This window comes from Rosa chinensis, chromosome 7, assembly GCF_002994745.2.
Source record: "Rosa chinensis cultivar Old Blush chromosome 7, RchiOBHm-V2, whole genome shotgun sequence".
NCBI classification, from domain to species: domain Eukaryota; kingdom Viridiplantae; phylum Streptophyta; class Magnoliopsida; order Rosales; family Rosaceae; genus Rosa; species Rosa chinensis.
Genome location: NC_037094.1, coordinates 35,256,511 through 35,400,689, shown reverse-complemented (window position 1 = coordinate 35,400,689; position 144,179 = coordinate 35,256,511). Strand labels below are relative to the sequence as shown.

The 144,179-nt window shown below is 37.2% G+C and overlaps 9 protein-coding genes and 2 long non-coding RNA genes across 12 annotated transcripts; 4 read left to right on the top strand and 7 right to left on the bottom strand.

The window, feature by feature from the left end:
- Positions 1-11,023: 11,023 nt before the first annotated feature.
- Positions 11,024-13,042, bottom strand: LOC112179143 (protein RGF1 INDUCIBLE TRANSCRIPTION FACTOR 1). Its single transcript, XM_024317478.2, has 5 exons — positions 12,880-13,042; positions 12,704-12,781; positions 12,365-12,577; positions 11,976-12,191; positions 11,024-11,681 (listed from the first exon to the last, which is right to left on the bottom strand). The coding sequence occupies exons 2-5, from the start codon at positions 12,704-12,706 to the stop codon at positions 11,376-11,378; spliced, it is 738 nt and encodes a 245-aa protein (XP_024173246.1). The 5' UTR covers positions 12,707-12,781; positions 12,880-13,042; the 3' UTR covers positions 11,024-11,375.
- Positions 13,043-25,555: 12,513 nt separating this feature from the next.
- LOC121050495 lies at positions 25,556-27,215 on the bottom strand. The gene is made up of 2 exons (XR_005803150.1): positions 26,976-27,215; positions 25,556-25,908 (listed from the first exon to the last, which is right to left on the bottom strand). It is a non-coding gene; the product is annotated as an uncharacterized LOC121050495 (long non-coding RNA).
- A 13,598-nt stretch (positions 27,216-40,813) lies between these two features.
- Positions 40,814-41,233, top strand: LOC112175937. The gene is made up of 3 exons (XR_002926718.2): positions 40,814-40,956; positions 41,051-41,116; positions 41,199-41,233. It is a non-coding gene; the product is annotated as an uncharacterized LOC112175937 (long non-coding RNA).
- A 4,001-nt stretch (positions 41,234-45,234) lies between these two features.
- LOC112175312 (disease resistance protein RPV1-like) lies at positions 45,235-47,292 on the top strand. Its single transcript, XM_024312987.2, has 2 exons — positions 45,235-46,162; positions 46,405-47,292. The coding sequence occupies exons 1-2, from the start codon at positions 45,579-45,581 to the stop codon at positions 47,264-47,266; spliced, it is 1,446 nt and encodes a 481-aa protein (XP_024168755.1). The 5' UTR covers positions 45,235-45,578; the 3' UTR covers positions 47,267-47,292.
- Positions 47,255-50,578, top strand: LOC112175311 (TMV resistance protein N). The gene is made up of 5 exons (XM_024312985.2): positions 47,255-47,512; positions 47,648-47,923; positions 48,036-49,533; positions 49,708-49,801; positions 50,211-50,578. Exons 1-4 carry the CDS (start codon positions 47,291-47,293, stop codon positions 49,788-49,790), a joined length of 2,079 nt encoding a protein of 692 aa, XP_024168753.1. The 5' UTR covers positions 47,255-47,290; the 3' UTR covers positions 49,791-49,801; positions 50,211-50,578.
- Positions 50,579-65,299: 14,721 nt separating this feature from the next.
- Positions 65,300-67,994, bottom strand: LOC112175099 (galactan beta-1,4-galactosyltransferase GALS1). The gene is made up of 2 exons (XM_024312766.2): positions 66,510-67,994; positions 65,300-66,077 (listed from the first exon to the last, which is right to left on the bottom strand). The coding sequence occupies exons 1-2, from the start codon at positions 67,664-67,666 to the stop codon at positions 65,696-65,698; spliced, it is 1,539 nt and encodes a 512-aa protein (XP_024168534.1). The 5' UTR covers positions 67,667-67,994; the 3' UTR covers positions 65,300-65,695.
- A 17,621-nt stretch (positions 67,995-85,615) lies between these two features.
- Positions 85,616-89,224, bottom strand: LOC112177831. Its single transcript, XM_024316079.1, has 3 exons — positions 88,930-89,224; positions 86,816-86,853; positions 85,616-86,545 (listed from the first exon to the last, which is right to left on the bottom strand). Exons 1-3 carry the CDS (start codon positions 89,222-89,224, stop codon positions 85,616-85,618), a joined length of 1,263 nt encoding a protein of 420 aa, XP_024171847.1.
- Positions 89,225-94,936: 5,712 nt separating this feature from the next.
- On the top strand, positions 94,937-96,972 carry LOC112178881. The gene is made up of 2 exons (XM_024317141.2): positions 94,937-95,409; positions 96,228-96,972. The coding sequence occupies exons 1-2, from the start codon at positions 95,022-95,024 to the stop codon at positions 96,722-96,724; spliced, it is 885 nt and encodes a 294-aa protein (XP_024172909.1). The 5' UTR covers positions 94,937-95,021; the 3' UTR covers positions 96,725-96,972.
- A 1,331-nt stretch (positions 96,973-98,303) lies between these two features.
- LOC112178880 (squamosa promoter-binding-like protein 14) lies at positions 98,304-104,711 on the bottom strand. Its single transcript, XM_024317140.2, has 11 exons — positions 104,111-104,711; positions 103,258-103,886; positions 102,806-102,999; positions 101,887-102,725; positions 101,646-101,720; positions 101,422-101,529; positions 101,223-101,340; positions 100,517-100,652; positions 100,291-100,432; positions 99,618-100,205; positions 98,304-99,425 (listed from the first exon to the last, which is right to left on the bottom strand). Exons 2-11 carry the CDS (start codon positions 103,854-103,856, stop codon positions 98,997-98,999), a joined length of 3,228 nt encoding a protein of 1,075 aa, XP_024172908.1. The 5' UTR covers positions 103,857-103,886; positions 104,111-104,711; the 3' UTR covers positions 98,304-98,996.
- Positions 104,712-125,411: 20,700 nt separating this feature from the next.
- On the bottom strand, positions 125,412-131,637 carry LOC112180532 (calponin homology domain-containing protein DDB_G0272472). 2 transcript variants are annotated; one of them, XM_024319091.2, is made up of 9 exons: positions 131,395-131,637; positions 130,161-131,225; positions 128,357-130,061; positions 128,105-128,263; positions 127,832-128,011; positions 127,264-127,458; positions 126,816-126,914; positions 126,114-126,701; positions 125,412-125,977 (listed from the first exon to the last, which is right to left on the bottom strand). In XM_024319091.2, exons 2-9 carry the CDS (start codon positions 131,180-131,182, stop codon positions 125,618-125,620), a joined length of 4,308 nt encoding a protein of 1,435 aa, XP_024174859.1. In that variant the 5' UTR covers positions 131,183-131,225; positions 131,395-131,637; the 3' UTR covers positions 125,412-125,617. The 2 variants fall into 2 exon arrangements, with proteins under 2 accessions (XP_024174859.1, XP_024174858.1); XM_024319090.2 differs by having other exon boundaries at positions 128,357-131,225.
- Positions 131,638-138,479: 6,842 nt separating this feature from the next.
- Positions 138,480-143,957, bottom strand: LOC112175373 (chlorophyll a-b binding protein 7, chloroplastic). Its single transcript, XM_024313045.2, has 6 exons — positions 143,781-143,957; positions 143,489-143,655; positions 142,820-142,966; positions 140,749-140,881; positions 139,431-139,523; positions 138,480-138,885 (listed from the first exon to the last, which is right to left on the bottom strand). Exons 1-6 carry the CDS (start codon positions 143,919-143,921, stop codon positions 138,583-138,585), a joined length of 984 nt encoding a protein of 327 aa, XP_024168813.1. The 5' UTR covers positions 143,922-143,957; the 3' UTR covers positions 138,480-138,582.
- Positions 143,958-144,179: the final 222 nt, after the last annotated feature.

The following is a 144,179-nucleotide window of genomic DNA, read 5'->3' as shown; positions in this document are numbered from 1 at the left end:
CAGTGACTATGCTACATGGCCAAACAATTCTTCTTTCTGTTTCCCGTGAACAATCTATGGTTTGAGTTTCTTTTGGTGTATTTTTTTGTAAATTCCGGATAATTTTCTTTTGGTTTGGTTTTCTTTCATGAAATTTGGGCTGTTTAATTATTACGGACCACAGTTTGTTTGGGTTTTTTTCTGGCTTATTTTTTGGATTGATTATTTTTATTCAACTGGATCTGGTTTGTTTTTTTTTTTGGGGACAATTATTGGTTTTGGTAATGTATTTCATAATTGTTGGTGTTTATTTTGTGATGTGGTTTAATATTGGTTAGTTATGTATTTCATATATTGTTGTTGTTTTTGTCCGAGTATTGCTCAAAGATGAGAGTCATCTTAATGAATTCATCGAGAATATATAGACCAAAAACCTGAACTTGATTGCACTTGAAAAGATAGATTACGAATGCAGTCCTAAGAAATCTGATAGCTTATATTAAAGCTGAAAGGACTGAATCACCTTCAAGTTTTCAAGTATTGAAAGCTTCTCAGCTATGTCCTCAGCCTAATTATGCAACAACACAAAATCAAATTAGATGTCTCATAAGATTCAAAATTATTTTACTTATGAAAATTACTGAATAATTAATAAAATAATATGATTCTTGTTGTAAATATTAGTGTGGCTATTCATGTAATAGCAATTAGTGTTGTGTAATATACGCCAATTAAGATTGATTGGTGATTAATAGAATATAATTAGCGATTGATTGATTTGTAATTAGACAAGTGATTGGTGTAATCGTTAAATAGTTACCTTTCGTATACCTAAGGTAGTTCTATATAAACCTCATGGTGAGATGAATAGAAACACTCCATCTCTATGCGTCCAAACTCTCTCTCTTTCTGAAATACTTTTATTTTCATTTTACAACATGTTATCAGCACAAATAGCTCTAAGATTTGGGTCGAATAGCTTTGAGATTCGGATTTCCTACCAGAAGAGGCGAATACCTTTTGGATTTCTAATTGCCAACGAGAAGAGGTGAATCATCGTTCAATCAACATCACCATTTTTAGCTCTACAACCATGCAACTAGGTTTTTATAAATCTTGAATCTTATATCTACATACTTATTAAACCATGATTGTATGTAAAAATCCTCCATGATGCATGAACCCTAAATTCTAATTGTTTTATTTGGAATATATTTATTTGTTCATGTTTTTGGATTTGATTGACATATATCAATGCTATTTAATATTAGTACAATGCTAGAAGCATTTATTCAAATCATTACCATAATAACGTGCATTACTACATCTTAATGTCGTGCACTATTACCTCTTATTGCCATAATAACATGCATCATTACCTGTTAATGATGTATATTACACTCATCACTATAATGATTTCATGATATTTACTTCCTTCATTATTACCCCTTAATATCGTACATTAAGTTCATTATTATAATGATTTTACGATATTTATTTACTTCATTACAATTCCTTAATGTTGTACATTAAGTTTATTGCCGTAGTGATTATGTAGTATTTATGGGGTATGTAATGAGGTATAATTTGCGTATTAATGTGGTCACAACTTATCTCTATAGGGATCATAATAAAGAGATATACATGAAAGTTCCTGAATGACTTATGATACCCGATGCAAATAGTTCTAGACCACAGAACACGTTCTCCATTAGTTTTGAGGCATTCACTTTATGGATTGAAACAATCTAGACGGAGGTGGTATAACCGTCTAAGTGAATATTTGATCGGGATGAGATATGTGAATAATAAACTATGCCCATGCATGTTTATTAAGGAAAGAAGTTCCTAGTTTGGAATTGTGGCGGTCTATGTCAATGACATGAATTTGATTGATACTCCTGAAGAGGTTAAGGAAACGGCAAAGCACCTGAAGTCGGAATTTGAGATGAAAAGCCTTAGGAGAACAAATTATTGTCTCGACCTGGAGCCCGAGCACAATGCAGATGAAATTTTGATCCATCAACCAAATTACATCCAGAAGATGTCAAGACGCTTTAATAAGGATAAAAGCAAGCACACCCATGGTCGTCCGAAGTCTAAAGAGAACCGTATCATCCTGCAGATGATAACGAAGAGATATTGGTGCCAGAAGTCCCATATCTAAGTGTAATAGGCGCATAATTGTACTTGGCTCAATGCCCTAGACAGGACATCTCATTCGATGTGAACTTGTTAGCTAAATATATCTCTGTGATAACACGTCGCCACTGAATGGCATAAAAGACAGTTTTCGCTACCTTATGAGTGCAACAGATATGGGCTTATTATATCCCTATGCATCAAAGAATGGATCAAACCCCATTGATCCTTGGAATGATGCTTGCCTTGTTGGATATGCTAACACGAGCTATCTATCAGACCCGCAAAAGACGTATTCCCAAACTGGTTATCTTTACCATTGGGATTATTACAATTTCTTGGAGGTCTACGAAACAGACCCTTGTTACTACTTCTTCGAATCTTGCTGGAATTTTATTTCTTCATGTGAAAGCATATGTCTAAGAGTTATTACAAAGCATGTTCGAAGCACATGTGGACTGCATTCGCCCACTGATGAACCGACCATTATCTACGAGGATAATGCTGCTTACATCGAGCAGATAAAGACAAGTTTCATCAAATGAGATAACACAAACATATTGCATTGAAGTTCTTCAATCAGCAACAATAAGAGCATCAAAAGATTGAAGTTATGGAGACTCGATCTGAAGACAATCGTGTAGACCTCTTCACCAAGTCAATACCAAAGTCTACATTCTAGAAGCATGTCCAAGGTATTGGTCTACATAAATTATCTGATTACCTAACATATAATTTTCAAGGGGAGTCGAAATCAGGGAGAGTATCCCGAAGCATACTCATTTGACCGTCATGTACTCTTTTTGTCCTTTATCCAGGGTTATTTTGTCCCACTGGGTTTTGTTACCTGGCAAGGTTTTAACAAGGCATATCTTTAGCATGGTCACCCCACTTATACTACATCCTAAAGATCCTTTTATTCAACATATATGCATTTGGTCATCTTTTCCCTTCGACCACGGGTTTCTCCCACTTGGTTTACCGGGCAAGGTTTTGGTGCAGCAACTCTAATGCATCCCCCTCATAGACATACCACCTACTTATGATCCCCATGAGAAGACTTCACCAATCTATGAAGTTCTGATATGTCTACTCCATACTCAAGCGCGTTGTGCTCTTTTCTCCTTTGACTACTGTTGTTTTTTTCCCACAGGGTTTTTATTACTTGGCAAAATTTTTTGAAGAGGCAACTTAAAAGCGCATGGAATGGGTAACACTATTGACATGGAATATCTAAAGGGGAGTGTTGTAAATATTAATGTGTCTATTCATGTAATAGCAATTCGTGTTACGTAATATACGCCAATTAAGATTGATTGGTGATTAATAGAATGATTAATTTCAGTTTACCCCCCTGAGGTTTGGGGGTGTCATCATTTTACCCCTGTACTTTCAATTTTGAATTTTTACCCCCTAAACTTTCCAATTTCAATCAGTCGTGTCCAATTTCTACTATTCCGTCCAAATTGGACGTTAAGTTTGACTTTTGAGGGCTAAAATGGTCATTTCAACATTAAAAAAATTTAAAAATTAAATTTTTTTTCTTCTGTTTTTTAGTTTTAGTTTTTATTTTTTTTTTTCTGTTTCTTAGTTTTTATTTTTTTATTATTTATTTTTTATTTTGTCTTCAACCTATACACCACAAGTTATAATAGGTTTATATAAAAACAAAAAAAATTACTTTAGGTGGTTGAAAGCCGCTCGCTGGTCTACGATATTTGTGATATATCTCTGATAAAGTGAAGAATTTTAGGATATATCCCCAATAAAGTGAAGAAATATTTGTAAAAAATAATTTTACACTTTATCTGTAAATAAATATTTGTATATCCCCAATAAAGTGAAGAAATATCTGTGTAAAATTATTTTTGGTCTACGATATTTGTGATATATCTCCAATAAATTGAAGAATTTTATGATATATCCCCAATAAAGTGAAAAAATATCTGTAAAAAATGATTTTACACTTTATCTATAAATATCTGTATATCCCCAATAAAGTGAAGAAATATTTGTGTAAAATCATTTTTTACAGATATTTATTTACAGATAAAGTGTAAAATTATTTTTTACAGATATTTCTTCACTTTATTAGGGATATATCCTAAATTCTTCACTTTATCGGAGATATGTCATAAATATCGTAGACCAGCGAGCGGCTTTCAACTACCTAGAGTATTTTTTTGTTTTTATAAACCTATTATAACTTGTGGTGTATAGGTTGAAGACAAAATAATAATAAATAAATAAATAAATAAAAAGAAGAAACAGAAGGAAAAAAAAAACTAGAAAACAGAAATTTTTTTAATTTTTTTATGTTGAAATGACCATTTTAGCCCTCAAAAGTCAAACTTAATGTCCAATTTAGACGGAATAGTAGAAATTGGACACGACTGATTAAAATTGGAAAGTTTAGGGGGTAAAAATTCAAAATTGAAAGTACAGGGGGTGAAATGATGATACCGCCAAACCTTAGGGCGGTAAACTGAAATTAATCCTTAATAGAATATAATTAGCGATTGATTGATTTGTAATTATTAGACGAGTGATTGGTGTAATCGTTAAATAGTTACCTTTCGTATGCCTGAGGTAGTCCTATATAAACCTCATGGTGAGATGAATAGAAACACTCCATCTCTATGCGTCTAAACTCTCTCTCTTTCTAAAATACTTTTACTTTCATTTTACAAAAATTCTAAAGACTAAATAAAGGAGACATGGAAGAGCATACGACATTCTAGTTCATGAGCCTATCTTTTAAGAGCTTTCAAAGATGTTTCTAGATCCAAACTCAAATCTCCATGATTGCCTTGCCTGCAATACTGCACTATAGTCATAGTTAGTAACCAACTGAAAGACGATAAGGTAACCTTGTTCATAAATGAACATCATGAGATTTATTCATCTATGAATCATGCTGCGTCTTCACACACAAACCAAGATAAGCACAAATCCTCACAATCCGCTAACAATAGCTCTGTTAAGTACCTGGCACTAAGGCCGAGTCGGCCCAGATCGAGCTAGATCAAGCTCGAAAATTTTCAACCGTTGAACTACAAATCGTGATTTCGGCCACCATACTCTGATTCGAGCTTCAAGGCTTGTATGGTTGGAACCGGAGGAGGAGAGCTTTAAAACGCAATCTGTTTTAAGTCGTGAAGTCGCCGGAAAACGAGAATGAACTAGGGTCTGCTGACGCTGGTGTTTCCGACTTCGATCCGCCGCGTACGGTGGCTTCCAGGGAGAGTGAGGTGCTGGAGGAGGATGATGAGGTGGTGGCAAGCCATTCTGGGCCAGTCTTGCTGTCGGAGGTCGCCGGAAAATGGAATTTGAACCGGGACGAGTCTGACAGGATCCGGCCAAGTTAGGATTTACGAAGAGGAGAGAGAACAAAGAGAAAGTTTCTACTTTTGGAAGGTTTTGGAAATTATGAGAAAAATTTGGAAACTTTCTATTTATAGAAAAATTATAAATAGAAATTTTCAAAAATAGGTATTCTTCTACTGACAATAACTTCTTCATATGATCTGTGATTTTTGAGTGCCCGGTGTCCACGAACTCGTATCGATGCGCTCTACAACTTTCGTGAAGGAAGTTTTCAGAGAAACTGAACGAATAAAATGTTAACCCTTGACCCCTCGAAAATAAAACGTTTCAAGTAATTACTCGTCCCGAAACACTTTCACTTCACCCCAAAACCAACGAAAGGCATCCAACACGAATAAATCGCATAAATAAACAACTTATTAATTTATGGAAATCATCATAAATTAATAACAGAAATTCGGAGTATTACAACATAGTAAAAAATTGATCGCAACAAAGTAGAGATCGATAGTCGAGAGAGCTCTGAACTTTTCTTCTTCTCCTTGAGTTGCTTGAATGGTTTCTTGCTTCTCTTATGCATCATAGTTTTTTATTTTGACATCCAACGACCTTTTATCTGTTTCAAGGACTTTCTTCTTTGTTTCTATGTGGCTCTCTAACTCTTTTGCTTCAAAGAAAAGTCTTCATCCGATTTTCTAATTGGTCCAACAATATTAACATCACTCATCCAATACAAGCTCACCAACTCATTAATTTTTCTAAATAAAATTCCATCTTTTGTGTAGTTTCATGGATTAAATAATCTGCAGTCCATCAAGAATACTTGTTGCATCATAATTCCATGTAATTTCCTTCTGTAAGCTTTTTTTTTCTAGTTTGCTTTAGAAAACCTATTAAATGCAAAAATAAATAAATTATTTAAAAATAAAATAGACTAACAAAGAAAACATAGGAACTTATATTAAAAATATCACATAAATATGCTTCTATCAATAACACTATGGACCAAATTGGAAAAAAAAATCTATTAATAAAGAAAACCTTGTGTGCATTTAAATAATCAGAGCAACTCTAACAGCTTTCCCTATATTTTGTTTTTTCTCTATTTTAGGGAAAAAATAAGTCTCTTTAATTTGCTCTAACAGATTCCTTATAACTATCTCCATTTTAGGGATAGTGAGGAAAGAGAAAACAAAATTTCCTAAATTTACAGTAATCTCTAAAATTTTAAAGAAGAATTATGGAAATTTTAGAGATTGTTGTAAAATAGGGAGTCTGTTGGAGTTGGAGAAGAAAACGAAGTTAAAGTTTTGATTTTTTGCTTCCCTATAATACAAAAATTATAGAGAAACTGTTGGAGTGGCTCTCATATATATATATATATATATATATATATATATATATATAAATGATTATGTAAATGCACACAAGGTTTTCTATATATATATATATATGGGCCTGTTCTAGAAATGACCTTCTTACTTTACAAATTTGAGGATTTTTTACTATTTCACAATAGTATATGACTTAATTCAATGATTTCAACCATTGATCATTTAGATTCCTATGCAAGAATTGTGTCTACAAAAAATCGACTAAATCCATATTCATTTGATCATTCAAAATTATATAAACAAATGTAGTCCATTAGATAAAATTAAAATGATCATTGTGCTAAGCAAATGGTTAAATATTTTTTGATTTGGCTAATTTTGCATAAGTCATATATATAGCCCTTCTAGTGAGGGATCCTTTTTTTGGTCATTTTAAGAGATTGCTTATTATACCAGCTTTTCGGTCACATATCAGCATCTTGACCGCTCAGTTTTTAGGTCTCTATACATAGATCACTTATGCAAATTTTCAGCCAAATTGATAATGGTTAAGATACCGAACTAGATCAAATTAGTAGACAAACCGAATTTTTCCAACGTGAACAATTCATGTTCATAATAGTAAATCACGATTATAAATACTCAAATGATTATCAATTTAGCTGAAAATATATCACTATGATAGTGATTTATACAACCAAGCCACTATACATTACTAGACTGGAAAAAATATGCCTGAAATGAGAGAAGACCTTCCCCACAAACAAAATATACATAACCGGCTTCTTGTCGACTCCTCCTCCGACAAACCTAGAACTGGACCCCCATTTGCAAGGTGCTCTAATACGTGCACCGCGAAAACCATCCCAAGAATGTTGATAGTCAAATTGATATATCTTCCATATTGTGTTTTATACGAATCGATAACACCTCCAAGAATGAATTAACACTGAGCCAATCAACAGATGATAGTTTCCTCATGGTAGCCAGTTGTCTTTGCGACCTTTTCCAACCAAGAAGCTAGAGGAAGTTATGGAATTGTACCCACACTTTCAAGAAATGAAGAGGGTCCTTCTGCAAATCAAAAACATCATCATAAATTAAGACCAATACACTGGCTTGATCGAAAAGCCATGGACCTCGAATAAGATAACATACCTAACATCCAATGGAGGGAACCAAATAAGAAAGCGTTCGCAGCTCTATATGTTAATCGTAGCCTCGTCACACTTCACCATAATTTCACCATTTGTACCATGAAAGTAAAAGGAATAAAGTAACTACGAGCCGAGACATAACACGCCTTGAAATTGAGGAAGATTTCTTCAAGAAGCATCAGATTCAAAGATAATAAATTTACGAACACTTTGGAAGTTAAATTTGCCGATATCTTTGTCAATATTAAAAAGCGACACGCGGTGAGTGTGGAAAAATAATTAAATAGGTTTGAGAAAATTTATTTAAAGAAGTGAGAAGTTATTGTACACAGTTTCTAATTTCATGGGTAAAATGCATGGTGGGAAGTTAACTACAGAGGAGTAAAAAAATTTCTTATCTTTTTCAATTTTGATTTTGTTATATACCGTCTTACCCCTCAATTATTAAATAATCTTGAATTTAATAAGAATTTATATGTAATTTTGTACCCATTTTGGCTAACAAAATGAATAGGAAGTGGGTTCCCTTAATAATTGACTGTCATAGTCAATGTGAGAGGAAAAACAAGCCGCAAAACCTAAGAAATCCAAGAGAGAGTAGTAGAAGTTTCTCCTTGATTTACTGTTTCAGGACTTGTAGTCTTGTGCATCAGCATAAAGAATTTGAACATTCATAATGAATGACATCCAATGAAATGGAGAAGGAGGTATCTTTCCTTTTTCCTACAAATTTCTTGAAGCAACTCAACAGAAGTAAGAAGCTAATCAGTACATCTATGTTCGTGACAACAACAAACAGGCCTCAAGACCCGTAATAAACTCCAATTGAGTAACAAAACTCTTAGAGACAAGAAATTATGAACAATGAAGAAATATTATGATCAAGGTAATGCGAGTCATGTGTTATATACATTTATCTGAACGAATTTATAGTGTGTGATAATTGCAAATTATATTCACCTTATCTTACATCTTACAAACATTTATTGAAACTCAATTTTTTTTCTAAATCTTCCTCAAACCTCAATCCAATCAAAATTGTGGTCATGCACTAGAACGTGAAACTATACTGAAATAACAAAAAGTTGGGACATTTCTATTATGGAAAAAAATCCCACTTTAGATTCGTTGTGTCATGTCCCATTAGTATTAATATTGGAGCTTTTGCATGTTGAACTAGAAAACTAATTGAAAAGAAAAAGGTTCGAGTCCATCATCCACAGTGGCCGCCATCCGATAAATCCCACTACGGCACTACTTCGTCGATGATGACACAAGACTATGTTAGTACCATCAATTATTTTCCTCCTAGCCTAACATATTTTTGTCCCTTCCTCACTATCAACCTTGTTCTGTTCATCTCAACAACTCAATCCTATCCTTCCATAAAAAAAAAAACCTACTCAATCCTATCCTATCTCCTACACCAGGACGAGGTTCAAAGCCCGATGAAAACGAACCTATTCGACACTACCCTGCAATGTGTCAAGCAAGCAACAGTCATCGCCAAAACGTGGCAACCCGCCAAACCCTGGTAACAAAGAACCAGTGACTCATTTTACACCTCAGGAAACAAACCGATGACCGAAACCCGCTTATCGGTCAATAATAAGTTCATGTCACTTCGAGAGACTTTATGAGCCGAACTATTACATGATCTAGATAGTCTAATTTTAAATTTATACCAATAGTTGCTCGCCATCAGCTCATAGAATTCATCATCCAGGACAATTCATGTATTTTCTTTACAACAATCGCATTAGTACACCGGCGCTATCTTGATGCTAATCAGTTTAAATTACCACATTTTTCTTAATTTTCAGCCGAATCAAGGAATATGATACTTACCTAAACACTCTTGCTACGTTTGCTACCACGCAGTGCTAAATTGACCCGCCAGAAAAATCCAAAAGTTCATGATCTTTAACCTTCTCCCTCAATTTTGGCACCTCTCACGTTTTATTTATCTAGAATAAGAATCATACAGTATATTGAGAAATGAATGGATGAGAAAGGATGGAGAGGAATGGAAGACACAAGTGAGGTAACCCAAGCCTTCGGATTCTTCACGGCTCTGCTTAATCCACTTGTGCACTTGTTTATATACATAAATTCATTCATGGGAGGATCATTTATATGAATCATATTCATAGTCATCAATCAGTGAAAGTGACAATGGGAAAGAGATCGAGGAGAGCATCTGGGTGTGGCACTAGTACTACTAGTCTCTGTACCAGTCCTTATCCTTCTCACTTCTTGCGGTGTGGTGGGGTTTACGTGTCTACCAATTAAGCTTGTTACTTGATAGCTACATCCCTAATCACCACACCTCATCTCATCTCATCTCCAAAGTCCAAATTCTATCATTATCATTGCAATTAACTACTGATATCTAACAATAAGAAAAGTCTATCAGATCATCAAGGACCAGTTTGGTATCTTCTCCATGAGTCGACTGTTCATAAGATTTAGTCTGGACTCTGTTGAACACAGTCATGATCACCTGGTCACCTACTGACCAAATATTATTTGGTCAGTCACCGTTCGATTGACATCGGACAGTTGACATGACTAAGTGATGAAATCTGAGATAAGAGCTGTTAACCGTCTGATCTCAATCGAACGGTGACTCATTTGGTCAGTAGGTGACCATGTGAACGGGGCCGCTGTTGAACAAAGTCTATAAGACAACCAAACGAGCCTTTCAAGATCTGGATTCAGGCTAGAACAACTTAACATCACACCAATAAACCACAGTGCATAAGACATTCCGAGCTATCAACACAATTACGGAATACATTCCTCACTAATTAAATCAATCACACCACAGCATCCTAATTAAGCCAAACAACATTAGTTGATGACTTCCCAAAGTAGAATTGCATGCTTATCATCGCATCATACACCTGTACAAAAAACCCAGGAATATAATTCGGATGATCAAGAATCTAAATCAGTTCTATGGTCCTGAACAAACTTATGGTCCTGCCTCATCATATAATATGCACACAAGAACACCGACAGTAGAAGAATAAGTAAACACTCAAATGATCGGTACTTCTATGGACATAAGAACATTATACATGCACAAACTAAAATTATAAAATCATTCTCATCTTCTCCAACATCTACAAAGAAAAAAACCCATGTATATGTCATATTTTGTACAAGATCACACTAGCTTAGCCAGCATATTTATCATGTATCCCCTAGTTTATAACTAATGTACAAACGGAAATTGATTAAAGAACCATAAAGACATGCTGCCTTTGATCTTTCCCCTAGTATTCACACAACTGTGAGTCCATGACTTCTATACATCACTCCCAAACTCTGAAATATTATAAGATATATACTTCATCTTCCACTACTTGATCTATAATTATATTAAAAAGTTTATGATTCTTCTGTGGTTTGATTTACTGGAATGAGAACCTCAAAAGAAGGGTGCACGATGAGGTATACCCTTACGTCTGCGTCTTCCAGCATTGCGATCATTGTAGAGGGGAGGAGTGGAGGGAGAGAGATTATTGGCAGTGGCCTCATCATCAGAGGAAGTAGCATTGCCTTCCCCCATCATCAAACGGTTGAACATTTGAGTTGTCTTTGCAATCTTCTTTGGGGTTGTTGATTCATCTGATTCTGACCCCCTTATATGGTTATACATTTGATTCATCTGAGTCGCTTTTGGAAACCTCACTGTAAATGAAAGGTCGTGGTCACCACGCTCCATACCTCCGAGCTATAAAATATCAAGTTGTCAGATACCAAACAAAATTAAAGAGCATTTCACGTTTCTCACAAACTTCAAACCCAATACATTAACACAAAGCAAGTAATGGCGTATGGAAGTATACTTGCTCAAGTCAAGAAAGAAACAGAATTTCAATTAGTCAATCCCCACTGAATTAAAGCTTGAAACTTCTAACCATCAAACCATGAATCAGTTTGGAACTTGAAAAATGAATAACTAAAGGAAACATAAGAAGAGAAAAATGTGACATTGAACAAAGCTAGAGTTAGGATTGTTCATCACCTTGCAACCCAATGAGCAGAACCTAAAGGCATCGACCAGGCTTCTGCAGCAAATCTCACAAGTGTAGGTAACCCCTTTTCCAGGCCTCGGCTGGGGCCTCTCATTCAGAAACACAATCTTTGCACTGTTAATGATGTACGTCTGCACGCACGAAATGTCTATGTACCTCTGAATCTCACTCACTCTCACCACATTATGGTAGGACGACCTTCTTATCTACACAAGACCAACCATACCACACATTAATCTCAACATTTTAGCAAGCATAGCTAAAGAATGACATTCTTTATTCAACAACATCAGCTCTCGACGGATTCCGAAGGATTAAAAATCAATCTATAACAAAACTCAGCACTGAAATAGTAGAGGAGAAGAAAATGTGACAAAACCTGAACATAATGATGACCTTGGTGATGAATCAAACAGGAAGGGCACAAAGCAGGGCCTCTACAATCCAAACAGAAATGGTTGCATTCACTCTTGTTGGAATCGCAATGAATCGAACACGAGTTGAAATACTTTGCCCGAAGCATTGGTTTCAACCAGGGAGGAGTCCTCTCATCCTCTTCCTTCCCCATTCGACCAATCGCAATCGAACTCACCTGAAAAAAAGAAAACCAATTCAAAAAATCAACAACCCAACTCAAAAAGAACCCTTCTTTGAATCAAAGATTCGAACTTTAACCACCAACAAAACAAAACAAAGCAGAGCAATGCAACAAAAGTACCATATCTCTGTTGAAGTCGGCCCCAATCTTTGCACTCTGCTGCTGTTGTAGTTCTCGTTCAAGATAGCTGTCCAGTTTCTGATGAAACAAATCAAAACCCAGTTGGTAAATTCAATCCGGAATGAAAAGCACAACCAAAATAACTATGAGAGCAAGAAGAAAGAACAACATCAGACCTTGATGGGCGGTGGAAGACGAAGTGGTAGACTAGAGAGTTGGAAAAAAAAACGGCACAGGGGGAAAGAAACTAGGGTAAAGCAAGAGAAGTGGGGCTATATAATAAACCCTGGATGGATTCTAATTAGATGATATGGAAAACACTGGAACAAGAGAGGAAACACAACACACCGAGAGATGCTAAGGCGGTCGTCGACAAAAAAGGAAAATAAAAGCTGCATATATTTTTTTATAATATTTAATTTTTAATTTAATTTTAGAGAAGAGAGAAGCTAAAAAAGGAGAGAGTAGGGGAAAGTAAAAAAAAAGGAGGAGGGCAACGTGCCCTTATTTTATCAACGTTCAACGGCCTTAAATGGGTACAGCAATCACGAGAGATTCCTGTAATAACGGCCGTACGATTGGGATGGGGGAGTGGTGGACCGTCGGATTTGGGGTGGTGGGGAGGCGTGCCTCTGTAATTTGGGAAAAAGAGGGGGACCCAAGGGTGCATCATTCACGGATGTGTGCTAAACGCCGCCACAAAGGGGATGCTGAGTCCACACCACTCAAACCTAGCTGGTCAAACCATGCGTCCTCCTTGTTGCTCATACTTTTGAAACTCAACTATAGGGTTTTCGTTTTGCTTTTGGATTGTTTTTTCTTTCTTTTTTCAATGTCTGTGTGGTGTGTGGGATAAAATGGTTTAAGTGCCTGCGACCAAAGTCACCTATCCATATGAAGAGTTGAAGACACTAACTGCCAAAAGCCCATTTAAAATGGACGTCATGTGTGACTCATATATTACAAGTGTTTAAATTTCTTTAAAATTTTCATCTAATTTTCAGTCATTTGATTTTATCAATATTTAAGTAATATCCAACATATATTCAAAATTATTTTTTAGATATCAATATTGACCGAAATTTTCATAAATTTTAAGTACGGAAATCTCAGCTTTATACAGCTGCTCTAGGGTTTGAGCAGAGAAGAGTGCGGCGTCAGACCTTGCCAAACTGACAGATCTGGTGCGGTGAGCTCACGCCATCACAGGTATCAGACGAGCGAAGTGGGTTGTCGCCGGTTCGTGTTTTGGTAGAGAGCGTCGAAGGGGTTTGACATCGATCTGTTGCAGAGGTCATCTCCAAGCAGCCGACGACGTAGCATTCGCTGTCAGCAGTGCAACGAGGACGCGGTCTTCATTCAGATCAGTGTGCTGGTGATTGATTTTGTTCTTAACTCCTATCGATTTTGGACTTGGATTGAGGTGTTGACCTACGCTCTCAAAGGCAACAGATTTACTTGCAGGCTTTCGGCGCTTAATAAACTGCTGGCAAGGCCAGCCGTGGGAAAATTTGGTGACGACAATGGCGGCCTAGGGCTTCTACCCAATTTACTTGGGTTTGGGCTAGGATCTTTGGGCCTTGGCTCAAATTCGGGTTGTTAGGCCTTATTTTATGGGCTTGTAAGGAGGGTGTCTTGCCACCCTCACTTTGTCACTTAATGATGAGGGTGGGCCTGGTCTAAGAGGTGGACCTTCTTGGGCATTTGGGTCACTATATGGTCCAGGAACAATCGTTTTAGATCATAACTTCTGCAGGAGTCGATAATTATCTGGAATAAGATTGGCATTCAAGCGGCTTATGGATAAGGAGTTGCTCCTATTTGTTGGCTATGAAGTGGATTTCTATTGGTACCACAATTGCCTGATTGGTTAATGGGAGGTTAGAGTATGATTTTGCCCTAGAAGACTTAGAGTTTCTTTCTCTCTAAGTTCGCTAATTATAGCGAGTTTATCATCAACTTGTAATGAGTTTGCTTAGCTTAGATTAGGGTTTCCAAATTTTCTTGCCGGCTATCTTTTTGTAATTGCAGCTAGACTCTAACCATTGGCTGAATACCGGCTATTGATTCTAATGATATTAATTTCTATTTAAAAAAAAAACGAAAATCTTGAACCTTGTATTAGTGTTGTTGACATAGTTGTTAAAGAAGAAGAAACCCTAGTGCTCTCCATCCTTCTCCATATTGCAATAAGTGATTCAATCCTTTCCATCATCACTCTAATTGGGGCGATATCTAGTATGCCTTGTGATTTATCTATCGACGATCTTCTTGGGGTTTGTTTGGACTACTCCTCATCAGACTAGTAGATCGTAATCATTTTGTCTTGTTTGGTTAATCTAACATTGGTTCTAAGATTCTACCTCTGTTTTCTATTGCATGAATCGCGTCAAGCCATTCTTACGACTGCGATCGGACTTGGACTATGCTCTATGGACGACAGCCTTATGGTGGTGTTGACTGGCAGCTTCAATGAGGAAGGAGTTGCCCCTACTCAAGAATGGTGTCAACCTTGTTACAATCATTGCCTTTTCTTTTTTCTCTTAAACCAATCTCTCATCGGTTGAGTTTAGTGGCAATTTTCCCTCTGATCATCTGATCTTAAACATTGTAGTGTTCAATTAGGGACTATTAGGGTAGGTCGGTAGGAGCATTGCATGGTGGTTCAGTGTCGATGTTGGGACAACACTAACTTGGTGGCAACACCAAAGCATAACCAAGAGTTGCTAGTGGTGGTTTCTCACCATGTTGGAGATGGCTTAGCTAGTGGTGTGATGACAGCATTCTCTAGGTGTGTCGCCAAAAACTTGTTGGGTGCATTCTTGAGTATGAAAGTGTATGCAGATTTATGGATGATGTGCCTTATTCCCAAGTATTGGATGTCAAGTTTTAGTAAAGGGAAAAAGTAAAGGTATCGTACTTAAGGGATTGAGTAACTCTACCCTAACTAGATCACCGTGATAGAAAACACATGTAAGTCTACCTTTTTACAAGTTCACAACCTTAGCCCTTTATAAGATAAAGATCATGAGGATGGTATTAACAATTGTGGTAGTGAGCGGTTTGGTTGATTTTAATTTGGATAAAGAAATTAAGTTGCACAAAATAAAATAAACAAAAAAAAATGTAGAGACTAAATCAATGAGAAGAATAGAGACTTAGGCGTCGCACTTAACCTTACTCATGCACAAAATGTAATCCATATTTGATGTAATAACATGCATTGACAAACTTCCCTTTAGTGCTTTGGTGAAGCTACCAGGAAACCAACTGATCATGCAATTCAACAAACTTTGGTGAAGCTAGCTAAGTTAAATTACACAATATTAGTCTCATTTATATTTCATTAAAACACAAGTGGGCTATGAACCGCAACCCTGACACCCCATTCGAGTAATTAAACTCACGACACATGCATTAAGTTTAGAGTAAGAAATTCAAACAACTTACCAATTCCCGTAAGAATCATTAAGCCACCACCTAAAGGCTACTCATGCTCATAGATTCAAGAAGTTGTTAAGTTCAAGTTTCTGATTTATTAGTTTCCTAAACATGTTTTCTATGTGACTAAGCTAGCAAACACATTTAGTAAGCATTAAAGTTTAGAAACCCATAGATTCAAAACATGCATAAAAATCAAAACACATGGAAATTTACATTATTTGCACATAAGTTTGGTTAGGGCTAACCCTAGCCTCAAATCCAACTATTCACAAAACATGTTATTACAAATACAAGCCATGAACATCAAATTAAAGAGAGAAAGAAGGAAAAAAGAAAGAACTACCCATGGGTTTGACTCATGGTGGAGTCAAAGCGAGATCTCAAAGCTCCCACCTAGCACTCAAAGATGTCAAATGATGAGAGAATTGCTTCAAGGTATGAGATTTTCGGTTTTTACAACCCAAAACACCATACACATCCACAACACTCAAGAACAAAGGCTTGGATTTGTGAAAGCAAGTGTTGTGATTGATTTAGAGTGTGTACTAAGTTCGGATTTGGTGAAACCCAAGTGCCTACACACCTATTTCTCACACAAACTCAAAGAACTATGTACAAATTATGAAAAACTAACCTAAAACTAGAGAAAAGAGAGATTTTAATGTTCCAAAATGAGGGAATAAAGGGGATGCTTGGTTTTGGGAGTGAGAATGGACTATTTAAAGGCCAAGGCAATTCAAATCAAGGGTACGTGGAGATCAAAAGGAATCAATGATGAGATGTAGTCTATGTTTGGGGGGGCTTTTTAGCTCCCCTGCTTATAAGTAGAAGACCCATAAGTGTTTGGTAAGCCAACTTCTCATCAGCTTTCTCCATAAGCTACTGTGGCTTCTGCACTTCTGTCGAAAAGCAGAAGCACCCGGACCCCTGCTTTTAAAACCCAAAAGCCAGGAAATCACTATGGCGGGTGTTACTGTAGATTAATAAAATTTTGATAATACCGGTCTCTATCCTCCCTTGGTTGAGGCAATTACTTGGTTGCCATGAAACCTTTCTTGATAGATGATGCCGCAACAATCTCTCTCCCTCTCATCACAGAGGCCGCATCAATCTCTGATCATAGACGCCCCATCAATCTCTATCCCTCTGACGCCGCCTCATCTAGCCTTTCATCATGATTTTGGGTTAGAAATCGAAGGCTCACTCAAGCAAGGCTGCTTGGCAATTTGATTCAGATTAGTTTTTTATCTATTTCAGTTTCAAATTTCTATGATTTTGATGAAGGCCTATGATTTGAGTACTGCCAGCGTCCTTGTATCATTTGATATCAGTGGGTTGAGTTCGATTTTGTTTAATTTGGTGAATTTTTTGGACCCTTTTCACTTGTGTTGATTGGTGTTGATCCCCTTTTCAGCCTTTGCACTTCCAAAAGGCTGCAAGCTGATGCAAATCTCTTAGAACCCATTAGTTTTCTCAAGGTGACTATTTTCGCACTTGGAGTTCGATTTGCAGCAAAAGATTTGAAGGTATGTTTCCAATTGATCTTCACACTTTGGATGTTAATTAGGCTCTGCTTTTCAATGGCTTTGTGAATATAAGATTTTTGATTGTTACAACCAATTCAGAATTGCTTTGGATCATCGACTGAATGCATAGATGTTGATTGGTATTGTTCAAATTCGCTGTCCAGATTTCAATTGACTCATTGCCCAGATGTGTTGACTGAATGCCTATGTTGTTTAGGCTCTGCTTTTCAATGGCTTTTGGTTACCAGTGTTGTTCTGTTGTGGTCTTGTGGTTTGATATTTTGATAGGATGAAAATTCCCAAGTTTGTGCAGGTGGATTGTGCCCTTTTTTTTGCTTGATGTGTAAATATAATATATATATATATATATATATATATATCAGTTGCACCCAGTACATATATCACTACTTCCTTCATCTATTCACATTTAGAATACTGAAACTACCACTTGAAAACATGAATTCCCTGTCCAGCTTTGACGTGCCTTTTGACAAACAGAAATAAACCATCCCAGAATACAAAGATTTAATCCATAAATTGTGTACTGGGAGATTTTTGAATAGGATCATGAAACTTTGAATATGCTGCCCAGATTTTGTTTGATAGGAATCATAGAATTATAAAACTTTGATTAAATGATTCAACTAGTTAGGCACTGATTTGATGGAGGCTTGGAGCTGAAACTTTGATTGATATACTTAGTAGGCTTAAACTTTAATTATTGACTTGGTTAGGAGTGATTCCTTTGTCTGGTTATTCTTGTTAGTTTCTTGTGGCTTCAATCTTTAGCTAAAGTACTTTTCAGCCGTAAGGAAACTTCATTAGCTCAGAAATTGACTAAGAAAAGTAAGGCAGGACTTTGGAAGACTTGTATATATCATGTGGAAACAGAGAAATGTCTTGTTTCAATCTTTGAATAATGTCTGTGTATATTCAAATAACACAATTAGATAGTGTGAAATGAATTTAACTATGTTCAAATATCTTTTGTTTTGGGCTTGTAAGTAAGTACAATGTTTTGATAAATCTGAAGCAATACGATTATACGAGGATGTAATTGTTCCATAAACTTATTATCATTGTCTTTGCACTTAGTAGATAGTATGATTTGTTGGCAAGTCGATTGTTTTGTTATGTAGTGTTCTTGGCTAGGTTGTTTGTAAATGATGGTGCAGGTTAGCAATGATGATACTAGGGGTTCATTGCTTCACTTTCTTAATTCACGTTTTCTGACTCTAGTTTTGTGTATCTTTGTTTCCAATAAATTGAGCATTTTTCTAGTTTAGTATGTCAACTTGTGCACAAATTAGGTTGGATCACTATCTTGGATTGAGAAAGAGTTGGCTTAGGCTATTTGTAATTTACCTATTTGCTGTTTCATACAGGTTTTGAGGAAAAGATTTATATACGGAGACATACACATGGTGATAGACATTTTGTCCACAGTGAAGAAAAAGAAGGTTATGGGTCAAGTGGTGGGATAGAAATGGATGATGATGTAGAAGAAGAATATCATGGTCATGGTGCACAAGAAATGAAAACAATAAGAAATAGCATTACTCAAAGTTTGATGAATGTGTGTAATAACGTGAACATTTGAATATGTTATGATATTTTTTGTGGTTACTTGATGCGAACCAGAAACCAATTATTATTAATGTTACTAATATATTTGTATAAGTTATTTTTTAAATTGTCCAATATTAATCATATGAACACCATGATTTATAAAAATTGAAAGTTAACAAAAATTAATAAGGACATAATAAAGATTAAAAATAATAACAAGAGCATTTGAAGAAAATTGTATTACCAAACAATTAAGGTAAAATAATCTCTCATGTCCAATTTGGTCATTCCACAAACAAAAAGCACAAGCCAGTTTGATTTTACCAAACACTTTGCCACTGCTTCTGCCACTGATAACTCCTATAAAAAGCCAGTTTACTAAACACTCAGCAGCATTGCTTTTCAGCCACTTATTCTCAGAAATAAGCAGAAGCCAGCTTTTCTGAAAAGACCAGCCATACCAAACATAGCCATAATTGACAAATGTGTAAGCACAAAATGTGGATCTAATCTTTAATTCCACATGAAAATGACTTAGAAAGCCCATAGATATTTTGGTGGAGAAGATAAAGTAAAGGTAGAAGGGTCATTGTGCAAAGGAACAAGACAATAAATATGAGACAAATGTGTAAGATGTAAGAGGGGGACCACTTGTCATATTTCAAATTTTGAATTTCAAAACAACATACTCCACATCTTCCCACCTAAAGTCTCTAACTCTAGTCAACAGCTCTTCCTTGCCCTCCACACATGTTCTTGGCCGGAAATGGCCAGAATCCTTCGTTGACCAGTGTTGACCCATTTTTCATCCGTTTGGGCACTTTCTTCTCCTATCTTCCTTCAATTCAATGTCCACAAGACTTCGGAATGGGCATTTCCTTTCTTCATATCAAATGTTCCTCTATGATTGTAGATCATTCTAATAAAATTTCAGAGCTTAGTTCACTATGGTTTGACGGGAAATTCTGCCGGAATCCGTACAGGTCTAGTTTTGCAGTTTTCGTCTTTTAGTGCAGAAACTTGCACCGATCTTTTGAAGTCCTTCCACTCTGAACGAGTTCTTGCACTCTTCATACGAAATTATCCTTAGGATGTTTAGAATATTTCTGTAAATTTCAGCTCATTTAGAGTTCATTTAATCAGGCTGCCGCTCCTCCCTCCTTGCTTAGCTCGGTTTCTCCTAGCAGGCATAGGAAAATGTGCTAAGGTTGACTTTTTAGTACATTTCTATGCTTCTCCATCATTTTCTAGCATGATAAGGAAAGCATAATAAATATATATTAGAAAAAACAAAGGTTAAGTAAAAGTGGACCTAACAAGAGGTTATACTATATTCGACTCTGATAGGGCCCACCCCGGATTTCATCATGAAATCTGAGGTGGTCATGTAGGGTCCACTTCAGGAATAACTCTACCGAAAATTTGGCATAATTGCTCCTAAAAATGGACTACCCAAAAACCTATGAAGACTATATTGATTCTAGAAATTTCACAACCAACCTCAACTCCTAGAGCCTACCTACTCCCTATTTCCATATCAAACTCCATATCATATACAAAAGTTTGCATCTGCCCAAATTACACAATTCTCTATTCTAAAGCACGGGAGACAGATGAACAATACTCTTCAAGTGATTTGACCAGTTTGCCCCTGCTGCCTCTTTATCGTTTTGCACCACTTCCTTCTGTTTGTTTTGCTCTGACTTCCATAGAGAGAGAGAGAGAGAGAGAGAGAGAGAGAGAGAGAGAGAGAGACCTTTTGCTGGACTTGGATAGAGTGAGAGACAGAGAGGGAGAAGGAGGGAGAGGACGTTTCACTGCCAATTAAAAGAAGAAGAAGATTTGCTTAAGGAAAGTCTAGAGAGGAGAAAGGGATGTCTTGGTCGATTGGGTTTTCAGGATAGTTAAATTAGAAATCAAGAGAAGGAGAAGGAGGGTTTTCAGTCCGTTCCCAATTTGGGAATATCTGATTCACCTTCAAAGTTTCAATCTTCAAAGGTAAAAGGTAACTTTTTAATGTAAATTTTGCGATCAATTTTGTTGGGTTTGCCCCTTTTTTGAGTAAAATTTCATCACCATGAGTTTGGCTTCTATAGAAATCATATTGGAAATAGAGACACAGAGAGATAGAGAAAGAGAGCCAGAGAGAGCTCAGGCTTGAAGGTTCGTGTATATTCTCAGGCTTGCAGGACTATGAGTCTTTGGCATGTAAGTTATAATTCAATGCACTAACTAATAGTCTGAAACTATTTGAAGGCTTACAATAGTTATGTGATTTTTTATTTATATATTTGAAGCTAGTTTAGGGCTTGCAATAGACCAGTAAATGGACCGGATTTTGATCCGGACCCGCTCCAAATCTGTAGCTATTAAACGGGTTTGGATCGAACATTTTGATCCTTTGATCCGTTAATTATCCGAATCCGTTTAATAAACGGATCGGATTTGGATTTAGGTCAATCCGATCCGTTAATGATCCGACCCGTTTTAGTAATTAAAAAAATATTATTTTTTATTAATATATTATTATTTTTTTAAAATATAAAATATTAAAGATTTCTAATATTACTTTTTTGCAGAAATCTAAGAGGCAGTCTTCGTAATTTTATTTTTGGTGATACTCTTCATGTAGATCATGTTATTTTAATATTTTATTAATATCTTATGAGATATTATGATATAAATTTAATATTACTATTTAAAATTTAAAAATATTTGAAATTATAAACGGATCGGATTAGCGGATCGGGTATCTGTTAATCCGACGGATACGGATTTGGATCGAGGTATCAATGATCCGCCGGGTTAATGGAGCGAGTTTGGATCGAATTTTTTTTTAGTAAATGGATTTGGATTTAGGTCGATCCGATCTGAACCCGGTCCATTTACAGGCCTAGCTTGCAATAGTTCTTTGAGTAGTTTCAGCTGAGACTCCATCAATGTACGTCTCGGTTTGCCAGTTTTTTTAATTTCTTTTTGTTTCAATAACTTTTTTTTGTTGATATTTATTATTGCATGGTGTAACTTGAAAATATTTCAAATTTGGTTAAAATATTTGGGGTTTTAAAAAAACCCTCTTTTCGGTTTATAGCAATCTCAGGCTTTAAAGTTAGTCAAAGCCAATGTGAGTTCCTATCAATATTTTGTTTCAAAGGACCCTTTACAATGTTCACCTAATGGGAAAAAGACCCTTGTAACTATACCAAAATAATAGAGAAAAACATTCCTATACCGAAATAGCATCATCACTCAAACATGTTAGAGTCAAAATAGAAACAGAAATACACCAAAATAACAAAGGATAACTTTGGGGAATGGAGTTCTTTTCTTTTATACATACAAAATACTAATAGCATCATATCATACAGATAGGCATGAGGAGCAAATCAGCTGTTGTGAAGATATTACTTATGTAAATTAATAATATCTTTGAGTGATCACAGAACACTGACATTTATATTGTATAGTTGAAATTGGTTCTTCTGCTTTACTAATTTTCTTTTTCTTTTTTGTATTAATTTTGAATTTTTCTCATCAAATATTTGATGTCATTTATTTCTTTTCCATGATAACTCTTTCCTTGGGATATTAAAGGAATGGCCATAATCACCACTTCATTTGCTTGTTTTGCATCCAACTGATATAACACCATTATAGATAGCTTTTATGTAGAAAGTTGTTACAGAAATTTCTCTAATACTTAAAAGACTAATAATAGTCTTTGTTGTACTTGAATCATACTTTTCTTTTAACATAAAAACACTAATCTTTTGTCTAGATGCATAAAGGTCAAGATGCTTTTTACAAGTAGTCTATATCGATGATATTCTTATCTGTTAGTATTCCCAACATAAACATATTACAATTGAAGTTGGTCATAGCCACATAAAATTGTTCTTTTGCAAAATAGTCTTTGTTTAGTTCCAATATAAGTATCTGAGATCAGATTTATTTGTTGGGATTGACTTTGACAAAGTTCTTTTGCAAATACAGAGATACACCAACCTGATAAACCATAATCTCCAGCAATAAAGCCTTATTATTGTTACAAGTATATGCTATTCATTTCGTTATTTATAATTACTGATCACTACACAAATTTTTTTGAAACAAATGATCGATAGACCTATAGAGAAATGACTATTTTGGTGATTGAATTTTCATCAATTTCTCTTATTCTTGACATCAGACAATCAGTGTGTACTAATTTAAACATGTTAGCTGACATTTAAAGTCCTATAATTACAAAATGGCATGGAAGAACATACATAACCTGCCTGTACTCATTTCTTACCATCCTACGACTATAGGATAAGAAATTATAATAGACAACGTGTGGAAATGCATAAAGAACATGTCTGTCCTACTTTAAGAACATATCATGGAACTGTAATGTGGAAGTTTAGAAAGGGGGCCGGTAAGGAGTAACTTGCCTTGATATAAAGCTCATGAACCTCTTGGAAAAAGCTCTTAATCCGGTCATCGTGACCGGAGTCATAAAGCAGCATAAGTCGTGTTTGGAACTGGTCGTCTTCATTTAACTGACAATGTATCCATTGTACAAGATATTGCTTTGGCTCCTACATCAGGCTAAAAACATTTGCAACGACATTGGAATTTCAAGCTGATGGGTCAATATACTGGTAAGCTACACATATCTAATAATAACTTTGAAGTTCTTTGGTTAAAGTTTAAACACATGGATTCAGTGGAAGTATATTTTTGTGGGTTAAATTTGACAACAAGAGTTGATAGTGACAAGCTAAAATTATTATCTTGTTGTGATTCATCTATTGTGAGTACATCACCTTTTCTTATTTAGTTATCTTTTGTTTACCTTGATCTCCTAGTTTCTCAAAAATTTGATGTGTTGGTTTCATTTCTTTTGTTTAGATGGGATGTAGAACAAGAACCAACTAATGTTTAAGGGCAAGTTTCAAAGATTCATATGTATGCTATTCAGTATGCCAATACCTAACCTTATCTAACTCTTACTGATGTTGTCACAATCTTAATTATATCTTATGAATCTTACAAAATACAAAACACTAGATAGAACCATTTCAAATTTGAGGATGAAATTAGCAGCTTTAAAGGCTGCTCAAGAATCTATATTCAACGGGTCACCGATTGCAAAAGCAAATATGTAGAGGTTCAAAACTGTGCATATTCCAAGATTCTATGATATAGTTTTGGTATAGTAGTTGTGAAAGTATGTTATGTAAGTACATATATTGAAGTGATACAATGAAATTCAAGGGACTCAACTATGACATACAAATTTGAGACAAAGAAAATCTGTAGCACCGCGTGGGAAAATTATCTAGTTTATACAATAGATTGGTTATCGAGCAATTCTAATCCACAAGGTATAAAAGAAAATAAAAATCAGGTAAATAAGCATAAGCTGTGATGTTGATTATGCCTCGACTCCAGGTATGCCCGACGTCAACTAATTTAATCTGCAAATTGAGCATTTGAAATCGAATGGCCCAGGGGAAAGTATTCGAAAACACATTAGTGTGAGTGGATAAAATCTAATTAATCAAGAAAAAAATAACTTTAATACTTTCCTGCTTTATTATTTAAAATCTTCGATGCATGCAATGTTTAAAAAAAAACATAATTTTTCTTAAAAACAAACCAACCCCACTGGTTAAGCATAAACATAAAACATGGGGAAAGAAAAGTCACCATATGATAAAGAGAGCCTCCCAGACTAATGGCTCAACTGCAACCCATAAGGTATTGTGAGAGGAGCAATAAGCTAGCTAGCAGTATAAATACAACCCAAGTATGGTGAAGAAAATAATTTAAAAACTAACATAAAACTTTTCCCAAAAAATCTTGCTTAAATCATTAAATCCATAATCGTAAAGGAAAATAAATGCAAGTACGATTCCCTGTTGTACTTGAAAAATCACAGGATTTAAACAAGAAGCATATCAAGCCAATGCGATTAAATAAGAGGTTTTTACCAATAAGGTAAAGAGTCCAGGTCAAAGTACCATGCGTAGAGACAATTGTCGTTTGCACCATGTGGACCACTAACATAGATGAGGCGCCAAAATAAACATGAAAATTGTACATAATTACAAGATTGCCACTACTTCTTGAAATGGTCTTAAACTACTGAGAATTGTACATAATCTGGAATGAACGCCGCATGGGCTTGGCCCTTGCACATGCGGTAATTCGATGTACTGCGTGGATTTCATTAAAATTGGACCTACGCATGGAAAAAGTTGGGCTGATTTTGTAGTTGGTACTTTGACCTAGATTCTTTACCTTATTGGTAAAAACCTCTCAAATAAACTAAGAACATGGAATTGAACCATTTCAATCAAAACCAAGACCAAGTGTTATACAATACAATACTATTGACTAACAGAATACTATTGACTAACCGTAACGTACATTCACAATCTTGTTGTTTCGCATTAGCTTTTGACATCCCAAAAGCACCTTTAACTATAATAACAAGTAAAATTTGAGATTGATCTTGCACTGTAACAAAATATTTTCTTCTGTGTTATATTCTCGATCTTTGCTGCTCTTCCTGACATTGAGTTTTTTGCTTGTTTGTACTTCCTCCTTTTTGTTTGCACTCTCGATCTACATGTTATCCATAATTTATGAACCTTTCTAAGTAGGTATTGTGTGAAACTGCAAATAATGAACACATCATTAACATGTCAATTGTTATAATGTATAATAAATTTACTAATATGCAATATTTATTGGTGCGACTTATTTATATATCTAAATAATAATGAAATACATGCTAAAAGTGAGGTTATCGATAGGTATGGATAGAGAAATAAACTATTAAATCTGCTCAATACATAAAGTTCATATGCAAGCCATTTAAACTCATTAGTATCCATTGGATGATGACTACTTAGTGTCTGGTAGGGAATTTTGCTATTGCTACTGAGAGTCAGTATAAATGTGTAATCGTTATTGACAATCAGTAGAATTGTGTAATTGATAATAAAATCTGTGAGAGATTAGATAGTACTTGCTCATTATAAGTGAAAGTTGGGTAACTACTACTAAATGTAAGTGATACATTGAGTAGTATATTATTGCCTGACTGTCAGTAGCAAGGACGTGTTTTCTATTGAGGGTTAGTACAAGATTGAGTAATTGCAACTAAGGGTAGTAGAAGATTGTGTAACTGCCACTGAGGGTAAGTAGGGAATTGACTGCAAGTCTATATGAATACGCATGGACATTATGAAAATGGATTATTGTTATTGAGGATCAATAGGAATAAAGTAATTGTATTGAAGGTCAGTAGCATCAGGCTAAAATCTACTGAGGGTTAATAAAGATTGAGTAGATAATCTAGAAATTCTAAGAAATTTACCGTCAATATATGTAATTGTAGCAAATTGTGTTATATAAAAATAACTCAAGTACCTAGTACAAATTAAAAAGCCCAGCAAGAAGGATTCTTGAATTAACCAACTACTTCATCAAAACAGAATTGTGAAAACCCAAACACCACACACTAGAGCAATAGTTTTCCAATAATTAAGCAAAATCAAATGTATTAGCTAGAAAAAAAAAGATTATACATATCAACTAGCACTTGATGACAACACTACGAATAGAATCAAAAATTGAATGAACAAATGTGTAAAGGAAAAAAAAACTCCACATACAGAACAGCCAATGATGAATTTCAACAGAAATGGAAGTGAGAAACAAAGTACATAAATACATACCTCAAATAGTTAAATTTACAAATCAAACTTCATTTTTGAGAATGAATTTCATATTCGTTGTCTCGATACATCTTGGTCTCAATACGAATCTAGATATCGATCCAGATCTCTTCTCCCCCCCCCCCCCTCTCTCTCTCTCTCTCTCTCACACATTTACTATTCAAACTTCCAGTTTGAATGAGAATTTCAAATTCATCGTCTTGATTGATTTCAATCTCGATCTCGGGCGATCTCAATTTAGATTTGTTCTCTCTCTCTTTGACTTTCTCTCCCCATCTCCATCTTTATCTCTATCTTTGTCACTTATCTACCTCTATTAGTATATTTAGAGGCATTTTCGTAAGGAAATAGGCCACACAAGGTTTGGGTCTCGCGCATGCATGGGTTAGGAACAGTACCGCAAGGGAAAAAAAAAAGGCCTACTATTGGTAAATATTAGGCTAAAAGTGTAGATAGTGGTAATTTGCTAATTAAATAAATCGCTTAAAGGAAAATCATAATCAATAATAACTTGCTAGCTTAAATTATAAACAATATATCATAAACAATACCAAATCCTAGTTTTAACGGAACTCCAGGATATCATCGTTAAAGCATTCCTAATGTCAAAACCAAATGCTGATAAAATATTAGATAAGTATAGTTTCCATTGAAAATTCCATTTTCAAAAAGTTCACTATCACAGAATAAAAATATATTTCAATTCTGGAAATAGCATCGGAAAACAATTCGTCGAAAACTATAATAAATAAAAAATCGTACTTAATTTCGGAAATACCCTTCGGAAAAAATTTTCATAAAATGCAAGTCACCACTGAGCCCATCAGATCCGGGATGTGATATGGTTCCAAAGGATGAACTCAGTTCCAATAAGAGTTCATTCTTGAACAAAAATCTATTTTGTGATTTATTTCATCTATTCCATGACCGGAACAGGGGGGATACAGGTTACACCACGATTTTGAATTAGAAGACAGATTTCAAAAAATGGCAGATCTATTCACTCTATAAACAACCAAGCCGGATCCGTTATATCATAAGGGATTTGCCTTTTCTATTGATTCCTGCAGATTGGATGTGCTGGGCCGTCTAGGTTGACTGAGTGGAGGAAGTGGGAGCTATTATTTGGGTCAAATGATGAATGTGAAGGGAATTGGGCTTGAGATCAACAAACTTATATGGAAAAATATTTTCATGAAAAACTACATCATGACTAGTAAAAATTTTGTGACTAAAGAGATCATAGAGTTTATAGGCCTTCTGACCAATGGGATAGGCAATGAAGATGCACTTGACTGCTCTAGGAGCAAACTTATGTGTGATATTGACATTGGTAGCAGAAGCTAGACAACCAAAACATGAAGATTATGAAAGGAAAGAGGTGTGGAATAAAGACGTTCAAAAGGTGTTTTAAAAGAGAGAAGCGGAGTGGGTAAATGATTAATAACACGGACAACAGTGAGTACGCACACATTCTCCCCAAAATTTTGAAGGGACTTCGCTTGGAATTTAAAAGTGCATGCAACTTGGAGGATGTGAGGATGCTTGCGTTCCACTACCCCATTTTGTTGGGGCATAAACATAAGAATGTTGGAAAATGACACCATTATCTTTGAAAAAATTTTGAAGAGAAAGGAACTCAGCCCCATTATCACTGTGAAAACTTTTGATTTGAGAACAGAATTGATTTGAGGCATAAACAAAAAAATGCTTTGCCAAATATTGAGTTGTTGCATTAAAAAAACCCAAGTAAAATGAGAATAATCATTCACAACAATAAGAAAATGATAAGCCCCAGAAAGAGAATAATGCTTATAAGGACCCCAAATATAACGATGAATAAGATCAAAAGGTTTAACAGACGAGATAGAACTATTACCAAAAGAAAGACGACTATGTTTTGCTAATGGACAAACATCGCAAGCATGGTTAGAATTAAGAGAAATATTTTTAAAAAGTTTAACAATATAATCTAGACGAGTAGACGAAACATGGCCCAAACGACGATGCCAAAGATTGGTAGAGGATGTTGTGAGGTGACAGGCAGGTTGAATGGGTGATGAGTGGTGTAGTTTGGACGTGTTTTTCTCTGTCGCTAATGCCACCAAATAGTAGAGATCGTCAAGTTGCTTACCCAAACCAATCGTCCTCGAAACCAAATCCTACAAAATACACAAATAGGGAAAAAAAAGCCACTGAACAATTCAATCCTCTTGTAAGATGACTAATAGACATTAAGTCAACTTTAAAATTTAGTACATATAACACATTATGGAGATAAATATTAGATTAAATACTTGTTACTCCCTGTACTTTACTCCATTAAACAGTTTAGTCTAGAAATTTTAAATTAAAGAGGTTTGTCCTTAATCTCTCTAATTCTCACACAATATGTCCAAAATGACTATTTTACCCCTCATTTTTTATTTTAAAATTTTTCTCTATATTTTTTTAATGTTTCTCTCTTTTTTTTATTTATTTTTTCTACTTGCTCTTATCCGGATGAACCTTCAAAGACCTTCCTATAAGCTTTTCGAACATCTTCAACACTACAACTCCTCTCCACCCCCAAAATCTCATAACAATCCTTCTTCTTCTTCAATTGCCTCACAATTGTAACATGCTCCTCCTTATAGCCACTCGCCAAGGACGACCTAGATCCTGTAGCTGCCCAAGTCCTTTGACAGAGCTGAGGCATACCCAAACCAGACCCGAACGACCCGTCTGCAGTTTTGGCGCCATCTGAAGCCGGCGAAGGATCAGAGTCTTTCTTAATCAACGATAACAGATCGTTGATCGGTAACGACAGAATGGTACGGCCAGCTGAAGCCAAGAACTTTAGGGTGCGGGTGCTATTTCAAGGCATCATTTTGTTTTTGTCCATCTCAAATTTTTGAGAACACAAAACCTATTACAATCCAAATACACAAAACTAGGGCAAAGATAAAAAAAATAAAAAAATAAAACAAAAACTTAACACAAAATGGGGGGAATTGAATTTACTGATGAGATGGATATGAAGGAGGCCTCCTCTGAGTATTGATCTTTTTATTCTGATCGAATTATTGTGCTAATGTCAGTGACTGAGGGGTCTATTTAACGTTAAAGAAAGAGAGAGTAAGAGATAGAGAAGACAAATGTATAGTGGTTCGTCTCCCGCCTTAACGGGAAACTACGTCCACTTGAAGTGTTGCACTATATGGGTTTAGGCCTTGCGACCCAAAGAGATTACAAAGTGTGTAATGGGATGTTGAGAAAGTGGGAAGGAGTCTTCTTATATAGGGAAGGGAGGCTCCTTCCTTTACATTTTCTTCAATGTGGGACAAGAAGTCCCATTCTAGTCTAGAAATACATATTGTGGAGGCATATTGGCAAGGCCGGAAAGGTTGCTTCCCGGCGAGGTCTTGGCCTCTTCTGACTACCACGGGGTAGATTGTATGTCGGGATACGGTATGCATGTCGCGGTTGGCCCCACCATGGCTTGTGGGCCCCCCTAAGAGGGTGTTACTTATGCTTGGTGAGATAGCTAGCAAACTAGCTTGCTAGTAGAGGTATCTACACACTGTGATTTGATGGAGTTTAGGGATTGTTTTTAGGAGGGGGGGGGGAGAGAGAGAGAGAGAGAGAGAGAGAGAGAGAGAGAGAGAGAGAGAGAGAGAGAGAGAGAGAATAATTTAAAAAAAATAAAAAGTGAGAGGTAAAATAATCATTTTAGACCTATTGTGTAAAGACTAATCTGTTTTATTTAAAAAATTTGGATTTGTTTAAGTAAATCCAAATTGTGTCTGGCCCAAACTCTAAGTTACTTGACCTAGTGGTAATAGAGTTATTAACTAGAGATAATCTCGGAGAATCTTAGAGATATCCATTCAATGTATGATTATCTTTTCATGTACGATTCAAATTCTATGCATTGTAATCCTCTATATAAAGAGACCCCTATTATCAATGAGAATACACATCAATTTTCTCTTAATTCCCGTTTCTCTAAAACACATTATCAGCACGACACTCTAACCCTAAAACCTAATAGCCAAAACCCTAAATCCGAATACAAAACCTTGAAACCTTTTGCCCTCCGCAGCACACCTTGAACCTCTCGATCCCACGAGCCCAGAACCGCCGGCAGCATCACCTGAACCTGCCAGAAAAGCATTGAACCGGTCTCTAGAAAATAAAAACAACCTCTGCCTAGTTCGCATCCTTCCAGGTCACCTTCCACCGTCATATTTGGCCAACACCGGCATCCTGAGTCCAGAATCCTTCACAGGAAACACCACCGCCAGAACCGGCCAGAAAGTGGCCGGACCGGCTTGTAGAAGCGCCGCACATACCTGAACCGCTGTGACTCCCAGATCATTGCCTTCTTTCCAGCCCAGAAAGAAGAAGAAAAAGGTGCGGCCTAGAAAGAAGAAGAGAGAGGCGGGCCCAGAAAGAGGAAAAGAAAAAAAAAAAAAAGGCGCAGCCCCCAGACTCAGACGCAACCCAGCCCAGAGAAGGAGAAGAGCAGGCCCAAGGTTGTGTGGCCCATTGCAGAAAGAAAGAAAATTTTTTTTTAAAAAAGGAGACCAGCCCAGAAAGTCAATGGCCTAGAAGAAGTCCAGTGACCCAGAATAAGTCCAGCGGCCCAAAAGAAGTCAACTTTCCAGCCCACAGGTCAACCACCTCCGGTCAACCTCCACTTGTCAACCACTGTCGGCAACTTTTTCAGCGGCCGCCGGTCACTTTTCCTGCGACTTTTCCAACCATTTTCCGGCGACTTTTTCCGACCACTTTTCCTGTCAAATTTCTCTGGCGACCGATTTCGAGGTTTTCTTCTTCTTCTAAAAGTTCCCGTTTTTGAAGTTTTTATTTCTTTTCTCTTCTTTTTCTCGGGGACTTGCAAACTCCCTTCTTCTACCCCCCCCCCCCTTTCTTCATCATAGGGGAGATATAATTAAGCCAAATTGTGGGGCTTCGTGCTCACTCCAAGCTTGGAACTTGTTGAAATCTCCAAACTTAGAGTTTGTAGAGAATTTTTGATCGACTACTTACATCATTGTTTCGATCTAATCCAATACCTCTTGAAATTGAATTTCTTGGAAGCGATTACGCTCACGAATTTTATATGTTTTCGTGGTAGCTTTTTCGCTCCGAAGCTAACCCTTTTTCTTGTTCTCTTTTAGGATGAGTAACCTGAACAAATTGGACTTTGCTCCAATGGGAACAACTAGCTCTGGATATCACAGGTGGGTTCGTGATGTCTGCCAGCATCTGAAGGCTGATGGAATCTTGGATATGATTCTCGAGCCTAACCAGGACGTGCTAACTGTTGAGCAAGCTCAAGCTTTGGCAGAAAATAGAGCAGCCTTAGAGGCAAATAAGGTGAAAGCCATCTTCCTAATAACTCGTCATATTGATGATTCGCTCCAGTACGAGTGTATGAATGAAGAAGAGCCCAGAAGGCTGTGGGTCTCACTCAAAGAAAGATTTGGCAACGTCCGTGACTCCCTGCTTCCTAACCTAGAAGTGAGATGGCATAACCTCCGCTTCTGTGATTTCAAGTCTGTTCAAGTCTGTTCTTGACTACAACTCGGAAGCATTTCGCATTAAATCCTTAATGGAATTCTATGGTAAAGAGATCACAAATGCGATGTTGATTGAGAAGACTCTCTCTACCTTCCTAGTCTCTGCATTGATGGTTGCTGAGAACTATCGAATCGATGTTACTGCAGGACGGATCACAAGGTTTCATGAGCTCATTGGAGCTATGAATGTCACTGAAAAATATGACAACATCCTTGTGAAAAACTATAATTCGAGATCCGTGGAAACAGAGCATATTCCGAAATCCAATTATAGTCACGCCCCTAAGAGAAGGCGCCAAGACTGAAACCCTAATCTTAGGGATACTTCTGGACCTTCTGGTCCATATAATAGCTCTGCTTGGGAAGGTAACCGCCAAAATAGGCAAACACGGAACCGAAGAGGTCAACGTGGAAAGAGAGAGGGAGGCAACACCTCTGGCCATGTTGGTGGCCCCACCAACACTAAGAGCCATCTAAATGACGCTTTCAAAGTGCCTCAATCAATGAAGTCTGAGCAAAGAGTTGTATGTTCTTGATATGGAGCATCCGGTCATTGGGCACACATTTGTAGAACTTGTGAAGAAATTGTCACCGCCTACAAAGCATATTGTGAAGCAAGAGAAGCTCACTATGTGGAACAGGAAGATCAAGAAGATGATCTAGAGTGAAGGGTTGAAGACTACACTGGCTGAGATCAATAGATTGTCAATTCTGTTTAAGTCTTTATTTTTCCAAGAGATGTAATAGGCAATTGCCATATACTTTGTAGTAAATGCCATTGGTTTAGTTTTTCTTCACATAGGCTCATCCAAAATGAGTATGATGTCTAGGAAGGTTTTGAGATAAGTGGTACTTAAGCGAACTTTGCTCTACCGACATCTCTCTACTCACCTGGTCATATTTCTTTTAGAGTTACTGAAAGAAGTCAAACGACTACCTTTGTTTTGCATTAGCTAGCATTTAGATTAGATTCTCCCAATGGTTAAGAGACAATGATGTACTCCGTTGGCTTATGAATAAAATTTTGAGTTCTTTTCAATATAACTCCATTTTGATTATGAGCATATTACTTTTGTGACTACGATGGCTGGGTCATCAATATTAATTCAAGGACATGGAATAGCCCAAGTTCCCCTTGCCAAATGGCAACTTGATTACTATCACAGAAACTCTCTACGCACCTAGGACAAATGCACCTATGAATAGCCAACGGATTCCTTGCAAAAACGCATGTAGAGAACGGAACTGAGTTCCTTTGCAATGCCTCTAACGATTGCGAATAAAGGCGCATCTTAAAGAAGTTTATGTGTCTCTCTAGTAGACTCTATGTCACTATTCAAGCTATTAAATCTAATAAAGTTATGAGAGAAAATCTCTTGGATTTAGACACATATTGGCTTTGTTACGACAGGATAGGTCATCTTAGTCATAAAATATGATGATCCGTCTACTAAAGACTTTACATTGACCTCCTTTCTTTCGAGCGAAACGAAGCATGAATCAAAAGTTGACTCCTAGACTAAGAGTGTGACCATCGCCGCTGCCTCTGGAGTTGCCGCCGCAGTCCACCACGAGCCTAGGGCTGGCATAGTCCTTATCCATGATGCCATGGATAGCGTACATCATGGTGATGACGCCCCAAGTGATGTTGCAATCACCAACTTTGCTTCAAATAGCGTTTCAGACGCTTAGTCGACCCAACCAAAATCCTCATTGGTTGATTTTAAGGCCTCTCGCTCGTTTTACAAAGCCCGTTCCTTAGGGAAATTAGGACTGAGACCATCCTATGCAAAGGATATGAAAATACTCATTCTGTTCTTACACAAAATCCATGAGGATTCTATGGACTGATTCAACCAACTTGCGGACTTTTAAATATCTCATGATGTTGGTTGACATGCAAACACGCAGTCACGTATTGTGCCATTGTCCACTTGTAATTCTGCTTATGCTACACTCCTAGCACATATCATATGACAACAGGCTCACTCCCCGAATCATCATATTCAGTCAATTAGATTTGACTATGCTAGAGAGTTTACATTGAAGACTTTTGATGGTTATTGCAATAGGACCGATGTTGGACATCATATTCCCATGTACACATCCAAATGGTCTCTCGGATATGACTACGATGGTAGTCAAGACATTGGTAATGCACACCAATCTCCTTATATCCACTTGGGGTGATGCAATATCGCATGCAGTGATGTTAATTTGTCTACGATCCACTGCCACTCAATCTACCTCTGCATTATAGCTAGTGAATGGGTACAAGTATCATACTTACACATATTTGAGTGTGCCATTTATGTGCCAATTGCGCTGCCACATCGCTCTATGATGGTCCTTACAGACGAATGGGCAACTACGTTGGATTTGAGATTCCAACAATCGTTCGCCACTTAATGCCCTTGCTAGGCAATCTCCTTACCGCTATTTGCGGATGTCACTTTAATGAGACAGTCTTCCCGTCGTTAGGGGGAGATAAGAACACGAATGTTCAATAGGAACGACAGGAATTGTCATGGTCTCTCCCCACTATGTCTCATCTCGATCTTCGTTAAAGTGACGAGATCACACAAATATGCTGCAAACATGCCTGCAAGGATGAACGTCCCTACGAGAGGACATAGTGCCACCCTACACGGAGGTAGGCATGGTGCTAACGCCAAAGAGAGTGACACTCTAGCGTTACAAGCCATGGCCCCAGCTAGGATGCGTGAGAGGTCCGTGGGTTCGAAGGATACTTTGCTCAATCCTTGGATCATCGACACTCAAAATCCGTCTCATAAGTATCTTCCGGATTATGGTTATCGTTGGGGGACGCCTCAACGTCAGAACCTATTCCTAAGAATATAGAGCTCTTTGAAAATTACACTAGTGTACATGAGACGTGAGATAGAAACTCCATCATGATTGATGATGTAATTGCGCATTTCGTTACGCATGAGTTTGTTGAGTCTAATGATATCGAACCACGCTCCGTTGATGAATGAATACCAACGTAGAGAAATTTGGCCTAAATGGAAAGATGCGATCCAAGTTAAGTTGGATTCTCTAACGAAAAGGAAGGTTTTTGAGCCAGTGATGCCAACACTTCCTGACATAAAACCAGTTGACTAATGGGTCTTCGTTAGAAAGCGTGATGAGAAAAAGAGATAGTAATCTGGCCTTATAACGCAAGTCTTCTCACATAACTCCCTGGAATCGACTACGATGAGATATATTCTCTCGTAATGGATGTCATTGCACTCCACTATCCTGTCAGTTTGGTAGTTTCCAAATAACTGAACATGCAACTTACAAATGTGGTCACTACGTATCTCTATGGGGATCTAGATACGGAATATACATGAAGGTTCATGGTGAACTTCATTTACCCAAGTCAAGAGGCTCTAGACCACGGAGCGCGTTTACAATAAGATTGAAACGCTCACTAAAGTGACTACTTGATTGGGAAGGGATATGCTCGCGCATTTCCATAACAAGTTCTAGATTCTATCGCAGGTCATATTGGACATGATTTTCATTGGAAGCCCTTAAAGAGTTAAGGGAAACCGCTGAACACTTGAAATCCGAGTTTGAGATGAAGGATTTTGGGAGAACACGATTATGTCTCCGTTTGGAACTTGAGCATTGTGTTGATAGATGCTTAGGAATTTTGACAAGGTCAAGCCTCCAAGCACCCCTATGATTGTCCGTAGTCTTGATCCTGAAAATGATCCTCTTCGTTCGAAGGATGATGGCAAAGATGTGCTAGAGGCGGAAGTGCCCTACATAAGTACAATAGGCGCATTTTTGTACTTAGCTTAATGAACAAGACCGGACATCTCATTTGCCATGAACTTGTTAGTTTGATATAGCTTTGCACCAACGCGACATCATTGGATTTGTGTAAAATACATCTTTCAGTACTTGAGATGTACAATTGATGTGGACTTGTTCTATCCCTACAGAGAGGTGATGGATTCAGACCCATCACACACCAGGAATGCCGCCAACACTAGCCTACGTCCACTATTACCATCCCAAAACGACATGTGTTTTGGAAGGTTTTACAGATATTGGGTATCTCTCTGACCCATACAAAGGTCATTCCCAAACTGGTTAAGTGTACGTTCACCATGGATAAAGACCGTGACATCTGGAGGTCTACAGAACAGACCCTAGTCGCTATATCTTCAAACAATGCAGAGATCATTTCTCTTCACAAAGTGGTTTGTGAATGTATATGGATTGGATCCATAATTACGCATGTTCAAAAAATTGTGGTTTGAAGTCTACCACAGATGAGCCTACGAGCATTTAGGATAATGCTACTTGTTTTAAACAAATGAAGCAAGGGTACATCAAAAGCGACAACACCAAGGATAATCAACAACAACAAACTCTCCTCAAGATCAAAGTGAACTAGGTTCAATCTGAGGATAGTATGGCAGGCTTGCTCACTAAGTCATTGCCTAAATTCCGCTTTCGAGGAACATGTTAGTAGCATCGTTTGCGGAAGTTATCCGAACTCTCATGACCATAGTCATCAGAGGGAGATGTCTATATGTATGGTCTCGAAACTTGAAAGGTGTGTTGTGCTCTTTTTCCCCTTCGACCGAGGTTATTTTTGTCCCACAGGGTTTTTGTTACTCGGCAAGGTTTTTAACGAGGCAACGAGAGAAGCACCACGTTTGGGCGACACAAGGGAGAATGTTTAAGTAAATCCAAATTGTGTCTGGCCTAAACTCTAGGTTACTTAACCCAGTGGTAATAGAGTTATTAACTAGAGATAATCTCGGAGAATCTTAGAGATATCCATTCAATGTATGATTATCTTTTCTTGTACGATTTAGATAATCCTCTATATAAAGAGGCCCCTATTATCAATAAGAATACACAACAATTTTCTCTCAATTCCTGTTTCTCCAAAACAGGATTTTTTTTTTAGCAAACGTCAACAGTGCGAGGGAAAATTATTAAAAGAAAAAGAAAAACGAGTACATCAAGACGGTGGAAGGGGAAGACAACAACCTTACCCCTCGAAAGATTGAAGAGACATGCCTCTTCAAGAACAACTAAAGCACTACAAATTAACTAAAACGAAAATTAGGAAGACCTACACGGTCTCGGGCACAAAAAGTAATTGCAAATTGAGGAATTGAATGCCACCAAATCATATTAGACAAAGAATCACAAAAATTAGCAAAACCATCAGCAACTTGATTACCCTCTCTATAAATGTGTGAAGAATGAAAGTGCATCTGAGAAATCCAATGAAAACAATTACCCCACTCCACTCGAAGTTGCAAAGGTACCATATGAGGAGAGCGAAGGAATGTGGGAACAAGAGATGAATCAACTTCTAGCCAAAAGTGCTTCCAGTCCCGAACCCAAGCCAACTCAATAGCTTTGATTACTGCCATTACTTTAGCTGCAACTGAGGTTGGGATATCTAAACTGGAGGAGAAAGCACCAAGAACCTCACCCTTATAATCTCGAAAAACTCCACCATAACCCGCACTCGGTGAGTTCATTTTCCATGCTCCATCCGTATTAATTTTAACCCAACCAATTAAAAGGGATGCCAATTTACCTCTATGATACGGGGTGCATGACGAGGTTTACAAGGAACCCCAAATTGTTTAACCACACAAAGATCCTGGATAGAGTTGAACATGCAGCCAGTGGCTATACGGCTGGAAGTATTTACATAACCTGAGATCATCCTACAAGCATGCATAGCTTTGGGCACAATACCTTCAAACTTGCACCCATTTCTTGTTCGCCAAATGAACCACAAGGTTGAGCATAAACAAGCTACCCATAACTCCTTTAGTTGAGGGCTGCGACCAACTCTATGGCCGTTAAACAACGGCTCCAATAATGTGCTAGGAAGACCACCCATCGTGCAAGTCCATAGTGACGCAACAAAAGGACAACTGACAAGGGTCTGGTCTGATCAGTGCCCTTTACTCTTGGATTGAACTGTTTTATGGAGCAAAATAGAGGGAGTAACAAGTATTTAATCTGCGATCTTGGCTGAGATTTTTTGATTTTTTTTTTGTCCGAAAATTGATATGGGTTTATTATTGATTATGATTCATAGTTTTGATGAGTTTTGTTCCATTTGTTCATAATCTTAGGATTGTCAGTTTTAGTTGTTCATTAAAGGTTTATAGAGTTTGGGTTTGTTTTTGGGTTTTGTTATTTGTCAAGCACAGAGGAGCGGAGCTCTTGCTTGCTTGAAAGAAGGAGAATGAGGGGAGTGGGGTTGTTGCCTGATTGAAAGAAGAGAAGTGGTGGGTATTTGCTCTGATTTGTTGGGTTTTTTATTTATTTTTAAATCTGAGATTCTGTGATTTATCTTTCAGTTTTTTGTTTTCATTGTAGTAACATAAAATTGTCTGCATTTGGTAGGGATTTGAATAAACAAAAACGGGAGGTGATAGTATTACTCTGTCCTCTAATTTTTGGATTGTTGTTCTTTGCTTGCTTGATGAAGTTGTCTTTCTCTTGAGGTATGGTTTGTCATGATTGTTATCTCTTGCTTTTTTTTACTTTCTATGGAGACAGATTATTTTCCAATGTTTCATGACCATTAATCAATGATCAAATTATAAAATTGATTATGATTTTGTAGTAGAAGCAATCAAGTATGCCCGGGTTGCTTATTATATACACACTTATCTAATCTAATCTACCTAAGCAACACTAACAGAGATATTAACATTAGTATTATTGAACAATGATCACATATTGGGTAAAATTGAAGATTATTTTCAGTCATATTTCAATACAAGGACATGTGTGACAGATGCATGCTTTAAAATTTTAAAATTTGTTTCTAGAGCAACTCAAAGCATGCATCTCTTGCAGTAATTGAGGAGTTTTGAATAACCAAAATGATAATTTCAGAAGTTTTAGAGAAGAAAAAATTTGTACCTCTTGCACACAATTCAACTCCTGGATTATTGTCTATTGGATTATTGTATGGAGTTGATCATTGTTTCTGCTTTATTTCAATGACATGAGGTTAGATATTCTCTACTAAAAAGATAATTCTCTCTGTTTTTCTCGGCTTTGTGCTATGCTTAGAGGTTTTAAAAATCCTTTTTTGCAAATATGGTTGGTTACCTATCACTTCTTTGACTTCTTCTATAACTTCTTACTTTCATAATAACTGGGAGTGAAGCATTGATTTAGCAGCATCATCCACAGACACTATAAACAAGGAAAAAGTGGATTGAAATATCATGTCACTTTTTGTGTAAATAGAAATGGAGGAAGCAGCTTTTTGGACAACCTCCATAGCTAATCATCACTAGGCTAACTTCTCAATAACTGATATCACTTTTTGTATTTTTCACATCTCTTTTTGGCAAATAAATGAAGCAACAATTCTAACTAGGTTAGCCTATAAGTAGATCAATGTATTTTTGGGAAGCTGTTTTAACCGCAGTTGTAATATATATTTGAACATTACCAGAACATCTATATTAATGGTAATGTTAGTAAACCAACATCTATTTTAATTGTGAACTAAACTTTCCATCTTTCAAGACTTGCACATTTTGTTCCAAAACTCGTAGCAACACGCAGGCATGAATGCTAGTTATTATTATTACTAATATTAAAGATGAGTTCACTGTTCCCACTGTTCATAAGGGACAGAAAATATGCTTTTGCCCTTGGATGGCAGGAAATCATGGTATGGAATGTGAATTAATTTCATTTTTCATTTAAATGTGTCATTTAGTTGTAATAAGAGATTGGAAAGGAAATAAAAAAAATGAGATTTGACTGGAAATTGACTCCCTCATAAAGCCTTAATAGAATTACATAGTCAGGGGTGGTATTCTATTTCCATTTCCCACTTTCAAAGACAAAATTATACCTCTAAAAAAATTATATTCCTCCACTAATATTAATTACAAGTTGATGTCATATTTGTACTTTAATTAGTAAAAATGTGTTATTGAAAATTATAGTTTTATATTTCATTCTTATGACTTACCAATAGGAATGAAAAATTAATATATATTTCATTCTTATAACTTACCAAACTCTACAATAGGAATGAAAAATTAATTCCAGAATTTAATTTTCAGTAATGTTCCAAACACTCTTATGAAAATATCAGAACTTATTCCATTCCATATCGGAAAGGAAAATAAATTATTTTCTTATTTTGATATTCATGTCAACCAAACGGGGACCTTCCATCGGTTTCTTCTGTCTTCTATGGCCGTATGACCAAGATTGACTTCAGAATTGGTGGCATTTCCACTGCTGACGACGCCGATTGAATCGAACTACAGAGCCTGCACCATCCCTTACCGCTTCCCCTCCGACAATCCCCGCAAGCCCACCCCCACTGAGATTGCTTGGATCGACCTCTTCCTCAACTCCATCCCTTCCTTCAAGTAATCCCCATTTTTCTTTTCAGCTCCCTAAACCCTAATTACTTCGTTTTTCTTATTTTGTTTGTGAATTTTGATCCATTTTTTTTTGGAGCAGGAAGCGAGCTGAGAGTGATGCTTCAGTCAATGATGCTCCTGCTAAAGCTGAAACGTTTGCTCAGAGGTATAAACTACACTGAAACTGAATCAAGTGATTAGTTTAGTTTTCGAAATGCCTATAACATGTTTGTGATTATGCCTTAAAGGTACTCTGAAATACTTGAGGACTTGAAGAAGGAAGCTGAGAGTCACAGTCCGCCTGATTGCATTGTAAGCATTATGTTAATTTTGATTGCCACTTCAGTGCTGATGTTACTGTTATTGTGTTGATATGAACTGTTTTGTGGGGGTTTGGGTTGGGTTGGGGGATTTTTTTAGCTACTTTACAGACTTCGTGAGTAGGGAGTTGGGGTTCAGAGATATATTCAAGAAAGTCAAGGTCAGTGACTTTGTTAACTGTTGTACGGTAGTTTATCGTAATGAATTGTGTACTTGACTGAATTGGAGTTTGGAATTGTGATTGGACACTTCAGGATGAAGAGAATGCAAAGGCCATAACCCTGTTTGAGAATGTGGTGGATCGTAATGATGCTATTCAAGATGAAGGCAAGCGGGTAGAGAATCTGATTAGAGGGATATTTGCTGGAAACATATTTGATCTTGGTTCTGCTCAGGTATGCGGATTTTATAGTTTACATAGAAGTGTTTGTAAAATTGATTGATAATCAATTTAATATCCAACTAAGGCTTAATTCTCCAATTAAGAGTTCTTTTTTCAATTTCATGCTCCGTCAAACTAGAAGAGTTCTTTTTTCATGCTCAGTCAAACCACCTCATAATGCTAGCCAGACACTTCAATTTCAGAGTTTTGGTGCAATCACATTCAACTTTAATTTAAGTTTTCGATTTCATCTATATATGCTGCTCTACCATGTCCTCATTCCATATAAAAGTTCTAATAAAAGGTAGTCAATCTTCCACATTTTATATTGTTCCTTGAGAACCAAGCCCCCCTTAAAATTGTGAACTTTTCATATTCTTAATTACCAATTTTAAGAGAAGGACATCAAGAGATCCACCAATTTCTTCATGATGCAAATGAGATTCAACTTAATTTAAATTATTCTGTTTCTCTATTTTTGAATATTTCATCACTGCTACGCTGCCATGTCCAGCATTCCCTTTCAATAATATTGCCAACAGCTTCTATGGTGCACACCTTTGAAGGAAAAGTATAGTTAATCAATATGAAGACACATCAACATTACATGTGCAGGTAAGGATACTTCTATTATTGGCAAGCCTTTTCCTTTAGCTTCGTCAATTCATGATTGAAGAGCCTCTTGATTTCCTTATTCATGTTCTCTTGATTAGAAGATTGTAATGTATATTGCTTGAACTTTATCAATAAAACCTTACATACATTCCACACACCGTGTGCATTTGGCACTGTACCCCTGTCATAGAAAAATATGTAGAAGCTTAATAACATCTAGAAGATAAAATTTCAGTGGAAGGTCATTTATCTCACTGGACCTCAAAGATGGCAACATATCCTTCTCTGAGAAGATTTTTAATTCCCTTAAAGATGCAGACCTGCTACTATAGATAACTGAGTTGATCATTGCTAAATAATGGGAGGGAGCTTTCAGGAAAAGAAGCAGAGATTGGGTGGGAGTTTTCCAGAAGATTTTGATCATCTCTAGGAGCTACGCTTGGGTTTGTTTTGGAGGAAGTGCGTGCCCAGATTTTGATTGAGTTTAGGAGACAGGTTTTAGGAGCAAAAGAGGTATGTGTTTGATTGATTTTTTCAGTTCTATTAAGTTAAGGTTGGGTTTTTCTTTCTTTGTTGTGATTTGGGTTTTTATTAGGTGCGTCAATTTGTGGTCTTGATTGGGTGTTTTGTTTCTGAATTTTATGTTTTTTTTGTATGAAGATTTGAATATAAAACACTTTGGATTTAAGTTTCAGTTTGAATGGATAGCATAGTGATCATGGTTTTGGTATGCAAATTTATTAATCTTCAACTAACATCATTCAAGATATAGAGAAGTTTTTTTTATGGGACATGGATTTGCTAATTTTTTCTTTGGTATTCATAGTTGTATTATTGTTTTTCTTTTCGTTGACTTTATAGCTCATTCACTAGATTATGGATCATCTAGAATAACAGCTTAACACGAACAAGCAATCTCTAATTGCACAACCACTTCCCAGACAAGGTAAACTATTGATGCCTTTTGAAATCAGATATTTACATTCTGAAGCTACTGCCAACTCAGAGGAAGTTTATATCTACCTCTCCTATGTTGGCAGGATCACCGGTTGATGCCAATCTTCATTACTTTACTACACTTGAACTCGCAAAATGGATTGGAGATTTTTTCTGCTACGCTGGTGCGTTAGAGAGGACTGTGCATTACTGGTAATGGTTTCGCAGACTTTCATGGCTCTATGTTTCACTATTGATTTGATTTCCTAGTGACTAATTATTGATCAATGCCTGCTTACAATTTCTCACGAGAAATTAATTCAATTAGTAGTAATTAAAAGTAAGTAAACCATTTTAGTTCTTAGCCAGACCTGAGAAAGTTTCCAATGACTGTAATTGCTTGACCTGTAGTTTGAAGTCAAGGCAATAATAATACTCATAACTTAGATATTGACAAGGATTGTTATAGCTTTAGTTTAATCCTAGATTGATTGTACATCTTATATCATACAAATAAAATGTGTTTTCTGCTTAAAGTTTCAAATTTGATATTCCTTAGTTTATTCATTTGAGGTATAGTTGGTTCCTTTTTTTGTTGCCAAGACAAACCCTCTCTTTCTTTGTTCAATCTGTTATGGTAAAAAAAAAAAAATAGAAATGCGTTTTCTGCTTGAAGTGTCAAATTTGTTACCGCTTTGCACTATCTCAATTAACACAGGGAGAACTTTCTATGATTAACTCTTTGAAACTTTAAACTGAATGATTAGCAGTACCGGGTAGAATGAACAGATACCACTCCAATATTAGTTTTAGTCAAAGATTCATTACTTTTTTCTTTGCTATTCATAGTCATATTATGTTCAACTTTATTCTCATTTCACCATCTTCAGTAGGGTTAGATCCTTAATACTAATGTTTTTTTTCCAATTTCATTGATTCGATTAATTCTCTCAAATTGCACTGAACTTGCTTTTCTGGACAAACAGTTCAACTGATCTCAACACCGATGGTGGCTGATTTTAAATTACCAAGCAACTTGCAGCGCATGGACCAACTGTAATGCTTATATTTACCAATCAAGATGTGCAACATGAAGCCGCTAAGATCATACAAGAAAGAAGTCTCAATCTGCCTTCATCAGCTGGATATGTTGAAGCTAACATCCATCAAAGATCTTACTAGATTTGAACTTATAGGTTGCTGTGGAGAAATTTGGGTAACGTGCGAATAAGTTCAAATAAGACCAAATCTGCAAATTTCAACAAAAACAATTAGTGTTCAATTTTTTGCTACTTGATTTGCATAAAAATTCTACCATATAATGTTATGAAGCACTAAGCAATTTACTTATGTATTATCAAGTGATTATATTGTTAGTTTTAACCAAATTGCAATCAACAATATTTCCACACAATCCATCAAATATTCATCTATCACGTGTAAAACTTCAAAAAAAAGAAAAAATTAACCCGCAGCATAGCACGGGCAAATTTGCTAGTATTAGCTAAAAGAGGGCAAAGCCTCAAGTACGAAATTTTCGTACAAAAATAGGTCAAGAAACCAAACCAAGAACTAGAGAACTATAGGACAGCGGAATAAAAAGTTAAAAATCAAAACCAGGTAACAAGCCAATTAAAAAGAAACCATGCCAAGAGGAGCTGAGCATTCCAGTCTGCACTCTGCAGCAACAATTGAAGTTGCAGAGAATTTATTATGCTTAACAGGACCCATGCAATTCATCCAGTTGCAATTGAATAAGTTTGCTCGAGTCCTACAACTTTATTCCAATAAAAGATCATTACTTAAGTCGTCCTTTGATCGATTGGTTAGCCACTTAGCCGTCCTTTTCTCTGATACACCGTTGTGGCTAATCTATAAGCAGTTGATAAAAATAGTTGATGAATATTGCATTGAAGCTTTCAGGAAACTGCAAGAGGCCATCTGATACTTATATAATAAGAGATCATATCATTGACAAGCTCGCACCATTCCATGCCTGAAGTTGCACTGAAGCTTCCATCAAGGCCCACATAATTGTAAGAGATATGTTATACATATTTGTCTTTTACATGATCATCAGTTTACCATCGATCTCCAACTCTTCATATCATCGGTCGTGTGAACTCATTACCAAAAATGTAGCTATTTGAATATTCGAATCCGTGTCAAAGAAAGTTCTCTCTCTCTCTCTCTCTGTCTCTCTCAAAATGGCTCTGCACTCTGGGAAACACTGAAGGAGGCGATCGTGGCCTACACAGGCCTATCTCCGGCGACCTTCTTCACACTCTTGGCTCTGCTCGTGACAGCTTACCATGTGCTTTCTGGGCTTTTTGGGTTGTCCCATACCCACCAGCGGCCCAGGAGCTTGAAGGAGATGCAGCGTCTGCCGCCGCCGGTCCAGCTCGGCGAGATCACCGAGGAGGAGCTGAGGCAGTACTATGGCTCCGTTCCCAAGAAGCCTCTGCTTACGGATTCAATGACTCCTTCCTCTTCTCCTCTCACCCGTTCATGTCCATACGATGTGTTTTTGAGTTTTAGAGGTGTGGATACACGAAACAACTTCACAGGCCATTTGCACACTTATTTGGTTCAGAAGGGAATTAATACCTTCATCGATGACGATGAGCTTAGAAAAGGAGAAGAAATATCATCTGCACTTCTCAAAGCAATTGAAGGGTCAAAGATTTCTATAGTCATATTCTCTGAAAACTACGCATCCTCAGGGTGGTGTTTGGATGAACTTGTTAAAATCCTTCAATGTATGGAGTTGAAGAAACAATTGGTTTGGCCGGTGTTTTACAAGCTGGATCCTTCCGACGTACGGTACCAGAAGGGTAAATTTGGTCAGGCACTTGATAAACATGAGTGCAGATTCAAGGACAACATGGACAAGGTACAAAGATGGAGGTCGGCTCTTAGAGATGCAGCAAATTTATCAGGGTGGACTTTCTTGGACGGGTATATTTACATAATTCTCAGTTTTTTTTTTTGAAATTTTTGATACAGGCCAAACCCTCACACATATAGTAATCTCCAAAATGCCTCAGTAGTACTTACTCATTTGTTTAGTTGACCATGGAGGCTCCAATCCGATTTAAAGTTTAGTTCTTTAAGAAAACATTGTTGTTTCATAAAATTTTGTATAAGTTTCCATCGTAAAGTTGTGTCTAATAAAATATTTTTTGCATTTGAATTGGCAGGCATCATGAAGCTAAGTTTATTAGTAAGATTGCTGAAGATATTTCAGCACAAGTATCAAAACGTAGCTATTTAAATGTGGCAAAGTATCCCGTTGGAATAGACTCTCGTGTACAAGATATGCTTAAGCTTTTAGATGTCGGAGGTGGTGAGGTTCGCATGGTTGGTATATGGGGTATTGGTGGGTTAGGCAAAACAACAATTGCTAAAGCTGTTTACAACTCAATTGCCCATAAGTTTGAAGGTTGCTGTTTCTTGGGAAATGTTAGAGCAGATTCAGTACCCCATCCAGGCCTAGTTCGACTACAAAATAATCTTCTTTATGAGATTTTAGGGGGCCAGGAAATGAAGATGACCGATGTTGATAGAGGAATTCAGGTGATAAAGGACAGGTTGGGTAGCAAAAGGGTTCTCTTAGTTCTTGATGATGTGAATGAATTGAACCAGTTGGACAAATTAGCTGGAGGATTGGATTGGTTTGGTTGTGGAAGCAGAATTATCATAACAACAAGAGATAAACATTTGCTAATTGCACATCAAGTCTATCCTATATATACTGCCAAGGCATTAGATAATGATGAAGCTCGTAACCTCTTGACTTTGAATGCCTTCAAGGAAAACAGAAATCCAGATGAGTGTGTGAAATTCCCAATTGATACTGCTCTACTGTATGCTCACGGCCTTCCATTAGCTATAAACATTTTAGGTTCACTTCTCTGTGGTAAGGGTATAAATCAATGGCATGCTGCATTAGATGGTTACAGAAGATTTCCTAACAGCGATATCCAAAAAGTCCTTCAAAGAAGTTACAATGCATTGGAAGATCCGTTGAAAGAAGCATTTCTCGACATTGCATGTTTCTGAAAAGGTGAAGATAAGGGGTATGTGATGCACGCACTAGAGGGTTCTTACCTCAACCCTTTACATGCTATTGAAGTACTTGAAGAAAAGGCCCTCGTAAATACTAGTGAATCTGGAAAGATTTGGATGCATGACTTGCTGGAGGAAATGGGAAAAGAAATTGTTCGTAAAGAGTCACCCGCAGATGCTGGCAGACGTAGCAGACTATGGTTTCATGAGGATGTTTATCGTGTTTTAACCGAAAATACAGTAAGTATAGAACATGAATCATTTTATGTGTTTGTGTGTGTGTATCTAGAGCTTCCTAATTGTGAAAAAAATAAAGTCTTCTATACTATATAGTACTTGCAGTTCTAATTAATCCTATATTTTTGTTCATATCAGGGCTCAAAAAAAGTTAAAGGCATCAGAGTAGAGCTACCAAGAGAAGATGAGATATGCTTGAGTGCTAAATGCTTTAAAAAGATGAAAAATCTTCAACTTTTTATAAACATTAATGCACGCTTCTCTGGAGAGGTTAATTATCTCCCAAATCAGTTGAGGTTCCTTGATTGGCCTGGATTCCCAGCACAATATTTGCCATCCGACTTCAATCCACAAAAACTAGTCAAGCTCAATATGCCAAACAGTCGTATCTCACGACTTGGGCAAGGACTCAAGGTATTTTAAGCTGTTAATTATCCATTTGCTGTTTTGACCAGCTTCTATATTACAATTCAAAAATTAAGTTGTTGTGAAGCTCATCATATTATCCTTCCTTTTTGTGTTGCAGAATTTGCAAAATTTGAAATCTCTAAGCTTCAGAAGTTGCAAATTCCTAAGAGAATTCCCCGACTTGTCTGGAATGTTCCCAAATTTGGAGAGGTTGGATTTAAATTCCTGTACAAGTTTAGCTGAATTGCATCCTTCTGTTGGATTCCTTGATAAGCTTGTTGACTTCATTCTTAAAGATTGCTCTAACCTTAAGATGTTTCCAAAAATAGTCAACATGAAATCTCTGCAAAATATTGATTTGAGAGGCTGCAAGAGGCTCAAGCACTTCCCAGAAATTGAGGGAAGGATGGAATCCTTTACACACATGAATGTATCTGAAACTGCCATCAAAGAAGTGCCATCATCAATTGGACATGATCTATTTAATCTTCAATTTTTTATGTTACAAAAAGGTGAAAACCTTTCGAATCTGCCACTCAGCATTTATGAGTTACAAAAGCTAGTTTATTTTGAACTCACTGGTTGCCCAAAACTGGTGCTTCCATTTCCGAATAAGGTGAAATACTGTGAAGTGCCAACTCCAACGTCTAACTCAAAGATTTCACGTTGCAGCAAGGTAACTTCATCAGAAAGAGAAAGTCATAGTGACAGTTTTGGTGCTGATGATGATCAAGGCAATTTAGCGTTTCCTTCACTAGAGTACTTTGAAGCGGGAGGATGCAATATTTCAAACTGTGATTTCCTCGTGACGCTTGGTTGTGCCTCCACCTTAGACACGCTTAATTTTTCAGAAAGCAATTTTGTTAGTCTTCCCGCTTGCCTTGCTACCAAGTTTATCCACTTGAAGAAGCTTAACTTGAATGGGTGCAAAAGGCTTCAAGAGGTTCCGGGGCTTCCACCAAATTTGGTAGCATTAGATGTGAGAGATTGCGTATCATTGGAAAGAATTTCAAAGTTATCAAACATTTTGAAACATCAAGAATCGCAAATGTTTGAGTGGTTGGACTTGACCAATTGTTGGAGACTGTGTGACAATCTGGTTCAGGAGGCACAGAAGAAGTTTGATCATCATGTGGAGGCCCATCTCTTCTCTCTTTTTCTCTCTTCTCAGAAGTCTGCATTCGGGGTTGTATGTCCAGCAATTCATGAAATTCCAATGTGGTTCAGTTGTCAAATGGATTTCATAGGGAATGGACTGTTTGAATTTTATATTCAAGTCCTCCCTAATTTCAAATGGCACAACACAGGATTGGCTCTATGTGTTGCTGGCGAAGAGGTGCTAGATTGGCAATTCGAAATTCGTATCAATGAAGCAAGAGTGACAGATCGTTGTTTCTATGAAGGTGATTCGGCTCTTCTGGGGATGCAGTATATTCCGTTCGATACAATTCCATTTGATTCGCTGCCACCGTTTATCTGTCGAGTTAGTATTCAACAAAATCTCCGTTCCAACAAGGTTCCCTTGAAACGCTGCGGAGTTCACCTGGTTATGCCACCAAATGAAGTGTGTATGAAACTATCCCGGGCACTGAACTTCAGGAATAGACTCAAAGCAGGTCTTTTTTTTTTTTTCGTTGCAGAGACTTCATTTTTTAGTTTTGTTAATATCGATTATGGTGTTTTCTCAGTTAGGACTTGAGTTGACTGCTGGATGTTGTAGAATTGATTATGCAGTTTTTCGTTATTATTAATTGCTGCTGGTTGATAACTTTCCCCTGTTTTCATAACAGTGGACCATTTTTATGAACCCAAATCAAATGACTCTCACAGCTCAAGAGAAGAAGGACCCGTCAGGACTCAAGAGCCGAATTGATTTTTAATTGGGTTAGTCCTCCAAATATTCTTCACCATTCCGAATTTTGTATACGATTAAGAACATTTTTTATTTTTTTTTGGGTGATAAAAGGTTAGGAACTTACCTAGCCTCCTACAGCTGCTATATGCACGTTTGTGTTTTTGTGAATGTTGAACGTTGGAGTTTGTATACTATATTGTATGTATAACCTATGCTTTGGCATGGATGAATGCTCTTTTATAGTCCACTGACACGAGATGTCTTCAATTTTTCGGCAACAGATCCAATCCAGTTATGTTCCTTGAAAATGAAAAAGAGCTTTTTTCATCACCTTGTTTCAATATTCCATGAGATTGTCTGCGTTATGTTTAGGATTTAATTGATAGGCCTGATACTTGTTGCTTATCATATAATTAATGAAACTTTTCCCAAATGCAGATCAATGAAATGGATGGTCACAGGATTGCTGATGCTGAAGGACCAAGTGTTGTCAATAAGATCTGTAGCATCACCGCGCTTGCCTTGGTGCATCACTGGAATGACCACAGGAGTGAAGGCACTAATTCCGTGACTTGCTGGATAAAGGTGAAGAAATCAGTCTTGTTGATCAAGTCAGATGCTAAACTGCGATATTATCCCATCATGAACTTGTGGACACTTTCAAGTCTCAACAGTGCTGTTTTGAACATAAATTGTTGTTGTTTGCTTCGTTGTGATTCCCTTTTGTGGTTTTACTCAATTTGAGATGCTATCTGGTTATTTTCTCATACTCTCACTGTCTTCCATGTAAATGAATCAAAGCATGATAATTTTCAAGCAAATTACATAACTCTTTCGAGTAATTATGTGTGCTGCATGAAGGCAAGATGCTAGTCAGGCTTCTGTATGATTTTTATTTTTTTTGACAAATAAAAGGTTCATAAAATGTAAAATCAAAGTTCACCATTTATGTGTTGATCCAAAACACCCACGAAAATTCATCGAATTACTATTGCTTTTGTGTCAATATTAGTGCATAAGCCTGCACTAATCTCTTTCTCTTTTGGCCAAAATAATACACACTATTTTACTCCAACAGCTACATGACACACAGGCAACAGATAGGATGTTTTGGACGTCCTAATCCAACCTCCTCCCCCAAGCTGATTGACCATTCACCGTTTTGAATATTATGGTGCGGAAAGCTTATTGGAGGGAAATAATTTTGGGTTACACTTTTGAATAGTACACCACTAATACAAATGCAAATTGCACCTGAGGAAGCATCTTGCTATTGCGCTTTGACGGGCGAGCATCACGCTGTTCTGACATTGTACACCACGATGATGTGTGAACTACAGTCCTAGCAGCCAAGATCAGCAATCTATTCTGAAGTATAACCAAATTTATGACTCAGAGAAACATGCATCTATAATTTTTGACGGAAAAAAATAAAATAAAATATAAAAAAATTAAAAAAAAATCATGCATCTAAAATTAATATTTGACTCAACTATTAATTGTTGATGCTTTAAGACAAGCTACTGAGGTCTGAGGTTTGAATATGTTGTTTAAATTGACTATCTGATCAGGCTTGCAATTTGATCACCTGGTTTACAAGGAAAATGTAGAATCGCTGTAAATCTGTATGTAATTAGGATCTTATTTAATTAGGATATCCTACAATTATGGAAAGATTGTTTCCTATTAGAGTTAGACTACTCCTTTGTACTTGTATATATACACCCATTGTGGGATGAATAGAATTATTGAATTAACCTTGAATTGAAGTATTCTTTTCTACTTGGTATCAGAGCAGGTTCAATCCTTTGAACTTGCGCTGCATCCTTTGAATCCTGAATCCTGAAGAACACCACAAACCGCTGCATACCACCACCGTTGAAATCAAACCATCCTGAATTTCAAACCACCATCACCCTACCTGTTTTCGAAAAAAAAAAAAAAAAAAAAAAACTTTCTTATCCAAAACATTCATATCCATCTTGAAACCCTTGAAAATCCAAACCTGCGAAAATCATGAATTCCTCAATGATGCAATCAGAGAAACAGACTATTGGGCATTCGGTGACTACCGAATTTTCTGTTATGGCTCAACGCAAACAGGGTCATCCTCCAGGCTTCTCAGGACCTTCTCCACGCCGCCTTCTGGGTAAACCAAATCCATATGCAAACAAAAGGTGCATTATCTGTGGGGAATTAGGTCATAGCAAGGAGCGGTGCTATGAAGTAATTGGTTACCCTGATTGGTGGGACTTCACTAAGAAACCGCGAAAGAATCTGGGCAAGGCCGCTGTTGCTACTACAGAGGAAGTTTACCTAGACAATGCCTCTGCTAATGTAGTGCAGTCAGGTATGAAGGGTAAGGTTACTTTTAATAGTACATGGATAATTGATACAGGTGCATCTGACCATATGACCAATGACCCAAGTCTTGTGAAAAACCTTAGACGTTCCCCTCAAGACGTTGTCTCTACTGCTGATGGTACTCCAACTCCGGTCACCGGAGAAGGTTCTATTGCTTTATCTGATACCTTAACCCTTGAATATGTCCTAGTTGTTCCATCACTAGCCTATAATCTCCTGTCTGTTGGTCAAATTATTTTAGCTCTTGCATGTATTGTGACCTTCTATCCGTCTTTCTGTGTGTTTCAGAACATTCTGACTCGACGGATTCTTGGTTATGGTGTTAGAAGGGGGAAATTATACTATCTGGATCTGACAGAGACTGGACAGAAATAGAAGCATCTTTTGGGACAAGCCAATCAGATCAACGGGGTAGAGAATGCGAAGGAAGCTGTATGGTTATGGCATCGTAGTTTAGGTCATCTATCCTTTCGTTATCTTAAGAAGCTGCAACCTCATTTGTTTTCAGTTGTTAGTGATTTGGATTTCCGCTGTGACATTTGTGAACTGGCCAAGAGTCACCGTATTTCATATTCACCAAGTCTTAATAAAAGTCCTGTTCCTTTTATGAAGATTCACTCTGATGTCTGGGGTCCTGCGAAAATTCCTTCTCTTTCTAGAGCTCGGTATTTTGTAACGTTTATTGATGATTGCACTCGCATGACATGGGTGTCATTACTGAAGAATAAGAGTGATGTATTTGGAATGTTTACCGAATTTCACAAAATGGTGGCAACTCAGTATCAACAATCCATCAGAGTGTTTCAGTCTGACAATGGTGGAGAGTTTGTGAATGGCCCTATGATTGGTTTTTGCCGGTCACATGGAATTCGTCATCAAACCTCCAATTCTTATACTCCTCAACAGAATGGTTTAGCAGAACGGAAGAACAGGTAGTTGACGGAAGTTGTTCGTGCTTCCTTGTTTGGAGTGAATGTACCTCGGTCCTATTGGGGAGAAGCAGTGAAATCAGGAGCATATCTTATCAACCGTACTCCTTCACGGGTGATTGAGTTTCAAAATCCTCATCAGAAGCTTCATACACTTTTGACCATCCCTTCTATGCCTAATTTGGAGCCCCGGGTGTTTGGGTGCACAGCTTATGTTCATATTCCCAAGCCTCAACGCAGCAAGCTTGATCCCCGTGCCCGTAAGTGTATATTTGTTGGTTATGCTGACTTCCAGAAGGGTTATCGATGTTATGATCCTCTTACTGGCACTTTACATGTCTCTCTTGATGTTGCTTTTCGTGAATCTGAGCCTTATTACTCAGGGGGAGCTTCTCAGTCTTCCCTTCAGGGGGAGAGAGGTTTTGAAGGGAATCCTCGTTCTATTATTGATTTTGATGTCTTTGAAGACTTGGAAAATTTGGAGGAACGATTTGAAGGTAGAAATTCGGAAACAGAAAATGCAGTTTCCGAACAGAGCATTGTGAATTCCGAAATAGAAAATGCGACTGCTGAACAGAGTGCAGTTGCCGAATAGAGCATTATGAATTCCGAAACAGAAAATACGACTGCTGAACAAAGTGTGGTGAATTCTGAAACAAAAAATGCAACTGCTGAACAGAGCTTTGTGAATTCCGAGACAGAAGAGACGACTTTTCTGGATAGTTTGAATCAAAATCAAGACGTATCTGAAGCTTACACACAAGATATTCCCCCTTCTGCATCACCAACTGAAGATCCATGTCAGAATTGTCCACCTCAGGTACCCCTAAACTTTAATGAGTCTTCTGGGTTAGAAAGTGTCGAACCTAGGAAATCACAAAGGCTTACCAAGGGAATTCCTAAGAAACAATATGAACCAGATATCAAAGCCAAAGCTAAATACTCTATAGCTAATTTTATGTCTAACCATAGGATTTCTGGGTCACATGCACTTGTTGTTGATCAATTATCTACTGTATCTATTCCTAGTAACGTGCAGGATGCATTGACGGATCCAAAATGGACAAAGGCGATGAATGAAGAAATGGAAGCTCTTCAAAAGAATGCAACATGGGAGCTAGTACCTATGCCGGTTGGAAAGAAGACTGTAGGATGTCGTTGGGTATTTACTGTGAAGCTTAATGCAGATGGAACTATTAATAGATACAAGGCAAGGTTGGTTGCCAAAGGATATACACAACGCTATGGGATTGATTATGAGGAGACTTTTGCACCTGTGGCAAAGATTAATACTGTTCGGATTCTAATCTCACTTGCAGCAAACAAAGATTGGCCCTTGCACCAGTTTGATGTGAAGAATGCGTTCCTTAATGGGAATTTGGAGGAAGAAGTGTACATGGATGTGCCCCCAGGTGTTAAGAATTACCCAAGTGACGTTGGCAAGGTGTGTAAATTGAAGAAGTCTTTGTATGGCCTGAAACAGTCTCCAAGAGCTTGGTTTGGAAGATTTTCAAAGTCCATGAAAGCCTTTGGATACAGACAGAGCAATTCTGACCATACCTTGTTTATCAAACGCAAGAATGGTAAGATTACAGCTCTTATTGTGTATGTTGATGACATGATTGTTACAGGGGATGATCTGAAAGAGATGAATGAATTGCAAAAGTATCTGTCAAAGGAGTTTGAAATGAAGGATCTGGGACAACTGAAGTATTTTCTGGGTATTGAAGTTGCAAGGTCTAAGAAGGGGATTTTGCTTTCACAAAGGAAGTATGTACTTGATTTACTTGCTGAAACGGGGATGCTGGACTGCAGACCAATGGAGACACCCATTGAGATGAGTCACAGACTTGCTATTTATCTTGATCAAGTTCCAACTGATAAAGGGAGGTATCAACGTCTTGTAGGAAGGTTGATTTATCTTTCACATACTAGACCTGATATTGCTTATGCTGTGAGTGTTGTTAGTCAATTTATGCATTGTCCTAGTGAAGAGCATATGGATGCAGTCTTTCGTATTTTGAGGTACTTGAAGATGGCGCCAGGTAAAGGGTTACTGTTTCAGAAAAAAGATGAATTGGAAGTTATTGGGTACACAGATGCAGATTGGGCTGGTGATAAAACTGACAGACATTCTACATCTGGGTACTTCACTTTTGTTGGAGGGAACCTTGTCACTTGGCGTAGCAAAAAGCAGAAAGTTGTTGCCAGATCAAGTGCAGAAGCTGAGTTCCGAGGTATGACACACGGAGACTGTGAAATGTTGTGGTTTCGTAATGTCTTGAAAGACCTGGGTTACAAGCTTAAAAAGCATATGGATTTGCATTGTGAAAATACAGCTGCCATTGAGATTGCACATAACCTAATTCAGCATGATAGAACAAAGCATGTGGAGGTTGACCGTCATTTTATTAAAGAAAATCTTGACAGAAAGGTTATTCGCTTTCCATTTGTAAACTCAGAGGAGCAATTAGCTGATGTTCTTACTAAAGGAGTGTCCAGGAAGGTATTTGACAACTCAGTTGACAAGTTGGGCATGATAGACATCTATGCACCAACTTGAGGGGGAGTGTAGAATCGCTGTAAATCTGTATGTAATTAGGATCTTATTTAATTAGGATATCCTATAATTATGGAAAGATTGTTTCCTATTAGAGTTAGACTACTCCTTTGTACTTGTATATATACACCCATTGTGGGATGAATAGAATTATTGAATTAACCCTGAATTGAAGTATTCTTTTCTACTGTTTACAAGGAAAAGACATCTGGCTTCAGAACAATTCAAGCCAAAGAGAAAAAGGAAAAAATAAATAAAATCATACATGGGTGGCCTGAGTAAAAAAGCCAAACCCATTAAATGTCACACAACTGAAGTACTAAGATGCAGCATGTGAATGCTGCAAGAATAACAATTATGCAGCATTCATCATAAGCATTTGTATTCAACAATATCTTCCCAAACCTTTATGCTACAGTAACCAATGCAAAGTATGAGGACCGCAGCTTTGCTGCAAACAAACCCTTTTTGGACCAAATGGCAACAATACTGGACCAGGCCTGCTGAAATCATCTGGATGATAGAAACTTGCAGCAGCAACCCACTTTTAATTTTGTTAAAACCTCCACCCTTTAATTCGTTTCCTTTGCCTCTCATCCAAACCATACAGCGAGAATAGAGTAGAAGCAGCATACAATAAAGCCACCTTCATTCAGCAGTAAACCAAACTCCAAACTTCTGGATTTTCACAAATACTGACAATGACATGAAAATGGTTGACGGCAAGGTAGTTACAATTTGATCAGTTATTTACCAGCGTACGACACATTGGTCACTGATCCTGTCTTATTTTTGTATCATTTGTATCACAACTCTTGTTTAAGAACATCTCAAGTTTGAAACTACTAATGTCATCTTTCATGTATCGGTTAGGTTTTGGCATTTTAATTACAAGCTAGTTATTTGCCAAAAAAAACTACAACCTAGCTAGTTGGACAGGAAACTAGACAGACGTGAAGCGAGCAAGCCTGATGTGGCTAAACATGTTGGGTAAAACACTCCGATCAAATCTCAAATATGGAAACATTTAAAGTTGAGATTAAAATTGGAAGAACGTACGACCTTTAAGATCGAGGAAGAGAGAAAACATATTTACTTAATTTGTTATCCTATCGGAGAAGTGAAATATCAAGAGAATCCATAATTGTCAGGCTATAGCAACTCATCCATGGTTAATTAGTATTAGCAACTCATCATGCTATAAGTTGAAGATTGAAGCAGCAGAAGATAGAAGATAATAATGAAAACTGATACAGAAGAATTTAGGGAATTGAAGAATGTAGACTCAGTTTCATTTAATAGTGGTCATGCTTGAGAGCTAACAGAAATATAGCTCTAACAGACTTGGTAACTTACATTAACAGCTGCTTGCATAAAAAAATAATAATAATAAGTAATAAAAAATAATAAAATAATAAAAAAATCTTCTTGCATAGTGCCTACTGTTGAACTATTCTAACGACTTTGTCTTTAGCTGCACTGTTGAATTTCCATAGCTGAAATTCTTGACTGCTGTTGTTGATTGACTGCTTCTAGAATACCCTGAGAATTAAGTACTTGGCTTACTATTCCTTGCGTCCTGCAGAACTATTGCAGGCACAAACGCTTCTTCATTTCGATCACTATTAAGCATGTCATAGAGGCTAGTCCTATCGTATGATTCGACGATCCATACTTTCTGTTTGGAAATTGCACGTTGTTTTCTTTGCTGAAATAGTTTCTAATTTCTCCATTCTGGTTGCAGCTTGCAAGTTTGGTGATTGATCCAGAATCATGAATTCTACAGACCTCGCACGCTGAGATAGTTACTGTGGTGATGAGTACATATGTAATCCGGGGAAACACTGCTAAGAATAGTATTCTTAATGAGACTACTGACTAGTGTGCAGAAGAAACATAATTTGACAATAAATAGTGATGCGGGAAGCGTGAACACGATAGCAAGAAGCTCCGTCAAGCGTCGAAAGCCATATGAGATGAGTTAGAATCCACTAGCAATTACGGGCACAGCCGTAAGAAACATAGAGAAACTTCTCTAATATTTGGTTTTTTTATTGATAACTTGAATGAAAATTACAATCTAAGAGGTGTCTTATATAGGGCACATAGCATAAACCTAATACAACTAGAAAATATAAAGAACAATTTATTGTAGACTAAAACTAGGAAACCTAATTAAACCTGATTAAATAAAAATCAGAAATAAAATCCTAGATACTAAAGAATATTACGTTTGGAATCTCAGTCAAGATTTTGCTCGAGAATCCCGATATATCCAAAAGAGTAATTTATGATTAATTCCATCATTAAGAAGCCTATTTGAATACCAATTTCCAATATTCAAATTATTCTTCTTAATGTGAAGACGCTTTTTTCTTTTCGAAACTTTTGGTTGAAATTGGCTAAAATCTCGTCCTACATCAAATAGGGAAAACATCACAAATGGTGTATGAATTTTAGGCATTTCTACACTTTGGTGCATGTACTAACTTTCATAATTATCAGAATGGTGTATCAAGTTTGCTCTAATCTTTCATTTTGGTGTACGCCGTTAAATTTTCCGTTATCTTTACAAAAAAAAAAAAAAACTGATAAAGCTAAAGGAAAGATAAAGGAATTTTTTTTTTTTTTTGTAAAGATAATAGAAAATTTAACGGCGTACACCAAAATGAAAGATTGGAGCAAACTTGATACACCATTTTGATAGTTAGGAAAGTTGGTACACCAAAGTGTAGAAATGCCTAAAGTTCATACATCATTTGTGAAGATATCCCCAATAAATATATATTGAGGCGAGTGAATCCAAATTACGAACATATTGCTGTTAAGATAGACTTTACATGGTTGTCAAAAAAGAGAGAAAAAGATAGACTTTACATGCAACCTAACATGTAGTATAGCCTACCTTTAACAGCAAAAGTTCACAATTCGGATCCAAAAGTGCAGAGTTTGCCTCTTTGATGATCTATCAATGAACCGGGTTTTAATTTGGATCCATTCGGAATCCATTGGTAATTGTCGGGTTTGGATTTGATAATTATTCAATTCGTTAATCTCTTACTGTAACGGATCAAATAGAGCTCTAGATTTGATCTGATTCGTTAAATAACACTATCCGTCTTTATAATTATAAAATTTTATATTTTTCTAGACATAACTTCTTTTTTTGGAAATAAAAATATCAATTATATATAGATTTGGCTATTAGTGATCCACTAGATTAGCGGGTCAGGTTGGGTGAAATTTTATTTGTTATTAGACGGATCCAAATTTTGGTCGATACACTCAAAATCCAGATCATTAACAAGATGTCTATTGTCAAAGGTTTCTTCCACCTACTAGTCACATCTTTTTTTTTGTTTTTTTTTTCTTCTGGTTTATTACGTAACAATTGGCTATTCGAAACGACTAGTCTGTGAGTCAGACTCAATACCTGCAACTTATAAATGGATGATTAACATCACTAGACCAAATGGTACTGAGCACCATTAAATAGTCACATCAATAATGTTAACATTATTCATAGCAGTGCTTCCTGAATATGTGTGTACTTACTAGGGGTGGGTTCACGAAACCGAAAAAAAATAAAAATAAAAAAAAGAGCCAAAATGCAAACCGAATCTGAAAAAGACCTAACCGAAAGAAAACTGCACCGAAATAAAAAAAAAATGAACTGGTTCGGTTCGGTTTTAGGTTTTAGTATGAAAGAAACCAAACCAAACAAAAAAAATCTAACTTGTCAAACGACGTCGATTTGACTTAGTTTTGACTTTAAGTCAGAAACCCTAAAGGGGTTCCACGTACTACTTCTCTCATTCTCTGGGCTTTCACCTCTCTTTCTTCTCCTGCCTTCATTTCAGTTTCTCTCTTGCCTCTCATCTCTTCGTTAATCTTCTCTTCTTTAGCTACCTATCTTTATTCTCTTCTCTTCTCTGTCAATTTCTCTTCATCAGGACCAGATTGATGGTCTTTCTTCAATACTCTTCTCTGGGTCATTGGGTTTCATTTGAAATCCGAGTATGGTGCCATGGTGGTTGCAGTCTGAGAACAACCTCCGCCGCAGCCGAAAGAAGGACCAGATCAATTTATTTTTATGAGATTTTGGGTATGATGATGCATGAAGACTCGTACTTGATCTTCTAGCTATAGGTATTTTTGATGCCTTTTGCTATTCTAAAGGTATTTATGTTAATTGTTATTTAATTGTGGTTTTGATTTTCTGGGCGTCAATATTTTGTGAGTTTTCCTTGAACACCCTATCTTTATGTTGTTAAACTTTTCCTAGATACCATGTGAAATGTAAAGAAAAGAGATCCTGCATTTTAGTTCATCATTATAGTGGCTAGAGTGATCTAACATGTTTGTTATGATTGGCTTTGGTGATATTGAAGTATTGGTTCCTTGTTGTAGGATACAATCGGTTTAAGATCTTTTGTTGCTAAATCATGTTTGGATTAACATATTATTTTCACTTTGCAAATAAATAGAAGAATGGAAGTAAGAACTTTTTTTGTGGTTACTGTTTTAGAAGTAGGAACTATGCTATGTGATCTATTTGTTTGAACAATTATGAGGACAATTTTGACAATAGGTAGCAAGCATTTGACTAAAGAATATTGATGATGCTATGTCCCTGTTGTTTTTCTTATTTGTAGATTACACAAATAAGTAGCAAGCTTTTGGCTATAGAATTTGGGCTATGATGTAGGACAATGGAGCAGGCTGCAGGAAGCAAAAAGATATTGATTAATCTAGTCTTGTTTCAAGATGGCGAGGAATTACACTAAGTTTTATGTTCTTAACTTTTTTATTGACTAGTCCCTGTTTTTTTTTTAGGACTGACTGATTTTTGGATGATTATTGTCCTCTGGCTATTTAGGTCTGGCGAGTCCAGGGGTTTGCTTTTATGCGATACAAATATGCAGATGAGGCACAAAAAGCAGTTGAGTGGCCTAATGGTATGCTAATCGATAATCTTTTCTCTTTTAAAAATTGGGTCACTAATTTTAGTTTTGCTAACTAGAGCTTGACAATTGTACTTTTCAGGAACAGTTGTTGATGGTCGCGAAATAACTGCTCAGTTTGCAAAATTTTAGTGAATTTGAACAAAAGTAAAGAGTAAAGAGAGTTGATATCCAATGGCCTTTCTTAACTTGAATTTATTTTATTTTTTGGGAAAAACTTATAAATAGTACCTGAACTACGGGCCACTAATAACTTTCGTACCTCAATTTCAAAAACTATCACAATGGTACCCAAATTATCTAACACGACCTAACATTCATACATGCCGTCCACTTCGCCGTTAACGGTGTTAACTTTGCAAGGGTAAATCTGTCCTTCCACTTGCAGGAGGAGAGGAAAAAAAAAGGATGAACAGTTCCCATGGTGTGAAGGAGAAGAGAGATGAACAGTGGAAGGACAGAATTACCCTTACAAAGTTAACACCGTTAACGGCGAAGTGGACGGCATGTATGAATGTTAGGTAGTGTTAGATAATCTGGGTACCATTGTGATAGTTTTGAAAACTTGGGTACAGAAATTCGGAGTCGGCCATAGGTTGGGTACTGTTTGTATTTTTTTCCCTTATTTTTTTGCTCCAATGGCCTTGATTATTCCTAGTTTCTAGTGTAATTTACTGTGAGTAGAAAGATTATTGATTGTTGAATCATAAGATAAATCTAGCATAACTATAACCTACTTAATGGTGATCGAAGAAGCGTTTGTGAACACCATGGTTGTATAGGATGAAACTAGAAACTCCGAGTCCACCAAAGAAAGCCAAGTAAGAGCATCTTTAGCAGACTTTCTATCTTGGCTACATAGTTATTTTGGAGAGTATATCTAGCTTTTTATCAATTTTAACAACTGTATCAGACTCCTGAGTGGTTCTCCATTCTCGCTCCTAAATATAGAGAGCGAGATGAGGCTCTCTATTATTTTTGTTAATATAAGACACTCATTTTGAATTATTTTATGTAATTGATAAATAGAAAATTACATAGTAGCACAAGACCAAAGATGTAAACACAAAAAACTCATTTTCAAACACGAGTCTAAACCCAAAAACCAAATGATGCAAGTCTAACTTTGAATTTTAAGGAAAAATGACCAAAATGCTCAATTTTCATCAAAATTTACGTGCATTGCCACTGACCCAATACCCAACACCCTAAAATGAAGCCCCAAAACAGAAACCCCAAAACCCCAAACCTGGAGCAGTAGCAGCTAGGATTAGCTCAATGAAGCAGTAGCAGCTGGGCCTTGCCGCCCAAACCCTCTCATAGTCTCTCTCTCTCTCTCTCTCTCTCTCTCTCTCTCTCTCTCTCTCTCTCTCTCTCTCTCTCTCTCTCTCTCTCTCTCTCTCTCTCTCTCTGTGGCTCTTGCGTGCTTAGCTCGAATCTGGTTTCAATGGAGGTTGATAAGGTAAGCCCTTAGTCTTCTTTAATTGCCTTCGTTTATGTTCGTTGAGGCTTGAAAGGTATAACAAGAAGCCAACGATTACTTCTTGGGAGATTCACACCGCTGTGAGGCTTGTGCTTCTTGGTGAATTGGCCAACCACGTCGTTTCTGAGGGGACTAAGGCTGTGACTAAGTTCACAAGCTCTTGAAAGGTTATGTGATTTGGGTTTAGGGTCTGTGTGGATTTAGGGGTGGAGAAATTAGGGTTAGTGGTTTATGGTTTTAGTATTTGTTCAATTTCTTATTCAGATGCTTTGACTGGGGTAAAGTAAGAATTGATTTTGTTCAGGTCGTGTTGAAATGAAATTGCCTTTGCCCAATTGATTTGTGCCTTTTTAATTTATGTTTTTGTTATCAGTGAGATGGTTTATATTGTGAAGATGGTTTGGTAGTCCCTGAATACCACCATCGTTTCTCCATGGTTAATGCTCATAACCTTGTGTTGGTTCTGATAGAATGTCGATGTAAATGGAGATTTGCTTATCAATTGTGAGATGCAGCACTATATTTAAATTTTCATCATATGAATGATGCATAAACGCATGTTGTTGTTGTGGTCCTTATGCTGGGATCATTTTCCAATATAGGTGCTACTACTGTTTGGTTTCTGGATGGTGTATTTCAATTTGAGTTCTTATGCTCTCTGTTGAAGCCTCAAAATAGATGGCTATGTTTTGAAGGCAAGGGATATATGTACCTAACTTGCCTGGTAGTCATAAGTAACAGCGCATATATGCAACTGTAGATGAGCTTGTTTTTGTTCTATTTTAGATTCTATTGTGTGCCTTTCTCTTTTTTATTCAATTATGCAACTTAGGTGACTTGTTATTCTTTGGTGAGCTCAGTTTGATATGTTCATTTACGTATTCTTTTTGTAGATGCTTTTGCTGTTATTGTAATTAGTTATCATACCTTTGTTTTTCTGGCTGGTTTGCTTGTACTTTTTATTGATTATGTGATAGTTTTCATTAACTCTTTTTTAGTATGTGTGATGCTAAATTAATATGCTCTTGTCAGTATTTTGATTATGTCAAGTCTTCATGAAATTTGCTTATCAAATATAAAGATTGATAGGGTAAATTGGGATAAATATACCTACTTACCTGCCTGGTATTCATAAGTAACAGAGCATATATGTAACTATAGATCGATGAGTTTCTTTTTGTTCCATTTTAGAGGTAGAAGTGATTCTATTGTGCGTACCTTTCTCTTGTTGATTCAATTCTGCAACTTAGGTGACTAGTTATTGTTTGGTGAACCGAGTTTTATTTGTTTTTGTGCATCATTGTGCATGTCTGCACCTAATAGCCCATTGCTACTTCATTTGACAAACTAGAGTAGTGCAGTAACAGAACACGAGTACAAGTGTAATAGCATAATTGGACAAGTATGAGTGCAGTAGCAGGATTGGACGAGTGCAGTAGCAGGAATAGACGATGACGAGTGCAGTAGCAGAACACGAGTACAAGTGTAGTAGCAAAACTGGACAAGTATGAGTGCAGCGAGTGCAGTAACAGCATTGGACGAGTACAGTAGCAGGATCAGACAATGATGAGTGCAATAGCAGAACACGAGTACAAGTGTAGTAGTAGAACTGGATGAATATGAGTGCAGCGAGTGCTGTAGCAGGATTGGAGGAGTGCAGTAGCAGAACACGGGTGCAAGTGTAGTACCAGACTTGGACGAGTATGAGTGCAGCCAGTGGCAGATCCTAAAAAAATTTCCAGGTAAGGCAAGACAATGGCAGGTTGAAGGAAAAGGGGAAGGGAGGAAAATTAGAGGGAAGCTATAGATTTTGGAGGCAATTGTGAAGATTTTGGAGGAAATTGTGAAGAGTTTACCCTGATTTTGCCATAGTTTTGCCCTATTTCTGCCATTTTCTTCCCCAATTCACCTGATTTTGCCCTATTTCTGCCATTTTTACATACCTTGCCTATACCAAACCTGTGTAAATTCAAAAATCCAGTCTAGGCAACTGCCTAAACTGGCCTCTATGTGGATCCGCCGGTGAGTGCAGCGAGTACAATAGTAGGATTGGACGAGTGCAGTAGCAGAACACGAGTACAAGTGTAGTAGCAGAACTGGATGAGTATGAGTGCAGCGAGTGCCGTAGCAGGATTTGAACTAAAAAGGGTTTGAATTAAAAAAATTAATTAATATTTAGTTATCCATGCATGAAGGTTAAAATTGTAAATGTCTTATTGACACATGCAACAAAATAACAACTTGTCCTTGTGTGTAAAATTTTGTCCTTATAAATTATAAATCAACTAGTAGGGATGTATTTGTGAATTTATCTTTTGTCAAGGGCTTATGTGTGGTTTGCTAATTAATAAATGCATTTAAATTATTTTTTCTTTTATTAATATATAATATAAATTCAAAACAAGCTAAAATAGAGAGAACTAATGCAAATGTATTTGAAAAATAGTTATTTTTAGCTACTTAAGCTAAAATTTGACTGAAATTGCTAACATTACTAAAGATGCTCTAATTCTCAATTTTTGGTTTTTGGATTTGTCATTTAAAGAGGCGTTTAAAACACAATTGAAGTAGAAAAACATTCATGTGTGTTCTAGATTTTATTTCCTTACACAAATGAATTCTTTTTTTTGTTTATTCTGTAAAATGGGGGCCAACGGCCAAAAAGAAATGAGCAACTGCTGCAAATTAACACGGGATCAAGAAATCCCAAACAAATCCTCAAAAACAAATAGCTCATTAGAGAGTGGAGGAGCATCCAATTTAGCAAGAACCAAGTCTAGAGAAGAAGCAAAACTGGCAATAGAGTGAGCAACAAATTCAGACCAAAAAAAAAAAAAAAGAGTGAGCAACAAAATTTCCCAAAATTGTCTTTATAGCAATCATCGGTGTTTGTAGCGCGGAATTTTCATGTAACTTCTCAACGGAAGTAAATCAAGATCAAGAGCAATGATTAAAATCTTGGTGAAAAAGCTGGCTGATTTTTCGGTTAAGAGTAACGAATTGATTTTCCATCCGTGAATTATTGTACCATTCAAAGATGTCCTCATCACTCATTGGACACGATCCTGTTTTAATCATTGTATCGACGAATCACATGGCATATATAGTTGTTTCTCCTTGATTACTTGGGAACTTTATGAAAAGCAAAATTAGCCATCAAAAGTAGAGAGCATAAATCCTTACCAAACTCCTTTATACAGAATCCATTTTGACAATAATTATGAATAGACAATTAATATATATTCTGGTTTTATAAAAGAAAGAAACAAGAGATCGAATAGTAACGGATTAATGGAATAATGGATGGACCGACGCCTCACTCTCACTACCTAGGCTTCTAATTCTATTGACAGACAAATCAAATGAAATCAAATCTGGACCATGGGACCTTCTTCTTTCTCTTGCTCTTGTTTAGCACCAATTCGTGACCACGAACTCAATTGATGGCGTCGGCAACCCAAGTAGATTCATGGACCATGTACAATCATCAACAAACGCACGCTTGCGAACACCACGCCATTCACCATTTGTTGTCTTTCGTGTACACGCAAGATAGTAAGAATGACAAATCGAGAGTGAGAATAACATTGTCTAGAAGTTGTATATATCTACGATCATGTGATTTATGTGTGCCTTGGAATGTTGATGTGGGCAGGCCGAGGCATCTGTACATCGCCAATGGTTTTGCGCTCGAATTCTTTGACGGTGCTGGCCAGCTTCTTCATGTTGTCGTCCACAACATAAGGGAGGTTGTTGTACATTGTGACGTTGTTCTTGGCCGACATTGGCACCAACTCCCTGCAGACCTCTCCCGGTACTGTTATGGAATTGTGGTAGTGATAATAACGAATCTTGTCCTCCGTCTTGTGCAACGTCTTCCCAGCCACATTTTCGGACATGTGCACCCCAGTTGCGTACGCCTGCTTTGCCTGAATTGCATACTTCCTATCCCGACGGAGTCCTGTTCTCGAGTCCCTGAACAACAGCTTCTCGAACCCCCATTGCCTGAATTTCAGTCAAGTCACATATGTAAATTCAGAATGTTAGCTCTGTGCGTCACCACTCACTCACCACGCATATGTCAATGAAAATGACAATGAACATAGAACTAAAGCAAAGGTGCTAATAACCAATAGATTTCAAGGCCTCGAAGAAAAAGGGTCCAATTTGGAGGAACAAATCCCAACTTCCCCATTGAAACTGTTCCTTGACTAGGTTGTTACCTGAATTGGGTACTAAAAAGGAAAAGGCAAGCAATTGAGGAAGGCTCAGGTGCCTAAAACCCAACTTTTACACCTCCGACTTGGTACTTGCTACTATTAGCTCACGGACTTTGTTGGGCAGCACAGTAGCACTAGAACATTAATGGCTCAACAATTCTGTAAAACTAAATTTGGAAATGTAAAACACTTTGTGCGACGTAGTACTAGTACTGACCTGGAATAGTTCTGAGTGGAATCGTTGAGACAGAGCGCACTGGACATTGGATTCTGCTCAATAGTGAACTGGGTATAATCCGAAAACTCATTCAGAACCGATTCCAAAGTATTCCCGTCTGGCAAGTAGATGTACTCATCCACGTCGAAGTAAAATGTCCAGTTGGCAGCGTATCTATACTTATGCAAACAATCATTCACCACCAAGAACTGGTTATAGTAGTACCCATCAAACTCCGCCTGGTCTTTAATGTCCTGAATCGTCGCCCTCCCGGCTTTCACCCACGGCTCCAGCACCGCCCTCGCCTCCGGCGACACCCCGCCCGCGTCGTGGAACACAAAATGTGACTTGGGTCCGAAGAACCATGCGTGGTAGGCCATCCATTCCTTGATCCTAGATGCACTGAGGTTTCCGTAAAGGCTAGAGCCGCAGTACAAGTACTCGTACTCATAGGGAGGGTGGAATTTCGACTCGTTGTAAGAGCCGGGTGCTTCTTCCAAGGCGGTGAACTTCTCGAACTTCCTTGGGTTGTCGCCGTAGTATGCGTTCACGGTGAGCTTTCCGCCGGAGTTGTCGTGGTTGGGGTTAACCGGGAATGTGCAGTTGACGACGACGACGGTGTAGACGCGGCCGTAGCCCCAATCGGGAAGCATTTTGTAAGCCAAGGCTCGGATGGAAGAGCCGTTGGTGGAGATCCACTCGCATTTGAACCAGGGGCGGCCGTAGACGTGAATGGGCTTGGAGGCGAGGCCCACGACGGCGAACGTGTTTGGGCCGCCGCGGTATGCACCCATTTGGACGAAGAGCGCGGCGGCGTTACCGTAAGACTGGAAGACCCGCTTGTTGGGGTCGGGCTTAGGGGAGCCACCGCTGGAGGAGAGCTTCTGCTGCTTAAGCGGCAATGGGGATGCGGTGAGGGGGAGGCTGGTAATGTTGGATGCGGCGGAGACGGCAGCGATGGCGGCGGAGCAGGAGGAGGAGGAGAGGAGGCTCTGGTAGTAAGGAGGGAGGTTCCAGACGAGCATGACGAATGTGAGGGCGAGCAATGTGAGGAAGAGTGGCTTCTTCTCGAAGCAGCTGCTGACGAGCTTTGCGAGTGGAGGTGGTCCGCCGGCGACGGAGGTGGAGGAGGAGGGTGGTGGGACTTCTTTCCTCATTGGGTTTTTGTCGGTGGGAGTGATGGAGCTGGATATACAGCCTAGCTAGTAGTGGTTGCTTCGTAATGGTGGAGTGATTGATTACAAATGGCAATGGCAATGGCAAGTAGTAATAATAGGAGGAGTTAGAGTAAAAGATAAGGGACAGGGACAGAGAGAATGGAAGAGGGGTCAAATTGGGGTCACCAAGAACGCCCACACTCTCCTGCTCTGTGTGTCTGATCTAGCCTAAAGAGACATAGCGGCCTTGCCTTTCCCTTCCTTCCTTCCTTTGCTTTCCGTCTGCCAAGGCTTTTTGAGGTGAGGATGGAAGGTTGGCTTCGCCCGACAGTTACATAAATGGGGTTTGATCTTCGTTAATTTAGTTCGGTAAGCCACTGCCCATGAACAGCTGTCGCTGTTTATTAAGGGGGCCTTTGGTAACTGCATATGTTTCACTGTTGATTTCCTATCTGGGAGAAAATAACAGCTAGTTTGATGGTGAATGAGAGGAAAAAGAAACAGAGGCAAAAAAGTCTATTTGACTGATTTATAAATTAGAAAAAGCTTCTTTGGTTTTACTTTTATATATTTTTCCTTCATTTCTTTTCTTTAATAGAGATCATTATTCGGGTAAAAGTTTATCACTCAGTGGATTTCACAATTTCCTCATTAATCATATTTTCCCACTATTTTTTACCGTAGTTACATGTCTCGTAAACACTAAAAGATAAAAACGAATATTCGGATAATATATATATATATATATATATATATATATTAAGAGATATTCAAATCTCATTTTACTTACTTATGAACCGTAGTCGATAAAGTTTATATAATTTAAAACAAATATTTATTTTCATAAAATAATTTCACAATTTAGCGATTAAACCGAACAATAAAGTAACTATGTTCATAAATGAACCACGTGAGATTTACTCACCTCTAAATCTCACTGCGTCTTCTCTTACAGTCGAGATAAAGTACAGAATACACTCTGTCAATCACCTAAGTAAATAAGGTACTCAACTTAGCACACGATTTAAAACGAAAACGGTTATAGTTCGAACTGAGCATTTGAACAAAAAATCAAAGATTTCGTCAATCGAGACAAAATTTTCTCCGAGACCTTCCAAGGTCTTCGGAACACTTCTAGGATCAATTTCGCAAAATTATAAGACGATCCAAAGGTAGGATCCTCACGGATCGCAAACCAATAAAACCGAAACTACATTAAATCTAGCATGCTTCAAAAGGTCACAACATGACCCCATGATATATCAACATGCTCGTATCGACGAGTACATGACAACAATGAAAACAAAACCAAAAAAACTGGCTGGACGTGCCGCCAACAATAGCTGAGCGTGGGCTCCACACGCCTCCGGCAACCACCAAATTGGTTCATGAAACCTATGCCAAAATGTTCATCTCAACATGTACAACAACTTTCACAACTAGCACAAAGTCAAAATCAAAGCCATTTGGCCGGAATTTACCTCAAAAATTCAAGAACACGATGAAACCCTAAAATTTCAAATCCTCAATTCGACCTCACACTTCAAGCCACTTGGAGGGGAGGATGTACATCTCCTGGGCTTGAAAAGCCCTCAAGAATTGGCGCCGAAGGTGGCCAGAATCGTGAGTTCCGATGGTGATCCCGAAGCAACGCCGCCACCAAAATTCTCCTCCTTGTTGCGCCTTCTACAGCCAAGATCGAGCCACAAAGCTACCACAGACTTGAAGAAGGAAGAGAGACGAGTCAAATGGGACCAATGGAGCGGCCAACGGTGGCCGGACGGCCCAGTTATGGTCGAAAAACTGAAAACGGCGATTTCCGACATTGGGAGAGAAAAGTGAGCTCGGGGTTTCCAAATTTGGAAACCTACGGTTTTTGTGATTTTTCTGAAATTTTTCTATTTATCCAAAAATGGAAACTTTTTCCGTTAGCCATAACTTCTTCATACGAACTCCGATTTTTGCGTTCTGCATGTCCACGAATTCGTATCAACTCGCTCTACGATTTCTGTTAAGGAAGTTTTTACAGAATCGTAACGTATAAAAAGCCAACCCTTGAATCGAAGCATTCCGAGAGAACCAAAATAATTTCTATCTCTCAATTAAATAAAAGAACAAGGCATCGAAACCATAATTTGTACTAACTTGGACAATTATTAATTTCACAAAAAAAAAAAAAAATTAATACGAAAATCCAAGTCATTACACAACACGGTGCCAAAAGATTCACAACAACAATCCCAACATCTTTCATAACTACAACAAAGTCAGATTTCAAATGAGGGGGGCCGAAATTTACCTGCAAAGCTTTGGGAATCCATATTTTTTCACTCTATTGAATCTCCTCACTTCGATCTAATCGAGTTGCATAATTTAGAGGGTTTGATGAGCATCTGATGCTCTACAAAACCCAATAAGTTTCGCCGGCTGAGGTGGCCGAAATCCGGTGATTGAACCGGGTCAGTAATATAGGTCTGTAGTACCTTTTTTTCTTCGATTTTCTTTAGTCGACGGTGATCAGAGGAAACCAAGACCAGATACATGGCCCACGTGAGGAGGCACAACAAATAGGATAGGTCTGGCGGTTTGGGGTGATCGGACAGCGGCAAAAACCACCTGGTTTGTATTTGGGTCGGGTCGATTTTTTAGGTCGTGTCGAGAGGATTTGGGAATTAGGGTTTTCTGACTAAAAAGAAAAATTTTCCAAAATGAAATGTTTCCAAATGCAACTTGCTAATGGAAACTTCCTAGAATAGTAACTTTTGCTTTTTAGACCATAACTTCATCATACGAACTCTGATTTTAGCGTACCACATGTCCACAAACTCGGTTTAATGTGTTCTACATCTTTCATGAAGAAAGTTTTCTCAAATACTAAGTCAAACAAAAAGTCAAATTTTAGTCCCTTAATTGATCTAAACGAAGGTAAAAACTAAGATTCTTTATGTTACGTCCCGAACCTAGAATTAACGATTTACTCATTATTTGGACGGTAATTGTCGAGTACTTTCAATTTTTACTTTTTATCGATATTTAGTGGCCCTAAAAGTTGACTTTTTGTTCGGGTCAAAATTTGAGGAAATGTTCTTCATGAAAGTCGTAGAGGACTTTAAACCGAGCGCATGCATATATGGTGCGTAAAAATTGGACTTAGTATGTGAGAGTTATGGCCAAAAATGTAGAAGTTACTGTTTATGGTAATTTATATATATATGGAAGTTACTGTTGGTAGATTTCCATTTTCGGAAAATCTACCTAGCCCCGGTAACTCTCTCTTCTCTTTCCCCGACCCTTCCTCCCTTTCAGCCCGATCCTTTCCTCTTCGATTTCTTCCTCCTCCGGCCGACCCAAGACGTAATCCGGCCACCCCCAAGCTCGGTTCCTTCCCCTTGTCACGTCTGTGGAGGTATTTTACGGAGATTTGGCCGGAGAAGCTCGATTTGGAGCGGGGAAAGCTACGGTAGCAGTTAGTCATTATTGCCGATTTCCGGCGATTCCGGCCACCTCCGGTCACCATATCGGCGTCGAAGGCTTGGTTTTCGACGGAGATCATTTCGCCCCTAGCCTCGAATCAAGATTTGACGTGTATAGGCAGAATTGAAAACCTAGGGTTCTTGAATTTCTGGGTTATTTTCGCCGGCCGAATTCGACCATTTCCAGGTAAAATTGGGATGTGTTGTAGTTGAGAAAATCAATCAGTGGGTCGAGTTGTAGCTATACATGGAATTTGGTAGTCGGTGGTGGAGGTTGGTACCGGCGCGTGGCTGCCACGCGCCGCCACTGTTGGTGGCGCGTGAGACTGTGTTTGGCCGGAATTTGACTTCTGTTGTTGATATAATTAGCCAATTATACATCTAGTTTCATAATTGCAGCTTTGTGATAGAATTGGAGATGGAATGAATGTGGATTTTGATGTTGTTCAATGGTGGAATTGTTAATTGAATTGCGAGGAATCCATCCACCGGATTTCCTTGATTCAGCCTTAAAGCCTATACCTTAAGGGATTGATATTAGTGAAGAAGATTGGATGTTTTGGGCATATAAAGAGAATGTTAGGGTTTGGTTTTGCTTTTCGTAATTTAGCTTTCTATCCAGTAATTATGGGTTTACGAACGTTATATTGTACAGGACGTGAGGAGGATTCCCTCGAGGAGGGTTCAGATCGACGGCAGGCTTAGCCGTACACTGTGAGTGGACTTTTGTTTTCGAATAAGTGATGCATGCATTTATTTATTAAAGCATGTTCTATTTAATTAATATATTATTTTCCGAGCATAGGAATTTGATTATGATTTATCTCGTGGATTTGTTTCCAATAATGATTTTGTGAAGTATTTATGATTTATACCGGTGGTGAGCTTTGGTTATTAAGTTGTTATGCTCGGATTCGAATTTATATTTGATGTGATTTTTCGACGAATGGTTTCCGATGTGATTTCCGGATTTATACCATTTATATTATATTTATAATCATCAATTTGAGACTTTTTTTGTAAATTGAATTTTGTTGGAGTAAATCCCCATGTTTATTTATCGATTTTCGATTTTAGCATTGGGAATGCCTCGTTGACAATCTACTTATTTTTGTAGCGTGTGGGACACGCTGTTAGTTTATACGACTTTACGAGAATTTCCGGGTACGGTTGGGAATCGTACCCGTGTTTCTTTTATTCGTGGGACATGGGGAAGCCTTAAGGATTTATTGGATTTTATTAGTTTTTACCCACCATACCTGGGTCGCTATATTTTATTGCTAGCTAGCCTATTAGTACTCCTCCCCGCTTACTATGTGTTTGTGGGTGAGTAAGAGCAGAGCATGGGATGCTCCAGAGTGTGGGACACTCCGACCCGAGCCTGGGAGGCTCCCTTCTTTCGTATGGTGAAATCTCTTCCCCATATTTTATCGTTACTTGACTAGCGGGGCTAGTCCGTTTTCTTTTAACCAGCGAGGCTGTTATGTTTTTCACGAGTTTTGAATTTAAAGAAATACGTTTTATAACGTTGCATGCATCGAGATTTTTATAATGTAAATTTGTGGGAAAGTATGAACTTTTCTTCCTTTATACTTATTTATTTTGTCCACTCACGCTAACGTTTTTATGTACTTTCCCCCTGGGCCCTTTGGTTTCAATTGCCCAGATCGCAGCGTTGCTGACCGGCTTAGGAGTGGTGGCTAGCACCACCTTTGCCATCTATCCCCAGTAGGTTATTTGTTAACCTACTTCATGTATTATATTTCGAGTGTATTCTTTAGATTGCTCTGATGACTTAAAAAGGGTGGATTTATACATTTGTATAATTATGAGTGTATGGGAGTTGTATATTATTGGAGAAAGTAGAAAGATTTGATTTGCTGGGTTGTAATTTATATAAATGGTTATGTTTGTGTAGTACGATGTTTATACTTGGAAATTTGCGGATTGTTGCTTGGAAGCAGGGTGGCTTCAAGCATAGAAATTACTATACTTAGAAGTGTTTTCAGCAGGTTTAGGGTTGTGCACTTTTAGGGGAAGTTCTGTCGAATTTTTCCGAAAAGTGGGCCCCGCAGGTCCATCTTGGAGTTAGGAGGGAAATTCCGGGGCGGGTCCTGACACTTTATTTGCCGTCTGAATGGTCGGTAAATAGGTAAGTTTAGGTACGGGGCATAACACAATCTATACTGTATAATTTGATAGGAGCAAAAAGTGTGACAATATTATTGAATATGTGCCCCATTTTAGCCTTGTTTCTCCCTTAGTTTAGTGTTTTGAGTCATTAAGCCATTTTGAGAGTTTTGTTGAGTGTTTGGAGTGAAATAGGCGGAAAAAGTAAAATTCATGAAAATTCCTAGCTGGATCAGGATTCCTCACTATCGATGTTTTTGCGGTCTTTACATTTTAATTCCCTTTATTTTCTCTAGAAAATTCTGATATTCTCTTGCTTGTTGTAGGAAATCTTGCCTAGTGGAACTCTTGGAAACAGCAATGATGGAGTCATAAAATAAAGCATTAAGATATTTGACCAAGCAATGAAGAAGGGAAATAAAGGAGAAAGACGTTTTCAGTTGAGGAATAAAAGAGAAAGATGTTTCAACTGGAAAATAAATAAGAGAAAGACGTTTCAGCTTGGAAATTAAAGGAATTGCTCCATTATGAGAGGAGTTAAGGCCATAAAGGAGATGTTTCAGTTGGAAAATTAAAGGAATTATGATGCAATCCCATCCGTCCAATGATGAAGGGTACGATCGACAAAAGCCAACCAATGCTCCCCTATAAATAGGCAACGTCCAGAACAGAATTAGCATCACTTCCCGGACTATCACTTCCTGACCAAGATAATTCCTGGCCTATCAGTTCCTGGCCAAAACCATTCCAAGACTGCCCAAGTCAATCCTTAAACTTCTATCACCTACAAGACCGTGACCACCATCCATCCATCAATCTACAAAACTCTAAGGCGCTGAGTCAAGGATACTCCACCACCATAGCAGAGACGAGTTCATCACCTTGTTGCTAAGCCGCTGAGGAAAGCTTCAAAGTGTAACTATGACTCTATTTATAATTTTTGTTTCAGTTTTGTGTGTTTGGATTTGCGAGTTGTGTAATTGGAGACATGAAATTTTCAGAATATTTTTATTAATATTTTTGAGATTTTCAGTTTATTATTGAGTTAATTTCGAGAATTCTTTTATGATGCATGTTACAATCTTGTGCCCTTTTACGTGTTTAGGTAATTTTCAAAGTTAGGTTCATAAGTTTGCATGCTAGAATAACGGTGAGAGTTCTTGTGTGTTTGCTTAATTTGCCAAGAGTGATTGTTATTTGTTAAGACGCTGAGTTAAACAAGTAGTAATTAGTTCTAAAGAGTGGTAAAAATCATGCTTTAATGATTAAACGATTCTGGAAATTACGTGTTAAATTCTATGTGTAATGGTTAATTTGCACGTGTGAGTTAATTCGAGGGTTAGATAATACTACTAGTTAAGAGAATTACACTGAGTGTTTTCTAAAATTAGTAGTATTAGGCTTGGTAAGGACTTTTCCGATTCAAGCCTACATTAGAACGAATTAGATAAATTGATTGGTCCGCTGAGGCTTTTCATTTGGGCTCTTATCTAGGCATTTAAGATGGGCACATTTTTGTAGCATGTTGAAATGGATATTCTGTTTTTACACTTAGTAATTTCTGAGTGGTATTGGTCTAGGTTAGGGAAGTCGATCATTGTATATAGTTTTATTTGTTTTGTTTTTATTTTAAGTAGATTAAGAACCAACTTTCAAAACCCCCATTTTATTCTTTTATTTGTTAATTGACCTTTTTGTGTAGGTGTACCCTACAATCCTCGGACTGAACGATCCCTGCTTATCCTATACTGACAACTACATTTTGCAGGGTTAAATTGTGAGGCTATTTTAGCCGCATCATATTTGCATGACTAATTTTGAATAAATTCCAACTCTGAAGCCAATTATTTCTCTTGTCGAAATTACATTGCTATCATCATCTTTTTAGACAAAAAGAGTATGATTAAGTTTCTAGGCTTGTCTATTCTAACATGACTAATTAACATACTCAAACATCACAGAAAAAAAAAAAGTAATTTGAACTCATATGATTTAGAAAACACATTTCCATTATCGAACGTGTCAAAACTCGTTTAATAAATGAGTCATTTGCATTTCACTTGCGCAACACGAAATGAACCTATATATAAGAGTCGATTTAAGTTATATATCTTACAAACCTTAATGCGATCAACTAAAAATAAGTAATCTTAAATATAATTAGGGGTTGAATGTCTTAAATGGATCGACTAGTGAAGTCATGTATTATTATTTCAGGATTTCATGCGTCTTTTTTAGCTAACTATCTTAATGGGTCAATCTGTTACTCAGTTTATATGTTTTTAAAAGAATCATCATACTCATTATATGTTGAAGTTATCAATTTAATGCATATGATGAATTTGAATTTGCATTTGCATTCTAACACGATTAGTAAATCGATTGAGTATGAAATTTATTTTATTTTATTTAATGTTTTGGGAGGGGGATTCATACTCGATACCTCATATGATCCACAGTTGTGGAGAGAAATACCGTCAAACCAAATTAGTCTCTGTGTGTTAAATTTGAATTTATTTATTACAACACTATTAATATTTTGACACAACATGATACATGGCACGAAACTAGGGGTCGGCTATGCTTTGTTGTAGCCCATCTTATTTTGTTGAAGGGTGGTTCTAGTTGGACCTCTAAATTTGCTATTTGGACCTCTCATACTTAGTACACCTCTAATTTACTTTTTAGAATACTTAAAAGGCTAAGTAGACCTCCTTATTTTTACCAAAACACCCTTGAACATAAGATACAACAATATGTTCAACATGAGAAGAAGAATGAATCAAAATCACATGATATTGCTCTCTTATGAGTAGGTCTCTCCTCCACAGAAATTAATTAGAGCTTCTCGAACTTGATATGTTGCTGGAATCCTTTTGAATTTGCTAAAAGAAGGAATTTCAAGGGTTTTGGGTTGGAATATCGAGTAAAAACTATATCATAATACTCAATTAATTTAGTTTAAGGAAATTCCAAATCATATTGTTTTGAATTTATTTTTGTATTAAATGATATATGGGTCACGTATAGAAATTATTGTTTTTACTTAATTATTTTTGGTAAATTTTAAAACTATATGTCAATATAAGGAAATTCTGGAAAAATAAAAAACAAAAAATCAATTTAATTGAATGTTATATTTAGGGAGGTAATTTAAGAAGAGTTTTTTTTTTTTCTTCAGTTTTCTCTTTTTTTGTCCTTATTGGTCTTTTTATATGATTTGACAAAGTATATTAATAATTGAAACAAGTTGGAGGTCCAAATCATGTTAAACTAGAATCACTCTTTGTTGAAAAAAGAAGAAATAACACACACACACACACACACATATATATATATATATATAATTTTTTTTTAGAATAACAAAGGAAAAAAAAAATGAACTTGAGGAAGAACTTAACAATGTAAGAGTAACTCCAACAGATTCCCTATATTTTGATTTTTCTCTACTTTAGGGAAAAATAAGCCTCTTTTGCTCCAACAGATTCCCTATAACTATCCCTATTTTAGGGATAGTGAGGAAAGAGAAAACCAAATTCCCTATATTTACAGCAAACTCTAAAATTTTAAGGAAGAATATGGAGATTTTAGAGATTGTTGTAAAATAGGGAATATGTTGGAGTTGGAGAAGAAAAAGAGGCTAAAGCTTTGACTTTTGTTTCCCTATAATACAGAAATTATAGAGAATCTGTTGGAGTTGCTCCGACTCCAACAACTTAATGGGTCATATCGTGCTGAGACAGAACCATAAAATTAATTATGGAGGTAAATTTTTCCCCTCCATAATTAATTTTATGGTTCTGTCTCAGCACAATATGACCCATTAATAGTCTATTCAAGCATGACACTTTCGTGCCGGCACCAAATAAAGTTTGAAACTAAAATAATACAAAAGAAACTCCCGTTGTCTTTTTTTTTTTTAATATAAAATCAATTAATTTATAAATGTCAGTAATTGACCAACATGTCCAATAACCTTGAACATATGCTAATTAATAACCTTGAACATATATAGATTTCTTTTAAACAAAGCATTACACATAACTATTATCCTTAAAATGAGCCATAAGCTACGCACAACAACACAATCACTAGTATCAATTTACATAGCTGTCAAGCCATGCATGGTCCAATATTATAGGTCATATAGTGAAGCTACTGTGCATTATGATGCGTATCCCCATTGTTTCCTTCAACCACCAATCATTGCACAGTTTTTGTTAATATATATGTTTTCTGGTTGTCAAAAGCAAAACTAATATCATATATATTAGATCTGATCTAATAGATCATGGACATTTATTCAATTGGTCCAAGAATCATCCAATATGTGCATTATGAACCGAATCAATCTTGTTATTAAACTCCCAAAGATCAATCTACTCCTAAAAACTATAAACTAAAACAAACGCCAAAGAAAAAATAGTACGAAGTTTAGGTAGGGTATTAAGTGATTTTAGTCCTTAATTCAAGACTCACGTACATACGTCCAACTAATTAAGGCACGTACACATGGGGACGGTGGTTTTTTGGATGTTTTAAAATGATGGACAGACCAAGAATCTTGGGGGCCAAGAAGAAGATGGATCTGAGAAGGTCATGTTTCTTCTGATTCCTTTTGTTAGAACCATATACATGCTCACAACATATGCACATCAATCATAAAGAGGATCAAGGCTTACCTTCAGCAATCACTGGCATGGATTCCATCTTACGCAGCTGCAAACACGAACACTGAATATGGCCTTCTGTTACTTACCAACTTGCTTCTCAATGGACAGAACAATATGCAAAACGTCGGTAGTAATCAGGGACCAATTCATCTGTATATATAGATGACTTAAACCTCAAAAAGCTTCCCATTAAAGCTATCCATATCGGTTTAGGTTTCCTAGTTAGATTCTTAATGTAACACTTCATTGTAGTCTTTCTTGCAGACTAAGAATAGGATTACTTACCTTAATGAATAGATACACTGCTTCATTAAGTTACAAGTATTGATTTATTATTTGTATCCGTGTTAAACTAGGATTGATATTAAGCTAATCATCAATTTCTTTATGATGATATGTGTTATGTCCATATTTGATCTTACAATCTCCCCCTTGGACTCACACATATCATGCTCGATGATTTGCACCAGAGAACATCAAAACCTACTTAATTTACTGAAGTGCGGGCCAGATAACAAACTCAAATCGAAAATCCATTCCAACATGGTCAGATCACAGTTACTTATGCAGAGCAAGAAACGGTATACATTTTAACAAAAATGCAGAGTTTCAAAACCACAAACATAAGCTCCTGCAATCCACATATGTCAAACCAGAAGTGATACAATATATGTTAATGTTTATCAACAAGTAAACATATATTAGGTCCTACTTTATGTTTCTAAAACCAGAAACTCAAGCAAATTTACTAAACACTGATGGCTTAAAATTATTGCTTGAACCTCAACATCATGCTATACATGATTTTAAGCCATCTGATAGCAAGTATGATATTCAAAACAAGATGATAATTTCCAAAACAAAACAATAAAGCTGCAGAAAATCATAACTGGAAATACCTCAAAATTTTATTGATAATAAAAACTGTCATTACAAAGAAGTTGTGATAAACAAACAATAAAAGATCACAACTAAAATACAAGAACTCAAAAAGCCTTGGAATTTTAAATGCTCCAACTGGACTAACTCTCTACTGAACCTAAGCATCTAAATTAGCTAAAATTCCAATACTTGTTGTATGCTTCTGGAATGCAACCACTGACAATGCCTTGGTGAAAGGATCTGCTAGCTGTGAATTTGTGTCAATACTCAAAACAGCTATTTCACCATGCTTTACTCTTTCTTTAACACTGTAATACTTTAGATCAATATGCTTGGAATTATTTGACCTTTTACTGTTCTTGCTAAAGAAAACGGCAGCCTCATTGTCACAATATATCACAAGTGTGCCAGTCACAATGTGACTCAATACTTTGGTCTGCATGAGAAAATTCCTAATCCAAAGTCCTTCACAAACAGTTTCATATACTGCAATAAATTCGGCTTGCATGGTAGAAGTTGAAACAAGAGTTTGCTTCATAGTTTTCCAAGCAATAGCACCTCCTGCAAGCATGAATACATATCCACAAGTCGACTTCTTGGAGTCTGGATAATTCCCTGCAAAATCCGAGTCTGAGAATCCAATGAGTTTCAGATCCTCCACTTGCCTATAAACTAGCATGTGGCTTTTAGTTCTCTGCAAGTATCTCAACACTTTCTTCCCAACTACCCAATGTTCATGGCCTGGATTAGATTGAAATCTTGACAAAATCCCTACTGCAAAAGACAAGTCTGGCCTAGTGCAGACTTGTGCATACATGAGACTTCCTACAAGTCTGGCATAAGGCTTTGACTCCATATTTTCCTTTTCAACATCACTATTGGGACTTTGCTTCTTGGTTAACTTATCTCCTTTGGACATGGGAACTTCTCCAGCTGCACACTTCTCCATACCGAATCTCTTTAAAATTTTGGTAACATAATTCTGTTGAGACAAACCAAGTAGTCTCTGTGCCCTATCTCTTTTAATCTCAATACCTAGTACATAGGATGCTTCTCCTAAGTCTTTCATGTCAAAATTCCTTGATAGAAAACTCTTGGTATCTTTAAGCAATTTAATGTTACTGCTAGCCAAAAGTATATCATCCACATAGAGTACCAGAAAAATAAAATTGTTCCCAACTGTCTTCAAATAAACACACTCATCAACAAGATTTTCTGTAAATCCAAAAGTAGAAATCACATAATCAAATTTCTTGTACCACTGTCTAGAAGCTTGTTTTAGGCCATAAATTGATTTTCTTAACTTACACACTAAGTTTTCACTTCCAGCTTGTACAAACCCTTCTGGCTGCCTCATATAAATCACTTCATCTAGTTCACCATTCAAGAAAGCTGTTTTAACATCCATCTGGTGCAGCTCCATATCAAAATGAGCCACCAAAGCCATGATTATCCTAAATGAGTCTTTTGTAGAAACTGGAGAAAAAGTCTCAGTAAAATCAATGCCCTCCTTCTGTGTAAAACCTTTGGCAACTAATCTTGCTTTATGTCTCTCTACATTGCCATTTGCATCTCTTTTGGTTTTGAAAACTCATTTACAACCTATAGGCTTCTGGTTGGGGTCAGGTTCAACTAATTCCCAAACTGCATTTTGACTCATGGAATTAATTTCTGCTTCCATTGCTTGCTGCCATTGATGAGATTCACTACTTTCAATGGCCTGATTAAATGTAGTTGGATCATTGTCCTCTGCACAGTCCATTTCAATTTCTGCTTCTTGCAGATAAACAATGTAAGTCACTCTCTTCCCCCCCATAAGTTGGTTTTCTTGCTCTCTGTGATCTTCTAGGCTGAGCCACTGGAGGATGGTGAGGTTCAGTTACGTAGTCAGTTACTTGACCAGGTACAGTTACTTGGTCAGTTACATGGTCAGTGACTTGACCAGGTACAGTTACATGGTCAGTGACTTGACCAGGTACAGTTACTTGGTCAATGACATGGTCAGTTACTTGGCCAGTTACTCGACCAGGTACAGTTACTTGGTCAGTGACATGGTCAGTTACGTGACCAGTGACATGATCAGTTACATCTTATTCTAAAGGCAATGCTACACTTATATTCTCATCTGACACAATTTCCTCAAAATCTGAGGTTAAATCCTCAAGGTTTGTATTGTGAACTTTTTCACTTAGAAACTTTACTTGATGTGTTTCAAAAATTCTAGATGAATGATGAGCAGAATATAATTTATAGCCTTTAGATTTATCCGGATAACCTATAAAATAGCAACTAACAGTTTTGGGGTCAAGTTTATTCAAGCTTGGATTATAAATCCTAGCTTCTGCATGACATCCCCAAACATGACAGTGATGAAGACTAGGTTTCCTACCACACCAAAGCTCAAAAGCAGTATTTTCTATGGCTTTGCTAGGTGTCCTGTTGCAAATATAATTTGCAGTTTTTAAAGCCTCACCCCACAGAAATTTAGGCAAACCAGTTGTACACATCATGCATCTAACCATGTTCAAAAGAGTCCTATTCTTTCTCTCTGCAACACCATTCTGTTGTGGATTATAGGGTGTTGTGTATTGAGCTTTAATTCCATTGTCTTGCAAAAACAAGGCAAATGGACCCTTTTGTTGGCCGGATTCAGTGTACTTTCCATAGAACTCTCCCCCTCTATCTGACCTCACTATTTTGATTTTCTTTTCTAGTTGATTTTCTACCTCAGACTTAAAGATTTGAAAGGCTTTCAATGCTTGTGCCTTTTCTGAAAGTAGATAAATATAACTGTATCTAGAAAAGTCATCAATGAATGTGATAAAATACACATTCCCACATATAGTTTGATGCCTAAATGGTCCACATATATCAATGTGTATGAGTTCTAATAATTTTTGGCTTCTATATGCAGTCTTCTTTCTAGTATTAGTTATTTTTTCCTTAAAGCATTCAACACAGTCTGTTAGATCAGAAAAATCAAGTTCATTTAGGATGTTGTTTTTCACCAAAATTTTCAATCTCTCTTTTGAAACATGGCCGAGTCTTCTATGTCATAAAAATGCAGACTTTTCATTTAGTTTGGTTCTTTTAACACCTGTTAAAGTGCTAGCACTGTTTGTGTTATTTTCAACAAGTAAAATTTCTTGTTGAGCCATTGAACAATTTAACTGTAAATAATCATTCATAATAACACCAAAACCAATTTGAACAGAATTTTTAGAAATAAGAATTCCATTACTATCCATAACAAGTCTACAACCAGATTTTACTAAAAGAGAAACTGAAACCAAATTCCTTCTCATGGAAGGTACATAAAAAAACATTGTCCAAAACTAACAATCTTCCTAATCCTAAATCGAGCTTTAAGGTTCCAATAGCCTTGACTGCCACTCTCATGCCATTGCCTACACACAGGTTCACTTTATCACTTTTTGGGATTCTCCTCCTTATGAATCCCTGCAAAGAATTAGTAATATGAATAGGTGAGCCTGAATCTATCCACCAAGACTGTGGTTCAACATTTATAAGATTAATTTCTAAAGAAAAAACTGTATTAGAAAAAATCTTACCCTTTTTGGCTAACCAATTTTTATAGCCAGTGCAGTCCTTTTTCATGTGTCCTACTCTTTTGCAAAAGTAGCACTTGAACCTAAATGGCCTGTTTTCCTTGGCCACTGCAGCTGTTGAACTCTTAGTTATGGCTTTGATAGGCTTGAGCTTATTCTGGGGCATTTTCCTTTTAGGCTTCTCAATGAGGTTAATGGTTGTAGCAGGTTCCTTTTCTTCCTTGATCCTAGATTCTTCATCCACACAGATGGATATAAGTTCATCTAGAGTCCAGTTTCCCTTTTGAGAGTTGTAACTAGTCCTAAGATGACTAAAACTGTTAGGCAAGGAATGTAGCGCATAATGCACTACTTGCTCATCCCTAACCCCCATCAAGAGCTCCCTGAGTCTGCCATTTATATTGATCATCTTCATAATATGCTCTCTAACTCCCCCTGAACCCATGTACTTCAAATCATGAAACTCCTTGGTTAGCCTAGCAGCTTCTGCTTTTTCACTTTCTTTAAACTTAGCACCTATGAGTTCCAAAAAATCTGATGCTAGCTCAGGTTCTTCTATACTTCCTCTGACAGTCTTGGACATAGAGGTACGAATGAGGTTCTTAGCCATTCTATTGGATCTATGCCACTTCTTGTAAAGATCAATTTCCTTCTTAGTGCTCTTTTCAGTTAACTCTTCAGGTTTGTCCTCAGTGAAGCAATAGTCTATGTTCTCATGCATTCCCATATAATTCTCTACAGAATCTAGCCAAGCTCTATAGTTGGTTCCAGTTAACATCAAGACACTATTCAAGTTCATGTAAGAGTTACCTAAGGAGCAAAACAAAAATTCATGTGAGTTCTCAATTTGTAAAGAAAATAACTTTAAGTTTTCTGTGTTTTATTTAGCTTTAAGCAACCAAAACAAGAACATACAGAAAATCTAAACAATCCATACTTGCATTCATATCAGTCCATAACCAAAAATAATGTTAAGCAACACTTTTGAGCAGAAGCATAACATCCTGGAGTTCTTTATCAATATACCATGTTCAATGAAAACAAGTTATCCAAAGAATTTATCCACATCTTTAGACAGAAGAAAAATTTCTAAGTATCCATATTTATTTTCATCAAGCATGCATATTGCTGTTTTGTATTCTAAAACCATACTTGACCACTTCTTTGGAAGATAAAATTGAAGCATAGTTTTAAAACATAAAACACAATTTCAGTTTTGTTACTCGATCAGGTACTTGGTCAGTGACCTGACCAGTTACATGGTCAGTGACCTGATCATTGTTTTCTGCCAACATCAATGAAGAATGCTTGTGCATCATAATCACTTATGCCAACAGAAAACCACAAAACTCATGAGTTTTTAACTTTATATTCTACCCAGAATCATCCTTGTAAGAAAATTAAGCTCTCGTATCTGTCAATTTTAATAATGTGTAACCAAATTCTGGGAGATTTTACACAATCACAGATACAATACCATATTATCAATCAATTCAACATGCATATTCAAGCACAATCAAAATTGTTTCGATTCCAAGAAACCACAGAACAATCAAGAAATTGTAAATTTCATCCGGTCACCATCTGCTCTAACCTAACGCACGCCGGGAATGCATCTAGTGTTCTTGAGCACAATCAAAAACTCAATTATCATGCTATGAATCGAAATCAATTTCACAGAAAAACCTGTTCTTGCTTCTTTTTTTTTCCCCCAATTTGCTGCTAAAAATCACAGCGGAAGCGTGAATTTGATAATTAACCAGATGCAGCAATCGACTTAAGTAACTTACCTTGATCAGGTCCATGACCAGTTACTTGGTCAGTTACCTGATCAGTGACTTGGTCAGTTACTTGATCCGTAAAGCAAAAACCTTTTTTTTTTCCTTTTTTTTTTTTCTTTTTTTTGTGTTTGTTTTGCAAAACCCTAAAATGATCTTGATGCCAAGAAAAAACTTCATTCATATTTGTGAGCCTATGCTCTGATACCAATTGTTAGAACCATATACATGCTCACAACATATGCACATCAATCATAAAGAGGATCAAGGCTTACCTTTAGCAATCACTGGCATGGATTCCATCTTATGCAGCTGCAAACACGAACACTGAATATGGCCTTCTGTTACTTACCAACTTGCTTCTCAATGGACAGAACAATATGCAAAACGTCGGTAGTAATCAGGGACCAATTCATCTGTATATATAGGTGACTTAAACCTCAAGAAGCTTCCCATTAAAGCTATCCATATCGGTTTAGGTTTCCTAGTTACATTCTTAATGTAACACTTCATTGTAGTCTTTCTTGCAGACTAAGAATAGGATTACTTACCTTAATGAATAGATACACTGCTTCATTAAGTTACAAGTATTGATTTATTGTTTGTATCCATGTTAAACTAGGATTGATATTAAGCTAATCATCAATTTCTTTATGATGATATGTGTTATGTCCATATTTGATCTTACACCTTTAGGTTTAGAGATTGCTGAGTAATTTATCAAATGCATGCACTATTTTTTCGATAATATGATGTATCTGTCTGTTTTTGCTCGGATTGCGTGTTGTGAGGTGTGGGTCGGAGGTTGCAGTCACGTATTGGTCAAATTGCGACCACTGCCTAGGCACTAGAGAAACTCGATCACCACCCTAATTAAGTATCCAACTTAGGTCATCGTCGAGTATAACTATAGAAGTCGATCGGCAAACAATAAGGATTAAGGACATTGGGAAACCACGACTATATACCAAAGCATCATCAAACGATCAAGCTGCTGATAGTAGGCCTTAAGCCAATTAACCACCCATCAACATCAACTTCAGAGGCAAACCTCTTCAGCTAATCCCGTCGTCTGATCACTGCAGTAGAAATGCAGACTTAACACCGCCATCAATCACAATGCTACACAGCAAACGCCATAGCCTATCCTTGAAAAGCAACGACCAAGAAGAGTAGTCACCGAAGGAATTCTTATTAACTGATTAGAGGCAAGAGGGATATAGGAAAACCCTAAACGGGTTTGCGTTAAGGAAATAAAATAAACCGAAACGAGTAAATGTGTTTTTTTTTTTTTGGAAGAAAGTAGATATGATTTTTTTTATTTTTTATTTTAGTGAAAACCACAAAGCTTTATTGAAATTAGGGTAAATGATTACAATCAAACTCTAAAGAATCCAGAATAATTGCTGGAGCTCGATCAATCCATACCTGATTGGTATTGGATTCATAACCAAAAGCAGCTAATTAATCTATGTGCCACTATATTGGCAGTTCTGGGAGCAAACAGGAAAGACAGATCTTTTACAAGTTTACTACCATGATGTATATCAGCAAGGAGGTTGGTATTCTCATTTAACTCAAAATCATTTGCACCAACCTCTTGGATGGCAAGCTGGCAGTCGCTTTCCACATAGATGTTCCCTAATCTGAGTTGCAGCAGTAAGTCAATTCCAGTTCTAATGGCTAATAGCTTCACCTGCTTTGGAGACGACACATATTGAAAGGACTGAGAAAAGCCAGCAACAAAAGAGCCATCGTCTCTTCTGATAAATCCACCTATACCCCCAATATGCTTAGAGGGTAGGAAAGCTCTATCAACATTGATTTTAAGCTTTTGAGTTGGCGGTGGAGTCCAATATTTACTAGGCTTAGCTGATTGACTTTGTATTTGCATTTGTTGCACTTGTAAAAATTTCTGATACCAAGTCAACGAACCAACTACAATGGCCTGTGTTGTTTGAGTGGTATCATTCCACAACTTCTTGTTCCTGTTCTTCCAAAGAGCCCAGACCAGCATAATTAACCTCTCCCAATTTCCGTTGTCAAAATGCTTCCCTTGAGTTAACATCCAATCTTTGAAATGGCAAGGCATGCTGCTTTGAAGTGGCATAGCTGCTATTCTAAGAGCTTCTTTAGCAACAAGGCAATGGCGAAAGACATGAGTGTTTGTCTCACACACTTCCTGACATAACAAATAATTCCCCGGACTAGTGTAGCCCTTATGACTCAAATGCTCTCTTATAGGCAGGATATTTTTCACAGCTCTCCATACACAGAATTTCACCCTTCCCGGCACCCTTGCATTCCATATTTTCTTCCACAGAAAAAGGTAAGGGTCTCCTGATGAAGTAGAGGCTAGGAAGTTTCCCGTTACCTGCAGTCGAGCAAGCCAATATGCAGACTTAACCGAGTATTTACCTTTTCTTTCCAGCATCCATCTAAGTCGATCTTCATATGCAATTCTACTTAGTGGGATACTAAGTATCTTGTCAACGACTGTAGGCTAAAATAAGTCAAAAAGAACTTCTTTTTTCCAGCTTCTGGTTGAATGCTCAATTAAATCCGCAACTGTGGTGATATTTGTATGTATGGGTTTATGAATGAGATAACTAGGACAGTCAGGTATCCATCTATCTTTCCATACCTCAATCTTGGCCCCATCACCAACTTTCCATTGGCTCCCTGCAGCAAGCACAAATCTACTTTCAAGAATGTCCAAGAGAAAGATGGAGCTTCGCCCAATTCTGCATCCCAAAAAGGGTGATTTGGGTAGTATCGAGCCTTGTACAATTTAGGAGAGAGGATTAGAAAGTATCCTCTAAGCCTGCTTTGCTAACATAGCCAGGTTATGAGCATATAAATTTTTAAAACCCAAACCACCTTCTCGTTTTGTCAGGCAAAGTCTACCCCAACTACTCCAATGAATCTTCTTTTTTTGATCGGTATCACCCCAAAAAAATTAAGCACACAACTGATGAATGTCATCACACAAACTTTTTGGGAGCAGATAGCAATTCATAGCATAGGATGGTATTGTTTGAGCAACTGCCTTGATTAAAATTTCCTTACCCGCAGAACTGAGCAGCTTGGATTTCTAGCCAATAAGCTTCTTAGTAAGCTTCTCCTTAATGTAAGCAAAAATTTGCGTTTTGGACCTTCCCACTCTCAAGGGCAACCCCAAATATCTGTCATGCTCTTCAACTTGTTTAACTGCCAGAATAGAAGCCAAATGTTCTTGAATAGATGGATGCACATTCTTGCTAAACACCACACTGTTTTTCTGAAAATTTATTTTTTGCCCTGATGCAAGCTCATAAGTAAAAGATATAAATATAAATAATATTACACATTATATCTTTTTGTGCACAATAGATATCACCTAAATAGCATAAATTCTCCAACGCAATCAATGACTGAAAGTACGAGATCTTGGAATTGATAAATAAAAAATAAAAAAACTCAGGACTCAAAACTTTATGCGTCGTTTCACTTTTCACTATTCAAAGAATGAGCAGCATCCCTAAGCCTAAACTTAGCGCAATCCCTCTAAGAAGGCACAACCCTATATTCTATCAGGGTTATGTTGAAAACCTTAATTATGCCGAAAATCCTGCTAGCACTATCGGGGGTAGAAGCCCCCCCCTTCTAATCAGAAATAATCCTCCTTTGCTAGGTGGGGCCTAAGGTCATCTCAAATAATGGGGTTCAAAGAGCCAATTTCTAATTTTTTTTTTTCTCCAACAACAAATCACAAGAGGGTCCAAGGGCCATAGAGCCGATTCTTGGCCATTTGGCTAGCCCAGTCCAAAAAATTGGGACCACAGCGGCAGATGAAAAAGCAAAATGTGGGTGTGTGGGCTTATAAAAGAAAACAAAATAATGGACAAGTAACAGCTTGCCAGTGGTTGACTTGAGATTGAATTTCTTCCTAATGGTCAAATTGCATATCTATGGTCTTCAAGTAAGACTTCTTTTACATGATTACTTCTGTTCTTTAAATCTATTTAGCAAGTAATTGTAATTTTTTTTTCATGAAACTACTGTTATTGTTATTATATAATATATATTTTTGTTATAGCAACACTTAGCCGAGGATTTCTACAAGGAAGATATGAATGGAAAAATTAATTTTAGCCAAAAAAAATGAATTTTGGTCTAAATTAAAATATTATTATAATAAAATAAAATCATAAATTTAAAAAACATAATGTAAAACAATATAATATTTAAAAACGCTGAAATTTAGTCATGTCTTACTAAAGATAGTTCACTAATTCTTAAATAAAAACAATATTTCTGAGGCTAAATAATAGCCCTCCCTCGTCAAAGCGCTACCCGGCCACTTCTGGTAGTGATCTTAAAGACCCATGGGTAGAACTTGCCTCCAAAAGCTAGCTTGTAAGGAATGGTTGCCCATTGCCCAACTGTCTTCTTGGAATGTGGGTCTCTTTGGATCCTAATATTCCATACCTTCTGGAACCGACTTCTTTCTTCACAAGTTCTATTGGCAATAAGTGGTAGTCATTGCATTTGTGTAAATACTTTATCATTGTCAAAATCAGACATTCATGTCAAACAAGCATGTGGATTGTGCAGCAAGTAACATACTATATAATAAATCTACTATTTCATTTCAAAAAAAAATAAGTGGTAGTCATTTCCATGCTTCGTGAGTTCGAGACAGCTTCACTCATATATATATATATATATATATATATATATATATATAGAGGCCCGATCTACAGCGGACGTCCGCACTTTTGCGAAAGTGCGGACGGCGACACAGCAGGCTGATCCAGGCAGCGACGGCGGCGCGGAGCTTGCCAGACAGAGGCCGGAGGCTTCCCAGACGCGTCTGGACAGCGATTGAAGTCGGAGCAGGTCGGTGTTGCAGGTTTCTGGGCAGCGACCCGACCTGCAACTGCAACCGGACATGCAGCGCTGCAACCTCGTCGCCGGCGACTTCAGCCGACTGCAGACAGGTCCGTCCGACCCCTGGCCTCCGTCCGGCATGCTCCGCCGCTCCGTCGCGCCCCGAGCCGAGCTGCTGCATCGCCGTCCGCACTTTAGCGAAAGTGCGGACGTCCGCTCTCGATCCTCTCCGTGTATATATATATATATATATATATATATATATATATATATATATATATATATATATTAGTATTTATGCTAATCCCTAATACCAATCATCTTGGAGAAGGGATAAAAGGAAGTGAGACACATTGTAAAATGGACCAATAAAAATAATTGAGACAATAACAATTAGATATATTAGCAAATTTTAGTAGTGTTTGATTGGCATCACCACGAATAATGATAGTAAAGATAAAGAAGCACTATATGTTGATTACGGAGAAGATCTGATTATATCAATAAATTCAGGTGTATCGATCCTTTTCTTTTTTTAATTATTTCATTGAAATCAAAAGCCATAACACTATATACATCAATATTCTATGCTTGAGCCTATACTTTAAAGGTTAAGCGAACTAGAAGACTAACAAATATCATTCATTCATTCCTTGTAGCTCGATTTCAATAAATGGGCTTACAACGAAGACTTACATTGGAGAAATTTAACCTAAAAAAGTGTCAACCATCTAGGAACTCAATTGTGGTGAGGTTAAGTGTCTTCGAGAAATTCTACATAGAAGGACAAGATAAAGAAAATGTGTTAGTTCAGTGGTTAGAACGCAGGGTTCGAGTCACTATGGGGGTAGGAGTGAAATCCTTTGATCCTCTTTATTTAAAGGAAAAAAAAAAAAAGGAAAAAAAAGAGAGAGAAGGAGTAGTGACCTCAGCAGCAGCAGGATAGGTAAGACGAAGAGGACCCAAACCTTGTTTCTTCGGAACCCTAGCCTTCTTGGTTTGCTCCCTACTGGACGACCAACTTTATGCGTCACCGGGAGAAAAGCATCATTCCCTTCATTTGGCACCACTTCAGTACTGAAACCTAGTGCAGCAGCCTCCATAGTGGGGTGTCAGATTGTAAGAGCCAACTTTAGCTTCTAGGGTGAAGGAGACTCAACCTCAATTCCATTTCTCTGACCTAAAGCTGAAGGAGCTGGTGATTCCTCATTAGGCTCCCGGTTCTCTAGATTTTAAATTGTCACAGTCCGCTGCTCTTTAGGAGGAAGGGTGGAGCCTATCACATCAGTAAAGAAAGAGCCAAACAAACTCCTCAGAGTCTGAGAGGAAAACACAAAATATGGCACCCCTACCAACGAGTGAGAAGAGGAAACAGCCACTCTTTCGATTACTACAACTGAGGATCCAACTCCTGCATTAGACGTCACCGTACATTGTTTCACTAAATGAGTGCTTGTCTCGCAAGTTAGACAGCGATTGGTGTGGTGTTCAGGAGATAATTTCAACGTTGGTTCCACACTTAGATCGAGCTTCGATCACTAATTGAGCGTTTGAAGATATAATGAGTGATCAAGAGTCTAACAAAGGCCTTAGGAATAATGCTTGATGTTAAGTTAGTGGGCGTTTTTGGTTCTATATAAGCTTTGAGTAATATTTCAGCCTTCATATTCGCATTTGCTGATGTGGCGAGGATCTTCAAGACTTTATGGAACACTAGACGTGATGTTTATGTTGGAAGACTATATTCATTCCAAAACTCAAAATCTTAGAAGTGACTTATATATAATGTTAGATGAGAGATACTATAATTAACCAAAATAGCATCCATTTCCACCTTAATGTTTGGATGTAAGTGTATGGCTTTTGTCATATCCAACTTCATATTGTTATGTGTAGCCTTTATTTGTATGGTCATCCTATTTGAGTTTCTTCGAATGGTTAGTTTACTTTGCTTGAGTTCATAGCACTAAGAACATTTCCAATGATGTTCCGTATTTCTATATCAAATTTATTGAAAACAGCTAAAAGATTTAAAGGAGGACCAAAAAATCTTGCTCCTAAAATGCTCAAAATGAAGCCAAATTTATTATCTATTTTAAATGTAATATTTTAATTTTAAAATTATGATGAACTTATTGGCAAAAAATTATAATTTTAAGTAGATAATTTTAGGTCACCCAATAGTTTTCTTTTGTGGTCAGATCGTATCCCAGTTATTGCTACCTACTTTGGTCAATTTAGCTCAACTAGCTTCTCAATTTGGCATTCGTCTTTGAATCCATTGATATGTCAGTCTCTCCTCTTTAGATTGAGGATATGTAGTGTGAGGCCAGAGTTATTTGTCTTTAATTATAATCTCTTGTTAGGTGTTGTGATTACAATGTAATTGCAGTTTATTTGAATGAAGTTTCTACTTATCAAAAAAAGATAATCACTCTAACTAATACAGTAGGGAATCACTTCCTCTCACCTCAAATTTAGGGATCCTAGCAGTTATCCTATTTTAGGATCGACGTATGAAGCATGGTTGGACTTCCTTTTTTTTTTTTTTTTTGCCCATTTCTCTCTATATTAGATAAACTCTTAAGTTGAGATATCTTTACATCAGCAATCAGGTAGTGCAATTGTAAACTAGAAACACTACTAGTAAAACAGCCATTAGACACTGATTTCAATCTGTATGTATAACTCTCATTACCCACTGAAATCTGTGTGTGAGGGTCATTGGCCACCCTACACTCACGGATTAAATTTCTATCCCATTTAAGGGGGGTGGCCGTTGGCTTTTGCATACAGAAAAAATGGTCAGTGTGAGATATTTAGAAGGGACCTACGCAACATTTCATTTGCTGTATATCCATCAAATTAGCTAAGAACATCAGTGTGAATTGAATATTGCACAAATCAGTGTGAACTTAATACAATTTTCACATTTAGTAAATTTTAGAAATTATAATACTCAATTGTAATTAAAATATCTTTATACCTAGCAAAAGTTCTCAATTTATTGAAAAATAAAAGTGATATATGAAGGAGGCTTCTCCCCAACAAAAACATAGATCTCGATCCAATACACACAAGAATAGAGAGATCAAACTCTCTCTCTTCAAAGTTTTCTCCCAAAACCCTAGCGCGTCTTCAAGTGTACTCGAACGACACTCGTCCGATGGTGGCCTAACATCTATGTCGGCCTTAGTCGGGTGATGTCAGGGCTGCTGCAGGACGGGCCTCAAAAGCTTGCTGATAGTTGTTCTCAATTTGTCTCTTTGCTTGGAGTTTGACGGCATCGCTGCTGGATCTTGGTCTGTTGGGCGCTGTGGCATGTGGGATCGACGACGACATGATGGGTCGAGGGGCAACACACAGGTGATGGCTTTGATGGAGGCATAGGCAGCGGAGTTGTTTGGTGGTGACTTGGTGCAGTAGAGATCGATCCTGGTGGGTCGGTTCTTCTCCTATTGGGTTTCACTGGGAGCATCTGGTTGACCGCATCGGGTGATGATGGCGGTGGTGTTCCTCGTGGCGGCGGCGGCAGGGATGCTGTGTTAGACCGTTGGAGGCTTGGCATAGTGCGATAGGGGTTGGATTGGGCTGCTTGTTGTGAGGCTTGGGCTAGGGCAAACTATGGGCTATTGGTCCGTGGCCTCTATTTTTAGTTTTTAGTTTTTGTTTTAGCTAAATAATTCCCTATTTTTTTAGGGTCCTATGCTTGTTAGGTTAGGTTACTTAATGAGCCCTAACGATTGTAGTTTTGCTTGTCTATTTGCTACGTTTTTTCCATATCCTATAGGCTCGTTTTTAAGTGAGCGATAAGTTCGAATATAGTTGGTCTATCCTACGTATCACTGTGGTTTCACCACGAAACCTTGTTTGTCCATTGTGAGGCAGCGGGTGTATTGATCTTCTTGGCTTGAGTTTTATCAATGGAGTTACCATTAATTCAAAAGAATAGAGAGCTCAAACAAAAGAACAATTGTTGTTAGTTTAAACGAGCTTTTGTCTCCTGCTTTATGTGTTTGGTTTGAGGACGTGCCACAATTACTATCTTGTGTACTAAGAACTGATGTAACTATCTAAATTGCTTATCAATGCAATTACTACTTTCTTCTAAAAAAAAAAAATTAAGTTGAGATATCTTTGATTGCCAATTATACCATGGGTGACAGGTGGAGGACATGTACACATCTTGTTCCCACAATGATTAATCTTCAAGTCATATTTCTTGGATTGGATTAAACTTGTATTGCTATGGTTGGAGAACAACTCATCTATCTAGTCTCAAAATAGTGAGTGATAATAAAGTTGTGGTTTAAAAAAAGTTTTAATAGACTTACGTACGTAGCCAAGAATATCGTGTCGTTCCTCTTAATCTGTCTTTCATTTGTGTATATATATGTGGTGTGAAATCGGATAGAAATGAAGTATTATCTCGAAAAGGAATCACTTGCAAAACACGAACAATAATTGGGGCATCTGTGACTACTCTTTATCGAGAAATTGAAAAAAAATGGCATCGTTTTACTTATTTGTCGTAAGATGCTCTACAACTCAACAAGGAAAATAAGAGGTATTTGAGTGCAGATTTTCCATCTTTCATGAATCTGGGAAATACTTATTTAAATTTAACAAGCAAAATTTTCTTTGTTATTCACTTTATATCGAATATTACAACGTACTTTAGTTCTTCGGATCTCATAGGTGTTTAATTGGGAGAACAAAGTTGAAGAACCTAGGGGGAAAAGCTTCTTACTTGTCACATGTAATTGCCTACATATGACTAAAGCTTAAAGAGAAACCTTGACTTTTGCTGCCATGGTATCTTCTCTTTTGCGAAATAAATCAATTTTATCAAACCACAATTTTGGTTTCATATATATCTTGTGCACTAAACCTAAACCAGCAGGTGAATCTTTTAACTGTGCAATTTTCTACTTTGTTTTTAAATTTGTGTCCCTGACAATGCACACCTTTGGTTTTTTATGAGGCCATCGGGAATCAAACACTGTGTTTCCCTTTGAAAATGATATGATTTTATTCTAAAAAGAAAATTAGTTAGCAACTGCTTCAGAAAATTTTAATCTTCAAGGGGTTATATGAATAAAGCTGATCACCCTTTTGATATTTAGACCAAAACATAATCCTTTTATATCTTCTCCTTTTGGCCTCTGAAATTGCACTTAAGCATCTTTACTGTTATGGCTCCTCTTTGCTTGCAGTAATATAATAATTGAAAGTCCAGACGAATTTTCTCTTTCCAATCAGATTGAATGTTCAGATGAATTATGTTGTACGTGTTCTTTTCACCCAAACTAACAGGTGTCTTTCTCTCATAGGAGCAGCTAAATAAATCACAAGATGCAAGCTAATTCTCATATTAATTATGTTCATGCAAGATTGCTTCTTTGTGTATATACAGTGAATCACAGAGCCACAGGATATTCATTTTGGATAATTAACCCCATTAACTGATTTCTTCGATCTCTTGTGTGAAACACAGTTCGTGTTTTTCTTTTTCTGTATTCCTAATTTTCTTGAATATTTTCTTACAAAAAAGGAGAAAATATGTGTTGATGAAATGCTGTAATGAGACATGTCATAAGTTTAGACAAACATGCTTATGCGTGTACACTGTACACCCACAGTGATTAGTCTCTGACTCCACTATCGAATGTGCAAGCCTAAACCCTAACTAGGGTTTAGGCGTGGTAAGTTTCTTTTCTCTCTCCACTGTTTCTTGCTTGGTAAGTTTCGTTTCATTTTCCATGAAGCAGTAGTGTCATCAAATGAATTAATATCACATGCAATGTACTCTGTGTATGGAGGGGCATCTTCTTTCTACTCTGTCCTCAAATAGTGCCAACTTTTGTAGCATAAATATTCGTCTTCTGTTTTGCAATTTGCACCACCAAATTAACAAAACAAATCCATCATCGATAACCAGAGTGGGGGAGAGAGAAGAAAGAAAAGAAAACACCACTATGATGATGAGCAACAACAACAAACCCACCTTGAAGAAGACAACAACCTTTTCCCCCAAGAAATCAGATTCAATGCAAATCCCCACCGCTCATCATCAACCCATGGAATTTGTCCCTAAAAGGTGTGCTTCGCTAAAGTTTCCTGCCTCTCCTCAACTTGTTTTGGGGGAGGAGATGCTCCATTTCAGTCACCCACAACATCCTCTTTCCCATGTGAACTTACCGGACCTCTTCACCTGCGCCGGCTGTAAAGAGTACGGCGCAGGCAAGAGGTACACTTGTCAACAATGTGATTATCAACTTCATGATTTTTGTGCCTCAGCTCCTCCAGTCCTAAAGAGTCATCCCTTCCATTGCCAACACCAACTTGCTTTCTATTCTAAACCAGGTATGTACCGACTTAAATTTATAAGCTTCACCTTGCTATCTCTTTCAAAGTTAATTCCAGGTAGTTTTCCAAGTTCTTAATCAAACAACTCTAAACTAGCTAGTTTTGCATACATGCATATGCCCACATCTTCTCTTCAAGGAAATTAAGTACGCATATCTCTTCATGGTCATTATGCAATATGGTTTATTAATTATCTCGTTTATCCTATACCTCCCTCTTCTAGGATAATACTGTAAAGAATTAGCCAAATTGAAGATCATTTGATCATCTAAATTTGCAGACAAATACAGTGGGCAGATAAAACTGAAATGATAATGATAGTAACCAAAAAAAGGATTTCCGATTTGAGTGATCTTGACATGGGTGATCCTTGAATGATTACCTAAAATATGTTGGTTCTGGACATTAGACTGTAGGGAAGAAAATTGAGATCTTCTCTTTTCATCAGTCTGGCTTTATATATGCATATATGTGAGTTCAGAAACAGATCGATGTGCGGACTTGTGGATCTGAGTTAAAAGGCAGAGGCCGTTCGAATGGTGTTGTTATACTGATCAAACTGCGCAGTAATTTTTTGAGAAGTCCGCAAGTCCACTTTAAAACAGTTTCATATCGTACGCTTTTTTGTTTATGGATCATGTTGATATAGGGTAGCGTTATATTGGTCTCATCTATCTAAGAAATTGTTCAAATTGACAGTCTGACAATATATAACATGACTTATTATCATACTGTCCACGAGTGCACATTTTTTATGTTGTGTACATGTACATATACTAACCATATATCCCTGAATTAATTGGAAATAAAATCAGTAAAAGGAGGGATTGCACAATCGAAGTGTGATGTTTGCAGCAAGCCCATCAAAGGCTATGCTTTCAGATGCGGCGCAGGTTGTTTCCAGATGCATCCTTGCTGCGCCATGCTATCTTCGGAAATCAGCTTGCCATATCTCCATCCCCATACCCTAAGACTTTTACCTGCATTAAAAAGTGGCAGCGATCCGAGTTTCGTGTGTGGTGAGTGTAGGAGGAAGAGGTCGGGCACCAGAGTGTACCATTGCACCGTCTGTGACTACCATCTTCATGCGGTATGTGCAAAGAATATGATCAATGGACTTCAAGAAAATGGCATCAAGAACCTAGAAAAGCCCAGCATGTTGGGGACTGCAGCTCGCCTGGCATCTCAAGTGGTCATCGAGTTCCTTGGGGGGTTGATGGAGGGGCTTGGGGAAGGTGTTGCAGAAGTCTTTGTCCAAAATGTCACCAGATCAGGAAGAGGCAATGGTAGAGGAAGAAATCCTACTCCTTGATTAAACTCTACATGCTTCTTCATGCACATGCAGATATTGATGAGGCTTGGAGTTTGGGAGTATATAAATTACCACATATAAATATAAATATATATACATATACAGTTTTCTTTTCTTTTTCTTGCTTGGATTTCTTGTGGAAAATTATTGTACTGTAAGCAGCTGATGATGGGAGTGGAGTGCTTACTATTTGTTTTCTGTGAATATATTTGTGCAATATGATATAAAGTGATTCATATAATTAACTATTTGCTTTCATGAAATATGCTTGTTCATGTTGTTTAATTTCATACATATACAAACCTATTATTTGTTGGAGAATTCGTGAAAGAAGCGAGACTATTGAATCCACCAAATCCCTCATACAGTTTTCTCTCCATACTTTTTGTGATACCTAATACATACGAGGTCACAATGTTTGATTAATTTCCAATATCTTTATCTCCCTTCTTTCACACAATTTTTTTTTATTACAAAGAATATGAATTCAATGAACCAGGAGATTCAACTTTGAGAAACCATTACATACCGGACCCAGAAAGAGGCCTACTTCTAATAACAAAACAACCTAGGGTCGTGAATATTACTTCCACAATCTGAGAAAACAAAAAATCACAAAACATAAATGATTCTACTGTAAGTTCTACCTAAATGCAATAAAGATTAGGGCTGCACACGGATTGGGTTGGATCGGTTTTGACTCCAAACCATCTCTATGCCAAAGTGAGCGGTTTAGGCATTTTGGAAAACCGGTCATAAAAAAGAAGCTCAATCCGAACCAATCCAATCCAATTAAAGATGGTTTGGTTTGGTCGGTTAGGCGGTTTTCACCTATATAATATTAACATGCTATTTATGAAAAAATTCATAGTAAAAATTCAATCTCAAGAATTGAAATTGTGTTAAATTATCTAAATTTAAAATTCAATAATTAAAATCCAAAACATATAGTCCAAAACTAAAACCTAAATTAGATTCAAAGTGATTCACTTATTTAATGACTTAGCCATCAATACTAGCTTAATATGATAGTATTAAAGATCAGAGAATGAGAGATTGAGAGATCAGAGATGTGATATGAAAGGATCAAAAAATTGTAGCGATTATATACTAAGGTTTTAGGCCTTTGAGCCTTGAATTCAATATGATAGTATATCATTTGAGAATAAAGTTATAACTGGAGATTTAGAACTTATTTAGAACAAACCGGACAAATGAATATATATATATAACAAAAAAACTTTTTCTCTTATGTTTCAAACATATCAGTCGGTTCGGGTTCCGCGGTTTAAGTACAAGAGAAACCAAACCAACCCAGTTCATAAATGGTTTGGTTCGGTATTGAACCGATTTTCAATTTTTAAAGTTAAAAAACCTTAACCAAACCATATTTATCGATCGGTTTTGACCGGTTTGTACCATGTTTTGCACACCCCTAATGAAGATCAAGTAAGAAGGTCGGAGGAGGAGACAACGGTACAATCTGTTATATAATTTCAATCTCTTGAAAATTTACACCAAAAAATATTTTTTTTTTTAAATCTACAATACAAAAATTACACCACCTGGTACCTGCCTCTTATCTTAAAAACACTTTAATTAAATATCTTATGCTTAAGTAATACAATGAAATTGTCATTTCTGTGATCCATCATCCTCTACAGTGACAAAATCAGTACACAAATAACTCAAACTCTATCACCACAAGTTACAACGAAATCTAGAAGGGAAACCCGCCCATATATTAACCATTAACCATGTCAAACCTCTAATTACGGTATAACTGCTTTTTTCTTTCTTTTCTTTTCTTTTTTATCACCTTTGCTCTCTCCTTTCGTGTCGATCTCCAGTATCTCTCCATTCAATTCTCTCCATGCTTACCATGATGCATTCACCATCTGCCCAATCTCGATCATTTCATCTCATCCAGCAACTGTTATACATCAGCGGCTCTCCAAAGAGGAAGCGTTTCCGCATTCAAAGATGAAAAGACAGACAACTTTACCTATTTTCGAACACAAATGAGCTAAATGAAAAGCATATCCCAAAGATTACCCAGACCCCGAGAAACACGCAGCATCTGAACACCAAATTCCTCTGCTGTCCCAGAATTTCCCGCTCTCAGGTCAAGTTTCCCTTCTCCTTAATGGGTTGTTAGCTGAAATTATTTTCCTTTTCCAGAACTGCATCACTGAAAGCAAGCTACTCTGGAAACTGCACGTCATCCCAAACTCACATGTTCATTACTCCATAGTTTCTTACCATATTAAGACTAAATTGTGCCAAAATCCAAATTCTCCCACTTGAAAGGAGCAACTGAGCCAATGTCTGGGGAACCTCTCAAGAACAAGCACACACAAACACAAACAGCAGCTATGGCAAGCATAGAATGAATGAATGGACGCTGAAGCAAGCCTTGAGCACCAGGAACCCTCCTGGTGTATTTTGTTGCTGCAACTGCGCATTTGGCACATGATCTGCTACCTTGTCTGAATTGGATACTTGTCCTTCGCTCCAGCGCCATAGCCATATGGGTTTGCTCTATCTCATTTCCAATTGTTAAGGTAACCTGACTATTTCTTCTGTCAGTAAGTTTGCGAGCCACCAGATTGTTGTAAGAGTAATTATTCCTCATCATAGCATAAGCATATGGAGACTGCCCATTACCATCCAAAAGGGAATGCCAGCAGTTCAATCCGATCTGGAGGGAAAAGGTAAACAGATGGTTAAAACGAAGACATTGTATATTTATAAATAATAAAAACACTTCTTCTAGCACCATTGATAATGCAAACCATCAAAATCTATAGAAATGGAAATGAGGCATCATGTCCAAATAATTATATAAAAACAAGCAACCTAGATAACAGAGCTAACAGTTACTTTTTATTACCTCCTCTGGGTCATTCGTCAAAGCATCAATCATATCCTCCGAATTTGACAAAGAAGCAGCCAAATGAAGAGGTGTCAGGCCACCAGGTCCAGCAAGATTTGGAGGAAAAATGTATCTCTTGTCACTGCTAATCACAGAATAATTAATAAGCAAGTCAATCATCTTCCTGCACCTCCTTTTTACAGCCCGGTTTAACAGCTGGACATCTGACAGCATCCCCAATGACTCTCTTGATAGCTCATTCCCATCGAAATTTACCAATATGTCTAGAAGTGTTTTCACCAAAGTACAACAGTCTCTCTCAACAGTGAATGTGAGTAAAAATTTGAATCGGCTAAGAGAGTAGCCGGACCCTTGAAACATGGAAGAGATCCTTTTCCTTTGGAAGAGCCATCCTAGCTCGTTCAGAAAGTGAAGGACTTCCTCCCTTGACCTGGGCCGCCCATAATCATGATTTTCATCTTCTGAAATTGCACTGCATACCTTTGTCTCCCCATCAAACTCAGACTCAATGAGATTCAATTCGCTACAGATTGTAGCATCAGCTATGATCACAGGAAAGCTGTTTCCCTTGAAACCATTTTCCACCTGTTCATATTAGCAAAAGGTCAATAAGACATTCTAAGATTTTATAAGTAATTCTTAACAGATCAATTTTGTTTGAGAATGCTACCTCTATGAAACAGCGACCTAGAACACCGGGAGATGCATCATGAATTTGAAAGCTTCCCAAATTTATCTCATCATACGCAGTTCCATGATATGTTGTTCCAACTTCCCTTGATGTGTAACCACCCATATACGTGCAATGAATCCTGCATGATCGGAAACCAACAGTTGTAGAAACAAACACAAGAAATTAACAGAAGAATCTTCACAAGAAAGCAGATAGCACTTACTTGGTGCCAAGATTAGTCAGATTTCTACCCCTTATTGAAAGAGAGGTTTTTTGCCCGCCCACGACAGCCAAAGGGGACACAGAGATTAACTCTGGTGAACTGAATGTTGTCCAGGCTTTGCATAGACGAATCTTTCCTGAAAGATGATTCCACATGAACAAAATTCAACACATACTTTAAAAAAAGGCAATATGGCAAACTCATATCTGATGCATAATTGTACGTTTTACTCTGCAGTATATAGTCCTAACCCACATAGGGAAACATCAACAGTGAAAAGTGAAGACTAAGTCTCCTTTCGAGATTGCTAGTGCTTGCTGGAAGCTGCTGAAAGGGAGTTGCTCAGGAAATACCTTCTAGAGAAGAGAGGTTGTAGGAAAGTGCTTTATAGTAGTATCAAAGCTACTGGAAATATACACAATACTCACCGAGAGTTTGGTGAACTACACCAAAATAAGCGAGGGTCATGAAAAGTTTTTTGGTCTTGGAAAACTTTGAGGCTTTTAATAAACCAGAATGTTTAATAACGTATGTTCTGCTATTTTTTCAAAAGCACAGGTATATGTTCCATGGTAAAACTGTAAGCTTTGTAACACACATTCAGATACTTCTTAAAAAAGAGAAGCAGGAATGCTCTGTTGAAAAACAATACCCCAGGACGCCAGAATTAACACTATCCAATACCACACTCACAATTAGTACTTACCATCTTTATGAGAAGCTAATTGCCTCCCTGTATTTACTAAAAACCGTCCACTTCTCCAAAAATCAGAATCTGAACTCTGTATTAAAGAACTGACACGTTGGACCAGGTTTTCTTCAAGCTGAAAATATACATACGCATTGTGGTCAGCAAAAGACTACAAAAAGATATTGATCCATCTGTATTACAACAATTCACTCACATGCTCCCAGGCCGCAAATGACATTGACACATAAACTGATAGGACCACACAGCCAGGCCTTATGTAGCTCTCCATTTCAGATGGACTGTTAGAAAGCCAACTGTATACCTAAAAGAATAGAGCAACTAACATTGTCAGATACTCCAACAAAATAATTATTATAAAGTTACCATGGCGGCAATCCAAGTAAAGGAGCAAGTCAAAATAAACCAAAAACTCCTCACCTGTGTCCGCAATGTCCCTGGTAACTGACTCGGATCCTTATCAAATAGTTTAAACAGTATTCTTCCAGTACGATCCTGTTAAAGAACAATACAATCCTTAAAACCAAAAGTGGTAAACTGGAATTCAACACACAGACATGAAGTAAACCAAAAGTATCTTCACCAAGAAAGAAAACAAACAAACAAATAAACAAGAAAACTAAGTACATGTATAAAGCAATAGGTGGAAACTCCACATTACCTGAGGATCAGAATTCAAGCTAGATGGTGAATGATCAGAACTAGAAGATGTATAGCCAGCTTGGTGTGGAAAATTTTGAATGGAGGAGCTGAGAGCTCCTCTATTTGGCCCTCTAAAAAGATCAAAAGGCAAGTTACTACCACCGTTCATGCTAGAGTCCAGGTTCACATTCAAATCTTTGCTTATTGAAAGTTTCTCCGACTTGACAGTGTCTGCCATACTCTTCATTGGAAACAGTGTTTGCATTACAGGAGGTGACGATGATGGAGACCTCTCCTCTGTGCGATTACTACTATCTGAAGAGAAATACTTTCTGGAAGAAGCCAGTTTTGGTGGACTGTCATCCTCAGGTGAGGAGCTGAATAGCTGTAAAGGTAATTTGACTCGAGTCTCTTGAACCTGGCAGTCTGAATCTTCTGTAGGAGACTGGTAGCTAGTACTACTTCTCTCTCCCCCAGCTGAATGAAACTCTTGAGGAGGCCTCTTCTGCAAATTAGGACCAGCTACCTGGTCAGAGCATGTTAACTTAGTTTTCTCACTGTCACTACTCTGACTGCTCTTTTGAGATAACATAGCAAGTGTGTCAGAAGAAGGTGCTGCTAGAGTAGCTGAAAGAACAGTAATCAAGTCCATGGTTGACGCAGATGTTTTTCCGTTCAATTTGTTTTGAAGATCTAAAGAAAGCAGGTCTGAAGCTTTCCAATTTAAATTTCCGAGATTCGGCAACTTGGCAGCAAGGTCTACTGGCAAAGGCAATGAATTTATCTTACTAAGAATCTGAAGGAGCTGCTCTCTGTCCAGTACCGACGAGCCGTTGGTAGTTCGGACATCATTTTTCCCTACAAATTTGAGTACATAAATTTAGCATAGGATCAATATAGACATAAAACCAATAAATCAACCATAATAATATTATTACCCTGCGGACGAGTTATAGCAGCTAACAAGTTGACAATATCCAAATTTCCACTAGTTTTGTTATCCCCATCTCCAGGGATAGTGAGCCTTGAGGTAACATCCTCAGGCTGGGTTTTCCTTCTTCGCCTGTTATGCCCCGCAAGTCTCCTTCTGCAACTTCTCTTCCCCTCATCAAACTCTGAAAGCGGGTGAAACCTGCCATAACAAACATAGAGCAGGTAACCAACATAGATTTTCATAAGCCTTTTCATAAAGCCTTAAGACTTTAGAGCAAGCACAATCCACCAAAATGGAAAAATAAAGGTAAGGAATCCATTAATCTGAAACTCATCAAACTTCTTATAGGATACTTATAGGTAACTAAAACAATCTCTACTCAATAAATAAAAAAATTTGTGTAATAGCCAATTGCAAACATATGAAATTGCCGCAGATGCTTGGATGAACAACAACCTGCTGCACTGCTGGCAGAACCTCTGCATCTGCTTAGCAACTAGGGCTTTGGTGGATTTACTGTGACTCTCACAGACTTTATGACGGCGATGATAGTCTTTGGCACTTGACAGATCCTCTTTACAATCATCAACTTGGCACATGGGGTAGCTTCCACCATTATTCCCCGGAGATCCGGACCGGACCCTCTTATTCGGCCTGGATGCCGCCGGCTCCTCCACAGAAGCCAACCCACCACCCAGATTCAGCTGAAGGCGTTCATCATCATCCTCCACCACCGCGGTGCTCTTCACAACTCCAGCAGCCGCTTCCTCCTTCCTCTTGGGCTCTGAATTGGAAGTACCCATCATCTCAGTGTCCAGTGGCTTGGCTACAAACCTCATACTGTCCCATCCCCAAACGCTTGGGTTCCAGCTGTTGGTCCCGGCGTTTGCGAACCTCTGCTGCGAATTTGGGTGTTGATAGTTTGGGGGGGTCTGGTAAGGGAGATCGCGCTTCTTCTTACCCATGGCCGCCGCCGCCGGCGCGTCGCAGAACCGACTCGAAAGCGATTGCCGGAGGTAAATTGGGGCAGCAACTTGGGCACCAACCTCTTCCATCGCAGATTCACAACCACACAAACAAATTCTCTACACCAAACACAATAATCAAAAACTTCATTTCATTAGAAATCAGCTATGCAGGGTTCACGCAAAGATTGAGCGCTGCCGAAATCAGCATTTCTTTTTCTTTTTAATTATTTGTTCGGTTTACGGTTGACGAAAATAGTGTAGCGAAAAACCTGACGAATAAAAGGCAAAGATTTCAGTATTAAAAATTGGAACAAATCTAGAGAAATTGAAAATTATCCAACCTTTGAGTCGAATCTAGTTTATCCAATCCACATCTTCTCTAATTTCTCCCCCCAAAATCTTCACCTTATGCTCCCAATGAAACAAACTGAGCTGAACCCAGACATATAAAATAAAATAAAAAATCCAATGGATACGAAACGCTCTTTCCTTCACCGATCTGAATCTCCCAAAGACTCGTATGCTAATCTCAAACAGAATCAAAATTCCGAATCTTCCGACTCCTCCCAGCTCAACAGACAACTACAACCAAAAAAAAAAAACCAGGAAGAAACTGCTTCGACTTCTCCTACTTAATCAGAGGGGGGATCGAAGTTGATGATGAAACCAAACTCTGGTTCTTCTTCTTCTTCTTCGTCGTTGTTGTTGTCTTCGTCGTCTCAGCAAGCGCAGACCTGTTTTACTTTTCTCTCTCTCTCTCTCTCTATTCGAAGTCCCAAGTTCCCTTTTTTCTCTTCCTTCTTCCTGTCCTTACCTTCCAACAGACTTTTTCTTTCGGTGACTGGCATGAACCGTAAATTCAAGCAACTCTGGGGTCGTTTGTGTTGCCGCCCAAGGACCATACGAAGAATCCAAGACTCTTCCCTTCTCTCATCTCTCCCTTTCTCGCCGTATTTACGCCTCACTGACTCATCACATTATTTTATCGTTGAAAATGGTGAATGTGGGAACTCCGTAGCCGTTAAAAATTTGACGCTAGTTCAGACCCGGAATTACGGAACTGCCCCTCGCGGGGTACGGAACGGAAGGGGAGGGGGGGCCATGGGTTGCGGAGACCACCACCAGATCCCAGTCGGCTTTTTTGGTACGTGATGTGAACGTTGTGAAAATTAGAAAAAAAAGAAGGGAATGTGGATGACAATTGACAACAAAATAATATTCGCATCTTTCAACGAGCTTACATCACCATTCATATTTATAATTTTTACTTTTACTAATTTAGAAATTACTTTGGTTGATGAAGCGACTTTTTGTTTTTCTAGTATTAGATTAGATTTCAAAATGGGATGATGGGTAGGTACGATTTTATCTTCGTTTTTTAGGAAATTTGTTTTATTTTTTATTTTTACTTTAGCGAACAAGGCAACAAATCCAAATACTTTTTTATTTTTAGATTAATTTGTTATTGTCAAGCTGCTAAATCAAGAAAGAGCAATCGTGTGACAGTTTATTACCAGTTTCATGTTATTATTTGATCACTAAAGTAGCTTTTCTATTTTATTGGTAGTATATATTTCTTTTGCTTCATGAAACTTGAAGTTATCTTATTAGGGAAAAAAAAATTATAGTCCTTGAAGATGGTATATATGGTGGTGTGGGTTAATACCACCAGTTCATATGACATGCACTTATTGCTGATTGGTTTCCTTAATTTAAATTTTTTTTTTTTTTAACTTCTGCAATAGCCCCACCAAATTAGAGTAATCTTGTTTGTTCGAACCATCATATGATAATGTCACATGATAGTCCAAAACCATAGAATATTACTCTCTCATTAGGGGAAAAAAACCAAAATATAGATTTACTTTCAATCATTACCGAAGTTAAAAATGAATTAAATATCTAATCTCTACTTATATAAATAGAGGCCATGACTTGGTGTCAAAGGACTTCACCAAAATTTTATTTTCCTATAATACTCATTCAAACACACTATATTGTTAATAGGTACCGGTGGGGTGGGGGGGACCTCAATATGTTAGATGTTAGAAAAATTGGTTCAATATTCAAACACACTTTTTTTAATTTGTTGATTCAATAGTTTTTAAGGATAAAATTGTCAAAAAAAATATCATCAAATAAATTCCAAAAAAAAAACAATTATGCCTCAAAAACTACCCACTAAATCATGAAATGCATGTCATAAAACTTTTTTTTCTTCAGTTTTTTCATGCACACAAGGCTAGTGTATATAAAATAAAGAACAACTTCTAATGAGGACTATCTAATCAACAGTTGTGACACCCATATTTCGATCACATTTTGGTAAATCTACCGTTAGATGTTTAGATTTTATGAGTAGATCATTCAAACACACTATGTTATTAATAGGTACTGGGGGGGGACCTCAATATGTTAGATGTTAGAAAAATTGGTTCAATATTCAAACACACTTTTTAAATTTGTTGATTCAATACTTTCTAAGGATAAAATTGTCAAAAAAAAATTCATCAAATAAACTCCAAAAAAATAAAAACAATTATGCCTCAAAAACTACCCGCTAAATCATGAAATGCATGTCATAAAACTTTTTTTTCTTCAGTTTTTTCATGCACACAAGGCTAGTGTATATAAAATAAAGAACAACTTCTAATGAGGACTATCTAATCAACAGTTGTGACACCCATATTTCGATCACATTTTGGTAAATCTACCGTTAGATGTTTAGATTTTATGAGTAGATCATTCAAACACACTATGTTATTAATAGGTACTGGGGGGGGGGGGGGGGACCTCAATATGTTAGATGTTAGAAAAATTGGTTCAATATTCAAACACACTTTTTAAATTTGTTGATTCAATACTTTCTAAGGATAAAATTGTCAAAAAAAAAATTCATCAAATAAACTCCAAAAAAATAAAAACAATTATGCCTCAAAAACTACCCGCTAAATCATGAAATGCATGTCATAAAACTTTTTTTCTTCAGTTTTTTCATGCACACAAGGCTAGTGTATATAAAATAAAGAACAACTTCTAATGAGGACTATCTAATCAACAGTTGTGACACCCATATTTCGATCACATTTTGGTAAATCTACCGTTAGATGTTTAGATTTTATGAGTAGATCATTCAAACACACTATGTTATTAATAGGTACTGGGGGGGGGGGGGGGGGACCTCAATATGTTAGATGTTAGAAAAATTGGTTCAATATTCAAACACACTTTTTAAATTTGTTGATTCAATACTTTCTAAGGATAAAATTGTCAAAAAAAAATTCATCAAATAAACTCCAAAAAATAAAAACAATTATGCCTCAAAAACTACCCGCTAAATCATGAAATGCAAGTCATAAAACTTTTTTTTCTTCAGTTTTTTCATGCACACAAGGCTAGTGTATATAAAATAAAGAACAACTTCTAATGAGGACTATCTAATCAACAGTTGTGACACCCATATTTCGATCACATTTTGGTAAATCTACCGTTAGATGTTTAGATTTTATGAGTAGATCATTCAACCACACTGTGTTATTAATAGGTACTGGGGGGGACCTCAATATGTTAGATGTTAGAAAAATTGGTTCAATATTCAAACACACTTTTTAAATTTGTTGATTCAATACTTTCTAAGGATAAAATTGTCAAAAAAAAAATTCATCAAATAAACTCCAAAAAAATAAAAACAATTATGCCTCAAAAACTACCCGCTAAATCATGAAATGCAAGTCATAAAACTTTTTTTTCTTCAGTTTTTTCATGCACACAAGGCTAGTGTATATAAAATAAAGAACAACTTCTAATGAGGACTATTAAAATGAGGACTATCTAATCAACAGTTGTGACACCCACATTTCGATTACATTTTGGTAAATCTATCATTAGATGTTTAGATATTTATGAGTAGATCATTTCTGTAAATTTTCAACCAAATTGAAAATCATTAAGACATTCATAATTGTGATTTCTCATTTATGAACATGAAAGATTTAGATTTAACAGATTTGGTTTGTCCATTGATTTGATCTAGTTTGATATCTTAACGATTAGTAATTTGAAAAAAAAAATTCAGAAATGATTTACTCATGCATACCTAAATATCTAACGGTAGATTTGTTAAAATGTAATCGAAAAGTAAATCTCACAACCGTTGATTAGAAAGTCCTCATTTTAAAGGTAATTGTTAGAGTCTCTCCCTATAAAATAAATATAAGTATCTCATTCCCTCCAACAGTTGTTCTTCTTCTTCTTCTTCTTCTTCTGCTTTTTTTAGAAGGAGCCAAATACCGCTGCCCTTTTGGTCTCATTCCCCCCAACAGTTATTGTTGATAAAATTGCTCCAGTAGTGTAATTTTATCTTTTTCATATATAGGACGTCCATATTTATTAAAAATGCAGAAAATGTTAATTTCTTTTTCTTTTTGGCCAATAAAGAAAAGAGAATTAAACCCTGTTATTCAACCACAAAACTATTATAATAAACACATATGCCGGGATTAAACTATGAGCAAACCATGTTTCTAGTTTCTACATTTGAGCTTTGATGTCTTGGGGTTCCCTTCTAGATCCTCAACCATTCCCAAGCAAGCTGCGTAATCAAAGCATCAACTTGTTATGAATTGTGGGATTATCTGTAGCATGTTTTTAGAGGTAATGACGCATTTTTAGGATGAAACTTATCCTAATCTGTTAGTCTGATGTCAATTAATTTGATCAACCAATAACAGAGTTAGAAGTACCAAGATAAATTCTATATGTCTTGAATAGTATCACAAATATCAACATGTTGCTAATCAGCTCAAAATGACAAAGTAATGAAGGTTAAAAATTGATAATAGAGTTGAATGTGATTAATTCATCAGCTTTGATAATTTTGATAACACAATTATTAGAGAAAAACAAAATGGTATTGGTTACACACTTACATGTCAAGCAATAATTGTCCAAATTATATACGTGATTATCAATATACAATGATAACCTCGGCTGCGTATATACGATATTGGACATTGATCTCACCTCCATCAAGCTCTAAGTACTATTCATCACTGTTTGTAGTTTTGTTTTTTCTGTTTTGCTGATCAACTTTATATATGCTTGTGTTGCCTCCACGATCAAGTCCTTGCTAACACAGTTACCCTTGATGGGGTAGGTAAGTATAGACAGAACATAGAAAAGACGGAGGAAAAATCAAGAAATTGACTCAAGCATGCAGTACTTAAGCCGTGTCATTGTGGTCCTTGATTTGAAGTTTTACTAAAGTAAGTAGTCCTTTTTACTTGTTTGGATGGCGTCGTCGGCGTCACGTAAATTCCGCCCAAATGATCCAACTTTCACATAGGCATACGAACATGCCTTGAATCAAGGCATCAAGATAACTCAGATAAGGCAATTGAGGGTTGACTGCTATGCCTATCAACTTGTTATTATTATTATTTTTTTTTGGGTAAATTTGGTATGACAGAAAATCACATTTCTCCAGTCATCCTCTTGGTCCAAGATGCACTGCTTCTTCTTCTTCTTTTTTTTTATTGGGATAAGATCAACTAATAATGACGTCATATTAATAGCAGGAGAAGTCTTATATATACAAGGAGAATCATGGTAGTCAATTAGTTTGTATTCATATGTATACAGTTGTTATTGTATTGAAATCCAATATATCTTATTATTTTCACTGTTTGATTTGAATCCATCTACGAAGTACATAATCAACTGATTATTTAAACGAGATTGACGTATAATGATTTAGTGTTCCAAACAAATACAAATACAAATACAACAAAAAAATAAGAGAATTGAGGTCCACGTATCTATTGTCCTTAAAACCCTTCAAAATGGTAGTGGGTACTTACGAATTGGGGTGGTTGATTAGCAATGTGATGCGGTGGTGATTAATAGCGAGATTAGTCGTATAAGTGATTGATTAGAGTTGGTTGCCCGAAATGACATAAACCCATAATAATGGTGCCTCTAATGCTTCTCTCTCTCCCACAACTCCTGTCACAATCGTTGACTCCCCGCACGTACATTTTTGGCCTAAATAGTCTAATACTGATTGATTGATCCTGATAGCTCTAATAATGTAGGGCTATAGACTAGAGGTTAGGCCTCTCTAGGTTAAGTGGCGCCCATCCGTACGGGTAGCGTTTGGTTAAATAAAAAGTGAATGCATGAAAATGATAAAATGAATGACACTACTCATTGGGGGATGCCTGGGAACCAGCTGTATTCTATTCATTCATGCACCTACACATGTAAGTACAATTCATCATTTCATTTTCTGGTCCTACCCTACCACCTTAATCATCAAAGAGAACATCAGATACTGATAAAAGACCGAAGGTTCGAGGATGAAAACATTTTATTAAACAGGGCCGTCAGTGCATAGAATAATTTTTAATTAAAAAGTTAAGAAAAAATATCAGATATTGATGAAAATTATATTGAAATTTTGAATTAAAATTGTATAATTAGTTAAGAATGTGTTGAAAATGAAGTTTGAATAATATGTAAAAATTAATATTGATTGTTTGTGACAGAGATTTTGGCGTGGCTCAATTCATATTAATGCTTCTAAGTCCTAACCATAAGTAGTAGCTAATTACTGTTGAATAAATTGCTCATTGTATCAGTTTATGTTATTTGGTGACTGTTTAGATCCCAAGAGGATCATCGTTCTCATCTTTATTTTGTAATTCTCATTTCAATCCAATCCATGCCTCTTCAATTTTTCATTGCATTGCAAGTGGAAAATTCAAATCTACTCTAAGTTGTCTTAGAAAATCTACACTCCCACTTTCTAAATTTAATATATTTTATGATTGTATGTATTGCACTTCCTCTTTTACCCCTGTAACATAGAAACCTAAAATGCATATATGTGTGACTGTTAAGATAGTTTTTACTAAACAATATTGTGTTAAGAACATGGGAATGATTATATTTATAATACGTTTTGATGGAAACAGGTACGTGTATTTTGTTGTATGTTAAGGACATGTACAGGAACCTCTTTTTAATATATTTTTTAGAGGAAAATCTAATTGATTAAGAAATAAGAACGACGATATAACAATGATGGTTTAAAAGGGCATGTTATTTTGGATTGTGTTGGATTTGTTATTTTGTTAGGGTTCAAGCTTAATCTCGGTGATGTGAGACTAATATTTATAATGAGGTTTTGTTCACTTTAGCTATATTTACTTCGTTATTGTTGCTTGCTTACTTTCACATTGAAGTTAACATGGTTGTGGTTAGTCTATGCTAAATTATTTGATAATATCTTAAGGGGAGTGAAATTTGCACTCTCCAAATTACATTTTGCACACCCCTTTTATTTGTTTAATATCTTTCACTTGCATTTCTACCTTTTCATTATACTATTCCACATTTGCCCTTATTCTCATCTTCCAAAACACTTATCTTTCTGACCTTTTCACCTACTCGATTTCATCTCTTTCTTTTAGTTCTCTCTTCTCTACTTCTATAGTTGAAATGAAAAAAAAAATCAAGAAGCAAATTGACAATATCTTTTATATCAATTATTGGTTTAGATATATGAAGTTGTTATCGTTCATCATCCTCTTCAAAACAGAAAACAAAATAACTGCCTAGATTCATTGCCCAATGAATACAATGAAGTATGATTATACCAAAATTGATGCCCAGTTTTAACACACAAATCTACTAAATTGATATCAAAATTCTACCCTTATTTGAAACACAAATCTTTCACGAAATCAAAACCCAGAAAAGATTTTGTGACTGATTTTGGTTATGAGAAAGCAAAACCCAGAAAACAAACCCACGTACCATCATCAGTTATAGAATCTAAACCCTCATGAGTTAAGCATCCATCTGCTGTTGATTGCTAGGTTGACTATGTGACCTAGATTCCAAATCACTATATCTGAGGCAGTACTCTAATTATTGCTCTTGCTATCTTCAAATGACCTGTCAAGATCAGAGGTTTCACTATCTGAATCCATAGAGTTCTTCTTTCAAATTGGATAAATGCCTTCTGATTTCTGGATTTGATGTATATTCTCCATTATCCAAACTACCATTCACAAAGAAACCATTACTCCTCAATCAACTTCATTTCAGATGTTTTATTGACCTTGAAGGCAGAAGAGAAACCCCTGCAAATATATCATATTTCCACATCCCATAACTTGAACAACTCACCCAATTAAACCTTCTCAATCAATCATTCACCACAAACACTACTCTACCATTTCACCAATGGCCGTCGTCACTAATTACTCCAACGTCTAACACGAGTTCCTCTTCTTCAGCATCCACAAAAGACGGCACCATTCATTGACCCACCCATCTCGGCCGACATATTCCTACCCAAATCCGTCGATCCGACCCGAAAGCTCTCCCTCCTTCTCCACCTCCAAGGCGGCAGCTTCTGCTTCAAGTCGCCCTGCTCACTACGGTAAATTCATATCTCCAGCTTCACTACGATTCTTTGCTCTAAAAGCAATGGAGTATACAAGAGAGAGAGAGAGAGAGAGAGAGAGAGAGAGAGAGAGAGAGAGAGAGAGAGAGAGAGAGAGAGAGACTGAAGAAAAATGTTGTCATAGTAAGGGTAATATCGGAAAGACGTATGAAGAGTACATATAAAAATATTAAAATTGATAGTGGGAGTGCATAATGTAATTTAGGGAGTGCAAATTTCACTCCCCTATATTAAAGTATCACTAGTGAAATTGGCTCATTTGATCACCAAAAAAGGGGACATCTTGCAATAGAACCATCAATGTACCACAACTCACTGACCTCTTAGCCTAGAATAGTATATTGTACATACATTGTGTTGCAGCAGTGCCAATAGTGATCTTCAGTCCAATAGAAAGTTCCGACAAGTATTGTCATTGAAACCAATTCATCTCACTTATTTATTTTCAATTAAAGGAAACCAAGTTCTCCCAATTCAATACTTAACATAGTAGCTTAGTGCCTGAATTCTAGATTATGATATAGAAACCATACTAGACCCTAAGTCCCTACCCAAATTCTCATTGGCAGTGGACCAGTGGAAGTGAAGATGTTTCCTTGTCAGAAACTCAGGATAAGAAGGACAAATTTACACATTACCAGCTTGTTTTATATGCTTGGTTGTTATAGCTTTACCAAATTCGTCAAAGTTTTTGCCTTTTATAGTTTTATCTCTCTGTAGTTCATAGGATTAAATATAGACATTTCCTTCCAACAAACAATATGCTTTATATATTGGGCGAAAAAAGAAAAAGAAAAAGAAAAAACAAACAATAACTTTCACATAGTTTTTCGGAACAAAGTAAGCCTCATCAAAAAGCCCGCGGATCAAGTGGGCCGATGGAGGCCCGCCGACCTGGAGGGCCAAAAGCCTGGCCCTTCAAAAAGCCCGCGAAAGCCCTGCCAGGCCTGCCAAAAACCCGCTAGGCCAGGCCCATAAAAGCCCGCTAGACCTGGCCCGTAAAAGCCCGTAAACTATTATATTATATATATATATATATATGTATGTTGATGTGCTCATATTTTCTTAATTCTTATATTTCTATGCCTCTTTCTCTTGGTATATATGTTTAGTTCTCCTTATTTATGGTTCATTTACGTTAGTTTAGTGTCTTTGTAGGTGTGTTTCAAAGAAAAAAGAAAAGAAGCTAAGCTAAGCTAACTAACACAGAAACTGTTGTGCAGAACACCTAACTTCGCTGAATTACTGGGAACTGCTCAAATGGAATTAGGAGCTATACACTATATGCACGGAAAACCCCATGTGTCTAGTTTCTGAGAAATTTTACGGTTTGCGATTCCGACTTTTCTAGAAGGAGTTATGGAAATTTAAGTGAAGGCAGTTAAGCTTGGACGGGAATCTGCTACATCTTTTACAAGTTCATGTCTAGAACCTAACTTCGCTGAATTACTGGGAACTGCTCAGATAGAATTAGGAGCTGTACCCTAATGCACTGAAAGCCCCATGTGTCTAGTTTCTGAAGAATTTTGCGGTTTGCGATTCCGACTTTTCTAGAAGGAGTTATGACAATTTAAGTGAAGAAAGTTCAGCTTGGACTGGAATCTACAACATCTTTTACAATATACACGGAAAGCCCCATCTAGAAGGCCCAGCACATATATTTGGAAATTTTCAGTATGTCACATCATCATTATTGAAGATCCAGGACTTTTAGACATGTTAATATATATGTGTGTGTTTATATATGTGTGTGTGTGTGTGTGACTGTGTGTGTCTTTGTGTGAGTGTGAATTTGTTGTAATTTGGTTTATGGTGAAATTGAAAATTCTCATACTTCTATATAGAATATGTGCATATATATTCTAGTATTCTACATGTCATGACTATGGTTGACTGATTCGATTGGATTCGAAAATATGGTGAAATTAGCTAAATTTTTTACCACACTCATAATTTATTATAATAATCTCATCCAACGGTCGGTTTTTCCATTTTATTTGAATTGATAGAGGTTGCCTTTTGGAGTGTATGATATATAAATATAGGTTTATAAGAGTAATTAAGTTTGACCTAGTTGATCGAATTCGAAACGAGAACCAAATTGGCTGGATTTTCCACAACCACCATAAAACATTACAATCTCTCCATCGAGCGGTTGGTTTCTCCGAATTCATTTTCCACTTCATGGTTGCTTTAGAATGAACCTCAACAATTTAAATGCAATGTATAAGTCATATAACTTTAGAAGGAAAATTGGTATAGGCCAATGTGTTTGTAATTAAATTTTTTTTTTTTTATCTTATGTCCACGCACATCCATCGATGGAATATTTACAAACATGATGTGAAAAAATAAGCACGTTTCGTGATCGTCATGCTATCGGTCAACTAAGAAGACATACAAGTGACGACGGTCGACCAATTCGATCGGATTTGAAAATATGGTGAAATTGGCTAAATTTTTTACCACACTCATAATTTATTGTAATAATGTCATCCAACGGTCTATTTTTCCATTTTCTTTGAATTGATAGGGGTTGCTCTTTAGAATGTATGATATATAGATATAGATTTATAAGAGTAACTAAATTTGACCTAGTTGATCGAATTCGAAACGAAAATCAAATTAGCTGAATTTTTTACAATCACCATAAAACAATACAATCTCTCAATCGAGCGGTTGATTTCTCTAAATTTATTTTCCACTTCATGGTTGCTTTAGAATTAACCTCAACAATTTAAATGCAATATACAAGTCATACAACTTTAGGAGGCAAATTAATATAGGCCAACATCTTTGTAATTAAAATTGAAATTTTTTATCTTATGTCCACGCACATCCATCGATGAAATATTTACAGACGTTATGTGAACAAATAAGCACGTTTCACGGTCGTCATGCCATCGGTCAACCAAGAAAACATACAAGTGACGACGGTTGACCAATTCGATCGGATTCGAAAATATGGTGAAATTGGCTAAATTTTTTACCACACTCATAATTTATTGTAATAATGTCATCCAACGTTCCATTTTTCCATTTTCTTTGATTTGATAGGGGTTGCTCTTTGGAGTGTATGATATATAGATATAGGTTTATAAGAGTAACTAAATTTGACCTAATTGATCGAATTCGAAACAAGAATCAAATTAGCTGAATTTTTTACAATCACCATAAAACATTACAATCTCTCAATTGAGCGGTTGATTTCTCTAAATTCATTTTCCACTTCATAGTTGCTTTAGAATGAACATCAACAATTTAAATGCAATATACAAGTCGTACGGCTTTAGGAGGCAAATTGATATAGGGCAACATCTTTGCAATTAAAATTGAAATTTTTATCTTATATCCACGCACATCCATCGATGGAATATTTACAGACATGATGTGAAAAATAAGCACGTTTCGCGGTCGTCATGTCATCGGTCAACCAAGAAAACATACAAGTGACAACGATTGACTAATTCGATCAGATTCGAAAATATGGTGAAATTGGCTAAATTTTTTATCACACTCATAATTTATTAGAATAATCTCATCCAACAGTCGGTTTTCCCATTTTATTTAAGTTGATAGTGTATGATATATAAATATAAGTTTATAAAAAAATATTATCTTTAAAGATTTATTTGTAAATAAAGCCCGCAAGGCGTAGCCCGGCCCAGCCCCAAAAAGCTCGCGAGGCACGCATTAAATGGATGAGCTTGGATCCTTCAATTTACAATAAAGCCCGGCCTGGCCCAGCCAGGCCCGCTACTATTTAAAAATGGAGTAAGGCCCGGCCCAGCCCAGCCCGGCCCGGCCTAAGCCTGCTACCAATGGGCCGGGTCGGCCCGTTGATGAGGCCTAGAACAAAGCATGGACTTTTCTTGGAGCTCTGGTTGTAACTTTGGATGGTATAGCTTGCTTATTCAACGTACTAAATATAGTTTTGGCACCCGGCTACGAAACATTTCATATCATTAACTTTAACTATAGAATAATTCGACATGTGAATTCTGCAAAACATGACTATTAACCGTGCAGGATGTGGTTTTATAAAACTGTAGGGGTAAAAAATTTTAAGCTAATGACTTTTGAGCACAACCAGGGGCGGAGCTAGCAGTGGCCCTAGCACCCCCGGGGATTCATACCATGCTATAAAATTGATATGAGCATATCAATGCGACTATTTGATAGTTAACCCCTCATATTTTGCTTAGTTATTTCCTTTACTTTTTTCTATTTTCTAGGTACATTGGAATAAATGACAAGGAAATAATCTTAAAGGCACCTGAAAAGGATGTGAGACGTTGGAAATGACAAGTAGAAGACACAAGAGATGCTGAAATGAAGAAATTGAGTATTCCAGGTCCAACCAAGAATTCTTGGTCTGACTAGGAATCTCAATCAAAGTAGGAATCCTGAGTTAACTAGGAAACATGTCCGGAGAAATGAAGAAAAATAGAAAAAAATGCAGATTTCTAGTTGGACTAGCAAACTTATTCCTGCTAGGAAAAGGAATCCCTAATAACACAAGGAGTCCCAGTTGAACTAGGAAAGCGAAAGAAGATTTCGGAAGGTTCAAATGTACAGAGTTCTTGTTTGACTAGGAGTCCTGAAGACATAAGGAGTTCTAATGAGGCTAGGAAACGTGAGAGCACTAGGAGAAAAGACGCATGAAAGGCCAAATCATGAAATCTGCATATGCAAGTTAGTCAACTTCGACAAAGCATTGAGACCAGCTCAGGACAAACTAGATGATTATCTTTATATTTTTGGAAAGCCTCAAATGTCTAGTTTCCAAATATTTTTACGGCTTTCAATATCCTTTTTTTAGAAGAAGTTATGGCTGATTTTGTACATGAAGGTCAAGCTGCGCTCAAATCGAACTTTTGACTGGAATTTCTGTTTTGAGGCCCAAATCACATCGGAAAGCCCATGGATGAATTTATACTTCATATTTCAGATAATATTGCACATATGACATACTAAAGACTTCCAAAAGGGTTTGACATCATCCTTGGAGAGTTTTAAGGGATTACAACATGCAGAAATGATGGAATCAAGTCCAGATACGTTGCTTGTTGCTCACACCCCTATTTGGCCGAATTTTAGGGGTTTAAATAAGAAAATATCTTTATAAGTTTGGAAATATTATCTCCTTTAAAGACTCATGGTGCAAATCTACTTAATTTTGGAGGCTTCTCATTGGTTAGACGACGTAGAAAAGCTAATATAGATTTATTTGATTGGTTGGAGCTGTGTGGATCAATAAGATAATTCCTAGAAATTAAAAGAATGATCCAGAAGGCTTGGACACTAAGTTTTCCATCCCCTATATATAGATGCATCCTTGGGACGTTTTCAATCACCAATTCTTTCATTCTTTTCACACACCAAAAGTTATGTTCCATTCTCTAGTCTTCAGAGTTCTGCGTCTTCAAGCAAAGAGGAGGAGAAGAAAAAGTCATGAGCAAGACCTAGTTGTCATCATCCACCCTTGTCTGTAACATTGAAGCCTTGCTTTCAAGATTTAAGTGTTCAACGTCACAAGCTCTTCATCATTCATCCCTTTCACAGTGTAATTCAATCTTTTTCCTTGTAAACTTTTTGGTTTTTCTTTGTTTTTAATTCGTGAACAATGATTTCTAGTTAACATATAACGTTAAGGGCAAAGTTTAAAGCTCGTCTCTATGTTTGAATAAAAGTTGCGATTTCTTTATAGTTGGTTTATATGTTGCTTATGTGAGATTGCTTAATTGATTTTGGATTACATAAAACTTTTATATACATGTGTTCTTTGAGTGCATGCTTAGGATATATGCATGTAATTGAAGCTAGATTTAGGTAAACAATTCACCTAATAGCTTTGTGAACATATTTCATAAGTAGTAAAAGCTTTGGACAAAAGTCAAAATCAATTAAGGAGGATTACAAATAGATGAACTTTTTCATACTAGGTTGTGCACTTTTGTTAACATCCTTTCTTTGTTCTTCATGCGTTGAATATGTTCTTGAGTAGCTAACTTTTTAGACTATGATTGCATATTCAATAGGATTAATTTAGGTGCTTTCACTTAGATTAATTATTCAAGGAAAGTAAAAAATGGGAAATCATTTGCTTATTAACGTTTCACATAGTCAACTTCTTTCTTATGACATAGAAATTCAACTATAAGAATTGTAACCGGATTTCTTGCATATGGTTATGGTTTTGATCTTTGTTCCTTACGCTCCACCCTTGTCTATGTGTTTTTACATTTCTTTATTTTATTTATTTTAATTTTTGATTTTATAATCCTAAAACCACCCTTATTTGTGTTTACTTGTATATATTTCTATTCTTTGTTTTATTTTTGGAAATAATATCTTATACTTATATTAATTCTTTATTTGTTTATACAATTACAGGTGTACCCTCAATCCCCGATTTGAACGATCCCTACTATACTGACAACTACATTTTACAGGGTTAAATTGTTTGGTACTTTTAGCATGTCAATAATTATGAGTATGAGAGTGAGTCTAGCATGAAAAAGTTATTGTTTCTGCTTGTTGGCCCCCCTTGAGTAATTGTTTGAAAATTTGTAATGAGTGAGTGGACTAAATAGGTAGCAATTGTCATGTATAGTTTTCAACCAATTACTTGATCAAAAAAAAAAAAAAACCAATTACAATAAAACTAAAAATTTTCCCCTATTTATTACCAATGAATATTACTAAATAGTAATAAAATACAATTACATTACCTAATTTATTTTCGAACCAATACAATAAAATATATTATTATCTTATCTGGCAAAGATTTTTTCTTTCATCTTTACTTATATATAATGACAGTTATTTTTTCAGGAGACCGCTCATACGTCCACAACATCTCTCTCCACGAGAACCCTAAGATAGGACTTTTCTGTTATGAGAATTTGTCCTCGTCCGGTAGCACCGGGCTGGCCTGTGGCCTCGCTGTCATCATAGGGTCTGCTACCGAACGGGTATTGATGGCTATTGCTCATAAGGTTCCATCAGATAGGGTGTTGCTCAGAGCTTGTCAGATGGTTTTGGTTGGGATGATGTGTGGTGGTGGTAGTTCTAACAGGACTAGCGATCGAGCCCTGATGACAGTTTTTCTTAGTCAACGGCGCCACGGGGCTGACTCTCTGGCGATGTGCAGTGGGAGGACTTGGATCGAGGTTGGGTTTCTCCGTGGTGGCGTGGGTTGTGGTGACGTGACCCGTGGTGGTGTAGGTCTCAAGCAGTGAGAGATCGTTGCCGCACAAATTGAGGCAGTGCAGGTCGTGGCGTGCTGCGGCGGACATAGCTTTGCTTGATTGCTACGAACAATGGGGATGCAGATGGAGCAGGTGGACTGGACCGGACCAGGCGATTGGGCCTTGGGATAATTTCCTTTTAGAAAGCTAATGCACGTTATGTGCACTCTATGTATCTCTACGTCTCTGGAGTAGTACCAGGCGATTGGGCCTTGGGTGGACTTTTATTTGGTGGATGCCCTATTTAGGCTTTGAATTTTGGGCTGCCATTTTGGCCCTAGTGCTTTAATTATGTTGTAGATTAGTTTTTTACAATAATTTCCTTTTAGAAAGCTAATGCACGTTATGTGCACTCTATGTATCTCTAGCGCCTCTAGAGTAGTACCAATGGAGAATCTCTGATATGTCTACTTACATGATATGTCTAATGAGTGGGTTTATTTATATGTACCATTGTGGGTACTACCACTAACTTCTTGTCTGTCTATAGATGACAGTAGAAGGGTATGTAATGGCCTATTATTACTTTAGATGAATATATATATATATATAGGCACCCGGATTCGGGTTTGGTTCAAAAAAAAAAAATATCATGATAGTCAGTATATAAAATAATTTACATTTTGTATTAGATGTGCAAAAACATTTCTAATACATGATGCACTTCGATTATTGTTGTACCCATCATTTTTATATAGCTATGAAATCTCAATTTTTTTTTTTTTGAAATATTTTCATGTACATTATACTCTGGTTCACTCCAAATAAAATTTTCTGGCTCCACCCCTGGGCACAACAAGGGGATATCCTGCTAAGGAAGGGCTATCTAGTTGGAGGAAACACAGTACCCCTGAGGATGAGATTCCCTCGAGGTGGGTTTAGTTGAGGTGAAACACAATCTCCTCAAGGAGGAGAGGATTCCCTCGAGGTAGCTCTAGTTAAGCTGAGATACAATCCCCTCAAGGTGGATATGGGCATAGCGGAATCGGTCAATAGACTTGCCCAGCTTATCCAAAGTCTCCAATAATCGGAAGCACTTCCCCACGATGTCAGAGGAGTAATGTCGTGGATCCACTCGTGCATGACTTGCAGATCAAGCTTGCCACTACGCGCACTAGTCGAAATATCCGTTCAAGCTCGCCTATAAATACTTGGAGAATTAAACTTTTGAGGTAAGCAATCATCTCCCAAATACACCTATCACACCTCAAACTATTACTAACTTAAGCATCGGAGTACCTTTTGCAGGTATCCCCACCCATTTCCTTTCGAGAGCTCATATCGCTAAGCACAAAACCCAAGTCCAAAGATCATAACCCAGTTCCTGGAACACGAAGCCCTCAATCCCACTCCAATAAGAAGAAGTAGGTGAGGAAACTTACCGTGGAATTTTTCCGCACCAACAGTTGGCGTCGTCTATAGGAAGCTCTTTTTCCTAAAAGACTAATATGGTGGGAGTGGAAGGTCTCAATCTGGATCCACCAAGCGAGACTAGATCTAGTGATCATAGTATGACCAAAATGCGGACATTCTAGAAAAGATGAAAAATATGGAGTGACAGGACCCGACTCGGAATTTCACCCTGAAATCCCAAGTGGCCTTGCGGGGTCCACTTTTCGAGAAAGTTCAACAAAACTATCCCCAAAAATGGACAACCCTAACTTGAAAAGAAATAAAACCACACTTCTAAGCAACAATCCTTAGCCATCCTGCTCCCCAAATACCAACAACTCCATTTTCACATTAAACAAATCTCATAGGTTATCAGAGCAATTCTAAAGTGAATATAAAGAGAGTTGGAGAATGTTGTGATTTGGGGAGCAGGGTGGCTCTAGGAGAATAAGGATGGATGGTTTAGAAGTGTAAAAGTTTTTCTACAGGTTTTGGGTAGTCTATTTTTAAGGGAAGTTTTGCCAAATTTTTGGTAGAATTTCTTTGAAGGTGGGCCCCGCAAGGCCACATAGGATTTCAGGGTGAAATCCGAGGCGGGTCCTGTCACCACCTATCCAGTGGACCACCTTAGGAAGTTCATGCAGCAGATGACCACAGAGACGAACGATGAGAGGCGTTTCTGCAAATTCTTCCCCTCGAGTCTAACCAGCAAAGCAGGAACATGGTTCTGCGACCTGAAACCCTAATCCATCTCCAGTTCGGACAATTGAGGGAGTTTTTCGTCTCTTAATACTTCTGCAATAGAAAGCGCAAGGTGAAGCAAAAAGCGGGAGTGAAACTCAAGATGTTCTACTACCATTTTCGGGCAGAGTAAATGCAAACAGAAGGATGTACATTCGAATACGCAACGGTGGCATTTCATGAGGGACTCCTCCCTAACTCACAGATATGTAAAGACCTAGTGAGAAACCCAGCCAAGGATATGAGCGAGATCCAAATACGGATAGAAGGAGAAATCAGACTTGAAGAAATCGAAGCAGCACAAGCCGCTAGAAGCTCCGCAGTAATTGCCTTAAGGACGTAAGAAGGATCGGTCAGAGCTCAATCGGAACAGAATAAGTCGTGGGACGAAAACTAACGGTAGGGCAAATCTCGAATGGGCATGGCTTTCAAGAGAGGCAGGCCAAGTTCACAATTTCTCCGGCAACAATCCTACTTGCACACAAGCACGAGGGTGTATTCACCAAGCTGTTGTCCATGATGACAGACCTAGCAAAACGAGATCAATCCCTGTATTGCGAGTTCCATGAAGAATACTCGCACACTGCCAATAATTGCTTGCACTTGAGGCAACAATTCGAGGATCTGATGTAGCATGGAAAACTCCTTCAATACAAAATCCATAGTGGAGAAAGAATTAACCCAACTACACTAATCTGCCCAACTCCCCCCAGGAATGGACCAATGCATGAAATCTTGGCTCTTCACGGGAGGCCACTTTCCTCCGAGGAGGAGGAAACAAGGCTACGATCTGAAATCAAGCAGGCCAAGAAAATCAGGAGAGTGTGCAAGGTTGAAAAAGAAGTAAATGTGGAGGCACTATGGTACAACGAACTAGTGATAAGTTTCTCCAAGCAAACTGCAATCGGGGTGCAATTCCCGCACAGAAACACATTAGTGATCTCTGTACAGGTCGCTAACTGTTTCATGGGAAGGGTCATACTGGACGAAGGAAGTAAGGCTGAAGTGATATTCCTCGGTGCCTTCAAATAGCTCAAGCTCAACGAAAGCCATATCAGATCAAGTAGGGCGCCACTCATGAGATTCGAGCGTACAGAGACATGGCCAGTGGGAGAAATCACAATGTTGGTGACCACGACGAGAAAGACAGTGGAGGTCTAATTTGTCATGGTGGACAAGCCGTCAGCATATAATGCGATCCTCGGAAGATTACATGCATAAGATGGAGGCGGAAGCCTCATCCTGATACCATGCATATTGTAAAGTTCCCTTCCCCTGAAGGGAATAGCATAACCTCCGTCTGCGGAGACCAACTTTTATTGAAGGGATTGTATGCTATGGAGATCAAGAAGAAGAACTCAGCCGCCCAGGGGGAGTAGGAAGCGCAGGCATAGCAATTAACAGACGACCTACCAGAACCAAAAGGGCCCGAGGAAGAGCTAGTCACTATGGAACCTCTCAAAGGGGTAGCCCTTGAGGTTGATGGGAAGAAGAAGATTCTGGTAGGAACCCTCCAAAGCAAAAAAGAAAGAAGAGAAAGAGCCGCGATCAATCTGGCCAATTACCAAAGTGCCATCACAAGATATTTCAACAAGGGAGTGAGACATAGGTCATTCCAATAGGGAGACAAAGTCTTGAAAAGAGTCGTGGAAAAACTAAAGACGGAGAGACGGGAAAATTTAATCCTACATGGGAAGGCCCCTACAAAGTCTTAAATGTGTTTGGCAAACTGCGGAAATAGCGATTGGAAGAACTTTGCCGCGCTCATGAAACGCAATTCATCTGCGGAAGTACTATGCATGCCTGACAATGATGCGACCACAAGGCAGCCGTCGCAAGCATCAAGAAGGTTAAAATATTTTCTTCTTTCAGTTGTTCTCGGTTTCCAATAAAATGCAGTGTCGATGTTTATCATAGACAGTGGCACTATTTCCATAGCATTTTCCTTATGTTTTATCATTTTTTATTCTGTATGTACCAAGCAATTCATGGAATAAATGCTCTTTCGACTTTAAATGACTGTGAATAGGGTTGTCCTCGGAACGTTAAACAGTGAATCTCCAGATTTTAAATGGGTTGTCCTCGAGACGTTAAACAATGAGTCTCCGGACTTTAAATAGGTTGTCCTCAGGATGTTAAACAGTGAGTCCCCGGACTTTAAATGAGTTGTCCTCGCAAAGTTAAATCAGTGAGTCCCTGGACCTAGAATGGGTTGTCCTCGAGACGTCAAACGGTGAAATTTCATGTCGCGGTGGAAAGCTTTATAAACAAATTGCATTACAGTGGAGATTTCATGAAGTAGAAGGATTATGTTGCAGTGGAAAGCTTTGTGGTCAGATCACCTCGCAGTGAAAAATTTTCTTCTTAGGTAATACGTTAAGGTGACTGACGTTATGAATATCGAGGCATGTCTCGAAGATTTTTTCTTTCTCCGCTTGGGTACTCGCACAAAAAGAAAAAAGGGGGCATTGTGGGGGTAAAAAAATTTAAGCTAATGAATTTTCGGCACAACAACGGGATATCTCGCTAAGGAAGGGGTATCTAGTTAGGGGAAACATAGTACCCCCGAGGATGAGATTCCCTCGAGGTGGGTTTGGTTGAGGTGAAACACAATATCCTCAAGGAGGAGAGGATTCCCTCGAGGTAGGTTTAGTCGAGGTGAGACACAATCCCCTCAAGGTGGATATGGGCATAGCGAAATCAGTCAACGGACTTGCCCAACTTATCCAAAGTCCCCAATAATTGGAAGCACTTCTCACGATGTCAGAGGAGCAACGTCATGGATCCACTCATGCATGACTTGCGGATCAAGATTGCCACTACGTGCACTAGTCGAAATATCCATTCAAGCTCGCCTATAAATACTTGGAGAAATAAACTTTTGAGGTAAGCAATCATCTCCCAAATACACCCATCACACCTCAAGCTATTACTGACTTAAGCATCGAAGTACCTTTTGCATGTACCCCCACCCATTTCCTTTTGGGAGCTCAGATCGCCAAGCACAAAACCTTGCACATAACCTAAAGCTTGCCTATAAATACTTGGAGAATTAAACTTTTGAGGTAAGCAATCATCTCCTAAATGCACCCATCACACCTCAAGGTATTACTAACTTAAGCACCAGAGTACCTTTTGCACGTACCCCCACCAATTTCCTTTCGGGAGCTCAGATCGCCAAGCACAAAATCCAAGTCCAAAGATCGTAACCCAGTTCCTAGAACATGAAGCCCCTACTCCCACTCCAGTCAGAAGAAGTAGGTGAGGAAACTTTCCATTTTCTGCACCAACAAAAACTAAGGTGCAGCAAGGCACATTCATGGCCGTGCCGTGCCTCAAATGCTTGGTGACTTGGTGTTAGACAATTGACACGTTCAGAACTAAGAAAAATGAAGAGCAAATTTTTCTTGTCTGAACAAAGACTTGGAGTGTGTTTGGATAAAGGAAAAAAATGATTGAATTTAATTGAAAGTGAGGATTTTATAATTCTTAAAAGTCAATTCCTTCGTTTGGCATTACCAAGTTGAAATTTAAATTTTCTTTATGCAAAAAAAAGGAATTCATTATTTAAATTCAGAAAATGGTAATGGAAAAATTGGATTTGCAAAAAATTTAGGGGTGTACGGATTAGCTTCTATGTACCATTCCAAACCAAAATATATTACTCGTGCCATGCCACTGATACTAAGAACACACAGAAAATATAGTAAATAACTCAAGTTTATTATCATACTGAATGTATGTTTTTCTTCAGACATTTTAAGCAAACCACTCTTCTATCGGTGTCTGAAACCAAAAACCCACTTAAATAGGAGGAAACCAAATCCCAAGCTGCTCACCAGGAAAAAAAGAAAAAGAAAAAAAGAATTGCCTATATATATATATATATGATTTAGCGATTTCCTAGATATATAAATAGATATATTAAGGGAATGTCCCAAACAACCTCTGCTGAATTACCTATTTAAATAAGTGCATAGGTGTAGTATTCAGAAAAACCTTTCAAGCATAGATTTAAAAGAGAAGCTGCCGCCATTGCCCAACAAAAACAAGCCAAGGATGGCCACAACTGTAACAAGCACCCACATCCAAGGCTGCATCCTTCTCTTACTGCGGTTGCGTAGAGGCAGAGGGATGGATTTTACCTTGGTTTGCTTTGTGAACTGTGGCGCTTTCTGGGACCTCTTTGTTATTGTCACCAGTTTCTCTGTAGCTTCAGGCTCGACTGGAGTTACGGTTGTAGTCTCAGAGGTTGGTTCTGGAGCAGATTCTCCTTCATTAATACCATTTGTAGCCTTTGTTGCACTTGCCTTCTTTCTTTCCTTCTTCCTTACCCGCTTCTCCCTTTCCTGCGCCATACACAGAATAACAGAATATTGCATCAGGTAAGACAGAATCTCATAAAGCCAACATCTCTATATCACCAAAATGCCCATGAGAAGTCAATGGAATTGAACAAAAAGATGAAGTTTCAGGAAATTTTACCTTCTCTTTCTCTTCAGCTTCTTTCTGTGCTTTTATGGCAGCCCTGGCTTGGGCCTTCTCCGCTATTCTTTTCTTCCTCTCCATTGCCTCCTTAGCTTTGGCCTTTTCCTCCAGCCTACGTTGCTCTCTCAACCTTGCAGCTGCTTCTTCCTTTCTCAATTCCTCTTCCTTTCTGGCCAACTCTTCTTCCTCCTTTGTTGGTTTTGGGTCTTCTACTATTTCCTTTTCAATCTCATTTCTTCCAGAAACTGTTGCTTGGCTAATTCCAGAAGAAGCAACTTTCACAGGCTTCTTGTTCTTAGCTGTGTCATTGTTTTGCTCCACAATCTCCACTGCAGATATATCATTTGGTTCTCCAGATTCTACAATTGCAACTCGTTTTGCAGGTTCAGGAGTTGAAACCACTGCTGCTGCCATATTATGCCTGGTTACTCTTACTATATCAGGTATTACAGGTGGTTCCTCATCAGGACCAAGTGAGCGGCCATCCAAGGTTCTTAATCTCCTTAGTGTACTCCTGGTGTTGCATTTGGTATATTCTTTCCGGAAATCTTCATTTGTATTCCAGAGTTCCATAAATGTTTCCACCTAAACAATTGATTGTTAGCCAATCCATGCACATATGAGCCATGTTGTCCAAGTTTTCAACCTAAAAGGTGGAAAATACACAACAGTAACAAGAAAGGAACTTCATGAGCTAACCTGATTGATACATAAATGCTGCAGTTGCTCCTTATCTCCACTCAATGCTAAGTCATTAGCTGCCTTTGCATCATTCCTGTACCTCCAGAAGTGTTTGGTCTGCAGATTTGAGGAAAAAGAGGGTCACTATCTCTTCTAAATCGTCATATATTCATATTAAGGGTTCAGAATAAAATATCTAGCACAGAAGGGTTGTACTAAAATAAAACACAACGTTTCAGAATACTAAAGCTATCAACACAAACAACTCTGCTTGAAATAAATAAACCATTATCCCAGATTAATAAGAAAGCTGAAAACTAAGCCAGTGTCTAAAGCAAGCTCAAAATATATCCTCTTAGTGGTAAAGTTATATAAACATGTTCCGCAGTATATTTGTGCATGCACATGTAGATAGTTGATAGAAAGTAATAAGCTTTAGTGTTTTCTTTCAAAGGAATGCAAACACCTTTTCATAATTTTGTTTCCTCAAACTCTGTAGATGTACATATGCTTCTTGGCGAGTTGCATCTGCAGCTTCAAACTGATATTGTAGTTCATGCAGCATATCATTCTCTACATTATATTTCTTTTTAGCAGCTTGAGTGACTTCCTGCGCTTTGAGAAGATTCTCTTTGAGTTGATCCATTTCCTTCTTCAGATCCTGTGATAATGAAAGTGAGGTAAGAAACTGAAAAGCTCATCAGAGCCTACTATAATTACAAGAGTTTGTCCACCTGTTCTAGTATTGAGCACTAAATATGAGGTTCTTGGTGATTAGAAAAGTTACAAAAATTCAAGTAAATCAGGTGTTCCTATGTGAATCATCTCAAGGTATCATTTCCATATCAATTCTCCAACATATCAAATCTCTATTCCTGGTCGTTAATCTTTAGAAAAGAAAACCGCAGTTTGAATGTGAATAAGTGATAAATTGTTTTAATGTGAAATATCAGGATATTACAACCATGTGAATTGGTTCAGATCCCATCTGACATCATGGTTAGAAAAGAAAGAGAACATAATGAGCACAATACCTTTATGCGTTGTTCAATATGGTCTTTCTGGTCTAAAGATTGTTGAACTTCATCCTGCTTACTTAAGCTATAAGAGAGCTGATCACGGCGTTGCTTCAGCTGCTTGATGTCACGAATATACTGCTTTTCTTCCTTCAAAGGTAGGGTCTCATGAGCCATGGTATGTTCCATATGGCGTATCTATGTATGGAGCGCACACGATTAAAACATTACATAATTAATAAATATTCGAATCCATTATCTACAGTATGAACAAGGAAAGTGATTGCTTACTGTGTTAGCTATTTCCTCAACAGACAGAGCATCCTTTACTTTGTTAATCATAAATTGAACAGAATCCATTTCCCGTCGTTTGGACTTGAGCTGCTCTTGAACAGCTCTCTCTTCAGATATGGCAGCTTCAAATTTTAGTTTGTGCTCCTTACAAGTGGCCTAGCCATAAAAGATTCAACAATTAATTTGAAAACATACTGAAAAAAAATACACATAGAATAAAGTTAAAGTGATTTGCATAAAAGTACTCACCCGTTGCATTTGCATTTTGGAACGAATAGCATCCCGGCCTTTAGTTTTTTCTTCAACTTGTAACTGAGCATGCTTGATCTGTTCTTTTAAGTTTTCGTCATCATTTCTAGGAATCCTAATTAAGAAGTAGAAAGGCCTTTTTTCAACCTCAACAACGTTATCCTGTCCTTCCAAAGAATCAACAGTGGGCGTTTCAGACTCTGATCTGTCATCAGTGATGATGGACGACTCATCAACACCTGAGCTTGCCAGCATGGTGACTTCATTCTCAATTGAATCATTAATCTGTAATGCCGGCTTCCCATTGTTGTCAGCACATTCAGTGTCCAAGTTGGGCACTTCAGACTCTGATCTGTCATCAATGATGATGGACGGCTCATCAGCACCTGAGCTTGCCGGCACGGTGACTTCATTCTCAAGTAAATCATTTATCTGTAATGTCGGCTTCCCATTGTTGTCAGCACAATCAGCCTCCAAGTTTGACAAACCAGCATCTGCTACATGCACGGCATCACTAGATACCGGTTTTTCAGAATCACAAGAATCATGGCTGGTCTTGAATTCTTGTATTGCACCATCAGCTGAGAAAGTTGACAGGGTATCATCAACAGCTCGAGAGATCTTGGATTCACATTCTGATTTTGAAATTGGCTCTGCTATGGTATCATTAGCCAGGCAACTTGACAGCGTATCATCTACAACGGCAGCATGACCAGATTCAATTTCTGATTTCAAATTAGGTTCTGATATAGCGTCACTAGCTGATACTGTGTCATGAGCTAGGCCACTTGAGAGAGCATCATCTGTATCGGAGGAAATCTCAGCTTCAATATCAGATTTTGAATTTGGTTCTGATATTGTATCATTAGCTGCGGAATTTGAAGAAGTTTCAGCTGTAATGGGGGCACTCTCAGCTTCAACTTCTGGTTTTGAATGTTCATGAGGACAAGAACTCGGCTTTTCACTATTCTTCTCATCTAATTTTTCAACATCAGTCTCTGGTGTTTCATCTTCAATACTGCGAGTTGAATCATCTTCCTTAGGTAGAGAATCCCCGTTTTTAACACTCACAATTGTATCACTATCAGCAACAGTTGCAAAGCTTTCACAATTTTCAACAGGTACGTTCTCACACACAGAAGCCTTTTCAGATGACCCATTCTCTTCAGGTGTATCAACCAAGTCATCTGTAACCATAGGCTCTGAACTGTTCTCCAAGTTATCCCCACTATCATCTGAGATAGGGCCACTGACAACTGGTGTTTCCAACTGCTTCTGAACTTCAAAAGATGCAGCCAAGACTACCCCATTTTCACATGATCCATTTTCTCCAGGTGTATCAGTCAAGAGATTAGTATCTATGGGCTCTGAAACGCTCTCTTCATGAGCATGAACTACAAGCGACTCATCTTCAGATTTATCAGAAACAAGACCATTGACAACTTGTGTTTCCAAGTGCTTCTGGACTTCAAAATTGTCTGCCAAGATTTGGCCATTTTCTTCACATAAACCATTAATTTTTTCAGCTATGTGCTCCAAAATGCTCTCTTGGATATCAACATTGGCAGCCAATATTTGGCCATTTTCTTCACATGACTCATTAATCTTTTCAGCAATGGGCTCGGAAACACTCTCTTGGACATCAACATTGGCATCCAAGACTTGGCCATTTTCTTCACATAAACCATCAATCTGTTCAGCAATGGGTTCTGAAACGCTCTCTTGGATATCAAGATTGGCAGCCAATATTTGGCCATTTTCTTCGCAGGAACTATTAATCTTTTCAGCAACGGGCTCGGAAACACTCTCTTGGACATCAACATTGGCAGCCAAGATTTGGCCATTTTCTTCACATGAAACATTAATCTTTTCAGTAATTGATTCTGAAACACTCTCTTGGACATCATCATTAGCAGCCAAGATTTGGACGTCTGAAACACACTCTTTAACATCACAATTCGCAGCCAAGATTTGGCTGTCCGAAACACACTCTTTAACATCACCATTGGCAGCCAAGTTTTGGCCGTCTTGTTCACATGAACCATTAATCTCCTCAGCAACGGGCTCTGAAAAGCTGTCTTGGACATCAACATTGGCAGCCAAGATTTGGCCATTTTCTACACATGACCCATTATTCTTTTCAGCTGTATCAACCAAGTGATTTGCGACCAAGGACTCTGAAGGGCTCTCTTGGACATCATGAGTAGGCAATGCATCTCCATTTTCATCAGAGACAGCAGCCACGGATCGGCCATTCTCAAAAGATCCATTTTGTTCAGCTGTACTTGCTGAGGCGCTATCATTAGCATCACAAGCAGGCACGCCCTCCAAATTATTTTCCTTTGACTCAGGATCAAAGACAATTTGCTTATGTAACTCAGTATCAGCTTGGGATGTCAACTCTGACTCTTGAACATGATCTCCTACCGGGACCTCCTCGGCTAATTGTTTATCCTCCTCACTCTGAAGATGAAGTGCAGTCGCTGGATCACCGGAAAGTGTTGACTCCTCAGCAGCAGCCTTCTCTAATGAAGGCGATTGTAATTGAGATTGGGGATTCTCAACAACAACACTACTCTCCACAACCTCTTCCTCCTCCAACTGAACACCCCCACCGCCATTGGTCTCAACTCTGCTGTAATGCCCATTGGTTAGATCAGACTCATCAGAAGCGGCGGTGACAAAGACATAGGAGCCATCGCCGTCGTCCTTGGAAATCCCATTACCATTCCCAATCACACTGACATTGACACTCACATTCCCGTCCTCAACCTTGGACAACTCAGATTCACACGCATCGCGATGCACATCAACCTCCGCCGTCATTGCGTCGATCACAGCCAAAATTCAACCCACAGCCACAAACAATCTATTCCGCAAACACAAAAAATTCAAAATTGCAGAACAATTCCAAGTTAATATCTTAGACTCAATTTGAAACAAAATTCAAAATTGAAGTGAAATCAATACGGAAGAAGACAACCAGTGTAAGAACAGCGCGAGATCTAAACCTAAGAAGAGAGATCAGGAGGACTTACAGGCGCAGATCGATGAAGAGCAGAGCAGATCGAAATCGAGATCAGCGAACCGACATGAATGTGGGTGGGGAATTCAAGTAGGGATCTTCCGTAAACAATGCACAAGGCTAGATTTGGGAGATTTTATATGTGAGTGAGAGAGAGAGAGTTGTAGATTGGAATTAGCTAGAAGAACAGCTGGCCAAACAAGAGGAGAGAAAGAGAGAGTACGAGTTTCTGTTATACACACCTTTTTGGAAATAGAGTCCTCACTGGACTTGTTATACTACAACAGTGTTTGGATCGGATTGGGATTTTGTGCGGGTTTTTGGGCTTTTTGTAATTTGCGGATTTTGAAATCAAATGGAAATAGTCTCTTGATTCCCTCTCACGTTTTTACTGCCACGTTTTAATAAACCGTCACTTGTCACCGTCACATCACTCTGGCTTTTCTTTTGGCCGGGTTTACATGTCCTAGGAAAAGAGGCCAACAAAATAGTCGTAATCACTTCACTCTCTATTTTCTATTTTTTCTTCACTCTCTATTTTTTATTTTTTTACTGTTTAGCCTTATTTTAACTTATGTAGCCCTATTTTTTTTACATTATATCCTTAAAATAATTTATATTTATCTAATTTTTAAAGATAAAAAAATCAAAAACTTAAATAAATAATTAATAAGAAAATTTATTATTATCATAAATTAATTACCCACTTCCAGATGAGTAATTGCTTACTTCTGTACATCTATTAGGTGTGAGCAATTTCTATGAGATGTTAAACTTCTAGTTTCCTCCAATATTTTACCCAAGAAAAAAGCACAATACCAAACACAGAGAAGAGGATTATACATCATTGCATTTCAATGCACAAATGAAAGATTTCTTTGATCGCACTTTTATATGTACATTGCATGCTCAAAAAATTATTAAATGTCATACAATATTCATTTCCATGATATAAACATACACACAATTATTCGTAAAACTGTGAGGTAGAATTCATACATTTCCAACCATAGTAAAGTCACAAAAATAAATGCCCAAATGAAAGTTTTCATTGATCGCACTTTTAAGTTTTTATGTACATTGTTTAATCATAATTCAGAAATGGTTAAGATGTCATACAATATATATATATATATATATATATATCCATGACATAAAATATACACACACAAACACATACATGCAATTGTTTCTTAAATTTGTGAGTTGGAATTCACATATAATAAAGTCACCAAATCCAACATATGTCATGAATCTAATTTCCATTAAAAAAAGAACATATATAGCCTTATTTATATGTTTTTTTTCCTCACCTCCATATAGTGGCTTGTGATCAAAGGTATTGATCTTAGTCTATGCGATAATGTGGTCAGAAAGATAGATTGTGGTTAGCATAATTCCAATCCACCCTAAATTTGGATTATTTTTTATTAATTTGGGTTGGAGTGTTACAATTGTCAAGGTCCAAAATAAACATGCATGGGATGCCCCCAAATATCTAGCAAAACTCACAACACAAAAAATATCCGTAACAATCCTCTGAAAAGCTTGATGCTTGAAAACTTTGGATTAAGATTGGCGGTCGTTGGTGGATATAACATGCTTGAGTACTAATGTTGTGTTGAATAAGACTCCACTGTTGCCCTAAAAATGTTGCATATGAGACTTTAGTACTAGATGTTATCACCATGTTAGGTGTCGGAGATAAAACCTCAAAAATAAAATTTGCTGCTGATGTTCTGATAAAAGACAATTGTCGCTTTAGTAGGAATTTACTGACTTCGTTTAAACTCACCTACATATTAATTTTTTATTTTTTTAATTACATAATCACTAATTTTATAATTGTATAGCAAATATAAAATTGCATATTTAAACGAAAAGCGATGGCTGTAACTTGTAAGATTGAGATGAGGCTACTCGGCCACAGAATGACAAGGAAGGGCCGCAAATTGTCAGCAAAAGTTTCGTTTCGTTTCTTTTTTTTAACACCAGTTTTTCCTCTTCTCAAAAAAAAAAAAAAAAAAACCAGTTTTTCCTATATTTTAATTAATAATAATAATAAAATAACAGGGCCTGAAATCCAGCTGGAAGTGTGGGGCCGTCCGAAATCAAATGCAGAAACGCGTGAGAGATGATATATAATTGAGAGGAAATGGGGTGGCCCATTAGAGAGGGAAGGGCCAAAACCATTATTGGATTTATTTGAGGAGAGATACCATTTTGTTGTTTTTGACCTCTAAAGAAAAGAAAATAAAATAAAATAAAAGTCTCCGGGAGGAGCCTCTCCATGCCCTAGGATTCTTCTATTCTCCCTTGACGGTTTCTCTATTTTGTTTCTTTCTTTTGTAAATACCGCAACTGCCATTACCGACCTAATTTTGAACTATTTTGTTCTCTATTTTGTTTTAAAAATCTGTACGTGATTTGATATCTCCTTTTCTTTTAAGAGTAGATATGTCATTTTTTTCTCGCAAATACACTACGTTGTCAATATTCCTGTGACACATATCTCAATACGTCATCAGATTTGAGTTTCAGTCTATTGTCTTTAATCTGATATTCTTTTTTCATGTGTTGATGAGCCAATCAAATTTATTCTCTCACCATTTACCCAAAAAAAAAAAAAAAAGTTTATTCTCTAACCAAACTCACACATTATATGTTGTTGACAACAAACACATGGGGCAATTTTTATCAGCGGCCTCAGTGCACTTTCGTGGTTAGAAACACCACTTCTGATATATTAAGAAAATTGAAAAAAAACATATATACTTTGTTAACGATAACTTCTTTTGCATTTTAAGAATTTACTCGAATTCAAATAATTAATTGGTTTTCCTAAAGATTATTTTCTCATCCGTCATTTTTAGTGCAAGATGAACATTCTCCTCATCGTGCACTAATAATTGATGGGATCCTAAGAGCTTCATAACTTAAAGTCTCCTATAATGTTTTCAATTCTTTTACAAATGCAAGTCAAATACCCAAAAAATCAAACCACAACTTATCAATTAATTTCTTAAATGAGAAGATAAGATATTGCACTTGGTACTCTCCCAAATTAATTAAGAAAATAATTCTTGTGTACGGCATTGTCGGTGTTCGCGGTTCACTTCATTGGCAAGTACGTGACAACTAGCCAAGCTTATCATGACCATGATATTATTAGGGTTAGGTACTCACTTCCACGACTATTCTCCATTTAATTGATCACTTGATTAAGCTTGACCAAACTACCTTCTAGTGGGATTTTACATAGGAATCAACTAATATGACATCAACGACTCTATTACTGGCCTAAATTATATAAAAAGAAGTGCTCCTGTAAATTCTAAACCATTTGTATGTGCGCTAGCTTCTGTATTCAACTTGAATATTCTGATTTACTGGTATAGTGATACATATATATGACTATGTTTATACTTTATATTTCTTTTGGTACGGACAAAAGTTTATCATCTTTTTTATTTTTTATTATTTTTGTTGTCTCTCTTCTATGTAATAACTTAAATGATATTTGTGTCATTTAACGATTAGAGTTTCATGACATTTAGTCATGCTTTTTTGTATTTAAGCAGACAAATTTTTTTTTGATGTGTACTCTACTAAAACAATTCAATTTTTTCTTCCGCTAAGACGGAGCAATTATTGGAAGTAGCAGTATGTGCATTTTGGCCAAGGGTTAATTAGAAATCACGAATTAAGGCTGGTTTAGATTCAGGTATAAATTGATATGTGTTACAAAGTTGGGGAGGGGAATCATGCTAAAAGTCTAAATTGTAGGCGCGGTATGTCCATGTAGGGTCCTTAAATTCTCAATGAGACTATGATCTAACCTTTAACTAGGACAACAGTTCAAGGCATCTTCACATCCACGATACATAACTTTCATTGGTAGGTCACCTCTATGATATTCTAGGATTCCCTTGACTTCATTATAAATATCTGGTCGCATATTGTTTTCCATCTTCAAAAAGGTGAAAATTCTGTACAATATCAGATGGATACTAGAGATTTTTCACCCTTTAAATAAGTTAATAAAACATATGGTTATCAATATTGTTTGAGTCATCCATTTCTAAATATTCAAAACGTTATCAATATTGATGCACAAACAATAGAGAATATTGATAATTTGATCCCGCAAACAAAAGAGAAAGCAGAAAAATGTTTTTTTTTTCTTTTCTAAAAATAAAAAAGATGGCATTTTGGGAGAATCGAAGGAATAAGTTTGATCTTTGATGATTAATTGATGCCTTGACGGCCGCACGGCATATGGGGCATGATGTTGGGCACAGCGCATGAAAATTAATATGTATCCAAAAAAGTGAGAGGCATTTTGATTTGGATATCTGGACCATTCATTTCCATTTCAATTGATTTTGATCTCTCCATTAAAACGATGGAGTCGCTCTCATATTGTTATCATGTCACTACTCGTATTTATAATTATTGCGCCAGACCAACCTCATGCTTTGTTGATGGGAGACCAATGCAAGTCATAGTGTTCACATAATTTTTCCCAGGAAACCTAACTTCTCCTCAAACTTTCACCTCACAATCTCACATCACATCATCCTATAGTAATTTCAAGATTTGAAAACGGTTTGATTTTGATATTGTCATTATTTTCATATTATTCATGTAAAATCACTACACTGAATTGACCACCTAATTTTTGCTAGATATGTAGGGTGAAATTTGTTTGTCTTCTACCATTAGAGTCAAGTAAGATCGAAGAAAAACAACTTTTCAACAAAGATTTTATTTTGTCTTTGATATATGAAGAAAGAGGTCTTTTTCAAAAAACAAATGAAGAAAAGAGAAGAAAAGCAAAGAAGCCAAGCAAGGAGCCAATTGAAACGACAAAGGATAGGACCTATGTATGGAAGGGAAGATGCATGAAAGAAGGCGATTTGGATTGCTTAATTGCTTAACCATTCATCATTTAAGCAACAAATTGTGGCCAAAAGACAGAAGAAAGACGCAACCAATCCCATCCAACAGGCACCGGCCGACTAGCACATTCACACTCTACATTTCAATCTTCCAATCCCAACCACTTCAATTACTTTGACCCAGATCAATGCCTGTGGTAAAAAAATTTGTTTAATAAATTTCATTACGCAAATCTAACCTAACATTAAGAACCAATTGGAGTTTCTTAATGAGCACACAACAAAAAAACAATCGTAAGGGATGGAGGTTGTTAGAGAAATTTTATTTCTTACTGTATAAAGAAAAATTCATAAATATGTCACCACGAGTGTTGACTTGGTCGATCAAAAGCTGGTCCGGAGGACTCTGGTTGGTGAGTTAGTGTCGACACAAGTGAGTTGTCTAGTTTTAGAGTTCTTACTGGCTGGACGAGAGGTGAGATGTCAAGGATTTACTGCTCCTGCGCTTGTTGTCTTTGTCATACAGTTGTAGTGCAAGTTTAGAGTTAGTATATAGGTTTCCAGTGGGAAGTCTAGTGGCCATTTCTGAGTAAGAGATGTCGCCCAAAACTCGTTGTAAGCAGTTCATTATTAATGAAGTTCTTATTTGATCAAAAAAAAAAAAAAAATATGTCACCATTTTCTAGTATACTTGTGTTATTTAATAATTAATATCAAGTGTGTACTCTAGTCAGATTTCAAATCTGGATCGATCCCTTGCTTAAGGCATAAAATTCTGACTCGATTCTCATCCCTCTTTTGCTAATTGCCAATGGCTAATTGCTAAGCTGGTGCCCATCAATATAACCTCTGGAATTGATAAATCTGATAAGGATGTATACCATACATGTTCCACATTATTCAATTGCCAAAAGAAAGACTGAAAGATCTAGAAAAAGAGAAGCCAAAATTAGAGAATTCTTAGAGTAAAAGATGGGTAACCGCGTGCCCATAATGCCATAAACAAATAATGCAGTTGGAAAATGAAGTTATCAGAAAGAAAGAAAGAAAAGAATATAGCAGAAGCAATGTATCACCAGCAAGCTGCAGACTTAGCTTCCCACATGAAACCACATGTAATGTAATAAACTAAATTGATAGAGAATTGAATTTGGGGTACCATTTAGCATTTACGAACAAAACAAACATGGGTTTCTGCTTCTTCCACATGATCATCCTCACAAAGCTTGTTTTCAAAGGTACACAGCACTTGTGTAGTTTTGTTGTCTTACTCATTATTAAAGTTCTTCTTTCTTCTTGATCCTCCGAATTCAATTCAATATCACTTGTGTTGAAATGTTTGACTAGCACACCACATGTCTGATATATAATCTGAGCCCTAGAATTGAAAGTGGTCCAATTCAAGATGATAATAATTCAAGCTTTCCAAAAAATGGTGAAAATTCTAGGCACGTCTCCTCCTTTAGTCTCTACATCACATTCTCAAAACCACTACCTAATCCTAATGGAGAAAAGCTAAGACAGAAGGTGACTATTGTATTCCAAAAGCATTACAGTGTCTTAAACCTGAAAAAGTTGTGAAAAAGAAACAATTAACCCTAAATTGACAATTATAATGGTACTCTAAACGTTAAGGAACCTCGGACAACAACATTGTTCAACAAATAGACGGTTCATTTGTGCATATATGTGAGACAATCGTTGTGCTGTACTCCAGCTCATACTCGGAAAATCAAACAAAGAAATGAATGATGAAAATCGGTGGTTTGATCTGAGGACCGCTTGTAAACCAAGGCTATGGGACTGAGTTAGGCAACCACTAGACCGGAAAAGTTTACCCTAGGTAATATCAGGCACCTTGTGCTAGTTAACCTTCCTTTTTCTTTTTTTTTCCCGACAAAAGTGGTCGTCAACCTTTCTCAAGTAAATCTTGACAAGCAATTGACTTATACACCCCCTTAGCTCTTCTCAGTCCCCATCATATGCAGAATATTGGATTGTAATGCATGTTATTTTGGCCCAATACTGGCTGGTTTGGGCCTCCCAAGACAAGAGAGTCCATTGTAGTAGTTGATGGTTAATTGAGACTTTGAGATTGCATAGGAGGAAACTAAAACGAGTATATATTAAAGCCTTGTAATACAACTAGAAAGTACTCCGATACAATTGCTAATTAATATCCTATGTAGAATTACTGTTTTTTTTTTAAAAAGAAAATTATAAAAAATAATATTATTATTTACAGTCACTTGGACTTGTACAGTTGTTTATAACATGTACATTACATATTAACAGGAAGATTACATTAGGTTGAGTATTGACAACAGATTATTGTGTAGGGGATCTGAAATGTGTTCAAGCAGGTTCTGTACAGGACCTTTACCTGTCAAGGCTGCTTGACTGTAAAAGCCCAACCAGGCAACCATAGCTAGGCGCCCATTCTTTATCTCTTTCACCTTCAGCTCTTCAAAAGCTACAGGGTCTTTCGAGAGGTTCAAGGGATCGAAAAGCTCTCCTCCTGGGTAATTAATATCACCTGGCAAGTAGATTCCCAGCGGCTCTAATGCTTCAATGCCACAATATCTTGCATATTCTGGTCCAACCTAGTCACCATCAATGTTTAAAGTAAGTGAAACCTGAAAAAGGCGTCTGCATTTATGAGCCGGGAAACACAAGCTACAAACAGAATTATGAGAGGCAAATATGTAAGGAATAGCTATGTCTTCCCCACCAGTAGCAAAAGTTTAATTTTTCGATCCTAAATTGTCAATGATGATGACATACTTTTGGAATGGTGTGGTTCTCCTAATGCGTAATAGTCTGCAAGTTTATATGATCACAAAGTATGAACATGAAGTCTTTTGGGACAAGGAATTGTTCCGGACTATGCCATAGTGAGACAATGAATTATTCTGGCCGACCACAAAGAAGAAGCCAGTTTCCTTTTCAAGTCAAAGTTCCATATTCTATAACTAATAATGAGTCCGACAATAAGAATGACCAACAATAAGTTTTGTCAGGCTCTTAAATGAGCCCCATGAGTCCCATGAGTCCCAGTGCAGACAAACCAACTTGTACCAAGCACCATTTGACAACTTGTTGAAACTTTGGAATAATGAAAAGGTGAACCCTGAAAATGATTCTTTACCATCAGGAGGACTTGGCATATGGCTATGACAATTACTCCTTGGCTTCCAGCTACGTGGAGTCCTGGGATGCCAAGGTAGTCCAGTGTATCTCCCTGGTGAACATCAATAAGCCAGAAGGAAGAAGTTAATGATAATGCTCTTTGTATATGCTCATCGATAAGCCTAAACCCTAAAATCCATTCAGAAAACACATAACATGACAGCATCTCTGGGGTAGGGTGTACAGTAACAGTTATTCCCTACAACAATGCTTCAGAAATAGTTGATAATTTATCAGATGGTATATATCCACTTCAAGGAGAAACTAACACACCATAATATTGCATATTATGCCAAGATAACAAGATTGGCAGAATCTATACTATCACTTCTAAACCAACCTTTGCCAACCTGCACTTGAGCTTTACCATGAGTATGTGGTCATATGCTGTAGGTTGTAGGTAACTTAGATTGATATTAAAAGGTTCACACAACTCGCAAAATAGTTCTATAAAACTAGGTAGTCAATCTAGGGTGAGGTTTTTTAATTTCTGCAGAAAATGCGGTCCGACACAAAGGCAAAAGGATAAACAGGTAGACGTTGTAATTCTAACCATAATAAGATGATTTAATAGAAACTGGAAAGCATGTTGACAAATAACAAGTCTAAAACATATGATTGAACATCAATCTCCATAACTACCTCTGCGTCTGAAGGGGGTATGGTCATATATAGATCCCCCAACCCGGTGGATGGATAAGACTTACAGGGGTGAATACTTTCTAAATGAAAAGAAGTGAAATCTGAGGGTGAGATCCTATTTCTGTAGATATGACTCCACTTTTGAGGAAATAACATAGGAACAGACAAACTCTTAGACTAGGATTAAAACTACTGAAAAAGGCTGATTGTGTCTTCCTGATTGAATGAGTCAATGACAGATAATCCTTTCATGTCTTACACGACAGACAATACTGAGGATTTCATTTACATAAGCGGCATAGTAAACCCAAGTTAAAAATCATTTTGGAAGTATTAAAAGAGTGTCCAGTATCCACCATATAACACACTGCAACTAATTTTCAGACTGCAGTTCCATCATCCATTGTTTTGACCAAAAAATCAGCACAACTAAATTTCTAAATAAAAGTGTCCATCATTTCAGCTAGATTCATTCATCATTCCTAGAACAATCAAGGTAGTTGAATGGTCTTCACTTTATTGAGAAGATCTATGGTATTGATTTCACAGGAAAAGGAATGACATGGCAAACCAAATTCCCAGAGAGAAAAATTGATCACTAAACGAAAGTTAATTCCAACACAGAAAGTACTAACCTTAAGCTTTGAATAGCCAACTCGCCACCATACAGGCTCAACAAAGTGAAAGGCTCCTAACAGGTCTAAAATTTCTGGAACCAAAGCACCAAAGGCAGCTAGCATGGCCCAACGCGCATGGAGTATTTCAAAGCTGCAGTTTAACAAAGAATATTCTAATTATTTGACAATTAAATTTACACTTTTGCGTACTCATTTAAAGCTACACAATACCAATATTGTACTAAACATAGCAAAACACTTGAAAACAAGTATCCTTTAAATGAACTTTGCAGAACAAAGTATTTAGATCCATAGAGTAAATGTGAAACCACTCGGAGCAGATTAATGTAAAAGCAGTAACCAAATTGTGATTACCCATCAGGAAAGTTACAAAGATATAGTTTATAACTACGATAGTTACCTTTTATTTATTTATACTATTTTTTTATTTTATATTAAGAACTTAGTGAAGGAAGACATCCACAGATTTCTCCCCCTTTTTACACATTATGCAGTAGTTAGGAGATCAACCAAAACCCAGTCTTCACCTTTGAATCATGTCGCAAATATTTAGCTTACTATGTGCCACAGCTCAGAATCTTAATCTTGGAAGAAACTTTTGCTTTACAATATGAAAAGTAGGATCAAAAGCTGAAGAATCAGAAAGATCATCCAAGAACTTGCTAAGGATTTTGGGGAATGAAATAGCAGCCACTTCCATGCGTGGCCTGTTGATAACCGCTCTTACCAACTCTTTTGGAACTCTATACCAGCTGTCATGCACGACCCAATAGGAATGTGTCCTGCTAACACAGGAGCACTCCTACTACGAAAGAACTTCACGAGTTTCTAATCTCCATCTTGAGGAGTCATTTCTAGAAGGGAAAAAACTAGCACCTTCCATCAGCAGAAGCATGGAAGAGAGCTCTTTCATATCTGCATTATTTAAATCCCTCTTAAAACCAAAACCCCAACTCAAAAGGTAGACAGAGTGATCAACAGATGTAGCTATGGTTGAGTGCGGTACCTGGTTAGTCTAAAAAGTAAAGAAGCCTAGGAAACAATGACTTCAACAAATTGTCCCCAGCCACAAGTCCTCCCACAACCTTACCCTATCAATCTTTCCCACTGCAACCTGACAGCACATAGAGAAGGTATGTCATCCATGAGAAATATCCTTTGAAGGACCCAAATAGAGCCCCTTACTAATACATCTGCATCCCCCATTCTCCTTAATCCCATATTTGTCTCTCATCAGAATGTACTAGAGTCACTTTCCAAACGGAACATCCATAACCACTTGGCAAACAAAGCCAAACATTTCTTCAATAGGTCACCAATTCCCAGGCCTTCTCTCTCATTACTCTCTGACAACCATTGCCACTTAATTATGTGATCTTAGCTGCCTTCCTTAATACTTTACAAAGAAAGTTTCTCATTATCATCTCCAATTTCCTCGCCACCCTTTTAGGAATTTAAACAAAAACCTGTTAGAGTCTCCAGAACACCTTGAACCTGACTAAATAGACCTCCCTGGAGAGGAAAATCAACTTCCAACTTTGCAATCTTCTCCCTACCTTCTCTATAACCAGATTCAAAAAATCAGTGCTCTAGGATCACCCCCAGCAAAAGACCCAAGCACTTCAAGGCCAAGACCCAACAGTGCATCCCAATAGGTTATCAAACCTCTCCACTGTCTGATCTACAGAATTAATCCCCACCAAGGAGCATTTCGCTTTATTATACCAGATAAACCATAAAACAATCTAGATTCACAGAAGATTGAACCAGCTTTACTTACACCAGACACAAGGAAAATAGTATGATCTGCAAATTGCAGATGAGAAACTAAACCCTCTCCCTTCCTAGTATCAAAGCTTCAATAAGCTTCATCTCCTTTTCCTTTTCTAGTAATCTGCTCAACACATCTCCGTTGCCTCATTATGCATATTCTATCTAAAAATTTGTCACCCCTCTGTCTATTGTGATATAATGAATCACAGCTAAAACCAATAGGACTCTGTAGTAAATTATAAGCAAGAACTCAGTAAGAAGATTATGTAACAGAAGAAATGAAACTGCAGCTCACTTAAAATATCTTTGGAAAGCCACGGGATCCTTGCTCAGACCTACAACATCAAAACCATAATCCCCAGGTAGTTCTCCAGTAAGATATGCCGGATAATCATATGGGATAGGACCAAGCCAGCGGGGACGCTCTTCTCCATACCACAAGCTGTGAAATATACCCCATAGTTAGTACAAATTTAGGGTAAGTCCGTGATGCTATACAGATATTTTACTAGACATCTTAAGGCATATAAGTAAACGAACAATAATTTATGACTTCTATAAGAAGTAATAAAAATTAGAATTTTTGTTTAAGAGAACATAGGTTAGTATAATAGTTGGTAAACCCAAAATAAGGTCCTCAGTAAAATGTCATTGGTTTCGCTATGGGGTATTCGAATGGAACCTCAGCAGATGACTAGCTAGACAGTGGCTATGACCAATTTAACAGATAGAAAGCTATTGATGCTTGCATAAATCATAAAAATAGCTAGCGCCTTAGAAACTAGAGATAACACTTTCCATCTTTCCATAAATGTGTTGGCTATTGAAACAACGATGAATGAAATTTATAGACGAAATGTTACAACTTACAGTAAAAAAATGAATGAGAGTGAAAAATGATCCATCAACTACATAACCATGGAGTGTTTGAGATACATAGATAATGGCTCACCCGAAAAATTACCTCCGATTGCGAGCATTTTGGGCCAAGGCCCTGAACCTGGAAGAATTCTCAACCGCAACTTTCTTCCTTTCTTCCAATCGCCGCTGCAGCGACTCTCCGAGAGCGCTATTGGCTATGGCTTTCACGGCGGTGAATGGAATCGCCGAGAATACCACAACTCCGACAAGCTTCGGAGTTCAGAAGAATGAATACGTCAGCAGTGAAGTGATAATCACAGTGCAGCAATGGAAATTGGTAGGGGTGGAGAGAGAGAGAGAGAGAGAGAGAGAGAGAGAGAGAGAGAGGAGCGCACCTCTTGCCATGAAGCTGTGCATACGGAACGACGACGTTTGGGAAATGTGAGGTTGGTTGTGGATTTTAGGGCGAGAGATGGGGGACGAGGAATGAAAGAAGCAAGGGAGGAAGGCGAAGCTGGTGGTGGAAGGAGAGCCATGGTGTCATGATAGCCGTTCGAATTTGGAACTATACATAGGTGGGATTGTAAGCAATTATTTACCAATGTTATTCGGATGTAAACTTCTCTAGGCTAAAATATCCTCGATATTTTTTTTATTTTTTTTATAAGTATCGATATTAATTTCACATCTTTTTAATATTGTATTTTTAATTGATTATACAACTTTTATCTAAAATTTCAGTAAAATTTCCTTCAATATTCGATATTTTCATTAATTTTTTTTCTTCGCACTAT

Excerpts from the sequence above, each read along its gene's own strand:
- LOC112175099 (XM_024312766.2), bottom strand. The coding sequence starts at position 67,666 with ATGAGGAAAGAAGTCCCACCACCCTCCTCCTCCACCTCCGTCGCCGGC. Across the intron at positions 66,078-66,509 it reads TCCACTCAGAACTATTCCAG|GCAATGGGGGTTCGAGAAGC; the intron begins GTCAGTACTAGT and ends ACTGAAATTCAG.
- LOC112175312 (XM_024312987.2), top strand. The coding sequence starts at position 45,579 with ATGCAGCGTCTGCCGCCGCCGGTCCAGCTCGGCGAGATCACCGAGGAG. Across the intron at positions 46,163-46,404 it reads GGGTGGACTTTCTTGGACGG|GCATCATGAAGCTAAGTTTA; the intron begins GTATATTTACAT and ends TTGAATTGGCAG.
- LOC112175311 (XM_024312985.2), top strand. The coding sequence starts at position 47,291 with ATGCACGCACTAGAGGGTTCTTACCTCAACCCTTTACATGCTATTGAA. Across the intron at positions 47,513-47,647 it reads GTGTTTTAACCGAAAATACA|GGCTCAAAAAAAGTTAAAGG; the intron begins GTAAGTATAGAA and ends TGTTCATATCAG. Across the intron at positions 49,534-49,707 it reads CAGGAATAGACTCAAAGCAG|TGGACCATTTTTATGAACCC; the intron begins GTCTTTTTTTTT and ends TTTTCATAACAG.
- LOC112180532 (XM_024319090.2), bottom strand. The coding sequence starts at position 131,182 with ATGACGGCGGAGGTTGATGTGCATCGCGATGCGTGTGAATCTGAGTTG. Across the intron at positions 128,012-128,104 it reads TTGAGGAAATAGCTAACACA|ATACGCCATATGGAACATAC; the intron begins GTAAGCAATCAC and ends CTCCATACATAG. Across the intron at positions 126,915-127,263 it reads GGAAACAAAATTATGAAAAG|ACCAAACACTTCTGGAGGTA; the intron begins GTGTTTGCATTC and ends TCAAATCTGCAG.
- LOC112178881 (XM_024317141.2), top strand. The coding sequence starts at position 95,022 with ATGATGATGAGCAACAACAACAAACCCACCTTGAAGAAGACAACAACC. Across the intron at positions 95,410-96,227 it reads TGCTTTCTATTCTAAACCAG|TAAAAGGAGGGATTGCACAA; the intron begins GTATGTACCGAC and ends AAATAAAATCAG.
- LOC112179143 (XM_024317478.2), bottom strand. Across the intron at positions 12,192-12,364 it reads AAGGTCATCATTATGTTCAG|ATAAGAAGGTCGTCCTACCA; the intron begins GTTTTGTCACAT and ends GGTCTTGTGTAG. Across the intron at positions 11,682-11,975 it reads TCTGCTCATTGGGTTGCAAG|CTCGGAGGTATGGAGCGTGG; the intron begins GTGATGAACAAT and ends GATATTTTATAG.
- LOC112178880 (XM_024317140.2), bottom strand. The coding sequence starts at position 103,856 with ATGGAAGAGGTTGGTGCCCAAGTTGCTGCCCCAATTTACCTCCGGCAA. Across the intron at positions 103,000-103,257 it reads TTCTGCCAGCAGTGCAGCAG|GTTTCACCCGCTTTCAGAGT; the intron begins GTTGTTGTTCAT and ends TTGTTATGGCAG. Across the intron at positions 99,426-99,617 it reads TGACGAATGACCCAGAGGAG|ATCGGATTGAACTGCTGGCA; the intron begins GTAATAAAAAGT and ends TTTTCCCTCCAG.
- LOC112177831 (XM_024316079.1), bottom strand. The coding sequence starts at position 89,224 with ATGCAGCAGCTCGGCTCGGGGCGCGACGGAGCGGCGGAGCATGCCGGA. Across the intron at positions 86,854-88,929 it reads CCGTCCGCACTTTCGCAAAA|GGAGCCAATGGAAAGTTGGT; the intron begins GTGCGGACGTCC and ends TGCTTGCTGCAG. Across the intron at positions 86,546-86,815 it reads GTGATGGGGCCAAGATTGAG|GTAACGGGAAACTTCCTAGC; the intron begins GTATGGAAAGAT and ends GCTCGACTGCAG.
- LOC112175373 (XM_024313045.2), bottom strand. The coding sequence starts at position 143,921 with ATGGCTCTCCTTCCACCACCAGCTTCGCCTTCCTCCCTTGCTTCTTTC. Across the intron at positions 143,656-143,780 it reads GCACAGCTTCATGGCAAGAG|CTTGTCGGAGTTGTGGTATT; the intron begins GTGCGCTCCTCT and ends TGAACTCCGAAG. Across the intron at positions 138,886-139,430 it reads TATGCCAAGTCCTCCTGATG|GTTGGACCAGAATATGCAAG; the intron begins GTAAAGAATCAT and ends GATGGTGACTAG.